This window comes from Vanacampus margaritifer, chromosome 2 (genome assembly GCF_051991255.1).
Source record: "Vanacampus margaritifer isolate UIUO_Vmar chromosome 2, RoL_Vmar_1.0, whole genome shotgun sequence".
Lineage (NCBI taxonomy): Eukaryota > Metazoa > Chordata > Actinopteri > Syngnathiformes > Syngnathidae > Vanacampus > Vanacampus margaritifer.
In genome coordinates, this window is record NC_135433.1 from 33,806,778 (window position 1) to 33,948,011 (window position 141,234).

General features: G+C 39.3%; 9 protein-coding genes and 1 pseudogene across 20 annotated transcripts; 7 read left to right on the forward strand and 3 right to left on the reverse strand.

The window, feature by feature from the left end:
• Positions 1–1,199: 1,199 nt before the first annotated feature.
• Positions 1,200–9,628, forward strand: LOC144044159 (sentrin-specific protease 5-like). The gene is made up of 10 exons (XM_077558391.1): positions 1,200–1,585; positions 1,872–2,511; positions 4,231–4,336; positions 4,767–4,914; positions 5,011–5,058; positions 5,274–5,351; positions 6,536–6,673; positions 6,762–6,845; positions 6,915–6,965; positions 7,062–9,628. Exons 2-10 carry the CDS (start codon positions 1,872–1,874, stop codon positions 7,179–7,181), a joined length of 1,413 nt encoding a protein of 470 aa, XP_077414517.1. The 5' UTR covers positions 1,200–1,585; the 3' UTR covers positions 7,182–9,628.
• A 10-nt stretch (positions 9,629–9,638) lies between these two features.
• LOC144044158 (protein crumbs homolog 1-like) lies at positions 9,639–19,710 on the reverse strand. Its single transcript, XM_077558390.1, has 8 exons — positions 19,531–19,710; positions 18,115–19,062; positions 15,879–16,429; positions 15,339–15,504; positions 12,924–13,827; positions 11,974–12,015; positions 10,885–11,007; positions 9,639–10,518 (listed from the first exon to the last, which is right to left on the reverse strand). Exons 1-8 carry the CDS (start codon positions 19,577–19,579, stop codon positions 10,266–10,268), a joined length of 3,036 nt encoding a protein of 1,011 aa, XP_077414516.1. The 5' UTR covers positions 19,580–19,710; the 3' UTR covers positions 9,639–10,265.
• A 953-nt stretch (positions 19,711–20,663) lies between these two features.
• Positions 20,664–30,880, forward strand: zbtb41 (zinc finger and BTB domain containing 41). 2 transcript variants are annotated; one of them, XM_077558799.1, is made up of 12 exons: positions 20,664–20,955; positions 21,041–21,263; positions 22,948–23,955; positions 24,043–24,250; positions 24,391–24,466; positions 24,608–24,755; positions 25,304–25,433; positions 27,038–27,133; positions 27,208–27,314; positions 28,931–29,036; positions 29,140–29,228; positions 29,783–30,880. In XM_077558799.1, exons 3-12 carry the CDS (start codon positions 22,965–22,967, stop codon positions 30,319–30,321), a joined length of 2,490 nt encoding a protein of 829 aa, XP_077414925.1. In that variant the 5' UTR covers positions 20,664–20,955; positions 21,041–21,263; positions 22,948–22,964; the 3' UTR covers positions 30,322–30,880. The 2 variants fall into 2 exon arrangements, with proteins under 2 accessions (XP_077414925.1, XP_077414924.1); XM_077558798.1 differs by having other exon boundaries at positions 20,664–21,263; positions 22,925–23,955.
• Positions 30,881–31,655: 775 nt separating this feature from the next.
• LOC144043078 (complement factor H-related protein 1-like) lies at positions 31,656–34,990 on the reverse strand. The gene is given in 6 exon segments (XM_077556319.1): positions 31,656–32,200; positions 32,288–32,462; positions 32,926–32,997; positions 33,176–33,351; positions 33,422–33,582; positions 34,522–34,990. Coding segments are annotated over 6 exon segments (1,020 nt in total). The 5' UTR covers positions 34,791–34,990; the 3' UTR covers positions 31,656–32,033.
• Positions 34,991–35,076: 86 nt separating this feature from the next.
• fggy (FGGY carbohydrate kinase domain containing) lies at positions 35,077–50,777 on the forward strand. Of its 6 annotated transcripts, XM_077558804.1 has the most exons (17): positions 35,134–35,159; positions 37,324–37,359; positions 38,433–38,646; positions 38,811–38,922; positions 39,146–39,297; positions 39,741–39,829; positions 42,420–42,535; positions 42,614–42,742; positions 43,686–43,789; positions 43,951–44,058; positions 44,805–44,866; positions 45,364–45,511; positions 46,662–46,736; positions 46,864–46,984; positions 48,362–48,456; positions 50,179–50,240; positions 50,431–50,777. In XM_077558804.1, the coding sequence occupies exons 3-17, from the start codon at positions 38,464–38,466 to the stop codon at positions 50,531–50,533; spliced, it is 1,659 nt and encodes a 552-aa protein (XP_077414930.1). In that variant the 5' UTR covers positions 35,134–35,159; positions 37,324–37,359; positions 38,433–38,463; the 3' UTR covers positions 50,534–50,777. The 6 variants fall into 6 exon arrangements, with proteins under 6 accessions (XP_077414931.1, XP_077414930.1, XP_077414928.1 ...); XM_077558805.1 differs by lacking the exon at positions 37,324–37,359 and having other exon boundaries at positions 35,077–35,159; XM_077558802.1 differs by lacking the exons at positions 35,134–35,159; positions 37,324–37,359 and adding an exon at positions 37,934–38,176 and having other exon boundaries at positions 48,374–48,456.
• Positions 50,778–50,928: 151 nt separating this feature from the next.
• LOC144044409 (polyisoprenoid diphosphate/phosphate phosphohydrolase PLPP6-like) lies at positions 50,929–57,779 on the forward strand. The gene is made up of 2 exons (XM_077558807.1): positions 50,929–53,774; positions 56,506–57,779. Exons 1-2 carry the CDS (start codon positions 53,399–53,401, stop codon positions 56,925–56,927), a joined length of 798 nt encoding a protein of 265 aa, XP_077414933.1. The 5' UTR covers positions 50,929–53,398; the 3' UTR covers positions 56,928–57,779.
• A 1,013-nt stretch (positions 57,780–58,792) lies between these two features.
• Positions 58,793–62,429, reverse strand: LOC144044202 (myocilin-like). Its single transcript, XM_077558461.1, has 3 exons — positions 61,911–62,429; positions 60,844–60,942; positions 58,793–59,868 (listed from the first exon to the last, which is right to left on the reverse strand). The coding sequence occupies exons 1-3, from the start codon at positions 62,365–62,367 to the stop codon at positions 59,075–59,077; spliced, it is 1,350 nt and encodes a 449-aa protein (XP_077414587.1). The 5' UTR covers positions 62,368–62,429; the 3' UTR covers positions 58,793–59,074.
• Positions 62,430–69,807: 7,378 nt separating this feature from the next.
• On the forward strand, positions 69,808–92,672 carry dnm3b (dynamin 3b). Of its 2 annotated transcripts, none has more exons than XM_077557059.1 (21): positions 69,808–70,129; positions 70,417–70,797; positions 72,893–72,966; positions 73,170–73,319; positions 75,428–75,631; positions 78,119–78,217; positions 78,347–78,507; positions 78,823–78,965; positions 79,088–79,223; positions 79,548–79,615; positions 80,266–80,404; positions 80,622–80,708; positions 81,563–81,633; positions 81,732–81,786; positions 83,161–83,274; positions 87,304–87,413; positions 87,736–87,850; positions 88,611–88,778; positions 88,858–89,093; positions 89,172–89,345; positions 91,077–92,672. In XM_077557059.1, exons 2-21 carry the CDS (start codon positions 70,637–70,639, stop codon positions 91,117–91,119), a joined length of 2,508 nt encoding a protein of 835 aa, XP_077413185.1. In that variant the 5' UTR covers positions 69,808–70,129; positions 70,417–70,636; the 3' UTR covers positions 91,120–92,672. The 2 variants fall into 2 exon arrangements, with proteins under 2 accessions (XP_077413185.1, XP_077413186.1); XM_077557060.1 differs by having other exon boundaries at positions 70,585–70,797.
• A 1,455-nt stretch (positions 92,673–94,127) lies between these two features.
• LOC144043776 (SUN domain-containing ossification factor-like) lies at positions 94,128–109,163 on the forward strand. Of its 5 annotated transcripts, XM_077557743.1 has the most exons (25): positions 94,128–94,400; positions 96,466–96,577; positions 97,599–97,718; positions 98,416–98,648; positions 98,755–98,856; positions 98,958–99,087; positions 99,170–99,287; positions 99,362–99,486; positions 99,568–99,635; positions 99,713–99,820; positions 99,962–100,067; positions 100,319–100,339; positions 100,673–100,728; positions 101,200–101,282; positions 101,722–101,787; positions 101,893–101,958; positions 102,482–102,563; positions 102,831–103,741; positions 103,967–104,126; positions 104,195–104,282; positions 104,395–104,499; positions 106,157–106,314; positions 106,491–106,576; positions 106,653–106,696; positions 108,133–109,163. In XM_077557743.1, the coding sequence occupies exons 1-25, from the start codon at positions 94,342–94,344 to the stop codon at positions 108,595–108,597; spliced, it is 3,672 nt and encodes a 1,223-aa protein (XP_077413869.1). In that variant the 5' UTR covers positions 94,128–94,341; the 3' UTR covers positions 108,598–109,163. The 5 variants fall into 5 exon arrangements, with proteins under 5 accessions (XP_077413869.1, XP_077413867.1, XP_077413870.1 ...); XM_077557741.1 differs by having other exon boundaries at positions 102,831–104,126; XM_077557744.1 differs by having other exon boundaries at positions 102,831–104,126; positions 108,063–108,320.
• A 3,453-nt stretch (positions 109,164–112,616) lies between these two features.
• On the forward strand, positions 112,617–112,730 carry LOC144047377 (5S ribosomal RNA; annotated as a pseudogene).
• The last annotated feature ends 28,504 nt before the right edge of the window (positions 112,731–141,234 follow it).

The window sequence follows — 141,234 nt, forward strand, 5'->3', positions numbered from 1 at the left end:
CCAGGGGTATAAAGCCCCAGACAACATAGCTCCTAGGATCATTGGGACACACAAACTCCTCCACCATGGTAAGGTGCCGGCTCACAGAGGAGACTTTCTGAACATAAGAATGCAACTCATAATAGCCTACCTAACATATTTAAAAATCACCCACCTACCCTACACGACCACTGCCCACAAGAAGGCAAACACACAGAGGCAACCATGCACAAGATAAAAGGCAAGAGAGCAATGACCTAAGGACCTGAGGCTGATGAACAGTTCGAAGATTAAGTGGTTTCTCTCCAGTCATTTATATGTAAGAAATGCAGAAGGAAGATAATAGTGAAAATTGCTGGAATAATAATAGTGCAGATGATTATTGGTTCACAATAACATACGTTTTAGATAATATATTGTGGTGGGGAGGCAGCACACTTCCCAGCATGCTTTGCAGCACTGTTTGTAAATACCTGTAAATAGCTTTTGCTCTTTATTTGCTGTGTTGTGAGTTTGTGATGTCTTTGATGATGACTGATGGCAGCTCTTGATGAATGAATGAATACCGTTACCACGACTCAAGAGCTGCAGCGACTGAGAGCATTACAATAAAATACAAATATACACAATTACAACAAAAGAATCACATATTTTTGCTCCATAATCGACTGTACTACTCATAGACATGAACATAGGTAGACACTAAACACCGCTTTTTTGAACTGCGTGCCTATTGCTATGCTAAGCTAGGAAGGTCTGGACAGGCGGGCGGCCATAGACAGCGATTCGGCTCCGTCCGAAAACAGTCCAATGAAATTTGTCTATTTACGTGACGTCGTCTTCGTGAGCAACGTCACTCAGTCTTCAGTCATCAACAACGACATTCAACAACGACGTCATTCACTACTGTCTCTCTTCGGCTAGTAGCCATGTTGGAGTTGACCAGACTTACTGAGTGGATTTCCAGGCTAGAGGGTCAGAGGCATGATGGCATCACCTCATTCCATGGGTGTGGACAGCAAAAAATAAAACAACAACAAAACGAAATTATAAGATGCCGTTTTTAAATGTTCTGTATAGATAGAACACGTTTTGGCATTGACAGTACGAGCAAGTTATGACTTAATTTAAAATCAATGTCATTTCATCATCTGGGACTTTGTCCCTCCCAACATGGCGGCCACCTAGGCACGTCGGTTAGCCAGGCTGCTACGGCGCGCGGGCGTCTCCAAATGTATTTCGTTCACGGCCGCATGAATTAATTGTCATATAGATTGTATCATCACTTATATTCATTAGATATTCATATAGACGTCCATGATCTCGTACATATCACTTGCCAAAATCATATTGAACTACTTACATTGACGTCATCACCACGCGACACCCAGTGTCCGCGTGCTGATGCTGTTGCGTGATGCCAAATAAATAAGAACTTTTCGACAGTCTTGTTTCAAGGTTTTAGTTTTCTGTAGATGTGGTATAAAATAACAGCTCTCTGAACTATACTCGCAACGGCAAGTAAGGAATATTAGCAATTGCCCTCACTTGGGAAACGTCACCTTCTTGAATTACCACGAATGCACGTTTTAAAAGTAACACTACGGTACGTAATGCTTTCCAGCAAATGCTCACTCGACTTAGCATAACCAGCGTTCGCAGACGTTTTGTTAGTGCAATTTTAAAACGTCACTTTATATTGAGTTTGTCAACGTTTTCAATTGTATTGATGCTATGTGTGTGCGTGTGCGTGTGTTTTAGCCACGTAATAATAGAACAATTTGCTGTCCTTACATCCCTGACCCTTCTATCCGCGTTAAACTGAGATTCACTGTATTCAAAAAATTTAAAAGAGAACTGTGCCCTCATGTAACCCTCTCCAACTCTTCCAGATGTACTGGATACGGAAGCACCACTGTAAAGTAAAGTGCCTCAAGCAAACAAAGGAATCCATGTATTCAATCAAGGGAGTTTCACATCTCTCCAGGCGGGCCAAGAGACGTTTGTATTGTAAATGGCAGATGTGGATGTGGCGGAAATGGAGAGAGAAGTGCTTTTTGTGTTTAACTAGGAGCAGAAAATTGGTGCCAATCAGGCGGCCCACATCGTGCCTCAATATTATGGCTCAGTCACCAAGAAGTAAAAGGAACTTTCACATGTATACCTCACCAGTTCGAGAACATTCACAAATTAAAACATCCACTCTTCATTCAGATCAGGAATGTCCCGGTAAAGTAACACAGTTTTCACAAACATCCAGCTCTCCAGGGACCATCACTGAAACCACAAGCGTTGTAGAGTATGAATTTGCAGACCCCTCAGAAGAAACACACAGTGGGCTGGATTCTCATGTTAAGAAACAAACAAAGTGTGTTTGTGAAAAGAAGCTTCTTGTTGTCGATAACCCATCAGGACATTGCACCGCTGCCCTTCGAGAAGAACTTCCAAATGCAGATACCAAAATCTCCAGCAAGAACAAAGTACTCTCTCCAACTGAAGTTGTTCTCTCAGAACTGACTGACCATATCCATGGTATGTATTCTTCTTTTTTTTAATATACATTTATTCAAACTGTCCTATAGCTTTTTAGCTTTCACAGTGGTGCCAGGAGATCCTAGTGACTTAGGAGTTTTTCGAGATATGAGCCATTGCTTAGCCATTACTTTTTTTTGTTGCTTTGACTTGCGGACAATTTTTTTTAGATATGTGCGCTGTGCCCGGGGCACGGAGCGCGCACCCGCTCTTATACATTTTTGAACGCAGCCTATAATCAGAATTCTACGTTCTATCCATACATTCAATTCTACATTTTGCATCTTACAAGTTTAATTTATTAAACCTAAGGGTGAGAGTGGTGCGGGGGGAGTTCGTAATGGCTCAATAGAATAGAGGTGTAAATCCCCTCAAAAGTAAATAAATGATAAGGTCAACCACTACTTCGCGCAAATTTACCTATTTCTACGGGGCTTGAAAAGTATCACCAGCGAGAAGTGTGGTAACTTCCATAATAATAATTTCCATTAGTTTGAATGGGGGGGGCGATGATTTCAGATATGAGTGTTTTGATTTACAAGCCTTGTCATGGAATAAATTCAATTAATATCTCAAGGTACTTATCTTATCTCAAGGTATTTACAGAATTCTGCTAGGCATGCTAGGAACTCCAGGTTCCAGTTTTGTGCTACTGAAAATACATAGCGTTCAAGCCACATATAGACAGACCTAAGGAAAGATTTTACATAGCTTTTTCTTCAGTAGGGTCGCTATTACGCTGCCTTATGGGATTAAGTTAAAAAACAGTCAAGACGTGTTCAAAGGTGTAGAGAATGTCACCTAACATGTTATCTTTGCATTTTGGGTTGTCCCTGTGTTTTGTGGAAAACACTACTTCACCTTTATATTTTTATGCAGGATCGTGAGTGGTCGGCGGCAACAATGAATACACAGAGACTTGATATGCTTTGCTAGAATAACCGTGTCTTTTATTCCCCGCAAACAGCAATCAACATTTATACTGTGCTAGGATAATCGTACGTTTTATCCCCCGCAAACAGTAATCAACACCTGCGCTATGCTAGAATGATTATCCCTTTCATTTCCTGCAAACAGCAACAGTCACAACTCGATTTGCTAGAATTTACCTTTTATTCCCCGCAAACAGAAATACTCACAACTTGCTTTGCTAGAATTATTGTACCTTTTATTCCCCGCAAACAGCAATAATCACAACTTGCTTTGCTAGAATTATTGTACATTTTATTCCCCGCAAACAGCAATCAATACACTACAACGTTAAGCAGCATAATATGATGATGATCATCAGCGCTTACCTTGACACTAGACCGGAGAGCCGACGGTCCGGGTAGAACGAGCTGCAAAACGGCTGGGCAATCGTACGTGTTCCGCAGCTGACTCTGTCGGGACCGCGTGCCGCTCCGTCTTTTATTAATTAGCGTGGGAAACCGGGCTAGCAAAGCCCTTTCTCAGACACTTTCGAAAACATGTTTTGCAAAGCAGGGAAGGCTGTAGTATAAACAAGGAAGAGTTCCCAGGCTGATCCCGCCCTTTATTTACAAATTGTTGGGCACCTGGATTCGTACAACAGTTCAGGACAACAACATATCCTTATATAAGAGGTTTCATGAGGACATATCAAACCATGTTTTTTTTCCCTTCACCCTGGAATCTCACCCAAAAGCCCAATATCCCTAAATATCGTGAATAATATAATTGTTTGTGTAATTTTTCTAGAATTTCTCGATGACTTCATCATGAAGTACGGAACTTTTATCCCACTGCAGATAAGTGATGTGCTCAGATACCTGGAGAAGATGTTTAACGCCGATTTCAATGACAGGTGAATGTCCCAAAGCAAAAAAAGACAAAACGATAAAGGACTTTGGACGGCTGGGTACGTCCTGATAAACACATGAGTGTTATGCAAACAAAAGAAAAAGTGTTCATTCTTCTGCCCACATAAAATCCTGAATGTGATTCAATTTTCTGTCTTGTGAATTGTTTTATCATATTTTCACATTTCTTTGTCATTTTTTAAACCGTGTTTAAGATGACAATAATTAAGATAATCACACACCACAAAGGGAATATTGCCTTTTAGTGTATTAACTCACTTTGAATGCTATATATCATGCCATGTCATGTTTTCTACTGTCTAATAAAATGTCCATATTAACTCCTATACACAAAGTAGTCCCAGTTTTAGGGAGGTGGTTATATAAACTCTATGTGGTGGTCAATAAACTCGTATGTTTAATTTACTTGTGCAGGAGACTTTTCATCTCTGAGGTTGTCAAAGACAGAATATCTCCAGTGCTGTGGAAACCTGTTCCCTCCTTCCGAGTGGTCTACAAGAAACACACCCTGACACTGGATGATTTGTCCACGCTGGCCCATCAGAATTGGCTCAATGACCAGGTACATGTGCTCAACATCTCAAGTTTTATATTACTGAGCAGAACAATGCTTGAAACATGCACAGTCTTCTTCTATTTTTTTTTCTTTCTGCCGTAGGTTATAAACATGTATGGCGAATTGATTATGGAAGCTGCTCAACACAAGGTAATCAGGGAATTTTTTTTACTTCTTAACAACTCATTCACTGTCATTGATGGCACAGATGCAAAATATGTATTGTATTTGTAACTTGTAAGGGTTGGCACCAAATGAATTTTAAGAGGTGATAAAAGCTGACTGCCAGTATTATTTTCTTCTGTTTACTGATACTGCATACTTGTTTCATAATATCCATTGAATATTTTATTTATCATTCTCAGGTCCATTTTTTCAACAGTTTTTTCCACCGACAGCTCATGACCAAGGGTTATAACGGTGTTAAAAGATGGACAAAGAAGGTACTGTACATACATCCATCCCATGTTTTATTGGGGTACATTGCCCTCCTGACACTATTCATATTTTACCATACAGCATTATTTTAATTCTAAAGAGCTGGCTTACAAATGAATTGACTTAACAAAAATTGTGTGACAAGAACAAGGACACTGCTTCGCAACACATAAAAATACCAACTACCTTCCCATTAGCCTTCTTAATCATTTTTAACTCAGTGATACATAGATCCAGAGATTTAATGATTTAAGAGTGCAGCGACTTATGAGTTTCCCCAAGTTAAGAGCCATTGCTCTGACGTTTGTGTTGCGTGCCAAAATTCGAGGTAATCTAATATGTGACATTGACTTACGATATGTTTCCATCACAATTGTTTGGTAGAGTTTTGTGAAGTTGTCGGATCAAACGCTTAAAGTGGAAGTTAACCATAAACATTTCTTGACAATAATATGTTATATGTGACATCCCTAGTCTAAACATGACATTCTGATTAATATTACATTTGTGAAATATGAGTTATGAAGCAAAATCCAGCCGTTTTTATCCATCTCAGGGTCGGCCATTTTGCCACTTGACTGAAGATGACATCACAGTGCCTTAAGGCTCAGGCAACCACCAATCACAGCTCAGCTCACCTGTTTTCTGAAGCTGTGCTGTGATTGGTTGTTACCTGAGACCTGAGCTGTGATGTTATTTTCACTCGACAGAAAGTGGCAAAATGGCCGCACCCTGAGATGGATAAAAATGGCTGGATTTTGCTGCTTAACTCATATTCCACTAGCGCAATATTAACCAGAGTACCATATTTAGACGAGTGGGGCTTCATAAAACATATTATTGTCAAATAATTTTGGGAGGTTGACTTCCCCTCTAAAATAATTCAAGTGAGTGTTTGGTAAGTTAACAAATCTAATTGAAGTAGTATTAATTCATGGTTGATGTTGGTGCAGTTTGCTGCGTGTTATGGCTTACGCGCATTTCTCGTACTTTATCCTGGTATCCTGGAAAGATTGATTTAATTACTCACAAAAACAATAAACATACAGTGAGACACGTCATCACATCGCCATGTTTCGAACGCTCAAACTACCGCTAAATATTAAGAAATCAAAAAACAGATGGAGTTGACTACCAAAAAGGGCAGCATCTAGAAGTGTTGATTGCGTGTCTTCCTGCAAATCTGCAGGTTGATTTGTTCTCCAAGAGTCTCCTGTTGGTGCCCATCCATCTGAAGGTTCATTGGTGTCTGGTAACCACAGATGTTTTGAGAAAGAAGATCTGTCTGTTAGACTCTCAAGGAATTGCGCCACACAAAGTTGCACAGGTAAATTCCAAAATTCCAAATTGTTGTTGCCAGTGCTTGTACCGGTATCATGCGTGGCTGTTACTGTACGTATTTTTGCTCACCGCAGAACATCGGGAAGTACTTGATGGTGGAAGCCAGAGAGAAACAACATGTTTCTTTTGTAAGTGGTTGGGCCGTGTCATTCAATGAGGTAGGATCAGCCAGAACAGCCATTTTTTTTTTATTCACCCACTGCTGAGTTTGTGTTTTCTTTTCCCAGAATGTCCCACTTCAAACTAATGAGAATGACTGCGGTGTTTTCATCTTGGAGGTACTTTCCGTACTTTCCTCAATTCCGTTTGCTTGACCAATGTCAACCCAGAACACTAAATTAAAAAAAACAAACATTTTTTTTGGTCCTTCTCAGTATTCCAGATGCCTCGCCTTGGCTCAGCCGCTTTGCTTTTCACAGACAAACATACCAAAGATACGCAAACGGATCTACAAAGAGCTCTGCGAATGTAAGCTCCGTGAATGGGCTCAATAATTATATACTGCTCACAAAAAGTTATGGATTTTCTTGTGAAACTTCAGAATTCCCCAAAAAATAAATGCACCCAAGGTGAACTTGATTTGACCTTCTCTAAACATCTTTTTTTATTTATTTTTTATTTAATGTTTTAGTGGCGGCCGTGGCTCAGTGTGTAGAGACGGTCGTTGGGTAAGCAGAAGGTCGGCTGTTCGATTCCCGCTTTCCCCAAGTCATGTATCGATGTGTCCTTGGGCAAGGCACTTCACACCCATGGCCTCCAGTGCTACTCACACTGGTGTAAGGAAGGTGCGAATGTTTGGTAGTGGTCGGAGGGGCCGTAGGCGCACACTGGCAGCCTCGCTTCTCTCAGCCTGCCCCAGGGCAGCTGTGGCTACTTAAGTAGCTTACCGCCACCACAGTGTGGTTGTGTGAGTGCACGAATAATGTATCCGTTATCCATTGTAGAGCGTCTTTGAGTGTCTAATTAGATAGGAAAGCGCTATATAAATCCACTACATTATGAATATCCAACTGTTTAAGTGTTTCAGAGAATGGCCTCAGCAGGTTGTATCAGAGATAAAGCAAAACCGGAGGAGTCACAGAAATGCATAAAAGTGGTCGTACTTGAGAAATTTTCATGACTTTGCAAGAATGCTTGCTCCAGGAGTTTTGTCTCTTCATCAGTGGTGGTTGTAGCAGGCTTTCCGCTGCCAGTGTTATTTGTTTAGAGAAACTTAGCATGACTACCGTAGCTTGTACACGCTAAGGAGCAGCATGACAGCCATAAAACGACTCAAACCGGCACTGAACTGTGGTTGTGGACGGAGAAACTTCGCTATGGTTAGTGGCTCATGAGCTTAGAGTGTCACTGAGTATCATTAGGAAGAGTCTCAGAAAGACGTAGAAGGTAAAGAAATTGGAAAGAAATGATGATAATTAAAAAAAAAAAAAAAAAACTGCAACAGCCAGTTAAGCAAAACGTACTAAAACATTGATCAATTGGGCATGTGAATTCAAAAAGCTCAAGTTAAGTTCACCTGTGAAGCTTATAGTGGATTTAATGTTTAACCAAAAATTGCACTCAAAACACCATCCACCCATCCATCCATTTTCTACTACGTATCCGAAGTTGGGTCACAAGGGCAGCAGCTTTAGCAGGGATGCCCAGACTTCCCCCTCTCCAGCCACTTCTTCCAGCTCCTTCGGCGGTATCCCAAGGCGTTCCCAGACCAGCCGAGAGACATAGTCTCTCCAGCGTGTCTTGGGTCGTCCCTGGGGCCTCCCGCTGGTGGGGACATGCCCGGAACACCTTTGCAGGGAGGCATCCTGAAGGAATCTGAACCAGATGCCCGAGCCACCTCCTGGATGAGCAGCGGCTGTACTCGAGTCCCTCCCGGATGACCGAGCTTCTCACCCCTTCTCTAAGGGAGGGCCCGGACACGCTGTGGAGGAAACTAATTTCGACCTCTTGTATCCAGGATTTTGTTCTTCGGTCACGACCCACCGCTCGTGACCTTAGGTGAGGGTAGGAAAGTAGATTGACCGTTAAATCGAGAGCTTTGCCTTTCGATGCAGCTCCTTCTTTACCACAACAGACCGATACAGAGTCCGCATCACAGCAGACGCTGCACCGATCCGCCTGTCGATCTCCCGCTCCATCCTGCTCTCACTCATGAACAAGACCCCAATATACTTGAACTCCTCCACTTGGGGCAGGATCTCATCCCCGATCCGGAGAAGTCACTCTACTGTACACTTTTCCGACTGAGAACCGTGGTCTCGGATTCAGAGGTACTGATCCTCATCCCAACCGTTTCACACTGTGCTGCGAACTGCTCCAGTGGGAGTTGGAGATTGTGGCTTGATAAAGCCAACAGCACCACATCATCTGCAAAAATCACATTTTCACATTTTCTGTTTTTGTTTAGCCAAATATTTAAAAAAAAAAGGTCATATCAGAACTATAATTTTAATACTGTGGTCCAGTGATATTTTTGCTTAATGGTTATCATGCTGTCACAATCCAATATCGGCTCATGCCTAGTATATACACTGAATTAAAGCTGAACACTTCTCGATTTGCTGTCAAATGTACTTAATAAATGTGAAATCATCGCTGATTGATTGCTTTAATATTGAAATACATTAGCCTGAAATTTGCGTCCTATTTGACTTGACCAAGTGAGCCTTGATATACTCCTTAATTTCCTATTGTTGAAGGTTTGTTCCTATATTTTGGGGGTGGTTCCTGTATTATGTTTTTGTATCCCGAGTGAATCATTTAAAAATCTTAACTGAAATCTAATGTTATTTATTGTTTTATTCATATAGTTGCCTGCAATTGTAGACAACACAATAAAAGCTGAATATTAAATTTTTTTGTAAAAGCGGAATCAGAAGTAATATATTTTTTGTTTGTATAAGTAATGCTACAGAAATTAAATAAAAGCCTTTTGCAAGGATTTTTTTCTTCTTCAAAGTTTGATTTATTTTTCAGCCAGGTACACTGTGCAAGGAATGCAATCCAGCATGTTTATTATTGTAGTTTACACAATGGGACTTTTTTTTTTCCTGCTATAATCTCTCTTACAGTTCGCAACTCAAATGTCTCACAGAACAATTAAAACATGCCTTGATCAGAAAACAGTTTTCACATTCAAAATGAGGAGCTAAGGCACAAGACACTGTGCTTTTCAGTATGATAACCACATTTAAATGAAATTACACAAAATAGAAATGTCATTTGGAGACAAGTCTGTTTACAACCGACCTCTCTATTTCTGTCTAAATCGATATTCTACAATGACACAACAATTGCACCAAGATTATGTGCATAAATTGCGCTGGAAGTTTAAACAAAACATACATAAACGTTGAACGTGCTTAATCGGATTACGTTAGAATGCCTGACTGCGATTCTCATAGGGTGGATGCTTACTTAATTGATTGTATTAAGTGTTTCATGTGTCGAGATTCCAACAAAAAATAAGCAAGATTTTATTTTTTTAAGGCCTTATCACCCAGCCCAAGGTTCTTGTTTTTTCCCTTGTTTGTGTTTGCAGTTCATTATTTTTAACAGCGTTTGCGTAGAAATGTGAGCTAATCGTAAACCTGAAACCCCCAATCGATTTCGGGCTCGTCGTCCAGGCGTATGATGAGGTAGGACACCAGCTGGAACAGGTTCTGCCACAGGCCCAGGAAGACGTATATGTAAAAGTCACTGATGTCTATTTGGCAGTGGATACCTGAGTAATTCAAATCACACACGCACTCAAATCTGTTGATGTAGTTGAGACAAAAGCCTCCGTTCATACACGGGTCAGAGGCACACTCGTCCATGTCCTTCTCGCACCTGCAGCCAAAATAAAGGAAATCAAGACAAAAGTATCATATAACAATTTCCCAACCTTTATTGATTATAATTTGGAGCAATCTGGTCAACAGTGTTGGATATCAATGAATGAATACTTTTTCTTTCTTTTATTGTCAAAATAAAATAATTTAAAAAGTGATTCATTTGTACTGAATGTCTCCTCACGCCATGTCTTGCAATGTTTTGCCTCTTTTGTCATTTCGGACTATCAAGATCTGCATCCACCAACATTTCCTTCACTTTACCCCAAGAATTTGTTTTTGTATTTCTGGCGTCCCCATGTGTGCTCAATTAGTCCAACGTAGACAAGGAACTAAAAGGAAATGCAAATGATGCATGTCCTACCATTCTCCTGAGAAGCCAGGTAGACAGAGACAACTGTTGTCCACTACTGAACAATTCCCTCCATTAAAGCAGCTGAAGTTCCATCTCGTACCGCTACATTTTGACTCAGGCAGCTGAGGAAGACTTGACAGACACCCCCCCCAAAAAAAGAAGAGAAAAGAATACAAACATTAGAACGTTTTATATTAGCTTAGTATGCCAATGCTAATCGTGATATCGTGATTGCTAACTCTTTAGCATAGGCTAATTTAGTTGGTGTTCAATGATGCATATGTACTTAAGATGATAATTAATGAATAGTTTTATCCACTCAATTAACCTACGTTGAACCTTAGTGTTTTAACAAAAAAAAATGTTAAAACAAAAAAATGTTACATTTATGAAAATAAAATGTGGGATTTCGAGGCCATGATGGAATAATCGATAGTACAATCGATTATAAAAAGATTTGAAAGTGACAGTCTTTATATATATATATATATATATATATATATATGTGTGAAACTTGATGAATGAGAATTTTACTTAAATAGATGTTTGGAAACAGACAGTTCTGAAAAATTAAATGCAAACATATTGTACTTGTAAAGTTAAATTCAACTAAACTGTACTTAAAACATTTACTATACTGGAGTCTCATGGATAGCCACACTACACTTTGAAAATCCATGCATCAATTCTGAATACCGCTTATCCTTACATAGATCAATTTAGGGTGTGTTAAGTGTTTTTAGAATGTAGAAGGAAGCCGGAGTACATAGAGAAGACACACGATAGCATACTGTGCTAAGGGTTGTGCTAACCCAGGGTTGGGCAAACTCTGTCCTCGAGGGCCGGAGGCGTGCAGGTTTTGGATGTTTCCCTTCTCCAACACAGCTGATATATGATCAGCTCATCAGCAAGCTCTGCATAAGCCTGATAATGATCCTGTTGATTGGAATCCGCTTGTGTTTGAAGAGGGAAACCTCCAAAACCTGCAGGGCTCCGGCCCTCGAGGACCGAGTTTGCCCACGCTAATAGTCCACTGTGCTGTTTAACTGCTAACATGTTGAAAATACTATTTTTAGTCATTCATGTTGAGGCACTTACGGGTTTGTTTCGATGTACCATGGGATCTCGGGAATTTTCTCACTGTAAGAGACATGTTTTCGTTAGTACAAGATATAAGTCAAGCTGTTTCAGGGCATGGAATGCTGTTTGAACATTTTTTTGTGTGTGTGTCCAGCCAAGGTTCATGTGCTTGCACATTCTTTGTCCTCATTAGTAAGACAATTCAGCACACCAATAGAACTACCTCATGTTACTTTTCGTTTTCCGGCTACTCTAACATTTCTACACATTTGTAAGACAACTTTGGCATGCTAGAAGGACAACTACATGTTATTAGAGAGGCAGAACTGCACTTTAGTTGGTATCTGCTAGCTACTAGTACTACTAGTGAAGCTGCTGACTAGCAGAATTATATACAGTAATGGTTGTCACTAGTCGAAGGAGAATTACCCTTTGTGTATTTAACCAAACTAAATTTTGTCTTACATAAGTCTGCTTAGCTTAATGCTAACTAACAATGCCTAATGCCATTGGTGGGCTAAAAATATAACAATTTAAGAAACCGATATTTGAACACAAAGTGCATCAAGATTTAGTTGGGAAAGTCTTTGTTTGTGTCGGCCTGACTATTATGCAAGTCACCACTGTATGTTTTTATAAAGTACAGTTTTGTACAGTGGTATTTTCTTTATCGAAAAACACATTACGTACATTTTTGTTGTTTTTTTTGTCGGGGAGGCTAGAACGGATTAATTGCATTTACATTCATTTCACCGGGGAAAGGTGATTTAAGTTACGAGTGTTCGGTAAAGTAAACTTGTATCCAAGGGCACCACTATTTGGATTTTTGTGTATTTTGGGTCACTGAAGTTATCAACTTTTTGGGTGAAAGAAGTATTAAAGACTTAAACTGGATATGAAAAAAATGCTCAAATGGCTTTCCATACATGCTAAATTTTTGGTGTTCTTAATGATGAATAAGAACTAACTTGCAATATTGGCCAGTCAGGTTCTGGGGGCAGAGACATGAGTAGCTCTGGAATCCCTTGAGGCATGTCGCACCATTGCTGCAATTGCTATTCTCACAAAAATCCACATTCATCTCACACTGCGACCCCGTGTAGCCTTGCTCACACACACACTGGTACCCCCCAGGAATGTTACTACAGTTTCCATAAGAGCACGGCTTGGCCACGCAGGGGTCACTCGGCTCTTGGCACAATGGACCGCTCCACGTCGAGGGGCAGTTGCAATGATGCAGGTCGAACAGATCCTCGCACGCACCCTGGTTCTGACAAGGATTGGGCGCACATACGCTCGCCCCCCAGCAGCCGTATTGTGGACTGGCGTTGACGTTCAACTGCGAAAACTGCTCTTCCTGAGGTCTGAGAAGTTTCAAGTCTGTGTCCAAGTGGAAAGGAAGTAGAAGGCCCCCAAATTCTGCAGGACCCAGACATCCAGAGAAACTCATTGGGGAGTCCAAACTCAGCGCACCTAGGAAAATATCTGCTCCTTCTGAAAGAAAATCCAAGTCCCCAACACCGAGCTTTGATATTTCGGCTTTACTCCCATCCACATTTATAATCCACTTCGAGGCTGCACTGTCCATTCTGAGGCTCACAGAGTGCCACTCTCCGTCACTGACTGCACTCTCACTCTGTATGGGCAAACTATCTTGGCCCACTCCAGCCCGGTGCTCCACAACCACTCGGGAGTCCTGAAGGGAGACAGTGATGTATTTGGAGCCCCTTCGTGCATGCAATATGGTGGCAGCAGTCTGTCTTGTGCGGAAGCTGAGCGAGACACCGCTAAGGCTGATGGTCCGGTTGTTCTTCCCATTGTTCCGGTAGTGCAAAATTCCACTTTCTGGACGAATTGTTACATTGGAAAGACCTATAGAGAGGAAGAAAAAGGGACTTTAAGGCACTCTTTTGAACATTGACCATTCTTTAGAGAGGGTAGTTAAATATTGTCTTTATAGCTGTTATTTAGCCACCCATCAGATTTGTTGTTTTCGCAATGCCATAATTATCACCTGTAGCTACATGATGGTGTAGATGCCACGGACTTCCAACTTCCGGGTTTCATACATCGGCTTTGGCGTGCGCAGAGCTGGGGGTGCAAGTGTTGGAACGTGGCCAACAGTAGCTGGAAACGGCGCTGATGTGTGAAACCCGAAAGTCAGAAGTCCGTGGCATCTACCCCATTATATCATTTCTCTATTTTGTTTCAGGTATTGTTTGGACAGATGTGAGGCCATCAGATTTTTGACAGCTTAGACTTAGACTTAGAAATCATACCATTTAGTTGCCCATGGCTCATCAACTGGCAATGATGCAAAATTGCCACCTGGCAAAATGATTTTCTGTCCTGACTGCAGTTTAGTGGCAGTTTGATAGGTTTTATTGCTGTCACACTACTCCAACAGTTAACACTATACATGACGAGTCTCTTGAAGCAGGATTTGTTCTTGATAAAACATGCAGCAAAAGGCCTGCTACTACCACCGTGGATGAAAACACCAAACTCCTAAAGCAGGCACAAAGCCAAGGAAAGTCTACTTAACGAGTTTCACTGAATCTCAACATCAACAAAAGCTTGAATTAGTGGATGCTTCTGGGAGTGACAACTTTAAAGTTAGTTCAATTTTTATCATTCCGCACAGCATTTGCTCAATCGAGGTTTTGTTGATGCTGAGTTCCAGTGCAGCCCTCTGCGTAGACTGTGCCTGTCTTAACGCAAACATCTGCTCTACGAGTTCGGTGTTTTCATCAGTGGTGGTAGTAGCCGGCCTTTTTCTGTATGTTTTATCAAGAACAAATCCTGTTTTGAGAAATAGTGAAGAATTTCTGTCTACGCCTGTTGTGCAAAACATCCTGAAACATTGAACAGTTGGACATTCAAAAGTTTCGAGTTTAGGACGTTCTTCTGTTAAGGTTGTTGTTGCAATATAGGTACATCCTGAAATGTCACCCCCAATTCTCCTGTCACTGAGTATATGTTCCTATTGGCCGAGGTATTTAGCTCCCCTCCTTTTTTCCCCAAGTGAACATGTGACATCTCCTGCAGGACTCGTCATCGCAAACCTCCACCAGCATGTGTCTGTAGACTTAATCTGACCAGGGATTAGCACGTTTTAATGGAATCCTATGTAGCATCTCTGCTTCAACTCTGTTCCCTCCTGCTATCAGCCACTCTGTAATTAATTTAGTGCCTTTGCACCAGTCAGTGGGCCAAGGAGACCACATACACTTCCCTCCAGAGTTTCCAACCCAAGTTTAGATATGCCCATATTTGGCCTTCATTGAAGTCCAATTTCTTTATAAAAACAGTGTCGCGATGGTCTTATACTAGTGTATTTTAAGGCAAGACAAGTGTGAAACAGTTACTTATATGTCACTCACACTCAAAGCCATGCGAGCTCTGCCGGCATACAGTGGAGGTGGGACAGGGAGACAGCTCACACCATTTCACCTCCTCGCAGCGCTGCCCTGCCGTGTTGGGGGGGCAGTTACAGGTGAAGTCGTCCCACATGGAGTAACAAACGCCACCATTGAGACAGGGGTTAACCTACAGAAGAGAAAAGGAACTCAAATCGGTCTACTGAGGCAAATGTTGACAGAGAGTGTGCTCGAATAAGAATGTAGCTCAATTTGGTAGAAAACATGCTCTCCGCAATAATTTGTACAAGGTACAAATGGATGTATGGATGATTCATACATTCATTTTCTGTTGTGATTATCCTCGTTACGTTCACGAGGGAATCAGGGCTAATAATAACAGATGATGATTTGTTTTGTCCAATAAGATTTCAGCCTTTATGGGTTGCCATGTGGATCCAATCTGCCTATGGCCCACAGAATCAGTAGTGCCGGTCTACAGGCATGGTTCAGTTGCAAATACTCATTGCCTAATGTCATTATATATTATTGTCAGCAACTTACCGCGCAGGCGTTGTCACTGCTGCATCCTGGCGCAACACTTATCAGCTGTTCCAGGTTGTAAGAGTCCACAGCAGTTGTTATGGGATAGAACTGAAGTCGCTTATTGTTCATCCTCAGATCCTGGACACATCCTTTAAAGTAGCCTCCAAATGTGGCTGACGCCCTCGGGTCTGCTAGTCCACCCATAAAGACCCGATCCCCGTGATGCGCCCAGATGTGTCTTATGGGCCGAGAGCCTTGAACCTGGGCCGACTGGATCAAGGTTACCTCTAGACCTTCTAGCTTCACAGTCACCAGATGAAAATGGCCGTCAGTGATCACGTTTTGGCCGAGCAAAGTCTCAAAGTTGTTGACTTGAATTTTGACTCTGCCCTGATCCAGCCAAAGGCGGAGGTACTGACTGGTACTGTTGGCCAGGATCAGGAGGAGGCCTCTGGGCTGCCTGGTTCGAATGAACATGGACACAGTTAAAGTGTCACCAGGGTTGTCGTCTATTGAGAAGACGGCGTAACTTTCCAAGGCTTTGCTCCCAAACCTTGCAGTGACATACTCTGCGAAGGGAAACAAAGTTATTTACAAATACAATATTTCACAAAAGTGAGAACACCCCTCATATATTTTTGGGGTTATTATATCTTTTCATGGGACAACACAAAATAAATGACACAATGGAAAGTACAGCTTGTATAACAGTGTACATTTACTCTGCCCTGAAATTAACTCAACACACAGCCATTAATGCCTAAACAGCTAGCAACAAACGTGAGTACACCCCTATGTGAAAATGTCCAGACCAACCCAAGTAGCTATTTCCCCTCCTGGGCGTCATGTGACTTATTAGCGTTACCAATGACAGGGCAGTTTTTTTATGTTGAGAAAAAATACCTAGGTACAGGCACAATATCGGCATCGGCCAATACTGCAAAGCTGGGTATCGGAATCAGTATCGGGGGCCAAAAACCGGTATCAGAACAACACTATCTCAGGTGTAGTCTAGCCTTAGCGTGATTCTTTAAGATGGTGTAATTCATCTAGATAAGCTTCTCAAACCCACGTTTTTGAAAATCCTTTGCCCAGGTGTTCCCTGAATGCCTCCTCATTGCATGTGTCTGAACTCTATGCTATTTCTACCTGTAAGCTCCTTTAAAGTCTGTGACTAACTTTACTGTCCGGTGGTATCGCAAAAAGCCACATCACAGGATAGTAAGATTAGTGACCCGTTCAACTTTTCTTAGTCATAATCCAATCAATCACTCCTTTATGTATATACAGTAGCACCTGTCATGCTTAAAAAGCAAATCTTCTAATCTTTATGGCACCATACTTTAACTTTTAAATGTTTTTGGGCCAAGGCGAGATTAAATGGGGGTTCCTATTGAACATAGGAAAGGACAGTGCTGGGCCGACATGACTCACTGGTAGAGTGGTCATCTCTCATCCATGAGGTTGTGGGTGCGATCCTCACCTCTGGTGACCATGTTGAAGTGTCCTTGAGCAAGACACTGAACCCCAATTTGCTCCCAGTGGACCTGATAGTAGCCGACCACCTGACCTGTTGCTTTGAATATTGTTGCTGCAAAGGATTATGGATATCCATCCATCCATCCATTTTCTTAACCGCTTATTCCTCACTAGAGTCGCGGGGGTGCTAGAGCCTATCCCAGCTAGCTTCGGGCAGTAGGCGGGGTACACCCTGAACTGGTTGCCAGCCAATCACAGGGCACACAGAGACAAACAACCATCCACACTCACAATCATTCCTATGGACAATTTTAATGTTCAATTAACCTGCCATGCATGTCTTTGGAATGTGGGAGGAAACCGGAGTACCCGGAGAAAACCCACACAGGCACGTGGAGAACATGCAAACAGGAAGGCTGAAGCCCGGACTCGATCTCACGTCCTCTGCACTGGGAGGCGGACGTGCTAACCAATAAACCACCGTGCCGCCCGGATTATGGGTAACATCTTGTAAATGTTGGTCAAGAGTAACCTATCCTAAAGGTGGCTTAAAGGCTTAATTGAGCCAGCTTTCCGAAGCATCTTTAGAACAACCTTTCCTTCAAGTATTCTCATTTGAATAAATTGGGAAAAGAAAACCTAACTCGAAGCAAAAACCTGATTCCAAAGAGGTCATTAGAACTTCTCCTCCAAGTCCTAGTATGTCATGGGAATGGGAAATGAAAAGAATCTAAAGAGAATCTAAAGAGGCCCATATACTTCTATGACATCTTACCGTCTGCACAGTTGCCGCCCTCATACGGTCTTTGGCACTCGCACATGTAACTCCTCCATCCCTGGCTCACGCAGCGACCTCGATTCTGGCATGGTCCGTCATCACATTTGTCCTTATCGTTGCATCCCATTGTCATGTTAACCTGGACGTCTGAAACCTTCCCCGACGTAACCGGCACCACCAGATGGGAGTCCACAAGCACATCTCTGAAGCAACCCAGAAAAGCATGTGGGAGTTCTGTTTTGTAGTCTGAAGCTGCTCCTATGAAGAGGCTTTGACGTTCTGTCCCAGGTTGAGGGAGAGCAGAGGCTGCCTCCAGAACTTGGACCTCGGTTTTGCTTTCCCTGGCACAGTTTCCCTCAGTACAGAGGAGTCGGATCAGGCTGACCACTCCGCCGAGTGAGGCCTCCATTGTGTGCCATTTGTTGTTGGACAGAAATTCTGGTAGCTGCTGAACCAACGTGCTGGATCCTTGGTTTTTGAGACTGCGCAGGCACAGATAGCCATCCATTAACTCAATGCTGAGAAGGAGGCCGGCCAATCTGCGTTGCAAGAGAGTCCCAACAAGTCTTTCTGTCCGGAAGCTGAGTGTAACATTCAGAGGGGCTTCTGGGTCAACAAGATGAGTGTCTATGTACATGTAACCTTGGCTCTCAAATGAAAAAACAGTGGAGGTCTGGCATTTGGAGCCTGAGAAGCCGGCAAGGCAGATGCATGAGTAACTGTGTTTCCCGTGTATTAATAAGGGCGAGCATATTCCATCATTTTCACATTGGTTGTCATCGCAGCCCGAAAGTGCAACAGTACAGCTCTGTCCCCCGTATAGACGACCGTAAAGGCTCTGCTGGGAGCAAAGGCATCTGAAACCGCCAAGGTGACTCTCACACACGCCACCATTTCGACATGGCTGCTGTTCACATCCGGTGATGTTCCCGTCAGAGAAAATACCTAGAAAGACAAGATTGCATCATTGATACTGCTTATGAAGTGAGTTGAGTGGACTTTTCTGCCGCTATACAGCGCTCATATCTCAAGTTTCATCTTTTATCGGAGACATATACACCCAGATTGTTTTGTCACAACATAACGGGGTAACAAAATGTTTTAGCACTAATCGCAATGCACAAAATAGTCTAGTTATAACTGATAAAAGTTACTGACGGACTAGTGAATTTCATATTCTCACTTGTATTAGTTTATTAGTTTAGTGTCAAAAGTTGAGGGTAATATCAAAATTCAAAATTCTTGTTATAAAAAAAGCATCTTTTCAAATTAAATATAACATTACATTAATCTGAAACACAGACTAAATGTGTTCAAACAAACAAGCTTTACCAAATAAGGACATTTCTAAATGACACCCATTTTTTTGAACAGTAGTATTCTACTGTGCTATATATATTCATGTCCGCCTACCTTCAAAAAGCCACCATAAAATCCAAACATACACCGTGAATTTTAACATTGTCCTCAAATCCTCCAAATTAATAGCTATTCAGGAAGATGTTCATTTTACGCCAAATCCAACTGGAAAATTATATGCAGCTCCATCCTCATGGCTGCTCCTCCATGCATGCATGTGTACACGCCTGCATCGTCTCAAGCCAAGATTGGAGAGATTAAGCTAATGCACTTACAATGTCTTACGCTTTAATTGTGTTGGCAAAGGGAGTGCTTCCAACCAGGAGGCTAATTTGAGTGATACCTCCAAGGAAGATCTGACTCTGAGTCTGAACTGTGTTTTTATTAGAAAACAGGGCGTGTGTGATTCAATGGAGACAATGTAAAGTTAAAAAGTGTAGAATAGGTCGATATGAAAGCAGTAAGAAAAATCCCTGTTTCATTTTTTTTTATGTGTAATTTGTTTTGGCTACAAATGAGTTATAACAAAGGACATACAAATGCACGTGTCTGTTTGGACGCATTGACATTCTCCTAACTAAGGAAAATAAGAATAAGAAAGTCTTTATTGTCTTTGGTTTAACAGTTACAACAAAATTATCTAAAGGTGTCATTAAAATGATGTATTCTCTCTCCATTTAGAATAGATGCATATTATTTTCCCTGCTGTGAAACAAGGACATGTGCATGTACTGTAACATGTTCTCTTAAATCTGTCCTAAGCACTTGGCAGAGCCGCTTGCTGGCCTGAAGTGTAAACTTTCAAAGGCAACTCAGGTAATTTGCGCTAATCTGAGAATGCTCTTCTCTTGGAACATTGGTAAACAAAATAAAGATAGAAAGTTTATATGATCTTTTTTTTTTTTAATCATTATTATTATTATTATTATTATTTTATTTTTTGTGGTTGTAATGGAGACTTCTCACCGTGACATAACATATTGCAACAAACACAACATTTTCGTGTGAAAACTTTTATACTTCAAATACTACAATATATTTTAAAATGTAGTACTTTCTAAATCAATTCATATAAAGTAAGTAAGACCCCTCGTGTCAAAACCGAGCATTTTAACCATATTTAAATTTTAACTACGTTACCCAAGATTCCATAGTACCGGAAACACTAACATTCGACATCAATACTTCCGCCTGTTTTGTTTTGTTTTGTATTTTTTTGTGAGTTATAAATAGGTATTAATTTAAAATGTCTTCTGATGTATTAGATTTTTACAACTTATTAAATCTTTAAATACAATAAAAGGTTTAGTCGCATATTCTTGAACTACCAATGGGCGAGCTGTTTGTTGCGACGCCTGTAGAATTTAGGTGGACGTTTCAGACGTATAGAAAATGATTATTCCTACGCTTATTTTCCCCCCCAGTGGAGGTTTTGGCTGGACTTTATACGTGTTTGTGAAGACGGTTCACATATTTGAGGTATGATTTTGACATTGGGGGGAAATCCCGTTTCAAACGCTAATGTCCATAAGAGCGCTGAGGTCGTTTGTCAACATCTCCTCAGAGGGGCCCTGTCTGTCCTGTGGCTGGTGGTAGCAGATGTTAGGGGTCCTTGAAGTGGATGGCGAATGTACAACCACAACACTTTCATTTAAGCAAGATTGGCTGTATAAATGCTTTACCGGTAGTTTCATGACGCAGTTTTTAGTGTTAGGTTAACCGGCAGCCAGATTTCTGCGTAATAATGCACCGGAGACACTACAAGCAAACCGTCGTTCCTTGTCATTGTAAGTATAGCCTACTAACTTACTAAGCATTACGTGGGTTTGTTTGATCCATGTACAATTTTACACATTTCGTACACAGTGCATGATTTAATCAAAACATAGTATTCAAGAGGTATTGTACACTGCCTACGTATGGTACACTTGTGTTAGCCATATGCAATGGAGATATAAAAAAAAAAAGAAAGTCTACTACACGTTGGTTTATTTTTTTTTCAGAAGTAAAAAAATAAGTGAGATAAGAGACAGATAAGTGGTTGCACAGGTGTGCACGCTCTTATAAATGGGAACGTGACTGTGTTTAAGATTAACCAATCACATTCATACTCATGTTGAATACACTAGGAGGCAACACACACCTGCTACCGTTGTACCTCTGATTAACCCCAAATAAAGTTCAGCTGTTCTATAAGGCTTTTCCGGACATTTTTGCTCTTTAGCAGAAGCGTGAAGGCTATTTCAAAGTGTTCAATAATTCATTCCACCTTGTCTCACAACCCAAAAACAGAAGAAAGGCAGCTCCAAAACATGCTTCACTTTCAATCTGTAGTTATGGTGTTCATTTGGTGATGAGCGGTGTACGTTTGTGACCATCATACTTATGGCCAAAAAGTTCAGCCTTGGTTTCATCAGACCATAATAAAATCTCCCAAACAAATGTGGAAACATTTGTTTGGAATGTCAGTCAGTAGGGGTGTGAATTGTCTAGTACCTTTCGATTCGATACCGATTAATCCCGATATGAGTCTAAAAATTTATTGTTGCGATTTATTTTATTTTTTTTACTAAATTTGAAAACACTAATCAGTAAACATGTACACTGTAAGATTTGTATGAAAATGTATTCATTTATCTGAAAATTCAGGCTTATAACTGAGCCACTGCACAAACAGGTTGCAGTCTTTTTCATGTTTGAACAGCACTGAAATAAAATATTAAGGCTTAATGTTCCATTAATATAACATTCTTCCATGCTTAATGTGTGGATCCTAACCCTAAGTAGGACGTTTTATTGAATATTCCCATAAAAAAATTATGTTTAAAAATCAATTTGGCCGCATATCGAATCGATTCCAGAATTGCGCGCTGTAATATCGCGATATATTGCCAAATCGAATTTTTCTAACACCCCTATTAGTCAATTTTAGCGCAAAACCTTCAAGTCTATGCTAAATTCATTTGTGGTTAATCAGTGGCACTTTAAATGGTGGCGGTTGAGTGCTGACTCACATCTAACATGAATTTGAATGTGATTGTTAATCCTGAACATAGTCATGTCCCCATTTACAAAAGGGTGTGCACACTTGCGCGATCACGTTATTTCAGTTGTTTATTTTAACTTCCCCCCTCCAATACATATAGTTTTTCATTAGGCTGGTACATGATAGGGAACAATAGTGTTTTTTTGTTTTTTAATTATCGCAAGCTCTTTTTTTCTTAATCCCCCCCCCCCAAAAAAAACTGGCATTTGAACAGATGTCTGTAGACTTTTTATAGGCTATAACAGCTAAAGATGACCTTTACATATACAATAGAGGCTTGGTTTATATTGAAATGGTTGAGTAAGTATTACTTTCGCAAAATGCTTGTGCTGTGGTTTTAGTTGTGCTGCATCATAATGGGAGGTGTTTTTCATTTTTAATATCCTTATTTGTTTGTTTAAGGTGTTCAAACACTTTCTTTGTAGCCCTTCAGGATTAAACCATGGTATCCTCAAACACCCCAATGGAAAAAAGAACAAGCAATTCTTCCCGTGCCAAATACAGCAGGCAAAGCAGAGCCATGAAAAAATGCACAACAGCATCCGGCACCTCAACCATCTCTGCAAGTGGCCGACAAGCAGCTCCACACATCCGGCACTTGACCATGGTGCATCACAGTCGCAACCTCGTGAACTTCTTGAACGAGGATCGAACTCGGCAGAGGTTCTGCGATGTGTCCGTGTCCGTGGGTGGGAAGCTGTACGGCGCCCATAAAGTGGTCTTGGCCCACGGGAGCAGTTACTTCCACGCCGAGCTGTCCAAGAATCCCGCCATGACCCACGTGACTCTGGATCACGTTGAGGACTCTGTTTTCCAGCACCTGCTTGCCTTGCTGTACACATCGGAGTGCGTTATTGCTGAGACCGAGCTCCAGGCTGTAACTGAAGCGGCCCGCTTCCTAGACATGATGGATGTGTTAAAGCTGCTGTGTGAGGAAGTGCCAAACGACAACCCGATAAGTGAGGATGAGACTGAATCACTAATGATAGCCACTCAAGGCTCATTAGATCAGCAGTTTTGTGTCGAAAACTCACCACAGGACGACAGTGTGAGTGATAGTCACCAGAAGATGTGTGTTTCTACCATGCGAAGATCAGCTCGAAGGAGGAAACCTCCCACCAAGTATAAGAAAGACGATATCGAGTGCATGAACAACACCGAGGAAAGACCAATAACTCAATCGCCAAGGGAGCAGTTTGAAGAAAGATGGAATGAAGAAGAAGCCACAGAATACAAACTGGTAGTGGATGAAACAAGATCATCACACGCGGAAGATTATTTGGCTGAGGAGGATGAAGGTCCCATTGAGGAGGGCGGTAAAGCATCGGCCCCAGGTCCCGTCTACCCCGAAGGTCTGACTCCTGTCATCATCCGCATCGCCAGCAAGAAAATTCTCAAGTGCCCCAAATGTGACAAGACTTTTGATCGAGCAGGTGGGAATGGTTACGTTTTAACTATCCAAGTTTATTTATAATTCATGTTTTACAGCTCACCGAATTGGTGATTGCGGTGTCTACCAGGCAAGTACGAGAGTCACACCCGAGTGCACACCAAAGAAAAACCCTTCCAGTGTGACGTCTGCCTGCAGCGCTACTCCACCAAATCCAACTTGACGTTTCACAAGAAGAAGCACGCCAGCAACGCTCCCGTCCAGATCAAAGAGCACAAGTGTCCCTTCTGTAATAAACTCCACGCTAGCACCAAAACCCTGGGCAAGCATGTCCGCAGGTGAGACCCCAATTTCAGACATTTTCAGCCTTGCCGCACATGGTGGAAATCAATCATCATAAATCACCAACATAATGCGTCTAGCATGTACGCAATAACATGCTGCTTGACGTGTTGCTTTTTTTGCTCTGTCCTGCAAGGTTCCACCCAGAACACCTCCAAGAGTTTCTCAGCAAGAGGAAGAAGAAGATGAAGAGTGAAGGCTGGAAATGTCCTGTGAGGACTGCGCTCCTTGTTTATTATTATTTTTGTAACCACAGCTAAAATCCTTAACTCGATCACAGACCACTGTCTAGCCATAGTAATGTGGATTCAATGAAATGACTTTACTCCATTTCTCTTTTCTTGCGGAACCAGATTTGTCTGAAGTCTTTTACCCGCAGGACTCACTTGCAGGAGCATATGATCCTGCACACCCAAGATCGGCCATTCAAATGTGCTTTTTGCGACGAATTCTTTAGGTCCAGGTTTGCCAGGCTCAAGCACCAAGAAAAGTACCACCTGGGTGAGCACTATAAAGAAAAATACTCCTTTCAAGTGGAATCAATTGCTTTCTTCGTGTAACAAATTTACATACATACTTGTAAAATGGAAAGGGTTTATTAAGCATAACAGAATTAATAAATAATTCAATGACAAATAAGCATGAATTATTTTACAAATTAGCCATTTTACAATATTTCTAGTGTTGTTCCGATACCGGTATTTGGAGAAGCCCCGATACTGCATTAATATATTGGTATCGGCAAGTACTAACAAGTAACATGCCGATACCATTATTTCCGACGCTAATAAAGGACTTTGGATGCAGCATCTTGTGTCTTGCTGGTGCACGACATTCACTCATGTGTGTGACTTGTTCACGGCATGCCGAGCCAAGATATCCTATTGGCCCTTGAGTGCTCTGAACCAATGGCAGGGCAGCTTTTTTTTGTTAGAAAAAACGCCATGCCGATACTGCAAAACTGGGTATCGGAACAACACTAGTTTTTTTTGCACATTACCTGGCCTCTGTTCATTTAAAAAAACAAAACAAATGTTTGTCGTTTTCAGGACCTTTTCCTTGTGAGATCTGCGGACGAAATTTTAACGATACCGGGAACAGGAGGCGGCACATTGAATGCACACATGGAGGGAAAAGAAAGTGGACGTGCTTTGTGTGTGGAAAGTCCGTAAGGGAAAGGTGGCAAAGGATTGAATTTGAATTTATTTATTTGAAAGGGACAATGCACATTAATCAACATTTTACAACATAAATGTGCTCAAGTTAGCTAAGTTAAGCTCATTTTCATTGGCAGACCCTCGGGCGGATGTAAGAGAAATGAGAGTCATTAAGATCACAAATCCATTTCCAACAATAATATAAGATAAAATACATTTCCTTTACAGTTGATGGTGCTAATTAATCTCTCTAAATCAATGAGCAGTTTTGGGCCGACTTTAGCCACTGTTTGAGTTTTTTGTTGAAGACACTTGCATTTGTCTCCAATTTGCGTTCAGCAGGGAGAGCATTCCAGAATTTAGTTCCCTGACTGTCCAAAAGTTGTTCTAAACTCTGGGAGCTCACAGTTAAGATTGTCGCACCCACCTAAGTGAGGCGAAATTCGTTCTCATCCCCTGCGGGAGGGGTGAGCAGCAGCAGGGCCCGCGCTCAGAAAGCATTTGATGATCTAACCCCCCCAATTCCAACCCTTAATGCTGAGTGTCAAGCAGGGCTGCAATGGGTCCCATTTTTATAGTCTTTGGTATCACCTGGCCGGGGTTTGAACCCACAACCTCCCGGTCTCAGGGCGGAGACTACCACTAGCTCACTGATCTGGTTATTAGAGATGGGGACGTTTGACACTGAGACTCCGGAGCATGTGTCAGCCGAGTGAGACAGACTGCTCGAAACAATGTATCAAAAGCCCCGATGAAACCTCCGTGATCACGTGCTGATGACGTATGCGGCTTTATGCGCGCTAATGAGATACCGGAAATTACGTAACTGATTCAAACCTTTTGGCGCGGTGTCAGGCGCACAATTCCCGCACAATGATGCATTTAAAGTTTCCAATTATGCATTATTTATAAATCGTGTGTAGAAGATACAGGCTTGAGCCACCGAGTTGCTTTAAGCGCTTCTCCAAGACCCTCAGTCACATCTCCCAAAGACTGATGTTGAAATACTTGTCATCTGGCTTCACAGCGCACTTGTGTCATATCCAAATCCTGTTTATAAAAATCGAATGAGTAACAGGACATCACATTGAACCATAGTACTGGTACAGTGTCAAAATATTGCAACACTTCCATGTGTACCTGATGATCATTAGACAGACACAAATGTAAGACTGAATGTACTGGTGTTATGTTGGAATATAAATCAATCAGGCGAATCACTTTGAAGATTATAGCTGCTATGACTCCAGCTGACCACCAGATGTCACCGGTACGATCTATCTTATGGGGCTTTGAAACTTCGACTCTTTTTCCAAATCAATCAGCCGAAAGCCTCAAAAGCTTCACAAGGCTTCATTGTCCCATCTCTACTGGTTATTGAGGCGCCGGTGGTCGGTCTACAGAAGCTCTGACGCCTCACCAGGAGAGCAGATAACAGTGGTGACACACAGATCTAAAAACATTCAAAGTACTAAAATTCACACCATTTTCAAAGGTAAAATTTTAGCTTGTGTTTTTGAATGATTTCACAATGAGGCCAGCTCATTGGTTTCCTATCTTCCTCACGCTGTCCTTATGTACTTCCTTTTGGATGCCGCCTTTCAAAACATTGTTTTCTTCTGGTAGAACGACGTTGCGCGAGCACATGCGGATCCACAGCGGCGAGAAGCCTCACATGTGTGGTCTCTGTGGGCAAAGTTTCCGCCACAAAAGCTCATACAGGTTGGTCAAAGGGCATCTGAGTTTCATTTATTGTTCACTTTGTGAATTTTCTTGCACTTGTGTATTTGTGACAGGCTCCATTTGAGAAGACACCGCAATGACAGGCGCTATGAGTGCGACGAATGTGGCAAGACCTTCGTACGCCACGATCACCTGACCAAACATCAGAAAACGCACTCTGGTACAATCCTCTTCAACCCCCAAATATATTTAAGAATGGTCCTCATAATATGGCAGTGGAATTTATCACTGTCAAAAACTGAGCTGAAAAACAAAAATAATGAAATGAGAAACCTATCACAATGGTGCAGTTTGCCAGATAGTGTACAATTCCTCAGAATTGACGCTCCAAGCTGTTGTTGCCATTTCAACACTTACAACACCTAATGTGTCTGTTGAATCTACAGTGGTGCCTTGAGATAAGAGTTTAATTCATTCTGTGACCAATAGCACTTTATAGCTATTGGGTTGGTTAGGGTTAGGGTTTATGACAACATAAAGTAATGACATCATTAAATGGAATGTAAGAGATTAAATAGTTTTTGCCTTTTATTTATTTTTTCCCAGCACTTCAACTCATTGGACGTCGTGCTACTCCTGATGGCTACATCTTGGCCATCTGGGAGGTAGTATTGTCTATTACAGACAGAAACTTTTTTTTTCTTTTTCTCTCTACCCGTATATAATGTGCACCCCAAATTTGCTGGTATCTATGATCAAAGATTATCTGCATACTTATTTGATAGATTGGGTTTTTTCTTGGTCAGACACATTTTTTGTTGTTTTAAAGTGAAATTCTCTTACCTTGATAACAGTTTCAGCTGTCAAAAATCAAGTTCACAGATATATGAATACCAGTAGCGGTACTTAGATATAACATGCCCTTTTTGAACTGTGTACCTACTGTGTTGCTAAACTACGAGGTCTAAATTGTCAGCACATTTCGTCAATGTGAATAGCACACACATTGGCATTGCCAAAAAGTAAACCTCGTGAAAAACGGTTGGCAAATTTACAACTTAATTTCATTGTCCATGCATTTCCATCCGGTCCGTGGAAAGCATGTACTTGTATGAATCAGTCCGTGGTGCAAAAAAGGTTGGGGGTCACTGGCTTAAAGCGTTATAACATGACTTTTATTCTAATTTCATTAGCCCATCTTTAGTGTTTTGCATTGTACTGTTAGCCTTAAGCTAACAGATTTGTGTATAATTTTTTTGACAGTGTCTAGAATATTTAATTTTTTTTAGATGTTAAGTCATCTCAAAAACTTAATTTCAATAAAATGAAAAAAAAAAAAAAGTTATATCACATCATCAACATACAGGTCCAGTAATCGGTAATTATATCACATAGGTCATGCCGCCCCTTACAGGAGGAGGCAGTCATGTTTGAATATATATATATATATATATATATATATATATATATATATATATATATATATATTTTTTTTTAGTATCAAAAGTCGACAATAAGTGGCTTTTTAGTTTAGGTCGTTGCATTCTATTAGTGCACAACTAGATGGCACTAAATTATACTTTTGCTTTTAAGGTATAAGGTAGATATGGTTGTTGCGTAACGTATAATTATCTTTGTTTTATGCTTAGTTTGGCTATAAACATCTTCTGGGAGTGGCAGTATATCAGCCAAACAGCTGCTTGATGTGAAGTGAGCCGAGTTCAGGATGCATATCTCAAATTCTTGCTCGCGGGTCAAAGAGAAGAATCAACCAAACCAATCACTCATATCGCAAGGCATCACTGTATTATTTACACCGTGCCTGCTTTATTTCAGGTGAAAAAGCACATCAGTGTGAAGAATGTGGGAAGTGTTTCCGACGGCAGGATCACCTGGCAGTCCACTACAGAAATGTTCATTTGGGCGAGAAAGTGTGGCAGAAGTATGTTGTCAACATACGCCTAGTTTGCATTTATTATAGCCATATTATTCTCTCTCTCCTATCTGTAAAAAAAGAAAAAAGATCTCCATTCTTATTCTTGTAGGTATAAAACACCCACGCATCAATGTGAGGTTTGCAAGAAAGAATTCAAAGGAAAGTCCAGTCTGGAAATGCACTTCAGGACCCACTCAGGTAATTGCTTTAATCATGAACGTGAGCAGCGCCTCCCCAACCACTGTGCTACGGCGTGACCAGTTTCTTCTGCATTTGCATATTCACTTTTTTCTTTCCCTCTTACTCACTAAGAACCCATTGGATGTTTTGTGCGCATGCCAATTTAACACTGTACTCTGGCGCCATCTTGTGGTTACTTAGTGTTGACAAATTTAATTCATTGACTGTCTGTTTGGTTTGAATACACCTGCATGGTGCAAGATTAGCTTCTAGCTGCACTACCAAATTACCAATACAGCTACTAATAGCCCATGTGGTCTGTTTTGTAGTTACAATTTGCCTATATTACCTAACATTTAATACTGCCTGTAAATGCCTATAGTTTTAATTATGCTTAATAGTTTGTGTCAAGTGCTCATGTCCCTTTTTTGGGGGGGATTACGGTCTTTTCAAATACTGGTACTTAAAAAAAAAAATGATGGCACTGAATCATTTTACTTGGTACTTGAAACAATACTACACTACAGTATTTTAATTTATTTTTTGCAATTTGTTTGATATTCCTGTGAAAGGTGAGAAACCCTTCAGTTGTCCGGAGTGCCACCAGACATTTCGGATCAAGAAGACCTTGACCAAGCACATGGTAATCCACTCGGACGTGCGTCCTTTCAGCTGCCAACAGTGCAACGCCGCCTTCAAGAGAAAAGACAAGCTCAAGTATCACGTGGACCACGTCCACAGCATCCGCTTTCTTGAGCAGCCTCTCGGCGGAACCCTGGGCCAGGACAAAATGGGCCCGGATCCTTTTAGTACGGAACCCAAGTCGGACGTCTGTGTGCCTGACACTTTAGACTCCGTCCAAATGGCGGGTAGACCTGGGCAGGGCCAACTGGACGCTGAAGAAGTGCATCCAAATTCGGGCTACCAGAGCTCAGACCTGGCATTTTTAGAGAAGTACACCCTGGCGCCCCAGTCGACCAACATCGTCCCTCCCGTGAGGAGCGATCAGATGCTAGACACCCGAGAGCAGGCGTACCTGGGAACCCTGCTCGCTTTGGATTCCACTTCCTCCGTGGAGAACATCTCAAACTCGAACCAAAGTCACCGGTGAAACATTAGGCACAGTCTTGCAAAACCACAAGACAAACGGAAGAACTTTATGTACAACTGCTAATAATGACAGCGGTACTTTGACTTAAGTATTTATTTTACTTGTTTCAATTATGAATGAGATTCAGATATACGTTTGAATGAAGTCTCCTCCAACACACCTGAATCAAGTGATCGGGATAGTTATCAGGTTTCTGCGGAGCTGGCTGATGAGCCGATCCTTTGAATCAGGTGTGTTTGAGGAGAGATGCCTCGAAAACATGCAGGACCTGAGTTGAAGACATGGTACTATCCAGAATTCACATTAAAGCTGCACGTCGCAAGATACAGAGTTTTTGCAGATTTGCGAGCCCTCTGGCGAAAAGCGGAATGGAAGCCAGCGACGTGCACGTGTCCAGATTTCCGAGACGTTAGTTAGTGGTAGTTTTATTGTGCTTTTCTTATCATGAATAGACCCTATCGCATTTTTGTGACGAGGTCTTACCTTTGACAGTACAAAGCAAGCTGTGGGCCCCGTTTGTTAAAGTGTGGATCCTTATAATAAAAACACGTACAGCTTCTTTGCTCTTGCTCAACTCTGTCGGTCTTTATTCAACATGCAGCGTCTCCACATCAACACTTGTTACACACTCAGGCTTCATCCTGCCTCTCGTGGTACAAGATCGCCCCCTATTGGCGTAACTGGTAACAATATATCATATTGTTACACCGTCTCATTCTCTTAAGGTTTTTCCACCTACTCAATTATTAACACTGCTCCAATATTGATCCACGTCCTCCTGCGACGCTTGTGCGACTTCAGTTTTGCCTTTTTTTTTTGTCACACGAGACAGTGTTATGGTTTCTTGCTCGGTATTCTGACCGTGGTCGTCGGGGACACGGGAGATTTTTCCCTCGGTCAGCGTCACTTCCGTGGAGAACACCCGTTGCATGTCGCCAAACTTTAGGTCCGATGGTCGAACAAAAGGACCCACCGGGCGACGGAGGGTCGCAGTATTGGTTTATTATTATTTTGACCCACTTTTTTTATCCACTGTGACACACGCTTGTCTTTTCCCACGGACTCGTAGAAACACTCCCAAACACTTCCGCCTTCCCAGCACTTCCGCGGAGCAAGAGAGAGAGCGTATAGTGCTTAAAAATGTATTCGTATTTGACTTGTTTTAGTGCAGTGCATTTGATACGCGCATTTTCCGTCCATTGCTTTTCACTTCAGGGTCTGCTTTTTAGCTTTCATGTGCATTTTTTACATAAATTACAACTTGCTTCAGTCTGTGGCCTCCTTTGAGCATAATGGATGATTGCTCAAATTATAGAGGCACCACAAAATGATCCTTGCTTTTTGAGCAAAGTTTTATTCACCACGGTCCATCAAACATTACAAAGTGAATTTCATGTGCGTGGCAAGCAAGGAGTCAGTGATATACATAAAGCTAAAAATAGATTGGCATTGACAACAATCCAAACATCATAAGAGAGCTCCTGTGACATGCTGCTACTTCAACCTTGGCTTTTTTAGCATGAACCCTGATGACAAAGATAGAGGATTTAATCAGTCAGAATAAAAGAGCAAAACTGACATCGTCTTGAAAAGAAAAAAAGTTACTTACAAATGTCAGTTCCACCCAATTACAACCAAAATTCATGCGTTCATTAAATAGTTGATCGTCTGTGGGATGTTAATGAATAATAATTAAAAAAGAAAAACGATACTCACATTGGCCATGTGTTATTCTTCCGTTGTTGCACTGCCACATCGAATAATGAGTCACCTGCCAGTGTGACAGTTTGACACATTCCAGTTTCACCATCATGTAAATATTGAACTCCGTCATGTTTTATTTGGGGGTATTGATCGGTGTCCAAAGAGCAGAAGGTAGCTGTACACAAGCAACAAAAAAGTTCATCAACATCTCCTGCGTATAAGTCAAACGTTCCCACTTCATTTTTTTTCATTTTTTTTTAACCTTCGCAGGTGGGCGTTGTGGACCACTCTCCGTTAGTGTTGCAGTACACCTTCTCCGGACCCACTCGTTTGTAGAAATTGCCACAATGATATGTCAAAAACATAGGACCCCTTTGCATAATCTCACCATTGTGGACAGTGGGAATCCTTCCACATTGGTCAACTAAAATGGGATATTAGAAAAATGCACTCAACATGTCAAGCATTTACTACCTAAGCTGATGAAATTATTGGATAATGAATGAGTAGCTTCTTGTAGTAACTTGTGGATAATTATAAGCGGTGTTGGTTAATGATCCTGCAAGATAAAAGGAAGACACCATGAGTAACACATTTAATTTTGGGGCATTTCAAACTGGTTCAGTGGGATAATATTTGAAAAAAATATATTTCTTGCTTTCCATATTGTCACTGCCAGGTGAATAATCACATCTCCAAAATAGTAACTTTAGAAATAACTAAGCAATGAACTGTTTTATACTTAGTTTTAGCGTAAATAAAAAAGAGAAAGCATTACAGCGATCAATTTTTAACAAAAGCGGCGTACTCAACCTATCACTCATTATTGACCACTTACTAATTTCTCTTTTGTGTGTGTGTGTGCCTGTTTCAATTTATTTTTTATTTTTTTGTCCATACCTCCATCTGCAGGACGTGTTTCACTTCGCGTAGATATTGTGGAGCCACCAGGGGTCGGCTTTGCTTGTTTGACTGTGAGGAGGGGGAAATGTCAATTTGAGCAAAGATTGAAGTTTATGGTAGTTACATGCTGGGTAGTCACAACTATTATTTTGCTAGCAACAGTTGGATGCTGCGTACACTTAAACACAAACAGCCAAAACAGGAACAGCATATCTGCTTTATTTTACTTGCTGCAGGATGGGGGGACTGTCCAGGTTCCATCAATGCAAAAAATGGACTTAGCCTGTTTTCCCTCTACATCATATCACCCTTCACATTCGTACACCATTTCAGTATCAGAAGCATACACATCCTGGCGAGGGCTCTGATTTATGATTACAGCGTGTGGGATTTTAGGGGGATCATCACATGCCTCGATACTTCCTGTAAAAACAAGACCAATAAATGGTATGTATAGAATATGACAAAACCTTCAGAAATTGGACAGACTTACGCTCACAGGTTGGAACAGAAAGCCAAGTTCCATCGACACAGGATTTGTATGAGTAGCCGGGATCACAAGTTATCCTTATTTCATAACCATTCTCATACCAACCCACGAAGCTCAAAGTGAATTTTGCATGAGGGATAGTTGGTCGAATGCATTGTTGACATCTGGGGAGCAACAAAAGAAGAAGGAAAAAAAGTTTCAGGGGGGGGGCACCATTACACCTTAAATCGTACATTTCAATCAGTTTATAAAACACACAAAAAATTGGTTGATAACCTAGAATTATATATATATATATACACACACACACACACACACACACACACACACACACACACACACACAAAATTTAAAAATGAGAATCAATTACAGTAAACAATATTTTGTTTCTTTTTTTGTTTTATCAAATGATTGGGTAATTTTATTTCACACATGCCTTTATTCCGACCCAGACTGGTAAAAAGTCAATACAGATACAAGGTGTATTTTCATACTTTTTAAAATACTGTAATCAGTTAATTAGTTATAACCTAAATCATGAATGAGAATTAATTATTTTATCATTAAAATAACATATTTTACACATTTTACATCCACATTTTTATTTTGTTGTTGAAATTTACGACCTGGTCATTCTGTCCCATTAAAAAAAAAAAAGTAGCCTTTTGGGCCATACATCTCTAATATTCCATAAGTCAACGACCAATCATGGCTCACCTGTTTTCTGTGAGCACTGAGCAACTGTGATGTCATTTTTAGTTGAAAGCAAGTGGCAAAATGGCCGCCGCCTGAGAGGGATCAAAATGGCTGGATTTTGCTGCTTAATTGATATTCCACAAATGCAATATTAATCAGAATGCTGTGTTTAGACTAGTGGGGGCACATACAACATATAGAACATTTGGGGGTTGACTGCCTTTTAAAAGTGAAGAAAATTTGCAATTTCAGTGCAGTATTTAGCAAGAAACACAAAGTCAACATACAGAATTTGCATCATAGGTGGTGCCACATAAAATGATGTGGCGGGCAGGATCAGGGCCTTGAGTTAGACATTTGTGCCGTATGTCCAACACTTACCAATACATTGTGGTTGAGTGGAACACTTACCAATACATTGTGGTTGAGTGGACCATTTCCCATTCTGGCATGTAATTGTTCCCCACCAGCCCTCCATTGCTGGCTTGAGTCCATTTTCACACGCGTAGGGCAACACGGTTCCATGCGAATATGTGTCTTGTTGAGGTACAAAATAACCTCCATCCAGGCTGGGCGCACGACAAGAACCCATCGCTGAAACACAGCGATGGGTTACAGAAAACCAAGTCAGGAAAATCCATCCAATATTGTTCTTGAACATTCCCAGTAGCATCATGATTAAAAAATATATTCTGAGTAGGCAAATAATGCTGTGGAGTCCTTTTGTGGTCAGTGGTCAGTAAATAACTGCAGATCTGACCTGGAGATGAAGAAACAGCAAACATTACTGCGTCATCAAAGGGTTACAAATTAAAACAGAATTATATCAATGAGTTCTGTACTTGAGTCACGGCATAAATGTGAAATTTCTCAAAGTATTAATTTTCCCAACAAATAATGACGTATGTAAATAGAGGGTTGAGTTGAGAAAGAAACCCACCGTGCTTACCCCCCAAAAATCTATATTGTGTCCAGACTGTTTCAAAATATCTTTCCTGGCAGCTGGGATCAGAAGTTGGCATTAGGACACAGCAAAACAACAAAAGTGAGTACAAACCCACACATTTTTGTAAATGTGACCACACTGAAGAAATTACATTTGTTCATGTAAAGTGTACAGCTAGTATTACAGTGTAAATAGACTTTCTGTAACCTCAAAATAAGTCAACCCACGGACATAAAAAGTGAATGCACCCCTCACCTTTTTATAAATACAGAATGTTATTGTATTTTTATAACACTGCGGTTCGGAAAATGGATGGATGGATGAAGAAATTATACTTTGCTACAGTGTAAAGTAGTCATACTTGTATTTAACAGTGTAAATTGTGCTCCCTAAAAACGAATTGGTCAAATTAAGCCAAAAAATAAATTGGTTAAATTAATTTACCAATCTAGTTGGTAGTTATGTGTCTGACCATTCCTTTGGTTAAAACCAATCTCGAATGGTTGTGTTTTCATTGGTAATAGCACCATCCAATAGAAATTGGTCATTGAGCAAGATATTGGCTAATATGTGTAGAACCCAATACCAAGTAACCAATATACATTGGTTGGATTGGAACCATATTTATTGCTTAATAATGAATAATTATACGTGTGCTCCAGAAAACCAACCTTATGAATGATACGCAAAGCACGCTTCTGTATTGTGACTAATGGATTAATTGCATTTTGGTATGTGTTTTCCCAAACTTTGATACAATGTGAGGTAGGAAGAACCAAGGTGCAGTATAAAATATGAAGTACATACTCATCAAGTTATTGTGTTACTTTATTTAAATTTGCTAGGCTTTTTGAGATTTTTGATGTTACATGTCTGACGTGAGGTTCTCAAGACAATTTACTATCAATTATTACTCCCAAGAATTTATTTCCAATAACACTTTAAATTGGCGCACCATCAATATTTATTTGTAATCCAGTATCCATTTTTCGATTACCAAACATCATTGCTTTGGTTTTGCTTATATTTAAGGATAATTTATTTATTTCATCAATATTTTCAATACTCATGGTTCATTGTAGTTATGAGCTCATTATAATTATCACTACTATAAAAGCAAAAATAATACATTTTAGTACTTGGGATACATTAAAGATATCATTAATATACAAACTAAAGAGTTTTGGCCCCAGCACAGACCCCTGGGGGACCCCTCAAGAAATATTAAGTTTATTAGATGTATATTGCCCCATTTTGACATATTGGGCCCTATTTTTTAAATACTGTAGCTTTTTAGCCATCGTCCAGCCACTCCCCGAATTCCATATTTTTCAAGCTTATTAAGAAGGATTGAATGATTGATTGTGTGAAAAACTTTTTTGAAATCAACAAAAACACCAACAGCATATTTTTTCTGATCCAAAGCATCTGTAATCTCTTCTATTACCTCAATTAATGCTAATGAAGTAGTTCTTTGACATCTAAAACCGCACTGACCTTCATTTCATATTTGATGCTTGTCCAGAAACTTCTCAAGTCGAGAATTGAAAAGTTTCTCAAGAATTTTTGAAAACAGAGGCAATAGAGAAATTGGTCTTTATTAGCATTTTTAAAAAGAGGTATTACTTTTGCAATTTTCATATTTTTGGGAAAAGGCCAGACTGAAAGGATAAATTGTAGATATATGTTAAGGGATTAACAATATTAGCAATAACATTTTTTTTTTTTTTTTACAAATGCCATATTGATATCATGAAAATCTGTGGATAACTTACTCTTCATTACCGTACTTATTACTTCTTGCTCATCCGTAGGTGAGAGAAAAAATGACACTGAATTCAGTTTAATGGATGTATCACATGTTTCGGCTTTATGGGATGGAATTTTTGCAGCCAAGTAAGGGCCAACATTTACATTTTTTTTTTAACTGCTCACAATCTCATGCATGTTATAGATCTCACCTTTTTCATCAAGAAAATAATCAGGGTATGAAGATTTAGAGATTCCTTGTTTGATTAAACTATTTAACGTATCCCAAGTACCTTTGATATTGTTTTGATTATCGTACAGCTGTTTCCTATAGTATAGATGCTTACTTGTTCTTATAATGTCAGTTAATTTGTTTCTGTAACATTTATATCTCTGTTCTGCTTCTTGTGTATTTTCCTTGAGAAACTGTTGGTAAAGGTTGTTTTTCTTTTTGCAAGCATTAACTATTCGTTTTGTGAGCCAAGGACTCCTTTTATGTTTCCTCTTTATACAGGTTTTATTCTGAAGACAGTGTTTATTATACAGCAAGGTAAATATGTCAACAAATACACTGTAAGCACCGTCAACATGTAACTCTTTATAAACGAGATCACAGTTTTGATGCGCTAAACTCTTATTCAGTGCACAGATAATCGCTTTACTATAAATTCCATGGAATCTTTTACTTTCTTGAATTTACACTCATCCAAAGTAAAGACAAATAAGTGATCAGTAATGTCACAAATAAACAGGCCACTGATGACACGTCACCATCTAGATCGTTAGCTTATTTATTTTATTTTTTACCAATCCGTTCAGTGGCTGCAGAAAAATTAATTAATAAAAAATAAAGTAAAATTAATAAATATGAGAGCAGAACATTTTCATATATTGATTCACATTTAATTCTATTCATATATATTTTTCCATTTATTTCCACATTTATATATATTTTTTGAATATCATTTAAAAAAAAAATTTTTACTTTTATTTATTTATGCATATTTTGTTGTTGTTTTTATTTCCATTTATATTTATTCGTTTGCATTTAATTTAGTATAATAATTTTTATTTCCGTATTTATTTTTGGCATTTTTGATCCTCCATAGTTAGAGTACGCTTTGACAACAGCCGTGATTGTTCGTTATCTGAGCCCCGGAATCGTTGTGACGCCCCTTTCAGTACAGCAAGTGTCAACGAACGTTTAAAATTTGCATTTTTATGTGCATCATATATTTGGTTGCTATCTGCAACGGTTACAGATTGCACAATGCGCACGTGAGGCTTTTTGACCTCTTTCTCGTTCCGTTCTCCAAGAGAGTGCCCAGTGTGTTTCATCTGGGCCGAAAACAGGTTTCTATCACTGGGTGAGTTCAGAAATTCTGTGTCCGCTGATAAACTATCAGGTTTTCTTTGTCTGCTGATAAACTATCATTTAAACTTGCGCGCAGTTTATAACGTTACTCTCGCTTCTGCATCGAATGCTTTTCTTCAGTTTCGACACACTCATTTCAAGCATATGCGGCGCAGACATACGTAAAATGTAAATGTGTCAGCTGAAAAGATTCTACTCAAATGTCGGCACTGGTAGCGTAACCGCCTGCTTTTGAATCGATTTGCAAGGCAACCAGGTGGAGTTTTCCACCCTTCCCTCATGGCTGAAGTCTTCTATGTTGGAGTGGACGTGGGCACGACCAGTGTGAGGGCTGCTCTGGTGACCAGGGAAGGTCATTTGAAGACGGCTGCCCAGGAGCCAATTAGCATCTGGGAACCTCACACTGACCATTATGTGCAGTCTTCCTCTGAGATCTGGCAGAAATGCTGCGCCGTTGTCAAGGTAAAAGCGAGCTACACGAGGACGACGAATCAGGGGATGCAGAATAGCGCCCCCTGTAGACAAAAATGCTCAAATGTACTGTATGGAGGAAGCGTGGGATAATGGAAATAAATAATAATAATACAAATGACATTTTGTTTGTGGATTTTTTTTGGGGGGGTCAGGAAGTGACACGGGGAGTGAACAAGAAGCAAGTGAGAGGGATCGGTTTTGACGCTACCTGTTCCCTTGTGGTGTTGGACCAAAGCTTCCAGCCTGTAGCGGTCAATCAGGATGGTATAATCGTCATTTCATCCAATGACAATAAACACGATTACTTGTTGAATGTCCGTCATGAGTCATGACCCATCCCAACCCAGCCCAGATGAATGGCTGTCGGTTCGCGAAAAACTGGTACTACCAAAAAACGGAGGATTGGTGACCACTACTGATTTTGATGAATAAGAAGAAGTCAAAACTACAATAACAGCCACCATGACTGCCTTTCCTGTTAATCCAGGAAACAAGCAGCGAAATGTGGTGATGTGGATGGACCATCGTGCTGCAGAGCAAGCTGCCCGGATCACAAGCGCAAGCCACAGCGTCCTGAGTCGGGTTGGAGGGGTCATGTCACCAGAGATGCAACCACCTAAACTGCTGTGGCTCAAAGAGGTGAGAGGTGCCATGCTTTAGTTGATGTTTTATGTTGTTGTTTGTTCTTCCAGACATGATAATTTATTCTTGGTGCAAAGATTCCTTCATTGTTGTTGTTGTTTGTGTGTGTGTGGTCTTATAGTGGGGCCAACATTTCAGGATTTCACAGAGTTGTGGGGCCCACCCGTCCATGTGGGGCCATTTTGCTGGGACCCACAAGTATAGACCTCTTTTTGAGGGTCAAGACTTGGTTTTAGAGTTTAGGTTTGAATTGGGTTATGGTTGAGGTTAGGGTAAGGAATAGGGGTAGGCAATCGTTTTTGGTGGTTGGGGTTAGGGGGAGGGGCTAGGAAATGCATTATGTAATGATATGGCCCCACAAAGATAGTAAAACAAACCTGTGTGTGTGTACTTGCCTTGTGGGGTTTGAACAATATATATTTTTGTTCCCACTTATGCAGAACCTCAGGGAAAGCTGCTGGAACAAAGCTGCTCACTTTTTTGACCTTCCAGACTTTCTCTCATGGAAGGCCACCGGCTCATTGACTAGGTTTGTAATACCGCAACAATAATTTGTATCTTCTACTTACTGTAGATATATTAATGATAGAATTGAGGATGCCAGTTCCATTCGTGCACTGGGGAAATTCTGTTTTTAAGGAGACATAAAGTAGATAGTAGCTGCATATAGGAAACATTTCAAATCAAGATGATGAGACGGTATATTGGTAATAATTTCTGAACAATGGATTTGTGATTGGTGCTTCGGAATAATAGCACTTTTATTGCAGCACAATATTTAAGCCCCCCTTTTTTTCACAATTGAAATGTAAACAAAGTGCAAAAATAGAAGCCGTAATGGAATGAAATGGAAATAAAAACAGGCCAACTAGTGTTTACCCTGTGAGGTCTAATTGTAACGTAACTGCTTAAAGTGCATAAAGCACACTTACTTAGCAAATACAAAGAAAACAAAAACCATCAGAAGTCAGTGGCAAATTGCACGAGTCAATAGAGTCCATTATTGTCTCCTGTGTGGTTGCATGAGTCAAGAGCATAGTTGTCAAACTCCGGTCCTCGAGGGCCGCAGTCCTGCAGGTTTTGGAGGTTTCCCTCTTCCAACACAAGCTGATTCCAACTACTACTACCTTCTTTTTAGTATTTTTTTTAAGCTACTATTGTTTTCTCTAATGTCGTTAACTGTTGCGTTTGTCGATGCTTGAAGGTGTTGTCTGCTTGTGTAAAGCAGATTGAATTGCCTTGTGTTGGAAATGTGATATAGAAATAAAACTGTCTTGCCTTACTAATGTATCGTGAGGATTATAATCTCACGTTACGTGAATTATTTAAACACTTTAAGTGAAATTGACGAGTACATTAATCAACATTTAATATACAGTGGAACCTCAGAGTTTGAACGTCTCGGAACTTGTACAATTCGGACTTCAACCAAAAAATCTGAGTAAAAAATGCCTCGGAGTTTGAACTCATTTTCGGAGTTTGAAAACTCAAGCAAAGCAAGCTAAACCGATTCTACCTTGAAAACGGGTAGCCGAGTGAAGCCGAGCAATTCCGAATGCTCACATTGCGGTAGTTGAGACTATGCACTGCTGATTTCCAGTCAGATCGTGAATACTCCCGGAGGTGCTCCATACTCGCAAGTGCATTTTGATTTTTCCACAACAATTTTCTATGCCATGCGCCCAAAAAAAGACAACAGTGCCGCAAAGCACAGCAAATAGTACAGCAAAGAAAAACATACAGTGCTACGAACCACAGTGCAATTAGGAAGGAGATTATCGCGCCGTTGTAACTACTGTGACTACTTCTGTAAATACTGGCACGAGGACCCCCCCTTAGGTGTTCAACAACGTGCCTGACGTTAAACAACGCACGCAAGGACCGCTTAGTAGTCTAACAATATGCCCAATATAAAATACACAAACTTAGCACTGGACTAAAGCTAGCATTAACATAGCATTTATCATCCACTGATGCCATCACACCACAACAAAAAAGGTAAGATATTTTTTATTGTTTAAATACTGTACAGGGTGTAAATGTAAAAAACCTAAATAGGAATTTTCTGTTTTTGGAGCTTGGGAACAGATTAATTGCATTTACATTATTTCCTATGGGAAAAAATGTTTCGGGGGTTGAACAATTCGGACTTTGAACACTTCGCCGGAAAAAATTATGTTCAAACTCCGATGTACCACTGTAGTTTATACCATTTCAATTGTTTCCTCTTGAGGTATATTCATTTTAGTTTGAACGCTTCCATAACTTTTACTAGTATAAAGACCATTTTCGTAGTCCTAGTTAGCTGGTCTAAGCTCATAAACACTCAGCTACGAACCTACTATACTGTATGATATTGCATGCTAAAATGCTAGCTGCTCAAGTGCAGTTACACAAAGGCTGTTTTAAGGCCTTTTTTAAATTTTTTTATTATTGAATGCCTTACTGTTTGTTTTTGATACTACAAATGCTAAGTTTAAAGGGAAGTCAAGCTTAAACATTTCTTGACAATAATATGTTATATGTGAGCTCACCAGTTTAAACATGACATTTTGATTAATATGACATTTGTGGAATATGAGTTATTAAGCAAAATCCAGCCGTTTTCATCCATCGCAGGGGGCGGCCATTTTGCCACTTGATGTCGACTGAAGAGGACATCACAGTTGCTCAGGCAACGACTAATCACAGCTCAGCTCACCTGTTTTATGAAGATGAGCTGTGATTGGTTGTCAACTGTGATGTTATTTTTCACTCAACAGAAAGTGGCAAAATGGTTGCCTTCTGATATTGATAAAAACTGCTGGATTTGGCTGCTTAACTCATATTCCACTAACGTGAGTACCATATTTAGACTAGTGGGGCTGCATAGAACATATTATTGTCAAGAAATTGGTTTGGTGTTGACTTCCTCTTTAAGTTAAAATTTATATTGGTTTGAAATTGGCCCACTGAAAATGTTTCCAGACAATAAAATAAAAGTTTGCTGATCAATTATAGAGAATTGTGCAATTATGCTTCATGACATTTATTCGAGTGTTGCCCCCACCAGATGCTATTTCATCTCCGCTGTTGGGAAACACGCAGATGCTAATGCGACTTTCTTTGCTGTTAAACAGATCCCTTTGCACTCTGGTTTGTAAATGGACGTATTGCCCCCCAGAGGGGTGGGATGGCAGTTTTTGGACTTCAATAGGACTGGAGGATCTCACTGAAAACAACTTTTCCAAAATAGGTCAAATTTAAAAACACAAATTATATAATTTGAATGTAGTTTTATTTATTGTTGAACAATCAATTGTTTTTCTTGTAGGCAACACGACATGTTCCCCTGGGAGTCCTCTTGGGGATGGCCTGACTCAGGAGGCCGCAGCAGATTTGGGTCTCAATCCAGGAACCTCAGTGGGGGCTTCGATCATCGACGCTCACGCTGGAGGCCTTGGTATCTCATGCAGAACATATTTGCTAGTTGTTTGTCTGCAACATCTGTACCTTTAGTACGCTAGAAGAATTGCACCACCTAACGATGGTGTGACATCTGGATTTAGTCGACTATATAAACAGGGTTGGGAGGGTTACTTTTAAAATGTATTTCCGTTACAGTTACAAGTTACCTGCTAAAAAATGTAGTTAGTAACGTAATCCAAGTACCAGAATATTAAAGTAATGTAACTTGATTACTTGGATTACTTTTGGATTACTCCAATACCGAGTATGCTCATGAAGACAAAATAAAAATAATTATATTTGTGGGTGATAGGGACCCGGGCAGCCTACCAATAACAAAAATCCTTGTGTAATTAAAACTGTCACTGAAAGCATAGATAGATAGAGAGATAGCTCCGAGTAAATTCCAGTGAATACCTCCTCCCATCCGTGAAGCTTTTTCAAACTGCCTGCGTGTGGAGGACACGACTAGTCAATTCGTTTATCCCCACCTTCCCGACATGTAGCAACGGTCCCAATCGCGCGGGCGTGCACAAGCTCTCTCTCGCTCTCTCTCATCGTAGAAATTGTAATCCCCATTTTTAATAAATGTACCTATAATCTGATTACATGTTTTTTCTTGTAACTGTAAGGGAATACAGTTACATTTCTTTTGTAATCTGATTACATAACGACGGTACATGTATTCCGTTACTCCCCAAGCCTGTATATAAACTACTCCTGAACTCCATCTGACCTGTGTGTGTGACCTTTGCTAATCTCAAATTGTCAGGGTTTAAAAGAACACATGCTGGTCATGTCATAGTGATGTATGCCGCCTTGCCCTTACACTCACAGCGTGGAGATAAACTTTGCATCACGGAATGCTAATACAGTACTTGTTTGTTTTTCCCACAGGGAAGGGTCATTGTGTTATTTGTCTTGTTTTGTTTCTCCAGGTGTGATAGGAGCAGATGTAAAAGGCTTTCAGCTGCCATGTGAGGACCAGCCAATTACGACACGCATGGCCATGATCTGTGGAACATCATCATGTCACATGGCGGTGAGTCTGTTACAGTGTTACCCTGCTATGATGCATTCCCCCCCCCCCCAAGGTAAATTCCGAAATATTTTTCCACAGCATGGCTTGCGCTTCTGTAGATGCGAATTTTTTCATTCTTGTGTTGCATTTATAATGTAATGATTGGCTTAAATTTTGACCAGATCAGTGAGCAGCCGCTGTTTGTCCCGGGAGTGTGGGGTCCCTACCTGTCTGCCATGGTACCAGATGTGTGGCTTAACGAGGGAGGACAGAGTGTCACGGGACGTCTGGTCAGTGTCTTCTGCTCCTGTCGTCCTTGTATGTGCAAATGCAACGATAATGGCAATATTGTGATATCGCGATATTTAAACTGCCACAATATCGCCGTCGTCATGTCACGATAATTTGTTGAAATTGTTTTGGCCCTTCTATGTTTAAAATCCACGCTAATGGTCAGATGAAGGGGAACGTATTAGGCTTGTGAACTCAATGTGTAAGCGTGCATTAGCAAGAAAGTGCCTCAGTATTTTTTATTTATTTTTTGGCTTATAGCCTTTAATTGATAGGACAGCTGAACAATTGACAGGAAATGGGGTTGCCTGCTCCGAGGACAAGCCTCTATACATTAGGGGTGTGCCAAAAAATCGATTCTCATTTAGTACGATTCAGGATCAATTTTAAATGTCCCAAAATCGATTTTATTTGAATTATTTTATACTGTCTTCCCTTTGTTTGTGTGTGCCTTTATTGGGAGCGCTGTTCATGTTGTTCCATGCGGTCTGATACACTGTTAAGTTGTAGCCACATTAGAGAGTAGAAGGAAAAAGTCACGATCAAGTTATTCCAATAAAAGTTGTTTTTTTGCAGAGTGGAGCCGTTCTTATGAGTAATAAAAGTGCCGCAAGTGATAATGTTGCTGATATCGGATGCATACAGTATATCACTAATCCAAATAGTTTGACTGTTGCATGTTTTTTTATGGTTGCGTGATATTCTCTATGGCTGACCGTTCTATGTAACAGTGTGTCTCCTGCAGATTGAACACGTGGTGAAGGGCCATGCCGCTTACGCGCAGCTCCAGGAAAAGGTGCGGCAGAGGTTAGTTGATGCAATCAGGATTTGGCTCTTGAAAAACATCGCAACGCAGCTGTCGTCCTCCATTTGCTGACACATAACGTTCATATTGATTACGATTAGGTTAGGTAAGATGATTTATTGTCATGACAGGCTATTCTGTGGTGATGAGTGAATGTTAATGAGGAGACACGTGCCAATAAGGCTGCTTTCAAATATCCATTTTCTATGACTGTTCGTCCTCGTTAGGGTTGTGGGTTAGCTGGAACCTATCCTAGCGGACCTTGGACTGATCCAGCAGTAGTTGCATGGCACAAACACATTCACACCTATAGACAATCAATTTCTTGTCTTTAATTAATCAAAATTGAAATAAAATTATTTTTTCAAGGTTGTATTCAACTGGGTCAAATATTCATTTGCTGATGGTGCCTTTTTATCATACTTAGGCTAGTTTTCTGTCAACTATGATCCCAAATTTAAAAAAAATTGATGTGTTTTCTCTGTTGTCAAAACACCAGCGACGACATGTATAGCTACCTGAACAGCCACCTGCGGCTAATGGCTTCGTCATGTTCAGCTGTTGACTTGCTGGGCTCAAGTCTTCATGTGTGGCCAGACTTTCATGGGAACAGGTCACCGCTGGCTGACCCCACCCTGAAGGGCATGGTGAGTTCAAGCTCGATGTAAAGGCTATACTTTTGTCTGTGGTCACACATAAAGTGACACTTACCGAAAATATTGTGATACCACCGTTTAAAATGGCTCGCAGGTGTGCTAATAATGTCTGCGCCATGCTTTGAGGGAATCAAGAATTAATATTACACTTTACACCCCCCTATTTTTGCCCTACTGAAATTATCTTATGCAAGTGACCTACCCTGCCCCTGTCGGCAACAGATTTGAATTGAATCGGCGACGCTGAGTGAAACTAGGAGCGGCTGCTGTATAAAAAAAAAGCAAGAGCTAACTGCTAAATTCACACAAGCCACCACAAAGACAGCATGAATTGGATTTTCTCTCATGGAATTTGACCTTCATCACCAAACTGCTGGCAAACACCGTTTGTGTATGTGGCACATGCAGCTGGCATATCGCCAGACACAAATATCGTCGACAGCTTCAACCCATGTGAGGACACACGCTTCTAATGAATGAATCAATCAATTTCATCATTCAACTGTGTGATGAACACTTTGCACCTTCTGGTCTTTTTTTATTATTTTTTTGTTGTTGAAATTTTGAAAAACTTTAATGTAGAAACAATAGGAAACTATTACTTGTTTGTATGCAACTTTTTAAGATGTTAATGACCCTGGAAACATTTTAAAACATGTCTATGGACTAAGGAAGGGGGGGGCGGGGGGACTCCAATATTGAGCAAAGCATAAAATGTATTCTATAAACATATGCTAAAAAAAAAATCAACAAAGTTAAGAGTTTGGAGTTTTTTCCCCCCTCTTTTATTTTGACACCAATAGTTTCCCTGTGGTGAAAATGAGTATCGCCTCCAAATATACTGTACTTGACTACTCATAATCGATATCGGCCCTGAAACAAATATTGGTCTATTACTACTGTAAAAACAACCATCACTGCATACAAAGTGCTGTACATGGAGTAAAAATCTGACATACAAATACAAAGACAGATAAAACAAATAACATGGAGAAAAAAAAGTTATAAAAATGGACAAAATGGGCTTAGGAGAAAAAAATCCTGAACAAATCGACAAGTAACCTGAAATAGATCGTGTTTGACCTTCGAGGTTCCACTGGCGTATTTAAACGTGTGAAATTGAGTGCTGACAATTTTACAGGTGGTTGGACTGTCTCTTTCTCAAACTCTGGATGACTTGGCTTTGCTCTACTTGGCCACCATACAAGCCCTGGCGGTCAGTCCACTGCTTTTTGTTTTTTCTTTTTTCTTCAAATTTGACCTTTTAGACTTTGTCTTAATTTGAGTTAGGACGGAATGTATTTGCTTCACCGTTTCCTTTCTGCATACTTCTTTGATTTCAGCTTGGTACACTACATATACTGGAGGCCATGAAAGAAGCCGGGCATGACATTAAAACCATCTTCTTATGTGGAGGGTTGAGCAAGAACAGCCTGTTTGTTCAGACTCATGCCAATGCAACAGGTACAAAGTACAAACAAGAGACCATGACATGCTTTTATGTTTGCGAACAGCAACTATTATCGTCACTAGATAAACATACCGGCACACATCACTACAAATGTATTGAGACAGTGACGTTAATTCCTGTATTTATTTATTTTATCTAGTCTTCGTCAGCTCAAAAACTGAAACTGAGCACCGCAATTTCTTGTTTGAATAATTAATATAATAAGACGAAACCTGCTGAAATGAAAAATTGGTGAATTCAAACAAAAGGTGCTTGCTGTCTTCTAAGAGAGGTTATTATAGTTCATGAAAACTAATATACAAAAATAACCCCCCCCCCCCCAAAAAAAAACAACTTAAAGTACATTTTATAATTATAGAAAACATGTCCTTTGTTTTAGTCTTTGTTAAATAATTTCATACATGAGATTGTGTGGTTTACTTTAAATGCACTGTTATTATTTTATTATTATTATTTTTTTTATATTATTGTATGGCTGTACAGCAGAAACCGGGTCAAACAGTCATTTGGGTGGGGCAGTTTACCTTATTTTACTACACAATACTCAGTTACTTTAAAAAAAAAAAAATTCACTCAACAAATACTCCATATAAAAAAACTAAAACTAATAAAAACTACAATGCTCTATTTTTATTTTATTATTAATATTATTTTAATATTACTGTATGGTTGTACAGCAGAAACAGGGTCAAACAGTCATTTGGGTGGGGCAGTTTACCTTATTTTACTACACAATACTCAGTTACTTTAAAAAAAAAAAAATTCACTCAACAAATACTCCATATAAGAAAACTAAAACTAATAAAAACTACAATGCTCTATTTTTATTTTATTATTAATATTATTTTAATATTACTGTATGGTTGTACAGCAGAAACAGAGTCAAACAGTCATTTGGGTGGGGCAGTTTACCTTATTTTACTACGCAATACTCAGTTACTTAAAAAAAATATTTCACCCAACAAATACTCCATATAAAAAAACTAAATCTAATAAAAACTACAGTTAATATTAAGTGTTTTTGAAAAATAAAAAATAACAAACCCTGCACTTAAAACTAATTAAACCTAACTTGAAAACAAAACAAAACAGAAAAACTAACTATAATGAAAAATCTATTAAATTAACTAACTATTATAAGCCAGCTTCAAAGTTGTGTGTCAGATCCAAGTGTAAGTGCCAAGAAATAAAAGCCGAAATACTAATCTGTTGTCTCACACTTGTCTTTAAAAGTCGAACCCAAATGTTTCCAGTCTACAGTAGATATTAAGGACTTGGCCACATTTGGAGGAGCGTGTGCATGATACGTAACTTATGTAAATATTTATTTTTAATGCTGTCTGTTACATAGCCAATTTGGTTACTGTCAGGGTTGCCTGTAGTGTTGCCAGAACAGACAGAGGCTGTATTGGTGGGTGCAGCAGTTCTTGGAGCGTGTGCATCCCAGGACCATGGCACCATACAGGTGGAAACACACACACACACACACACACACACACACACACACACACACACGACTCAAGTTGTTGATATCTTGAACTTTTCTTTAAAATTATTCTCAAATGAATACTTCTCTTGCAGTCAGTGAGTCAAAATTTTGGATCTTTAGTTTATCTTTCAGTCATTTTTATTTACTTTTCCCTTGTTTCAAACCTTTTTTTCTTTTTCTTTTTAATTAATATGGGTTTTGGAAGTCATTTTCTTGTGTGAAGGGTGTACAGTAAAAAAAAGATTAAAATGTACTTAAAAAAACCTAGTAAAGTTTTTTTCACTCTGAAATTCTAAGTTAATTTTACAAGGAGTGATTTTAGTACATTTTACCAGTTAATTTTTAACAAAGAAAAAGGGGATTAAAAAAAAAGCTAAAGGGTTGACGAACGAACCCACTCCTGCTGTGTGTTAGTATATTGATGAGACCTGTTTTGGTCTCATTTAGGACACACCAGCAATGCAGTGTCTTGGCAAACAGCAAGAGTGGCATGACTCAGGTGGTAGACTGGCTGTCTCCCAAGCTGAAGGTCACACGAGTTGAGTAACTTTTTTTTAAAATAAAAAATAAACTGGTAAAATGTACTCAACACTCTCTTTGTAAATTTTACTTAGAATTTCTGACAAAAAAAAACTATAAACTCTTTTGAATTATTATTATTTTTAATTATTTAATTATTTTGTTAGCTTTTAGCTTGTGACTGTTGTTGTGGTATGTTGTGTGATTTCTTTATTATTCTAATCCCTTCATACTAACTATGCCAAACAAAAAATGCAAGCGGTCGGATGAATATGTGCAATATGAATTCACATGTATAACGGAACGTATGGTGTTCCACAGGGTTTACTTCTGGGTCCTTAGCTGTTTTCATTGTATTTGCTACCCCTGGGTTCTATCTTAAAAAAAAACAACCCAAAACATTATTTAAGACGTTATTTTAAAGTGCTTTGTTAGTTGAGTTGAGTGACGAGAGCCAGTGTCCCAGTTGCATGTTAACAATGTCCTGTTAAGCAATTCTAGTCCAGCACAACTAGCTATCTAGAAAACTAAAGGAACACTTCCTTAAGCTGCATGGGAATGGGGAAGAATTTGAACACAACAATTTCTGAATTCAAGGCGAAGAGAGAAAAATAAATCATGTTTTTCAGTAAAGAAGGGTTCCGTGAATGTGCATAGGAAACTGTTGGGGTTCAGTACCTCCAATAAGGTCAAGAACCAACTGTTCTAGAGTCAATGAAGTGCTGACTCGCCACTTCCATCTGCTGGTTGGACCGAAAACACAAATTTTATATATATATATATACCACATGATATGATTTCACTGCTTTCTGCACTTAAGATTTAAGATGCTGAATAATCTTGTGTCCGGTCAACTTTATCATCCCTGTGATCTCCCAACACCAGAGAATGATGAGCCTTTAAGCCAGATACACTAAAAATAAGACATTATTGTTTGAACTAGGCTGCACCTGTCAAGTCCCCCTCTCCTAAAGACGCGTGCAGCAGGCAGTTGTTGTGTCTGATCCGCTGGATTGTGCAGCTTTAGAGTGCAGAGAGGCCGCACACTGCATAAGTCGTGAGCTGAGCCGCATCAAAACCACTGTAGCCCAATTCTTTCTACAACTGGGTCATTGGCTGGCCTGAAAATGCACAACATGATTTATTAAGGTTTATTTTACATTTTTGTTGTGACTTTAGGAGGTGATGGCGAAAATGGCTAAAGTGGGAAAAGTCGTTGAGCCAGATCACAGCCTTCAGAGGTGAGGTCAAACTTTGACGACATTTTCTTCCTTATTAGCTCTTAATCATTATCCCTTTAACATATTAGAAGAGGAAACTATATATATATATATATATATATATATATATATATATATATATATATATATATATATATATTTGCGATAATTTAAATCATCAAACGTGTATCAAATATGACCTCTTTTGCAGATTTTACCAAAGAAAGTATAAAGTATTCCAGTGCCTTGTTGACCACCAGAGGGAGTACCAGGCCCTCATGAGTACTTCTGAGACAGAGTGTCACTCGGGCTAACTGTGAGTAGAAGCCCTAGCAGGGATTTTGTGCCCCCTTGGAGAACAGATAATGTTGGACCACCCCACAGCAATTGTGCAAATTGAAAAGACTCTTTTGTGAGGTGCCTGCCAGTCATGGTCCATCATCACCCCCGCCCACTTTCAGCACACATGACTACTAGTGATGTAATATTATACAATGGAAGCAATGGCATGTTTGTCCCATTGTGATTTCTTAATAATAGTGATTTTATCCACTTTCAGAGGCAGGATTCTCTTTCATTTGTGCACTGACCTCTCATCACGTTGTTCAAGTTGGCCGAGCAATATCTACCATGTTCTGTTCAGAAGCTGCAAAATTCTAGTACATTGCTTATCACTTTTACCACTAAACAATTCGCCAGTGTCTTTAAATTTTCATCTACAAAACACAGTCGTTTTTGTTTTTTTAAATTCAGCTGTTGTATGGAATGTATTGTGCTGGTGTACCTAACCAAGTGTCCAGTGATTGTAGAGGAAAGGTGATTGCTAGCATCTACCAGGATGAAGGCTGATAAGCTCTCTGCTGATGCTGTCAACCTGCTAACGGGGTATGTTTGAGCTTCAACAGCTGGGTTAACATTTACTTTATTTTATTCAAATTAAAATATCTTCATGTAATACAGAAGGGGGACAGGGTATATACTGTGGACAATTTTAGGTCTGGTGAGATCTAGACTGTGCTGCCCAGTAATAATGAGAAATATCTAGAAGTATCTAGTTTGGGTTCTGGAAAGTTGAAAGCTTGAGATCCAGTTGTTACCGGCTGCTCGTAGATGTCATTCAATTTAAGACTACAGTACTGCTGTTCCAAGACTCCTTTTTTTTTTTTGTATTAAAACCGTCATCAGACACGCTGAATGAAAATTTCACCCAATTCCAGATTGGAGTAATCCTTCAAAACAAGATAATTGATTCAAAGTCGTTAATTATCAGGAACAAATAACACATTTGACACAAAATGCAACAACACTAACATGTTCATTGCAGCAAAATTCTTTCTTGTAGGCCTAGTTCCCGCACGACTCACGGTAAATAGGAATTGCCGGCACGGCAAAATAGCCACTTTGTTTTTAGGTTTATGGAAAAAATAATGAACATAAATTACAATACTACTCACGAAAATCCGGAAAGGTTTTGTTTTATGTCTCACACTCGGCCTGCAGTCAATGAGCGTGACTCGCTGAAATAGCACCACCCGTAGAGCATTTTCAAACAACACCCAGTAACTCGAAAATAATGAACACTACATTTTTAACTCAATTTGACACTACAGGATTTGCTGTGTGCTAAATCAAACTCCCAAATCTTAGAAGATTCTTAAGTACAGTAAAGAAAGTGTTTGTACTGTTTTGTTACTTCGCACCACTGGCTATTATGCAAGAGTAGACTGTCTGTATGCGTTCAGCATACACTCAACAATCCCAGTAGGCGAGTGGCATCTTTGTCCTACTCAACATAGTCCCATCATGCTCAAGGCTACTGCCAGCTCCAGTTTCCCCTCTGCCATGACGGGAAAGGACAGGACGTAGCGAGCATGTGCCTTAAAGTCGTAAGCCTGAGTGTGCTTGTTAAGCATGCAGACATTTTGACAAGTTTTAATGATTTATTCAACTGCAGTTTGCCTGCATTCCAGATGCAACTAAGGTAGATTTGGAGAGCTGATTCTATGTTATTTCCCAAATGTTTGGATGTTGAACTGGTGGTTGTATTGCTTCCTGAGCACTGCTGAGCTGCCACTGAGCAAGACACCACCGATCCCAAACCGCTTGTGCTTGATTAGTTGTTTAAAAAATCGAGAGCAAGCTAGGAGAGCCCCGTAGGTTACATGAGCCAGGGAGCTTTAACAACTGCAACATATTTGGATAGTCCCCATGTAGAGTCTGGAAGGGATTTGTTTTTTAATCTAAAGAAAAAACATACAGGTAAGGTGTATTTTTTTCAGTTGTTACCATTAGCTAAATTAGCATTGTTTCCATTGTTATTGTAATGCATTTTTATATAATTGACAGAAGTCATGTTTACTTTTTGTTTTTGTTTTTACACTTTTTTGAGCTACAGAGAAGGGGAGGTCAACCTTAAACATTTCTTGACAATAATATGTTATATGTGATGTCACTGGTCTAAACATGACATTCTGATTAATATTACATTTGTGGAATATGAGTTATGCAGCAAAATCCAGATGTTTTCATCCATGGGGGGGGGGGGGATTTTGCCACTTGCTGTGGACTGAAGATGACATCACAGTTGCTCAGGTCTCAGGTAACAACCAATCACGGCTCAGCTTCAGAAAACAGGTGAGCTGTGATTGGTCCTTGCCTAACCAGAACACCGTATTTAGACTAGTGGGGCTGCATGGGATATGTTGCCAAGAAAACATTTTTGGGTTGACATCTGCTTAAAAGAGCTGCAATAAAATCTTGTAGATTTATAGCTGTTGATTTAAATGTATATACTTCTGGATCTTTTCTTTCTTTTTTTTCCAACCGAAATTGTGGCTTTCGTCAGATTTGGGCACTTTTTCAATTATAATAATATTGAACTTGGAGTGTGAATTCCTATTGAATGCACTTTTACTCACAACTGAGGTCCTGACCTTCATTTTCATAGGGCGGATCTCGGCCATTTTCACTGACCAGCAGAGAAAATCTGGGATTTTAAAAAAAAAGTGCTCCAGCAACCCCTACTCCGAAATGGATGGATCATGGAAGTATATCTGTGTGTGTTGGGGGCCCCTGCCTGCATTACACGCTCTGGATGTGTGCCTCAGCACATGTGACACAGTCACACAGGTGGTCGACACATGAGGGCGAATTGATTTCCTGCGGACACCAAACGAAAAATGTCCTCAGCGGTGTCCAGACGGAATAGCTGTCGTGGAAGTCAATGTGGAAGTCGATCATCATCATCGGAATGTCGACGTCGGGGCTCCAATTGTTCTTATTTGGCTCCTGGAGCACCAAGTGAGGAGCTTTCCGTCAGCTTGAACCAACCGATAGTCACCATCACGCTGCGCTTCCTTTTGGCCATCGACCTGCGCTTGTCCAAACGGCTCGGCGTGTGCGCCTTTGAGGGTTCATCCTGGGGGGGCATACGACCCCTGGTGAGGCTGGTGGAGTTCTCCGGCCACGCAGTCCCGTGGCTCATCGGCACGCTGTACGCGCTCCTCTGTGGGGACACTGCGGCCGAGCAGGAAATCATGCTCAATTTGGCCCTGGGTGAGTGGCAATGTGCATGGTTGAAATTATTATGCAATTTAAGTATACAGCAGGTTCAAATCTGACGAATGTTGACTGCTATTTACACAGCAGAACATTAAAAAAAAAGAAATATGACTGGCCACTATAAAACTACTTTGTAGTAGGTGTTCATTTCTTGTGGTCCATAACTACACTAATTAAAAATAATTACTGGAGTCCAAAAGTGTGCAGCGATGTCAAAATAACACCATTAAATCTAAAAGTACTGTCAAAAAACTGCACACGTTTCTGACTTTGATGTGTGTGACCGGAAAAAGAGCCAGTACAGTCATGGAAAATTGTTCTTGGCACCACCGGAGACACTGAGTGACATGCACACAACACAAGTGATGCTTTATTTGCATGTGTAGATTATTTTGGATGACAGACAAAAGCCCCATGCCGGTATACTCGCCGGCCTGTTGTCCTGTGTTGAAATTCCACGGGCTGAGCTATTCTGGGTGTGTGATACTGGATTACTGTGTTTTGGAAATATCAGGGCTTGATTTACTCTTGGGAGGAAATAATTGTCGGTTCAACGGAATAGATTTTCACTATGGCAAGGGCAGGCACATATTTGAGTTCAGGAAAGCAAATTAAACTTGGAAAATTATTTGGTACAGGTAATTAACCTCGCAAGCCAAATAACTGTGATTCACTCGAGGGAATTCTTCTCACGATCAATCTGGTACTTCACTAGGCAGACGCGTTCGGGAAAGGCGGGACTTGTACAATACTTTGAGCTGATTGGGCGATGCGGCATCTTGCATTTTTGTTTTGACCAATCAACGCAACGGTTGAAAATGTCGTCTTCCATCTCATCTTTATCAAATAAAAACGCACCAAGCGCCTTTTGCTGTTCATATTCAACAAGGAAACGGTGAGTAATTCTGCAAGAACAGAATTAATTGCCGCGTCCATTCGTCTGTTAGGTTTGTTTGTTCCCCCTCGCCATCGGCGCTTATTAGTTTCGTCCAGCCCTAAACAACGCCTGATTGGTCCGACCTGAAAAGGCCGGCTGCAAACATATCAGTGGGAGCGATACAAGATGTATTCTCTGGAGTTTGTGAACTCACAAATACCGCAATAATTCATCTTGCTGGCACGGTTAGGAGATAATTTTAGTTTCTGGAAGTTGGTTTTAAAGTTTTATAATGGACATTAAATGTTTCACTTCAAGATAAAAGTATTTTAAATGATCACAATCTGCATGAGACACAAACAAGGAATCAGAATTAGTATGGAGAGTACAGGGATTTCAAATACATTATTGCAACATAATTAATTATTAAATACTAAATGTCTGTCTATCTATCTAGCTATATATAATGTGTACAAAACCCATACATTTGTTTAAAGCAAACAAACAAAAACACACTTGACTCATTATACAGTGTTCCCTCACTACTTCACGGTTCGGTTATTGCAGATTCACTCTATCACGGATTTTCATTTACCAGTAACCCAGTTTGTGGTTAAGGTAGGCCATTTTAAGATTAAAGGTGCATTGTGCCGTTTAAAAAGGTCATGTTAAAGCTTTTTCTACATCATGAATGTTCCACCAATGCCCAGATAAGTATGAAGAGCCCCGACTGTTTTACTCTGATTGCAGCTATCAGCTTTTATCTTCCCTTTATAGTAGAGTGTGCTCCACAGTTTCTTCGGTGAGGGTGAGAGTTTTTCTTACCTCATAGGAAGTCATGTTTTTGTTAAGATTGTGCAGGTACTCGCACGCGCACCATGAACGAGCCTGACACAAATTCTGCAGTTACATTTTGGGCCAGAGGTGGTAGTTGCGAGTAAAAAAAGTGACAAACTGCACAAAGATCCTTTAAAAAGAAAAGTTCGAACATAGTTATTAAATTTCGTCATTGACGTCTTCATGTGCTGCTGGGGTGAGGAACGCGCATCCGCTCACGTTAATTTATGAACGCAGCCTATAATTAACAGTTCAGTATTGTACATTTTGCATTTTAAAAGTTAGATTTAATGGGCTAAATGGCGGAAAATATCCCGGAAATAAACATAAAATGTAATTATTTAAAACGAGAAAAAAAATGTATATGTATTTTTTAGTTGTGCAGTTTTGTGCTGTCTTTGAATGGCATTTAAATTTTTTTTTTTTTATGAGAGAGCCCTTTGTACTGTACTGGAAAAATTTATTACAGTATGTGGTTATTTTGTTGTTCGCCTCAAACCCTTTGTTGTTGGGTTAGGATTTTTTTATACATGTATTGAAAGTGCATTTTTTGGGTGAGAAATATGTGCATTTTTTAACTCGTTAATTGCAATTGACGCCTATAAACGTAAAAAAATAAATCTTAACTGTTTCTATTAGTTCAAATTTTTTGCCACTTTTGTTAACAAGGGTATGAAAACCTAGACATTAAAAAAAAAATCTTAAAAAAAAAAGATTAACAAAAATTAGGGGCGTCAGGCGATTACATTTTTTTATTGTAATTAATAGCGTGACTTCAATAGTTAACTCACGATTAATCACAAATTTTATATCTGTTCTAAATATACCAAAAAAATAAATAATCTAGGTTAATATACTCTTGTTAACAAAAGTGTGAAAAAATGTTAAATTAATAGAAATAGTTCAAATGATTTTTGGACGTCTATAGCCATCAATAGCAGTGAATGAGTTAAAATTGAATGTTCAGGAGATTTGAAGTGCATTTCAATTCATCTGTCTCCGCCCTCCCAGCACTGCTCTTAGATCTGCTGTTGGTCAGACTCGTCAAGACTGTGGTCAGACGTCGAAGGCCATCCCAGAACCGCACAGACATCTTCTCCACTTTCTTCATCGAGCGCTACTCCTTCCCTTCAGGCCACGCCACACGAGCAGCGATGTGCGCCCGCTTCCTCTTAGCCCAACTGGTGGAAACCAACTCCATGCGAGTGCTGGTGTTGGGATGGGCCGGCCTGGTGAGCATGTCCCGGCTGCTTCTGGCTCGCCACTATGTGACTGATGTGGGCTTTGGTTTGGTCATGGGTTACTGCCAATATCACCTTGTGGAAAGGCTATGGGTGACCCGGGACTGCTTGCAGGACCTGCTGCTCATGAGGTTGCAGGAAAGACTTAACAAGGTTTATGGCCGGCTGTGGTTGGCCACTTGGACACGTTAAGAGTGTGTAAGGAATAGGTACGTAAAGTAACAGAATATCTCGTGTTTGTGTAAGATCAACTTTATTGCCAACTGAATTTGTCACCTCTCTCTCGCTACATCTTTCAGGGTTCACACCAGAATTATGAAAGATTAGTTAATTATTGTGGTTGTTGAACCCCTATAACAATGATATTGTTAAATAAATATTTCTTTCTATATTCAATTGAATACAAACACTTGTTGTTGTTGTTTTACTGCAACACACGTTCCAAAAAACACACCTTTGCTTTTAACAACACTCAATAAGCATTTGAAAAGGACACACACGAGTGTTTTGCTGCCCCTGTCCCAGCTTTTGTTTTTCTTTTTTTTGAACATGCAACAGGCATCAAATTCAAACCGTGACAATATTTACAACAAAACAATAACGATCAGTTTGGACATTAAATATCTTGTCTGTAGTGTATTCAATTGAATGTAGGTTGAAACTATTGTACTATTCTGTTTAATTTATGTTTTATACTCTCATCTTCACTGGAATTGGTGTTTGAATAATATTGAAGTGTTAATGGACAGCTAGCTTAAACATCTTCCAAAGATTACAGTCTGCTCATTGCAGATGCACACTCTTATCCACAGAGGGCACCATGTAACCAGAACTGCGCACTGTTGAATGAAACTGAAATTCTAATTTAATATTTTGCAGTTAGCATAAACAAACTTGTCATGAATTGTGACAATTATCCAACTTAAATTGGCAACATTTAACATCTGCATTGTGTCAGGTGTCTAAATGGAACTGAATCAGGTATAAAGTACCTTGTCCATGTTTACTGATTTCTGTTGTATGTAATAAAGACAAATAAACATATTATATTGCATATTTGATCACTTACGCCATCTGATGAGATCCAATATCAAAGCTGTATCAAAAAAAGTTTGCCTCCACCAAGATAAAATAATTAATCGAAATTCAATTACAATTTCAATTATTACACTCCACAATTACAAGTCCGCACAATTGTCAAAAAAGATTATTAATACTAATTTTGAGTTGCTTAAATGTATACATTTGCACCTTTTTTTAAATTTGAAAATAAATGTTGTTTCATCCAAAAGGAACTTGCACAATTATAGTGTTTCAAAGAATTTAATGTCTTTATAATTTTTATGTATAAACTTTTTCTTGTTTTGTACCCAAAAAATAAATAAATGATCGCCTTAATCGTGATTTTATTTATTACCAAAATAATCATGATTCATATTTTCTTTCCTTTCTTTTGTGTTTAGGTAGAGTCTTTAATGCAGTTTTTATATTGGAATGCAGTGCAATGAAGTGCATGTAAGCTTACAAAATATTTTTGCTTGTGACATCACACCAGTTTGTGCATAAATCTGTTATATGAACATGGAATATGCACATTCTGGTTTATGGGTGTTTACAAATGATACGGCGATCTTCCTGCTGATCAATGCACCATCACTGTGCTTATTGACAAATTGCATTCTACAAATGCATCGATGTGGCTGTTTGTGCATGTGTGCCCTCACATAAATTATACACTACAGCAAGGGTGCTCAAGTTGGGTCCTCGAGAGCCCCTATCCAGCCTGTTTTCCATGTTTCTCTCCACTAACACACCTGATTCATGATCAGGATCGTTATCAGGCTTCTGCAAAGCTTGCTGATTAGCTGATCATTAGATTCAGCTGTGCTGTAGGAGGGAAACATGGAAAACAAGCTGGATAGGGGTTCTCGAGGACCGAACTTGAACACCCCTGCACTACAGTAATCCGAAGGCCACTTCATGTCATTCCCAGAGAGACTGACAGATTGTTCAAAATTTGGGACATTGTTTGTATTTTATTAGGTACTGTCCAAAAATGTACACATTTATCACTGAAGTGACATGTCTGCTTTACAATGTCTGCTAAAGTGCATCCTATTTACAATGGTTATAGAAAAAATAGATTCTAGTTATGCACAAATACATGACGGTGAGGCTTTGTCATGGCAACAGAGAGAAAGTGGGGAAGAGCAGCAAAGGGATTTGTGACCTGCATCCTAAGTGATGAATATACTGTATCTATTTTTAAATCAGAGTAATTTGGCTCAAAACAGTTCAAAAGACAACATCCCCCTCCCTCAAGATCTCTGTTGTCCTCGTCACTTGCTAGCCCCGCCCACTCTAACGTCATATGTGACCATGTGGAAGTTGTCCCAGGCAAACAGCTTTTTCTGGGCGTGGTTGTAGTCCACCATGCTGTTGTAACGATACTTGTTCTTGAAGGGCACAGCGAGGTCGCGGCCCGCCTTGGTGGCTGTGTCGAACACATGGTTGACGGTGGTGTTGGCTGCTGTATAACTGGCCACCGTGTACAGACGACCACACACCATGAAGGCGTTGGCCACGGCGTTCTTTCTGATTTTCGTCTCCCAGCTTCTCTTCACTTCTAAGCTCTCAGGGTCAAGCTGGGAGAGCACAATGGCGCCTTTCGCCTTGCTAGTGCTGTAGATGGCCCACAGACCTTGCTCATCCACTGCCAGGTCGATGTCAGTGTAGCCCCCCCATGAGTAAGGGTGCTGACCATGGAAGCCGGCATGAGGGAGATCGCGGCGTGATGCCAAGGTCTCGGACGTCAGGTCGTAGCGGATCAGGGTGCGGCTGCGTTTACGTTGGTAGTAGAGGGAGCCGCGGTACATTGTTGCCCCGGTGCTCTCTACCGCTTCAGGCAGCAGCAGGACTTTCATGGGGAAGCCACGGGAGAACTGGTTCATGTCTTCATATGCGAACAACTGACGGACATCTTTGCCCACTGTGTCGATACGCCACACGGTGTTGTTGGTATACTGAGTTCCTTGGGGTTCAGGATCCTGAAGCCAAACTCCATACTTCCCTGTAAAACCGTCAGCCTTCCTGTGTAACACTGGATCTCCCACAGACAGCAGCTCACCACAACCTAAAAAAAACAAAACAAAACAATTTATCTTTACCTTTGCTTTCTAACAACCCAGCTCATTAACTCATTCACTCCCAGCCATTTTCATTGAAGCAACCCCCTTCACTCCCAGCTGTTTTACTGGATTTTGACTGATTTTGTCCACAGAATATTGTGTTCTATTGCTATAAAAAATGGAACCTACCAAAAGAAAGATTAGAGTCTCTTCTTTCATCAGGAAAAAAGTATATTTGTATCTGTTTCCGTTTTGCAGCAATTAGCATATGTAGCTAAGTTTCATCATTATTCACAAATCTGTTTAAAACATTGCGAAAAAGAACTTGTCGCAACATGGCCCTGGTTGAGCTCTTATACTCTGCAGCCACCAGCTGGCCGTTTTTTGTAATAACTACCATTGCTTTAAGCAACATATTCATGGTTAGCTGCATCAAAGCCTTCTGTATGCTCTAGCATAATTTATTTTTTTTAATTTTCATGACAATATTTAAAGTAGAATGTTTTTATACGTTTTTAGGAGCAAATGAGTTAAAGGTGAAGTCAACATTAAACATTTCTTGACAATTATATGTTATATATGTGACCTCACTAGTTTAAACATGACATTCTGATTAATATTACATTTGTGAAATATGAGTTATTTAGCAAAATACAGCTAATTTTATCCATCTCAGGGGGGCGGCCATTTTGCCACATGTCGACTGAAGGTGACATCAGAGTTGCTGAGGCAGCGACCAGTCACAGCTCGCCTGTTTTCTGTAGCTGAGCTGTGATTGGGTGTTACCTGAGCAACTATGAAGTCATTTTCACTCGACAGCAAGTGGCAAAATGGCCACCTCTGATATTGATAAAAACAGCTGTATTTTGCTGCTTAACTCAAAATACTGCAATATTAACCAAAATACTGTATTTAGACTAGTGGGGCTGCATAGAACAAATTATTGTCAAGAATTCTTTTTGGGGGGGTTGCAAACTTACTAGAAGTATTTCGATCAGGAAGCAGGTGAGATGCTGGGACTTCTGATACCTCGGCCTTCATCTCCTGGTACGCATCGTTTCTAAAATCGTATCCGTGATCTGTGAAAACAACATGATGCCATCAATATTTTAGTGGTGACATAACACTGCCTTTAAAAAGGAATTTGTCAGTTTGGCAGTATACCCGTACGCCCTTGGAAAAGGTACAAACGCACATGCTCATACTCACGCACAAAAAAATAAAAGAGAGAGAGAGAGAGAGCAATGATAATGACATGTTGAATTGGTAAAATTACCGAATGAACAATGCTGAGCTCTCTCAAACGAAAAGAAAAAAAAAGATGAAGGTACAAACGGTTATGCTAGTTAAAAGTCCTGTTGGGTACGTTTGTGTTGGTTGGACCTTGAGGGATACAAATGGACTCCACATTTGTTACTACAGCACTGCTTTTGTATGTTCATACTGGATTTTTGCAGCTTGCGCATGTGGCCCTTAAAAAGTATAAGACTCCTTTGAGTCTAATACGTTGCCTTGTGGGTTGCATTAATGTGCAGTACTTGCTAAAAGCTTGGACACAGCTTCTCGAGTAAGTGTGCTGAGGTCTGACGAGTACCAAACATTTGGTACTAATTGGTCCTTGAGGGACAGACAAGAGGTGTCAAAGGTCAAGATCCAGACCACAGTTTACCTGCCGTTTGAGTAGAAGCATCTGTGGCTGAAACCAAACTGTCGCAGGGTTTTTACTTTCTGGATTTGACACCTCTGGCGACGGAACGAGAACCCCCGCTACGCTGCAGCTAAAATGATTTGACAGCAAGCGAGATGTGACTAAAACAGCATGATGCATTTATTTGTGTTGCCAGCAGGTTCTCTGTTATGTTGCTGCGGCATTCCTGAAAACATAAACAAGACATGCAAGTCGTAAATTCCAATCCCCTTACTCAACTGCAATTTGACCTGCTGCCCCTTACAAGACGTCTTTGTGTCAGTCAACCAGCAAGGGGGGAGAAACAGAGTACGGGTGGCAATCGTGTCATCGATTCAGATTTTTGCTTAATACTCGTACCAAGTCTGTGGTTGAGTTCCCTGCGAGCGTCTGCCGAGGTGTTTGTCTTCAGGCAGGGCTTGTTTCTGAGACCGTCAGCCTCACGGCTGAGTTGCGTCACCCTCACGTGGAGCTCTTGGACCTGTTTGCTCAGTCGATCCTTGTCCTGCCGCAGCTGGTTCCTTTCCCCTGTTACCTGCGAGAAACTTTCTGGAAGTTCCACTTTGGCATCACTCCCGGTGGCCGCTCCTGCTATCAACCTGCTAACCAGAGCTTCCAGCAGGGTGAGCCGGGACAGGACTCCCTCCAGCTCGGGTCTCCCGCTGCCACCATTGCAACTGGTTTCTTGGGGGCCGGGCACAGTGAAGGTGTACTGGCAACGTCCGGCAGCGTCATTGGAGAGACGCAGGGACGCTCGGTCTTCAGCTTGGAGTTGATTGGCCAAAATGAGGAAGGACAGGGACAGAAGGAGCCACATCCTGCAGAGTAAAGTGAATGGTCCTCGGTTGTTCGCCTGAAATAAATACACTTAACTTGTGCCTCAATTTTATTCTCCTTGAAGTGTTGTCGGTGCATATGAGTCTGCATAACAGCAATGCTGAGAGAGGGATATTTATACAGGTCGGTGTCACAGTGTGGGAGGAGAGAAGGAGCTTGCCAGGGAGGGAAACAGCCCGAGGGTGTGGAGTGTTTGGCCACGCGCTTGGTCTCGATGGCGACAAACAATGTGAAAATCACACACTATGAGTGTTGAATGTCATTTTCATCCCTCTTGCTTCTCAGCAGTGGGTATGTCTTTGCAGGATATTTTGACTGGACGGCATCCTTTCTGCGTCTGCTGGCTGTCAGCTAATGTTGTTTACTTCCCCCGTAAGTGATAGTTTTACCATCAAACCACAGTGCCATTTACGGTAAATGCTGTTAATGACCGGTGTGGTCGGAGATGGGAGCTGCAGGCTAAACGTTAAGGAATCTGTGAAAATGTGTTGACTAACTTGTGATTCAGATAACCCAAGGCGGACTCGTCTGTCTGCTCCAAAGTAGAAAGGCAGCCTGACGCAGGTGTTGAGGCCGGACTTCTGCGAAAGCTTCGAAAACAAATACTTTTCATGACCGTTACATCGTGGTTTAAAAAGTTTTTTTTGTATTCACTGGAGCCTCATGGATGGTGCTTTGTTTACATCTTGTGAGGTTGGATAGTGATATGTTGAGTCGCCATGATTACAGTGCAAGCCGCCATAACCTAATCCCGATTACTGACACATTTAAAGTATATAGGAACAGGAACTAAGACAAATATTCCTGATATACTTGTGCCAAAATTTGAAAACTGCCTGTATGAGTTGAAGAATTACCTTCAGTGCAAGGTTTTTACAGGGCCTCAGTGCCAGTTTAGGCCATACTTGACCACTACATAGATCAATTGTCAAATTAAATCACAGTGGTCTGATACACACAGTTGTCTAGTCATTTAATTCCACACATTTTTCCACATAAGTAATGCACATGCAATGTTTTAAGATGCATTTACATATTCGAAACTGTCTTACAAGTGTTTAAAAACAAACAAACCCTTAGGTTGATATTTCCTAAAATACTACATGGTAAAACCCTAACTGAGGCGAATGATGTGAAAAGGAGAGGAAGGTTGCCTAGAAGTTGACGGGAGGCTGAAATACTTCTTTCGTGTCCTGTTTAGCGTTAGCTTTCATTATTATGTTTTTAATTATACGATAGTTCGTTTTTATTTAATTTTAACTTTTGATTTATAAATTAGGTTAGATTTAATTGTCTTTTTTTTTTTAGAGCTCTTTGTTCATTTTCAACAGTTTTTTTTAGTTTTATTTTAGTTTGATTTTAGTAAACCTATGAGTTTTGTTTTTTAAATATATGGAGTAAAAATATTTATCAAGTGCTAGATAAAAAAAAGGTCACTAGTGAGTAACAAAGTAAACAATTTTCTAAAGTAAACTTATTCTCAAGTAACTGTTTGAGCTTCCTTCTTCTGTACAGTACAGTACATCCATCCATCCATTTTCTTAACCGTTTAATCCTCACTAGAGGCGCGGGGGTGCTGGAGCCTATCCCACTTGGCTTCAGGCAGTAGGCAGGGTACACCTCAAACCGGTTGCCAACCAATCCAGGGCACACACAGGTGAACAACCATCCACACTCACAATCACACCTATGGACAATTTAGAGTGTTCAATTAACGTGTCGTGCATGTCTTTGGAATGTGGGAGGAAACTGGAGTACCCGGAGAAAACCCACACAGGCACGGGGAGAACATGCAAACTCCACCCCTGGACTCAATCTCAAATCCTCTGCACTGGGAGGCAGACGTGCTAACCAGTCCGCCACCGTGCCACATCGGTACAAGAGAGTAATACCAAAAATAAATACATTTCAAATGAACACCATGACAAAGATGAAAACAAAAGACATTTTCTCAATAATTATAGTTTGTTTTAATTTTATAAAAGCAAGATACAGTTTCAGTTTTTTTTTTAAGAGTTTTGATTTGATTTCATTAAAGGGGAAGTCATGTCAAATTGTCAATTTCATTCACAGTAACATATTTTATGGGCCCACACTAGTCTAAACACGGCATTCTGATTAATATTGCGTTTGTGGAATATAAATTAAGCAGCAAAATCCACCCATCCAACTCATGGGGCGGCCATTTTGCAACTGTCGACTAAAACTGGCATCACAGTGCCTTTTAGGTGGCAGTAACACATGCATGTTGCTTTTACACTCACAGGATGTATGACAAACTATAAGAAAATAATTTCTTCCATTATACTACTAATTTGTCATTTGGACAAGATAATATATAATATCAATAAATATAATAGTATAATTACTTTTGGATTTTAGTGTAGTATGTCATTCCGTAACTATATTTTCATTCAAATGGTACATTCAGACGTTGCTGGAATTTTTTTTGTACCTGCATTGTGTACCTGTGCCCCATTATGTTTTGTGAGACATCTGGGATTCGGCCCGATTTTCTGGAGCAGTGAGAGGAAACCATGAATACATCGCTGTTGGAGTCCTAGTGCCGCCATTGTAAATGTTTTCAAAAACATGGCTGTCTGCATGTGTGTTCCTTGTCAACATGCTCTCCTCCATAACGATGACAACATATAATTCCCATAAATCCGGATAGTTTCCGACCAGTGGCTTGCAGTGCACATCTGTGTTTTGTTTCACAAGAGTAGTCGGCTGCCTAGTTAAGTAACCTGTTTATGGCTCATGGCATGGAGAGTCACACACAGTGTTCAGCAGTGTTTTCGCCATGAGATGTGTTTTTCTTTTAGAACTTTACCGTGGCTACTCTGCCAGCCTCCAAAAAGTACATCGGGTCAAAACATTGCGTGCTCCAGATACAAGAATTCAAACACTCAACATCTATCGTTGCATTTTTTCAGTATGAACAGGAAAATCTTGATAACATGCTTCCAATTGTCATTATTTTCAACCAAAATATCCCTTTAACTAAAAGGAAATGATGCAAGTCGATTTAGTAACTGGACCTTCAGTGGGGATTTACCTGACTTATTTTGTGCCATTATTTCATTTTTTTATTATATATCAGGTGATGGATAATAATGAAGCTTTTGTATTGTTCTGTTCACTTTTTTATTTTCAAAATAAAAAAAATAATATATAGAAATAATCATTCCTGTACATGTACATGTGTATGTGAATGTTGTGAGCCCTCATTGCACATCTTGGTATGGCACTGATTTCTGTTCAAATGAAGTCACACCCAGTACATCAGGTTTTGACCAAATCCACCGAAAATTTTTTCAACCATCCAATCCAGAATGCAGTGTCGTCCCTGTTGAAATCCTCACTGAGTGACAACAGCTGAATGATGTAATTGTTTTCAGCATTTGGGTTAATATGCCAGATGGAGAAATCGAAGCTATTGGCGACAAAACCTGCAAAAATGATATTTTTTAACAGCATCATGAAGGGACATTTCAATGTCAGTATTTAGACAAATAATGAATTATATAATATCACGCAAAAAGGAAAAAGAAAATATGGCAGCTGAGAAAAAGAGACCATATGAGGAAAAACTTAATCGGCCTAATAAAATGGTACCATCACAGCTATTTACTCACCATTGTGTCCATTTTGATAAGATCGTTATTATGGAAACGTGCATTTTAGCTCATTTTTTTCCAGTCATGGATGAAGTATTAGTAACAGTCACATCACCAGACGTGTTTTCCACGTGTGAAGAGTTGCGTAACGTGCTTTTTCAAGCTGGATTATTGGTTTTCATGAAGTGTGTTGTCAAGAACTCAGTGTTCCAGCAGTCTGTAACTGCACCTCCCTACTGGACCTAACAAAAAGGCCTCAGAGTTCAGACTTTATTTTTACTATCTGCACATTTGCAACAGCGAGAAAGTTGAACAATTACGATGGAAAGACAAATGAGTCACTATGCTTTATAGATTAATGATTATGATGGCTACTCCACAGGGTCCATTTAACAGGTGTGTGAGTGTTGGACAAAATCTGTGGAAAAAAAGAGGCTTCAAGCTGTTAATTCAACTCCCAGTTGAAGTTAATGCTCAAAATGAATCTAAAACAAAGAAAATTACACTTGTGTAAAACCACACAACTTGGCCTTAAGAAAGTCTGCTTAGCTTAATGCTAATTTACAATTTACAAAATTCCATTGACGGGTTGACGGGCTCATGAATTGACGTCCCGGTGTTATAAACTCTTTAGGCAGCGATTAATTCATCATAATCTTTTTAATAATGTTGTTATTCTGGGCATTAAAAAAAAATGTAGCATGTTATTTTATTTTAAAAAAACAACAACAACCACATAACACACATTCTTATATTTTTATTTTAGAAGGCTTGAAACGGACTGATAGCATTTCCATTCTATTCAAAGAAGAAAGATGATCTGTTTTTTGTTGTCACAAAACAAATGAAACTTGTTTACTCAAGGCACCACCATAACTCACTCTAAAAAAAAACTATAATTCCTTGAAAGGTGTCCTAGAGTGCTTCAAACTGCAAGTACGGCATTTTTGATGTGTTTACGAGATCCCACGTGCTCCTCTGGATTCTTCTTTTTCTCCAACACAGACTGTAATTCCATCTAACTGTAATTATTAGCGTGGTATGTGGCGTGAGACAATTGTGTTTAGGGGGTTGTTCTACATAATAAGGCCATGGTACAGTATTTCCCTTTTTGATGACAATTTAACAGGGGGCTTTATACGAAAAAATGTGAACAACTATGCTTGCCAAAGAGAAAAATGGAGAAAATGTCCAGCAATCGTAAGTTTCCTCTAAACCACGCCATGAGTAGCAGGTAGGCTTGCATAATTCTTGTTTTCATTTTTACATTTGTTTTACCGGCAATTCATCCCTGAGTGCTTGTTGTGGTTAAGGCCATGAATGTTTAAATCTTCCGCACCAAACCCATCCACTGAGACACTGTCATCCTGGAACAGAAGACAAACAGTGGACGGCATGTTCAAGACCCATGGACCACTTCTTGGTCTACGGACAATAATTTGTCCTTCACCAGCACTTGACCAAATGATTTATTTATTATTATTATTATTATTATTATTATTATTATTATTATTATTATTATTATTATTATTATTATTATTATCATTATTATTATCTATTTAACATGTACTGTACATTACTGTTTAAGTTTTATTTAAAAATTTTTTTTTTTGCAGTTCATTTCAATTCAAGACAAGATCTACCTACTTGAAATGTGGTTATTTTGTTTTTAGTCAAGTTTTGCATTTTTGTGTGCAACAAGATTATTGGTATTTTCCACAGTAAGGAGATTCCTAGTTGGAGTGAAGTCAGACGGTAACAGACCCCCCCCCCCCCTTCCCCCACCCCAAAAACATGTCAAAGACCATTAAATGTGACCCGAGGAGGCCCGTATATGTGACCCCTGCGTCTGTCATTTCAAGCAAGTGAGGTGGTCATGTTAGATCATTTTTTTTTATTTTTAAACCTCAAAGGTTGACCCGGGGACCCCCTTTTGCTGTCACACTGCATACCGCAGGAAAAAAGAGATGAGGAGAGGCGGTGCTGTGTTTGGTATTGGATATCCCTGCTCAGATTTGGGAAACCTGAGTGTGTCATGTAGTTAAACTGGGTACAACTATGCAGAAAGTTCAAATCTACTATTTGTTCACTTAGATCCAGAAATATTTAGATAAAAACAGTTTTTAGGATTTTGCCGTCATATAGACACTTTCCTTCACCTGCTACTTGTTCTGTCTTTTTTTCTTTTTTAAATATTTACATCCATCCATCCAAGCTCTGATTTTCTGTGCACTCAATATCCATTTGAATTGCTCTGTAGATGACATTTCCATCTTTCTTCCTCATCGGCAGCCTCTCCTCAACTAATGTATAAATATGTTTCCCCTCTAACTTTCTTTCGTCAGTGACAAGCCAGAAATCCTTCCTCATTCAAGCTGACAGATTTTCATTCACGATCAACAACTCTTCCTTGCTCCTGCCTCTGTAGAACACCTATTTTCAGGCCCATACCAACATTATTCAGTCTGCATCCTTCATGCAAGCTTCTGAACTCTTTCCCATCTTTTCTATTTTCAAAACCAGATTCAAAACTCATCTGGTATGAATGATAAGCATACTAATAAGTATTATGCTCAAATGAAAGCTGTTGATGTGGTCTTATAATGCTCATTTTTTTACTGAACGGGTCAGCAACAACATGGAGTAATGTGAACCAGGAAGCCTGAACGGCGTTGATTCATCAGATTCAGACAAGCAACATTTGGCGCCCACGGTTTAATTAAAGAGACTGAATTTTTGGTATTTTTCAATGTTCATTTATTTTATTTTTTTAATGTTTTATTTCAATAATATGCAGAAAAATATGTTTGATCACATCAGCATTTAAAAAAAATACATATAATCGTAGATCTAGATATTATATAGATCGTGCCACACTTTACAGGAGGCTGACATGTTTTGCCACCTTCTTTCTGCTATGAATACCCGAAGGAGAAGAACATAGTAATCAGTGGTTGGCTTGTGAAGTGTGGTCTCTCTGAGGCACCGTAGTGTGTGTGCTTCAAAATGCGTGAGCATTGTATTAGTTCACCACTAGATGGCATGAAATTGTACACACTGCGTTAAGATAATTGTTGAATGTTGTTGGTTACAAACCTTATTTATGTCACTATTTAGCTTGCAGTAAAGTTGATCAAAGGGGAAAACTATTCTGTGTGCAGATTTTCTCGTGGTTTGTTTTTACATTTTTTTATTTTGTACTTTAGTGCATTTAAAAGTCTGTACCCAAGTAATTCTTTGGCTTAAGTAAAGTAGTTGAATCAGTGTTTCCACAGTATTTTGTACGCAAGTATTTCCACATTAGCATAAAGTACGAGTAGGCAGTTTTTTTCCCACTTCTTTTCTCAACACCGTACACGTACACGGTAGGCCTACACTATACAAAACGTGATTGCTGAACCTGCAGCCAAACCATTCGACAGTAACTTTGGGTCGCCCTGCCCCCTAGTGTTATTTTAGCAAACTGCATTTGCATGTATTTTTATGACCGCAGTAAAAAGCCCTAATGAAATCAATCAGATTTTTGCTGTCATTGCAAACCAGTGTCACAAAGAGAGGTCTTAAATAATATATCTTGAAAATAAATAATATGCGTGTAAATATTTCTGCCACACAATTAAATCCTTTGGCTTTTTGCACGTCGCGTGTTGCGCAGCCGTGCCGCATGACTCACAAGCCAAGCCAGTAGCACGGATGTAAACAGGGGGCGGGCTCAGGTAGACCTAACTGCACCTGCGCAGCCAATCAAGTGCCGCCGTCCGGTTCCTCCGCTCCCTTTTCGACGTTTCTCATTGGCTCAGCCCCGCGTCGATATGCTGCATGGAGGCGACGCTCTTCAATTCAGCCAGAGAGAGGGAGCGAGAAGGGTAAAATGATTAATCTGTCAACGGTGAATTTGTGCTCGGAATGAGAGCCCGCTGACAGACATCCGAAGCACAGCCCGGAGAGAAGCATTAATGCGCAGGAAGCGCACATCGAACCGCCGTAGTGCCGCCATAGCAGGTGGCGCGCTTGTATAATCGTGCAGGCTCGCAGCGTCTTTGCTGCCTGATCCGAGCGTTCTTTCAGCACTGGACAGCGATCAGGACCACCGCAACACCACCGAGGAGGTCCTGAGGCGAGGTAGGCTGACACGCTGCGGTCACTTCAACGCCTTGATGCCAGTGAGAGTGTTTTTGCGAGATGTGCATGCAGATGAGGGTGCTTCAGTTGGCAATTGTGATGCATTTCGCCAGAATGTAAAGATATGGAGCTTCATCCATCAAATGCCCTTGAATCGATAGGCCTGGCGTTATGCGTGTGTGTAGGGAGGGGGTAATGGTGTTGATGGTTGTGGTAGCAACTGCGCAATTGTCTGTCCCTGTCTGTTCGATTCTTTTCTACACCTCTCTCCTCTCTCTTTCTCGCAGTCCTCCCTTCTTCCATAGTCCGACTCTCACTTGGCTCGGGGCAATGCGTGGCTAGATGACTTCACTACATCAACAAGCACCGCGGTATCCTGGACTAATATAGCAACGCCACATCCCCTCCTCTTTCTCTCTTTCTCTTTCCATCTCCCCCTGTCTGCCTCTCTGTAGCTCCCACTCGCTCTCTTTCTCGCAATCGCTGATCCCTCCGTCCAAAGGCACCATGGGAAACCGTGGCATGGAGGAGCTGATCCCTCTGGTCAACAAGCTGCAGGATGCGTTCAGCTACATCGGCCAGGCGTGCAACCTGGACCTGCCGCAAATCGCGGTGGTGGGCGGCCAGAGTGCAGGAAAAAGCTCAGTGCTGGAGAACTTCGTGGGCAGGTAAAGTTGACCGCAGCAAATAGGATAATCCCTTAACCTTGTGACATAAGAAGCCTGGGGGGGGGGGGGGGGGGGGTCAATCTCCGTGGCCTTCAGAGTTCAAAGCATTCATAGTCAGCTCATCATGTTTAGAGAAATCCGAGTTTAAATTATGACCACACGTACCACAACACAGCCCAATCTTGTGACTACTAGAGCGAAGCTGGATTTAGGTTGCAGCGGCACCTTGGGGATCTCGGCCAGGCGCTTGCACTCATTACAAATCATCTTTGAAAAGATGACGCCTGACATTTTCTGGCATTATATTCTACATGCATGGGTGCATAATCCACCCACACATTCACTAATAATCATTATTTCAGCCTTGGTATTTGGAAAAGAACAAACTATGAAAATAGCTGGATTTAAAGCAAATGCTAATCAGTAAGTGTCTTGATGTGTGGGAAATTATGAGTGGAGTGGTTGATTAGCTGGAGTGTTTTTATGTGTTGTGTCTCTCTGTCTTGCATTTTAATAATCTAATAAAATCATATACAAGAGCTGGACTCAATGGCTATCTGTACAAACAAGCCCTATTTCATTGACACTGTCAGCTATGTACTAATATAAAAATAGGTTTATTGTATTTTAATATTGTGTACAGTATATTGTGTGGTATCAAACTTCACTACACCTCGCTGAGGGTCATAGTGGTAACCACCTATTAGTATGATCATGCGGTGTAATACTACAACTACAATATTGTTAAATTATTATCTCAAACTGGGTCAATCAAAAGTAAGCGCGCTCTTATTTGTACTACAAGGCAAATGTTTTCATTCCATTTCTTGTATTGAATATAATTAGACTTTGCAAATGATCATAATGTTGTGGCTTGTCAGTGTAAATGTGTGTGTGTTTATTAGCCATTTTGTTTATAAGTGATACTATAGTAAAGCGTTGGATTGCTAGTGGCATGAAACTAATTTCTCTTAAAAGGGAAATCAAGTAAAACTTGTTCTTTACGATAATATGTTGTATGTGTCCCCACTAGTATAAACACAGTATTCTGATTGCTGTTGCAAAATCTACATAAAAATTCATATGTTTTTATTCCTCTCGGGGGGCTGGCCATTTTGCTATTTTCTGTCGACTGAAAATGATACCAAATAAGTGAGAAGTGATCGGTCGCTAGCTGAGCCGTGAGAAACTGTAATGTAATTTTCAGTTGACAGCAAGTGTCAAAATGGCCGCCCTCTGAGATGGATAAAAATGGGTGGATTTTACTGCTTCATTCATATTCCACAAACTCAGTATTAATCAGAATACCGTGTTTATAGATTAGTGGGGGCTGCATTAAACATATTATTGTCAAGAAAATGTCACATAATTTATTTCAGTCTTCCTTTGCAATGCCACACATTCATCTTTGTTAGGCATCCAGATTACCCATGACTCTGAAGCGGATCAAAATTATATGGTAAATATATGGATTGTTGTTGGTGTAACTCAACCTAGAGGTTATATACAGTACAATACATGCCTGAAGGTCGAAGAGGGTGTGCACATCCAGATGGATAAATTTGGTCTTGTTCTGGTTGAGTTGTAATGTCGAGCAACAGTCCATCTGTGCAGAACACAATCTGAATCTTGAGTGGATGAGAAGTGTTGCTTTTCTTCAAAATCCTCCTACTCGTGGCGTTAGCCAGTCCTGCTGAGCATGCTAAAAAAAAATGTGTGTGCTTTTCTGTATGATTCTCACTTAAGCAGGTCATGATCATCTGCAAAGGCTGAAAAATGACTTACTGTATTTTATTCAGCCAACAAAACATGATTTTTCAATACTGACATTTTGCAGAAGAGCAACAGTCCTTGTATCTTTTGCACTGACATGCATTAAAGCCCCAATAAATGGTGGGTTCTTCATTAAAAATCAAGTGCCAAGGCTTCATTTTCAATTGTGTTACAGGAAATTCTATGCTGTATAATGGCCACCATTCGAATGAGCGTTTGATCTACTTAAACGCTAAATAGCAAAAATGCAGTCGTTCAGTATAAGATGTTTACAGTGTTGATTGTCTTGAGTGATGAATTTTGATGAGTTGTTTGTCCGCAGAGACTTCCTGCCCCGTGGATCTGGCATCGTCACTCGCAGGCCCCTGGTTCTGCAGCTTATCAGCGCTACTGCAGGTGGGTTCCCACACATTTATTTACCCGCCCACACATGCTGCTGGCACACTCACAAATTGACAAATGTAGCCTCCACCCCCTTTTTTTTTTGTCATTTAAATGGTGCTGTTTTTTTAATTCCCTGCTCTCACTCTGGCATTCTTTCCCTCTAACACGTCGCTCCATCGCCAGCAATCTCTGTTGCGTGTTGTTCATCTTCGCAGAATGGGCCGAATTTCTCCACTGTAAAGGGAAGAAGTTCACAGATTTCGATGAGGTTCGCCAGGAGATTGAAGCTGAGACGGACCGTGTCACCGGGGCCAACAAAGGCATCTCTCCCGTCCCCATCAACTTACGCGTGTATTCCCCAAATGGTGCGAAACCACGATTCCTTCATTTTCAATTTAAGTGACGCTGTTGCATCCTAATGAGTCACGCTCGTCTTGCTCTTGTTTTTCTTCTTTTTATTTTTTATTTTTATAGCCTTGTCATTTGTAGTCAAGGCTGGTGATAAAAGAATGCATCAAGGTTTCTATGCTGGTATGTCTTTAATTAGGCGCACTTAAGAGGTTGTACTAAATGGTACAGTAATTGTACATTGTCATAAAAAAATAATAATAGTGCTTTAGAACTGTGAAGACCCATCATCAAACTTGAATACCAGCCAATAATTAAGCCCTTGATTTCCTAATTCTCTTTTTAGAAAAAGGTTGCTGTGTTGAATTTTACCATAACTTTCAGTTGCAACACTCATACATAGTGCATGTTTATATGAATGAGTAGGCGCTAATATTTGTTCAATCTAAACTGGACACATTTGTACAATTAAAGTATGTTAGTTTGTATTGTGAATATGTATTAGATTCGGATGGTATAATAACAGTTTTCTTAAATATTTGTGTAAATTAGAACATTTTGTCGCCATTGAATATGCCGGTAAACTATTTTAAAACAAAATGTAGAATATTTGGTACAGAAGAAGCATGTACCATGTTAAGTTTAAACAAACAAACAAACAAATACATCAACTGTGAGCTATTTTTTTAGAACAGATACATCAACTACTCATGTTGTCCTTGGAGCTAACTGGTATCTGCTGGTACTTTTTTTTTTTTAATAGGGCATGGTGGGTTTGGGGCAATGCACATTAATCAACAGAGGCATCCGTGTTTGCAGTATCTCTTCTGTATTGCATCCTCCCTCCTCCCCCTTCACGTGTAACTGCTCGCCAAGAAGGAGAAAAAAAAGTGGATTGGAGGAATTTAACTTCAAATTCAATTTTGCAAGCAGTGAATGATATTGTGCCCTTCTTAGACAGCCCCCCCTCCTCCGAAGAGCTCATTACCGGTGACAGACAGTATTAGTGGATATTGAAACCTTGATGTTTAGAACCATGCTAAACCGTCAAACCTGTCCATGCCTAATTGTGAACTGGTCACTTGGTCTCTTTAGCAGACTTTCGGTAAGATTTTTGGAATGTGGCTATTGGAATATTTAGCTCATTTCCAATGTGCCCCTACACAGTTCGCCTCAAAGAACTCCCCATAAGGTCTCGATGAATAAAAACAAATTAAGAATCACAAATTTGTCAATCATAGCACAGTTGTGAGATTTGGAATTTGACATTAGCATGTTCACAATGTGTCAAAGTCATATCAGCTCCAGCTCACTTGCAACCCTAATAATGATAAATGCTATGTAACAGGGGGCAGCACGGTGGCTGACTGGTTAGCACGTCCGCCTCCCAGTGCAGAGGACGTGAGATCGAGTCCGGGCTTCGGCCTTCCTGGGTGGAGTTTGCATGTTCTCCCCGTGCTTGCGTGGGTTTTCTCCGGGTACTCCGGTTTCCTCCCACATTCCAAAGACATGCATGGCAGGTTAATTGAACACTCCAAATTGTCCATAGGTGTGATTGTGAGTATGTTTGTTCGTCTCTGTGTGCCCTGCGATTGGCTGGCAACCAGTTCAGGGTGTACCCTGCCTACTGCCCGAAGCCAGCTGGGATAGGCTCCAGCACCCCCGCGACCCTTGTGAGGAAAAAGCGGTCAAGAAAATGGATGGATGGATGCTATGTAACAGGGGTGTCAAACATACATCCCGTGGGCCAAAACTGGCCCATCATGGGGTCCAGTGTCGTCCGTGGCGACAGAACGCAAACTGCAATTTTTAAAATCAAAATTAACTGTTTTTGCTGATTTTATTTACTGAAGAATGATGAAGAATGAATTTGTGAATTCATTTTTGTTAAGAAATTTCATATTACTCTGCAATAAGATAATAAGAAATGGGAACATTTTCAGAATGTACTTGCACCAAAAATCTGAAAAAAATTGTAATCTATCGTCATATATCTTATTAGGCCACATTTATACTGGTCCGGCCCCTGAGTTAAAGAGTTTGACACCCCTGTTCTTACAGTATAACTCATGTGTCCAAAAATGGTCCTGCAGTGTTCTCATACGGCACTCTTCCACCTGAACAGTGCTGAACTTGACTCTCATCGACTTGCCGGGGATCACCAAGGTGCCGGTTGGAGATCAGCCTGTTGACATCGAGCAGCAAATCCGGGAGATGATCATGCAGTTCATCACCAGGGAGAGCTGCCTGATCTTGGCCGTCACTCCCGCCAACACTGACCTTGCCAACTCGGACGCCCTTAAACTGGCCAAGGATGTTGATCCTCAAGGTGAGGCAGGGGCGACTACTAGGAAGAATGTAAAAAAAAAGAAAAAGAAAAAAGAGATAGATTCAATCAAATAAGGCTATCCTTAGCAAGATGCTTTCAGAAAAGCAATTTGTATTTTGACCAATCTAAATGTGTTCATAACATTTATCAGCAGTGAATGCCCAGGCTTTACAGAGAAAGGCAATACTGCAGATGGGATGATGAAGATAATTTGACCTCCAGACTGCAGAGGGGGATAAGGAGAGGACGTGCGGGAGAATGAACGAGAAGGGAAACGGGAAGAGGAGGAGGACACGGATGAAGCAATGAGGGAGGGAGGAATGAATCATTGCGCTGAATGAGGACAAGAGGGACAAGGGAGACATACTAACTAGACTGACATCCGGACAGCCTGCCTGGAAACTAAAATAATAACAATAAATATAGTCACAAAAAAAAACATCTCTGGAATTTCTCAGTCTGTCATAAGAAATCATATAATTAATATGAAGCTAAGATGCTGTGCATGAGAATGATTATAGTTCACATTAGCCCCTGACCCCAATTAATTTCAAGGAAGAACGAGGGGGATTATGCGAGGAGGGGAAGAGAAAAGGCAGGATGAAATGAAAAAAGTTCTTGTAGTTTTGAAAATTATATGAATATGCAGTCCATTATCAATCAGTCAATCAAACTTTATTTATATAGCACTACCATACATAAAAATGCAATCAAAGTGCTGTGTAATAAAAACATCCCGAACTGGTCCCCAGTCACTTGCAGGGCACAGTCAACAAACAAGCTCTTCACACTCACTTTCACACCTATGGGCAATTTGGAGCTTTCAAGTCACTTAAGAAACATTTTGCCAGAATACGAGAGGAAGCCGAAAACCCCCCCTCCACACACACACAAGAAAGGGGAGAACATGCAAACTCGGAGGATTCACAACTGCAAACTGCTAATCACCACTAGCTCCATGTGTTGCACTCTTTGGTAATATTACAGGTTAATATTCAATTAACATCATGTGCTCAGTCAACATAAATTAATCACAGTGTCATAATACACTCTAAAAGTTGATTGGTTAAAAAAACTACCAATCTAGTAGGTTAAGATTATATTGGCTTGATTAACTAATAGATTGGTCGGACATTGACCATTCCAGATGGTTACGGGCATAGCAATTTTATTGGTTAGCCAAACAACCAATGAAATTGGTTACAATAGAAAGTAAGTCTAGATAGATCACTTGGAAATATATTTATTGTATCAATTTATTGTATTATAAATGTATTTACTAATTATTCCAAGTGATTACAAGATATTATAATATATGATATATTAAAAATAATATAGTGTTTAAAAATGGAAATGTATGTCTAGATAGATAACTAGGCGTGACCAGCTCTGTGGCCTAGTGATAGAGTGTCTACCCTGAGACTTGGAGGTTGTGGGTTCAATCCTTGGGTGGGTTGTACCAAAGACAAAAAAAAAAAAGGACCTATTTGCCTCCCTGCTTGACACTCAGCAGTATGTGTTGGAATTGGGTGGTTAGATCACCAAATGTGGCACCTGTTGCTGCTCACCGCTCCTTCAGGGGATGGGTCAAATGCAGAGAACGAATTTCGGTGAGCATGACAATCGCGGGATTCCTGAAATTTTTTTAGCCTCTATCACAGATCAACCAATATCTTGGTCAGAATGACCAATTTGTATCGGTTGTCCCTATGTCCAATATATATACCATTCTAGAGTGGTTGTTTTAAACAAAGGATCTGTCGGACACATAATTACCAGCTAGATTGGTCAAATTGAACCCTTTTTTTGTGGGTAGATTTGACCAGTTTGTTTTTAGAGTATAGTAAAGACAAAATGAATAAAACCTGCTTTGACTTTTGTTTTTAAAATTCAGTTAGTTTAATTAGTTTTTAAAACACATTTGTTAGTTTTTATTAGTTTTATTTTGTTGAAAAGGCTTCATTTTAGTTAAGTCTGTTTTTAGTTTTGGGACTAGTTTTACTTACTTAATTTTAATATAATATGGAGTATGTGTCAAGTGCAAGATGGAAAAAAAGGTCATTAAGTATTGTGTAATAACGTAAACTACAGTTCTTATCTGACTTTTTTACCTTCATTTTTTACAGCAAAAAATATTGACATAAATACAAAAGCTAGTGTATGAGATTATTTGACAAAGCTGAAAATGAAGGTCATTTTGGTATAATAACAGTTAATTTTAGTTCGTCTATTTGTAGTTTCAATTGTTCTTTGCTTTTTAAAGTTTTTTAAAATGTTATTTTATTTCGTTAATATTTTTTGTCAATTTTAGTTATATTTATTTATCTATTTTCAATTTTGTTTTTATTTTTTTCCCGTGTTACTTTTCATTAACTATAATAACCTTGCTTCACTGTGCTTTACATATTCACATGAACTAGTGTACTTGATGACATGGAGCAAACTGCAAGGCAATGTGACTGCAACGTGGCCACCTCTGTCCCGTAGGTCTGAGAACTATCGGCGTGATCACCAAACTGGATTTGATGGACGAGGGCACAGATGCCCGTGACGTGCTGGAGAACAAACTGCTGCCACTGAGAAGAGGTTTGTTGGTAGACTAGCCAGCAGCGTCCGTCACACAACTCAAGCTTGCCCCCCCCTCTCTCTCTCTCTCATTCCCCCAGGATCAGTCATTATTTTGGTCAATTTGTGTCCCTCTGTGTTTGTTTTCAGGCTACATTGGCGTGGTGAACCGCAGTCAGAAGGACATCGATGGGAAGAAAGATATCAAAGCAGCTCTGGAGGCAGAGAGAAAGTTCTTCTTCTCTCATCCGGCGTACCGACACATAGGGGACAAAATGGGCACCCCACGCCTGCAGAAAGTGCTCAATGAGGTGATCATAGATTTACTCGCAGTGCACTTTGCATAATTAATGAGACAGTGGCCTAGATTCCCCCCCCCCCACTTCCATTATATGACACATCATTGTGAGGGATGAGAGACAATGTCTAAACAAACAACACACTTAATTTAGGGAAACCAAAATATTGCAAACATTTCTTCTACGTGCAATCGTAAACATTGCATAAAAATGTATACCTTCTTGATTTTGCCATTTACAATTGAGCATTATTGTATTTGGAAAGGCAGATTTTTTTTTGTTTTTGGTTGAAGTATTTTGCAAATGATTTGAATTGTGTTCCCATAGCAACTGACCAACCACATCCGAGACACTCTGCCAGCCTTTCGCAGTAAGCTTCAGTCCCAGCTGTTGGCTCTGGACAAGGAGGCCGAGGAATACCGAGGATACCGACCAGATGACCCGTCCCGCAAAACCAAGCAGCTGTTGCAGTCAGTATAATAGCACCCCCCAGTTTCACCCGTAAAATAACTTGCGTCATATTAATTGACAATTTAAAAAATATATATTTTATGTAACTACTGCAGCTGGTCATGATGCATATATTTTTTAGAATGGTGCAGCAGTTCTCTGTGGACTTTGAGAAGAGGATCGAGGGTTCAGGTGACCAAGTGGACACTGTGGAATTGTCAGGTGGAGCCAAAATCAACCGCATCTTCCATGAGCGTTTCCCATTTGAACTGGTCAAGGTAATCTTTCTATCAATTCTATCACCTTGCAATGGACCTTTTTTTTTTTACTGCAATGTTCTTTTTGAAGCATTTCACTTGGACTATCAGAAGGCCTTCAGATTTTTCTATTTGAAAATGATTGTGTAATATAACTCCCACAAGGTTGCTTGTGTAATTTACTGAACGTCAGGCTGAGCATATTCTGCAAATAATTTGCCTTCTTCTTCTTTGTGCACATGGCCCCGCCATACTGTCTGAGCTCTCTATTAAGTCATTACAATGGTAGTCACACACTTCACTCGCTACTTCACTAAAAGCCCTAATTTTCTCCGTTTTTTTTAGATGGAGTGTGATGAGAAGGAGATGCGTCGTGAGATCAGTTATGCCATCAAGAACATTCACGGAATCAGGTGGGTGTCTTTTCCTTTTATCGCTTATTACACTAATCAAGTAGGCTACAATATGGCCTTACATAATGCTAATCTGGGTTTTTAGTCAGATACTCAAATATTTGATGTAACTGTTGAAGCTGCAACACTTGACTACACACAAAAAGCCATCCCAATGGGGATTTAAAAAAAAAAGAAGGTAAGTTAACGGCAAGCCAGATATCTAAAAATATGTTTTTCATTGGAGAAGCCTTTATTTTCTTTCTTCTTTTGCTTTCGCTTTGTCGCTGTTGTTCTTTTTACAGCACCCGCATCTTTAAATGATATGTTTCATATATCCAGAAATTCTTTCAAACAACAGCAACAGCAGTTTTAAAACATTTGAGTAATAATCTACATATTGTTTGAATCAAACTATTATAAAATATACCTGCTGTATCTTTTGGGACCTTTGGGCTAAATTAGCAAGTCATTGGAATTTACCTTCACTTTCACCGAGTATATGATACTGTATTTTTTTTTTATTCTAGAAAAAAATAAAAGCAGCATTAAATACATCAAAACATGCACTAAATGCAGTAGATAGCTATAAATTTGATAAAAGACGATAATATTGAGTAGTAGAACAACTTTCATCGGCATTCTATCTTTTTTCTCTGTCTGGGTGGCAGGACGGGCCTGTTCACTCCAGACATGGCGTTTGAAGCCATTGTGAAGAAACAGATCATCAAGTTAAAGGAGCCCTGTGTCAAGTGCGTGGACATGGTCATCCAGGAACTCATCAACACTGTACGCCAGTGTTCCAACAAGGTGATTCATACAGTTTTATACTCTGCAAAGGCTTGACATAATGCAGTGAGAACAATTCAAACAGGTCCGAAAGGTTTTTTTTGTTTTGTTTATTTTTTACAATAACATAAAAACTGTAATTTTCAGTTTTCGTTATGTTTCCCGTATGGATTTTACAGTTCTTTATCAGCGGTCATTATGTGGAAGTGATGATATGCTGTGTGTGGTGTGTTTACAGCTGGAATGTTTCCCAAGGCTGCGTGAAGAAACAGAGCGAATTGTTACTTCTCATATCCGAGACCGAGAAAGTCGGGCCAAGGAACAGGTAACATACAGTACTTGATTTGTTCTGTGTCATCATACAGCACATTCTCACAGTAGTATATTGATTGGTATAATATGAGTTATGTGCACAAATGTGTAATGTATTCATTTTGATACTGTTATATTTAAAGTAGCATTTGTGCATGTTTGGAAATAAGCTTTTAGATTTGTTTCCCGTTGTTTTTACCTTGGCTGGTTGAACAATTTTATTGATCATTTAATTCAAAATGTTGTACTTTATAATATTTTAAATATTTGTCCCACTCTGTACTGTATGTGTGTTAACCTTTAGCTTGCTAACCTAACTAGCTTTATTATGTAAGAGCAATATATATATATATATATATATATATATATATATATATATATATATATATATATATAAAATATATATCTCACTTTTCCTCAGAAGAAAAGTAAAATTTGTCTATTTTAATTGCTGTTTATTGTTTCAGGTTTATATATGTTTATTTTCTAATGCATACATACAGAAGTGGGGGAAAAAAGCATTTTTGAGAAGTTAGCCTTTCTTGCTAACCTTACTAGTTTTGTTATTTAACAATAAAATTAGAGATTGTCCAAAATATATGTCATTATTTCTCACTAATGAAAGTTAAACGTGTCTATTTTACTTGCTGTTTGTTGTTTTCAGGTTTAGAAATGTTTTCTAATTCGCATAGTGATTGAGGGACAAAACTATTTGTGGGAATGTACCACCCAGTTAGCCTTTAGTCTGCTACCTAACAAGCTTTGTTATGTAACAACATTAACAAAGCAGATTGTCCAAAATATTGATCTCACTAATCCTCGGAAAAAGTCTAACTTGTCCATTTTAATTGATGTTTATTGTTTCAGGTTCTGCTGGTGATAGACATTCAGCTCTCTTACATCAACACTAACCATGAGGACTTCATTGGCTTTGCAAAGTATATACTTACATTGTATAGCTTTACGTCACCCTTAGACAATGAAAAACTTTCCAATTCTCTATTGATTTTCACCCAAACCCCCTTTTACTCCGCAGTGCTCAGCAAAGAAGCAGTCAGACGAACAAGAGTCAGAGTTCAGCAACAAATCAGGTGAGGGATTTGTCCCACATATTGTGCACATATGGACGAGATATCAAGTATAGTCTTCCATTGGAGTTCATCTATTGCATTTTGCACTACATATGTGCTTTTATTTTTAGATGTGTCTGTTTTTTTCCTCCACTTTATTGCATTATATCTGTAACTGGGCACTGGGCAGCTGTGTATATTTTATTTGGCCTTATGATCACACTGGATTTGCTTTTTGCCACCGCCATCACATCAATGTTGTTGTTGAGACCTTTCCCTTTGTTTGAACCCCTTCCTGTGTCATCAAGGTGCCACTTTGCATTTCATCCCCATCCCTTAGTGAGAATGTCAGCTGCCCTCTTATGGGTGTCTGTGGGTGAGTATTACTCATTGTGGGTTCTGGTTTGCAATCTCATTTGTGCCTGCAATAACGCATCTGCCCAAAGTATGGTGCTCTCTGCCACTGTTGCCTTCGCAGGAACTTGACCTAACCTCTGCAAGACTCACAAAATGTCTACCGACAGTTTCAATCTGTTTAAAGTTAACTTCAAGTTTGTGAGAGTATACAAATTGACGACATGAAGTTCCCCATTGCAGGACTAATAAAGTCCTATTCTATTCTATTCTATTCTATTCTATTCTAAAAGCACCACATTCCTCCTTGTTGCAGGCCTCCTCTCCTCCTGCATCAGGCCTGATTGTAAGACATTATCAAACAATCGCTTGCTGTCTAACACCTTCACCCACCAAGGCCCACAGACTACATAATAAAGTACAAATATCCAAGAATTCGGCTGATTAAAATATCTTATCTAGTACATACATACATGGACATACTGTAGGTATTGGAACACCTCCAAGAATTTGAAGTACAAGGAAATACAATCTGGCGTTGGTCACCTTTTTGCAGCTATGATAGGGCCTGCTTCCAATATTATATTTCCATCTTGCTGCAGCTTTTTCATTTGTTCCAATGACAGCAGCAGCTTCGAAATCATTTGAGTAACCTCCTTAGTGTGTCTTAGTGAGGTGGTGCAAGACTGACAATCTGACCTAATAATCACTTGGCACTATGCCTGCAGGCGAGTTTATGCAGGGCTGGTGGGGTTACTTCAACTAACACAATGCACACACACTTCTTGTCTTATTGTTTGTCTGAAGCACTTAACACAATGGTCACTTAATAATGAGCTAACACGGCCTTTTCTTGTGGCGAACACACTTCCTTGAATGACACACCATGACACGGCTAACCTTTCCCACTGCACACATTTCATTGCAATTCCAAGCAAATTATTATATCTTGTGTCCGCCCCTTTTCTTGTCCTCTAGCTTTTCATTGCCGATATTTATATGATGTATTTTTACAAGTTTTGACCTTATTGGCCTCCTCAGGTCATCCGCAAAGGCTGGCTGACCATAAACAACATCAGCATCATGAAGGGAGGAGCCAAAGAGTACTGGTTTGTGCTTACTGCTGAGAGCCTCTCCTGGTTCAAGGACGACGAGGTGAGTTGTACCTATGACATATTTGATCAAACGTGGAAATTTAAGGTAGGATTTTGGCCATCTCAGATGAAAGTTATGAGGAATGCTGGGAAGGGAAAAAAACAGCCATAGCTATAAAATGATGGTTGTATGTTTCACAGTAGGAAAGGTTTGACCAAAGACAGGTGTGAAGGTTTCATAAAAGATCTCAGTGTGAGGTAATACGGTGGATAAGTGATTACCAGCACTTCTGAATCAAAGTTAAAAATCCGGGGTTCAAATCTCACCTCTCACATTCTTAAAAGGTATATGTTAATTCAAAACTTTAAATTGCCCATATGCCACCTATTTGTATTCAAATTGTCAAGAATTCCGAAAATATACCTGAATGGATGCGCTTAAAAAGAAACAATGAATTAAAAATTTGCCCAAAAGTTTTTACACTGGGAGTGGGTGGATTTTTCAAAAGGAATAAAAAGGAAAATGCAAATGTTGCCTATAAAAACAGGTTTTGCGAATAAATGATGACACATGTTTTGACCGAATATTACATCACAAGTACATATTGTAGTCAAGACATTGAAGATGTTGAATTATTTCTGGAATTCATAAAAGAAGCAAACATTAATCTTTTGTAGACGGTCAGCTGAGAGACGCTCATTTCATGGCACAGTCTCATCTTCTCTCAACATTTCACAAAATAATAACAAATGGAAACGGGCATGATGTTGGATTTGCGCATTGTCGCGAAATTGATAAAAAAAATTCAAAACATTTGGATGGTAACCCCATTAATGTCAGTCAACGATGTTGGCGTCAGGCAGAAACCTATCATCTCCAAAAGCATCTTCTCAGGAAGAAAAAAACAAAAACAAACAAAAAAATAAAAGTCTCTTACAGTGGATCAACCAATACGAACACACCATGACATGATGTGAATATCACGGCATACACGCAGCCGCTATCATCAGAACTCAAAACAAAGGAGATGGAGGTCAAACAGTGGAAGGACATTTACTTGGCAAGCGCTAAATTTTGTTGCCATGACAACAATCTGAGGCGGACACAATGATTATCAAATCAGCTGTTCTGTAAACAAATTTAAATGTTTGCTCCATTCCACAATAATGTAAACATTCCATTAACTAATGATGAACTCTTTTTTTTTTTTTTTTTAAACCATACGGTATAGAACAGGCTGATTGAGACAAGAAAATGACTCACATATGAGGTAAAAAGTGCATTTAATTATTTACATCTGATCAATAGAAATAGCTGCAATGACTGAAGCCAGATGCTGGTGCAGATGTGGTCGCTGGCGTGGTTGGCTGGCTGTTGCCTATCTGCCTGTCTGTGCCTGCTGTACAGGTTGGAGGATATTCTGCACAGCAAGTGTAGATAGGCGGACACACCGCAACCTCTTCGACTTGTGATGCAGAGCTAAAGATTCACATTCATTACTTTACAAAGAAATTAGAATACAGATGTTTATTGGCACTATATTAAATCAACCACAGCCTGTCTGAAAGTGCCGTTGATTGTAAATCATTTGAAAATGCTCACACATGTGGAATTATGACATGCTTTCTTTTACGTTCCGTAATTTCTTTCTTCTCTGCACAGTTCTTTCTCCTGGGAATTTAGGCATTTGTTTCATCTTTGCAAATTTGGACGCTTCCCAAGCTCAACCACATGTTCACTCTCAGACACCCAAAATATATGAACAGCACTCACTGTCAGACTGCACACAGGCCGCACAGCATTGGGGGTTCAGATTGTCATTTGATACCTTAGTGTGGCAATGCAGGAAATTATAGACTTCACCAGTGCGGCCTTGTATATTTCCGTTTTACACTCTGTGAACTTTCTACAGTCACATACACATGCACATGCACGTGCATACACGGAGTGCTGCGATCCCCTCGGTGTGGTTGGTATTGGAACTGCTTGCGTTCCTGTTGGGAAAATGGAGAGTTTTTAACCCGACACATTAGCCTTTAGCAGTTCTGTAGCGAGAAACATTCCATTTGAAATGAACAAAGTATTCATTAAAACTTTATAAAAACTCTCAACTCTCTCAACATTCTCTTTAGTAGGCTTCAATGCCAAGCGACAGCAGAGAAATCCAGGTCCATTTATGTTAAGTTGCCCAAGTCCATTTTGGCCACCCACTCAAATGATTTTGTCTGAGTCTGACTGTATTTTTAAACTGCACTTGATTGATTGTCCCGCTCTCCTTTGGCGAGTGTTTGATGCTTTGCAGGCACCTACGCTCCTCCCCCTCCTGTGCAGCACATCTTCCTCAACGTGCTAGGCTAGCAGCCTGCACATGGACTCTTTCATGTCTGCTAAAAATGTTTGAAATATCAACATTTTACTGTTATCACTCAATAGTCAGACTTCTACCATTGGTAATTTCCTTAAAGGGTTAACAGATTATTGTTTATTCCCCAAAAATAAATGAAAAAGGACATGTGAGTTCTAAATCACTTACGTCAAAGTATACATGAATTCGGATACAGCAAGGAAAACAGAGCAACAAAACAAATAGGTTGGAAAGCTTGGAGGCACGCACAGAAAGACAGACTGACAGAAGAAGGTCCATGCCCAGTCTAACCAATGTGCAGACTACTGTACACCAGTATGACAATGAACAGGTAGTCTGAACACTGGGTGGACGGAGCCGGAATGAAGGGTCAGGCCTTTTGCTGTTTTCTGCCATTCCAGCTGCTCGCTGCTCTGAAGTGTCGTCTGTGCCCTCCCACGTTGGCACCGAGGATCCCATCAACCGAAAGCTCTTAAAAGTGCAATTGGCTCGTCAGAGTTGTCGCCTCCCCAGCTTTTAGGTGCACATCTCTTGGTGTGTTTATTTTTTCAGTAGCAGTTTGCACCTTGGGTCCCCTCACGGTTGCTTTCGGTCATGCCGGCCATGAAGAGTATCCAGTCCTGACGTGGCATATTCGCCCAGACGACTGGGGCAGACTGGCTGCACGTTCAGGGAGGGGATATTTCAAAAAAGAGGGAGATGGGGGGGTGAGTGAGAAAGGGAGAGGAAGCAAGAGGAAGAGGGAGGGGACCTGTGTGACCATATATGGAGTGTCGTGACCCCTTTGGGAAGACAACCCAGAATGAGTCCGCCGAGTTTCAGCATTCTGCGGTTCTCTTCTTTCATTTGAATTCGAACATGCGACAATTTACCTTTACTTGTCGGACCATCAGCAAATCTCCAAATCGACTTTGGTGTTTGTTCTCCGACTCAGTCTTCCCTCTTTCGCCCTCGGTCTTAACTTCAAACATACTCCTCCTCCTCTGGTTCTCCGAGCGCTGCTAAGCACTAACAGATGTTGAATTTTAACGCCAGGCTGTCATTTAATCTCGCGCTCTCTCCCGCCTTCTTCCCCCCAAAAAAATCAGGCAGGAAGTGGGCCCCTCTGGAATGGAAAGAAAAAATATTGAGAAACTACTGAGTGGCGTGGGGGGGATAAAAGTAAAAAAGACAAATAATCCAATCAAAGACAAGAGGTGAGGATGAAGTATGAAAATGATGAAGAGAATCGTTTGGCCCAAAGGCTCTGTCACGAGCTCACTTGTTTTTCTACCACCACGCCTGAGCCTTGCACCTTAAAAGATCAACATTGTGTTTGAGCAGTGCATTATGTGGAGCTCCAGTGCTTTTATACATGTGCATTTCCTCTGACTTGACCACCAGAGTTTTCTCCAGCCTGGAGCTACCAGCTCTCCTTTTTGTATAACGCACCGTGAACGACGACTGCGTCCTGAACCCGCTCTATAATGACTTCCACATGTGTTCTCGTTCCCTCTCTTTTTCTCTCCATTTCTTTCTTCCCCCTCTCACTCCCACTTTTACCTCCCACTCTCATTTCTCCCCCATTCCTCCTCCCTCCTGTCACCCCTTCTCTTTCGACTCACCCCCTCTCTCGCCTTTCCTTAAAACCAAAACTTGCCAACGATTGCCAGGACTGTATGCACAAATTATCATTGCACAATCCACAACGAGACAATAACAAATGGCGTTGCTCTCGTTCACAGGAGAAAGAGAAAAAGTACATGCTCCCTCTGGACAACCTGAAAGTGCGTGATGTTGAGAAGAGTTTCATGTCCAGCAAGCACATATTCTGTATTTTTAATACAGAGTCAAGGTCAGCCACCAGTGCTTTATAAAATGAATATCGATTTGTAGTTTTATAGAACACATGGCAATTATATCGTGCACCATTTGAAATATGTTTTGGATTATCAGTTATGTAGTCCGGCCAACAAACTAATACACACGGAAACAACTCCATTCAATTCACTGTCAATACTTAAAGCTGCAATTTTTTTTATTTTATTTTTTTACAAACTTATTTTATAAGGGCAAACACTTTTTTGATATAAATCGTTTTAGTATATATATTTTTTGAAAGATGTATGAGTCTAAACAATTGACTTATTTTATGCACGTTGTGCTGTGGCATGCAGGAATGTGTATAAGGACAATCGCACTCTGGAACTGGCTTGTGACTCTCAGGATGATGTGGACAGCTGGAAGTCTTCTCTGCTACGTGCCGGGGTCTACCCTGAGAAGACCACCACGGTTAGAACACTTTTGTTTAGTGATTGTTATGACTGAAAAAGTGCTGCAATCTGCATTAACCTTTGCTGCGCTTGCTGTGCGATTTTACTAGCGTGTATATGTTTTGTTTAGCCTCCACCATTTACATTGATAACACTTTTAACTCATTCACTGCCATTGATGGCTGTAGACGTCAAAAATTCATTTGAACTACAGTATTTTTATTAGTTTAACATTTGTTTCCACTTTTGTTAACAAGAGTATGAAAACCTAGATTTTTTTTGTTGTACATTTAAACAGATAATTTTAATAAACTAGTGAAGTCATGAGACTAATTAGGATTAAAAAATTTAAACGCCTGACGCTAATTTATAATAATCTCTTCTTTTTTTGGGGGGGGGGATTACAAAAATTTAGGGGCGTCAGGCGATTAAAATGTTTAATTGTAATTAATCGAATGACTTCACTAGTTATTTTTTTTAATAAAAGAAAAGAATAATAAAGAAAAGAGAAAAATATAAAAAAATTAGGGGCGTCACGCAATACATTTTTTAATCCTAATTAATTGCATGACTTCACTAGTTAACTCATGATTAATCACAAATTTTATGTCTGTTCTAAATGTACAATGAAAAAATGTCTAGGTTTTCATACTTACAGTATTAACAAAATTGGAAAAAATGTTAAACTAATTCAAATAGTTAAAATAAATTTTTGACATCTATGGCAGTGAATGAGTTACAATTAAATGTATTTTTTTCCCCCTCTGGAATTCTCAAAGGTTGAAAGTGAGTCCTCCACTACCACCTCGGATAACTTCTCCATGGACCCGCAGTTGGAGCGAAAAGTGGAAACTATCCGTAACCTGGTTGACTCCTACATGGCCATTGTTAACAAGTGCATCCGGGATCTCATGCCTAAGGCTATCATGCATCTCATGATTAATAATGTAAGCAAGTGGCTCACTTCCTATGTATGTTTATTCTGCATCCTAATGCTCAATCTGCACTTCCTCTCTCTGCCACTAGGTGAAGGAGTTCATCAATGCAGAGATGCTGGCCCAGCTGTACTCTGCAGGTGACCAGAACGCCCTGATGGATGAGTCCCAGGAGCAAGCCCAGAGGCGGGATGAGGTGCTGAGGACCCACCAGGCTCTAAAAGAGGCCTTGGCTATCATTGGGGATATCTCAACCACCACCATTACGGTTCCTCTGCCACCCCCTGTTGACAATTCTTGGGTTGGGGGAACAAGCGGTGGTCGCAGGTACTTCATTGTAATGTAATCGATAAAAAAAAAAAAAGAGAAAAATTATCAAAACATTGTAAACCTCCTACACTGCAGGTCACCTCCTCCAAGCCCCACTGCCCCGAGGAGGATGTCTGCAGGCCAGCGCCCAGCACCTCGAGGAGCCCCACCACCACCAAACCGCCCGGGTCCCCTGGGGCCCTTCAATAACAGTGCCGAGAGCCCCCAGGCTCCGAGCCGCCCAAATAGGGCCCCCCCAAGCATTCCCAGGTGAGTACAAGAATCCATGTGATGTTTGTTTTACGCTTAGCTCGGCGCTCTTCTGGGCAACGAAAACTTATATTTGGTAATGCACATGGCTGACAGACAGACATGATTCTCCTGCTGCAATGGTAAGAATGAAATGATGAGAATTAAACATGATGATTTGGATTTGACTGGATTAGGGCTTTATGTAACTAATCTAACCTCTAGGAGTGATACAGTGGCTGTCATTTAAGATTTAGAATATTTATATTATGTTATATATATTCTGCATGGAATACATTGCAACACAAATTGTATTTCATTTTTTGTCAAATGAGTGGATGACCAATACATGTTGATATGGCATCAGCTTTGCAAAGAATTAAATTAATTCAGCACAGAGACACAAAACCAAGTTAGACAGGCCCTCAAAAAGTTTGATCCATCCCTTTATCTTTACAAGAATTTACTTGCTCTCATAAACAGGCTTTCCAGTAAAACATTTTGTGCATAAGTGCGACTGTAAATCAAAAACAAGGGAAATTCCACAGAGCATTTATTTTCTTAAAGCTTTAATTGTTCCAGGATGCTGGCTAACCATTATATTTCAAAACAGTTTTTTTCCACCATAGAATGACTTGTTTCCAAGTCAATTTGTTGACATTATAAAACTTGAATTAAGTCAACACAAATGTTTTAAATAGCCATTTTATACGTTGTTCATTTCTATGCAAGAGTAGTATGAAGTTGTATGAAGTTAACCACTGAGAACCGCCACACGGCTGAACGGCAGTGAGCTGTCATGTCATAGTTTTCATGAATGTCATTTGCAAGTAAATGATGTGTTGCAACGTCGCAATATGTAATAGGCTAGCCAATCAAAAATGCATAAAGAATAAAAATATACAATTCAACTATATTTATGATTTTATGCGTCATACATACCTGTGTCTAAAAAGCAAACCCTTTCTTGACAATAATGTTGTATGTGACCTCAATAGTCTAAACATGACATTCTGATTAATATTACATTTGTGGAATGAAGCAGCAAAATCCATCCGTTTTTATCCATCTCTAACAACCAATCACAGCTCAGCTTCAGAAAACAGGTGAGCTGTGATTGGTCGTTCCCTGAACAACATTGATGCCATCTTCAGTTGCAAGTGGCAAAATGGCCGCCCCCTGAGATGGATAAAAACGGCTGGATTTTGCTGCTTAACTTATATTCCACTAACATAATATTAACCAGAATACCATAGACTAGTGGGAAAGTATAGAACATAATTTTTGTCAAGAATTTTTTGGGGGGTTGACTTCCCCTTTAAGTAACTTTTTAGTATTCTGACCTCATTTCAAAAATAATAAACTGTGCATGCTACTTTGGCTTCAAATATTTATTTCAGGTATTCTCGATAAACAGGCTTTGCTGTACATTGTCCATGTGACTAATAAAGTACCTTAGGTTGCCTCTGTGCCGTAATAACTTAACAAAAATAAAAAAAATTCTGGTCGTCATATTTCATTTGCATGATGACTGTTCCTCCTCCACATTTTTTTGTGTGACATTAATAGGGTAATAATTATAGAGTCTTTTGTATGACCTTTAGAATGTTGAAACATTGACATTCCATTGTATATTGTGTGCAACCTTACTTAACTTGTACAAACACTGTGACTAATCTATTTTCTTTCTTTTTCTCCCTTGTGTGTTGTTCTTCCTCCTTCCTTCACGTCATCGTTCGATCCTCACCCAAGTCGACGACCACCACCATCTCCTACAAGACAAGTACCGCCATAATCATCCGAAGGGATTGCTCTTCTTCTTCTTCTTCTTCCTCATTCCTCCTCCCTTCCCTCTTAGCCATGGCTCTGCTGCCCTCTCCTTTCCTTAGTGCAAAATGTGTCCCCTTTGACCCCAAGTCTCCTGCCAGTTGACCATGTCCATATATCTATGTACAGTATTGTACTCGTCTTGTGGTGCGTGTTTATGTGCGCTTGTTGCTCACCTGTGGTCCGGGTTTGCTTTAGCAGAACCACATCCTAGTATCGTCCACCGATACCTCTTCCCCTCAACCCTTCGCCGAGTCAGCCACCACCAGAACTTGCTGCTTCGACATGAAAATATGCTCAGCCTATGTGCTGCCGGATTCATTCCAAAATGCAGCATGGCACATAAGCTGCTTTTATTGCATGGGAGTGTATGTGTGTGAATGTGTTGTGCCTGGATGGGGGAGAGAGTAATTTGCCTATATGGAGACTCAAATTCATTTAGTATTAATTTATTGTACAACCCTCCCATAAGTGTGGTAATATAAGCCTATCGTTCTCTATAGGAACACAAGTTGTATCTTAGTATGTGTGCGTGTAAACATGCGTTTGTGTGCAAGTGACGCTGTGCGTGTACGAGTGTGCGGGAACACGTATGCATACACAGTCCGTCTGCACGTTTGTTGCCGTTTCAGTTGTATTTGTTTTCATGTTCAAAGCTGTTAATGATGAGTCATAACCCTCGGGGTAAATTTACTATTGGACTTTTGTGAGATGTTTGTGTGTTGTAGTAGCAGCCGTACACACATTAGCAAGGCTGAGGAGCACCATCAGTAATCTCTATATCAAACAGCCTCAATACTACATTTAACCTTGTCATAGGTGTCCACCTGTGCTGTATCAATGGTCAAAGTCGTGACCCTTGACGCCTTAAGCTCAGATTCAGATGCTGACTGCTGTTGTGGCTGGAACACGCTTGGATGTTTACCTGTGGATTAACAGCTAGCATGATTTGACATCTTCCCCTTTTAGCCTTTATCTCAGGTTTGAAACACGCAACCAACTTAATGCACATGAAAGATGGGCGTTCTATTTATTTGTTCAACTCCCTATATTCTTTTAATCACACACTCATCATGTCAGTCAGTCAGCATCTGCGTTGGATCTTAAGCAGCTATTGTTAGTGTTCAAGTGCTTCTCTGTCAGTTTGTTCATGTGTATATGGTCCTAAACTGTGTTCTGGTTCTGCTGTATATAGGTATTGATAAGGAAATACTGTACCTGTGGACTATTAAGACTTCACAATGGATGCTAGCGCTTTAATGGTTCTCTATCTATTGACTCAACAGCTAATTTAGACTGCCTTACCGGCATGAATTACAATTCTATATTGCCAAAGCTAAATATATAGAGAGAATTTCAGAGTATAAAAAGAAAACTAAAGAACAATAATGAACGATTCCATTGAGTGAGATGTTTGTCAGAGAGTATAATAGGAAATTGCATCTATTGTTATTTTCTGTGTCTCTGTATTGTTCCTCAATAATAATAATAATGATAATAATAAAAAGTCCTACTTCTCAACAGTGTTCATTGAGTTCCCTAAAATACTCACTTTAATGGCTGTTCTTAAAGATTGGTCAAATTGATATGTAATTTCCTCATCTGGTAACATTTGAAGATAAACTGTCCGATTAGAAATGACAGAAACATTCTCACAAGCCACACTTTGGAGCAATCACCCCCCATTGTTGCCAAGGCATACTGCGAAGTGGAATACTGTACACTGAAAGATGGATTGCTCACCATTAAAAAGCAAGGCAGACACACAGGAACAAATATCCATTCCAACTCACACACACGAAGAACAATTTAGTCTTCAATAAATCTATAGTGTAGGATTGTGGGAGGAATCCAGAGTGTCTGTTGGGAGCTCGCAGCCCTGCTGACCAATGTTCCACAAGTTTAAATTATCTTTAAATGTGTTATTTAATGTTGTTGTCCGAAGAATGTTCATAGTTTATGCCTCATATCATTATTTATCAATGCATGATGGATTTGTTAATTTGGAATCATAAGCGATAAACCTGTTCTTGTTGTTGTTTTTTGTACTATCAAAGTCATCACCAGTTAAAAATAGTTTGAGGTTTAAAGGTGGAAAGACGTCTTCTAAACCCCGAAGTTAATTCAAAGTGTACATAATGCTTTCAGTTGTCATCTGCACAGTTTAATAGAACTGTTTTCAGCCTTGATAAAAACAAAAAACAAAGAGCTTAATTGAGTTGTGCGTCTATTTTAACCTGACAGTTTCTGAGTGGGATCGATGTCGTCTCACTCGTACTTCACCTGACAGTGCATAGATGTATATCCTTGAGTCCGTCCTCTCCTCTACTTTTGCTGATCTCCATTCCACACACGCCATCTAGCGACACTAATAATGAATCTCATGTTTAAAACGTCTGCTCAGATAAGTGAACACCTATAATGCACATGAACATAAATTGTAGCATTAGCGGCTGTTTTCAGTCAGTCCAAATACACATTATTATTATTATTATTATTATTATTATTATTGTTATTATTATTATTATTATTATTGTTATTATTATTATTATTATTATTATTATTATTATTATTATCATGATTGTTATAATTTAGTTACTCGTAATATTTTAATTACACACACACGCACACACAGACACACGCACACACACACACACGCACACGCATACACACACACACACACACACACATTGATTAAGATTTTGCATAGAAACAACTGCTATCGTAAGCGCAATTGTGAGAGATTTTCCCCCAATTTTTATTTTATTTTATTTTATCTTCATTCCATCTTTATTCGACGTGTTGCTGTGAAGTGCGTTCAATTCTATTACCCGACATTCATGCTTCATGTACTCCGTCCACTTTGGACTGAGCTCCGCCTGCCGGACGAACCCAAGTTTAGAAACGAGTGCTCCCGACATAAACGCCACCACTCTGCGTGCGCTGTCGTCTAGCTGCGTTGCCATTGGCAGAACAAAGGGTGACGTAACTAGTGACAGTGGGTAGCGACTAGCAGGTTGTTTTGCTATCAAGATGGGTTGAGCGAGTCAGAAGAACTCGTTGATGTTGGCTAAGTTTAGCTTGAACTGCGGGCCAGTGTGTCCCCCGGACAGCACAGAGGACAAATAGGTGGACGATTTTTTACCCATTGTACAAGCACGTGGAGAATGTCTTTCCCGACAGGACAGGGATGAAGATGATAATATGGCGAGTTGTGACACTGTGGCTGTTTGCGTCACTAGCATTTTGGTAAGTTTCTTCATGTTATGTTCTCGGTTGTTGCTATTTTGGCAGTCAGTGATGAACCCCTAACGTAAAGACACAACCGAAATACTTAAGTGCAGTCTGCTAAGGCCAAACAACGTACAACGCGTTTAGTTAGCTTGTGCTACTTAGCGAGCTGTTATGTTGTGATGTGGCACCTGGCTGACTTGTAACCACCGACTAGCTTGTCAGTAGCTTGTTTGGCTAACAAATTTAAATTTTCTCCCTTTTACCAAATAGCGGATGCCTAAATCGTCCTTACATTAACAACGAACAAAATAATGTTGTAGAAAACAACTGTTTCTACTGGTCCATAAATGTCAGAGATGTAGTGCCCTACTTCACTCGTCACCGCTGCCCAGATTTGGTTCATCGGGATTAAAAACGTACTGGATGCATTTGATGCTAAATCTAAGGGAACAGAGCCAAATCCATCAAAGAGAGAGAGAGATTACACTGTGTGATTATGTGCTCTGTTCATGACGCTGGAGAACTATAAACACAACATGTATGGCTGACTTCTTGCCCTATGACTTCTGATAATGGAAAGGGATTTGGCGTTGTAGCGAGTGTACTGACAAAAGTACAGTACATTATATTATTCAGCAACGTAGTGTGGAATAGAACCATTGCTTAATCCAAACAATTAGGGAGAGTGCAATCTTGTGACCTACATTACCAGCGCTGCAGTCAGTATCACTTTAGGCTAGAGTTGATGAGGTTTAGTGTTAAGTTTTAACACATTATTATTTTTGTTTCCAAAGTAAAAAAAAATACTATAGAAAGAGAAAGCTATGAAGTGGTCAAAATAGTAGTATGTTTCCTTTCTACTCCGTTTTAATTACAATCAATGCGAATGTATACATTATCCTAGTTTGCACTTGTGGGAAGATATTTGTCAATCTATTGATCCATTGAAGTCGACGTGCGTACTAGAAACAAAATATGAAACAACGCAATATGATTATTCAGATTTATTCCAAATGTACACAAAATTATTCAATCATTGGCCACCTACCTGTGTTAAGATGAGTCATCTGCAATCATTCATGTGCTTCTTTAAACCTTTGTCCTGTACCTGATTAGTTGATGACTGTATTTATAACCCCAAACCTTAATGACAATTAAACCTGGTAATGAATTTGCAGCCACTGATTTTCAATTGAAAAATGGTCTAAATGTCTAATCTATTACATTATCTTGAACAAAGCAATCAATTAGCCAAGTTAATTATTTGACTTAAAAATCCTGACCCCCAACCCCTTACCACCAGATGATGTCTTTGTTTGTTTATAATGTTCAGCTACTACTAGAATAAGTGCTATGAGATACATTTCCTGTGACAACACGATTTTCAGGGCTTCCTAAATTCAGTCTCCTCTTAAATTGATAAAAATGCTTGCTCTATATGGATTAGGTCTGGATATTTACATGGCCACTTTAAAGCTGCATTTATTGTCCCTGATAAACTCCTTTGTAGTTTTGACACTGATAGTGTGTGTCATTATAGCTGCATGATCTGATTCAGTTTCCAGCAAAAAAAGAAAAAAGAATCAGCTATATAGCTCCAATAATTTTCTTCTCAGGACAAAATGTGTTTGATTACATGTACTGTATAATATTTTCCTTTTTGATTTGCACAGAAACAGATAAGATAAATTTAACCACGTGGCGTTTCAGGCCACCTGGACTTTCTCAGTGCGTCACCCTCATAAAGTGTTTAGTGTTCTTGATTTATTCATAAATGTCCCCCCCGCCCCCCTCAAATACCTAGACTTAACTTTCAGCAAATAAAATATTATCAGTGATACTAGAATAATTTAAAGTAAAAATAAATAAATAAAAAATCGCACGTTAGACAAAAGTTAAAGTGAATGATTTGTTTCTTCTTTTTTTTCCCGGCTGAAGTGGTCACACAGTACTAACTGATACATTGTTGTTTTATGTGCATTTGATTTGTACAGCTTTTGCGATGTTCAACCTTTGGGGTTGAACTGTAAGATAAGCAACATGTAGTCAGTCTGTCCTTCCTTCCTTCTTTGTCCTGGAGGTTCCATAGCTGCCATGTGGATTGCTCAGAGCCAGACCTGGAGGCCCACCGGGATGAGCCTTTACAGGACATCAATTTGGAGGAAGAATCAGGAGACTCTCATCAAGACAAGGTTAGCTTGACTGTTTGCTTGGAGCAGGCCTTCTTCAACAAGCAGGCCCAATAATAGCATCACCATCAAATGCTGTTTGTCAAAACAATTAATTTTCTCAAGCTTTAATATGTAAAATTAAGTATAAAAGTATAATTTGTAATATATGAACTCAACAACAAAAAAACTGCAGATACACTCGAAGAGTTTCAATGCAAAAGCAGACATCTCCATTTTTTTTAATGAATTGAGTCAAATGAGTTTTTTTAAGTATCTAGTTCCAGGGTAAAACTAAAATACTAAAAAAATAAAATAAAAAATAAAAAAACAACAACTACGTTTTAACATCATAACGTCGGCCACAATTAAGAGGCCGACTTGGAAATAATATATATTTTTGAAAATATCTTTCACAGAGGTCTTTAACCAAATTACTTCAAGCAATAATCTAGTTAAAAAACAGTCCAAAAGTAAAAAAAAATTGATAATGCACCATTGAACGATGCCAGTAAGTTTGTTCTAGTCTATATTTGTCCAAATGCTGCTAGATAGCTTTTGTGTTTGAACTCTTTGCTTTTAAAATCTTTTTATAAGGTCCATTGCAAGAGCTGTATAAAGAATTGCATTTACAAACATAATAACTGTTTTAATTGGCACTGTTGGACATTGTTTCATTTTTTTGTCACCTGTTCAATATGTCCTGTCAAACAGCCGATTATGAAACTGTTCTTATACCCATCTTTGAATTAAAGTGCATTGCTGCAAATCTTTTTTTTCCTAAGCACTTTTTCACACACACACAGCTGTCAACATTATTGCTCCAGTGCTTTCCCAATTGTCCTCATGCTTGTATATTTTGGCTGCAGAGCCAGTGACATAAATGACAATTAGCCTCTACATTTTAAGACATTTTGTAATAAGGTTTAGAACATCTCGAGTAATATTTCTACAGAAGTGGAAAGCCTGTGAATACTGTTAGGATGCATGTTTATGATCTACTACCATTTGTTCATGCATCAAAATGTGTATTCACAATCTTCAGGTTGATGAGAGCTTGGCTTTGCTCTCCGATTCCTTGTCCAGAAATGAGCAGTCACAAGGCGACTATCAAAAAGAAGAGCAGTCTACACAGGCGGTGGACAAACAAGAGACACATTCAGAGGTGAGTCAAATGTCAAGTAGTTATTATTCTCACCAATAAAGAATATTGTAAGCACTTCAGTGCTCAGACCATTGCCTTTTTTCGGGGGGGAAGATCGACATTAACTGGCCAATTAATTGCTTAATTACTGCCCTGGTGAATGTGAAATTTTCAGTCCGTTCTTAGAATGGATGATCCAAATTAAGGAAGACATTATTTTGTGCATTCTTGGCCCTTACAGCTGGTAAAGTCTCAGTGAAAGTTAAAAATTGAAATTATGAGTGAACTTGGTGTCCCAGTAACCGACTGTCTGTATCATTGCTACGGAGACAAGTCCTGGTCTACAGGTGCTGACACAACCAAATTATATTGCTGCAGGCACCCACCTCATTTGCCGCTACTTTGCGAAGTGGAATTTGGCTTACGGCCATATAGTGGGACAAAAAAGTATTTGGCCAGTTTCCCATAGACTTCCTATTGGATTTCTACTTTTGAGATCGGCAGGCCAGTTGCTATTAAGGACCACTGCTATAACAGTCTATGTTTTGTGATAGACTGGCCTCCGGTGTAGAGTGTATCGCACCTCTCACCCAAAGTCATGTGGGATAGTCTTCAGTTACAAATCACCTTAATCAAGATGAGGTAGAATATGGATAAATGAATGGTTTGACTCAACAGGTCAAACATTTCAAGTTTTGCTTGACCTTTTATCTCACAGGCTCCTGAGCTAGACCAGCCCACCGCAAATGCGTCATTAGAGGTCAGCAGTGGCATTTCCCAGCCTGAGCCGGAACACAAGCAGGGCTTAGAAATGGGAAACCTTGATGCATCCACTGCTCAAGACCAAGAAGCAGTTGTCCTCATTTTGTCTTCTGATACAGTCCATGAATCCACTGTTGAGGAAAGTGACAGCCCCGTAATTCCTACCCTTCAAGATACCGTTACAGTCAGGCAAGTCTTTTCACTAAACACACACAATAATTTCAGGTTTTGTTATGTATTGTCTTTCACTGTTAAATTGATAGACAATAAAACTAACTTACTTATGTCACCTTAGTATTTCATACGATGCAAATGATGAAGCTCATTCTGAGGTCCTTGACTCTGACTTGCCTCCTGCTGAATGTGTGGAAGAGCCAAACCCCTATGATCATGACAGGTAGTGATCTCAATTCAATAGGTTTCCAGATAAAATGATCTAATGTGTTTTGGTTGTGGAGCTCTGAACTCTATTAAAACTGTGTTTTTGTGTTCCTGCAGGCTTCCTCCAGTCGTTTTGGAAAACATGTCAAACGTTCACACAACTGGTACCAAAACTCACAGTGACCCTCCAAATGCCCAGGCTGGTCAGCATCTGGATGGGAACTTGTCACTCTCTCTCAACGATCAAGTAAGTATCATCGGTATCAACTGGCCGCCGTCACCATCAACTGCCAGTGGAGGCATCCCAGCTTTCATTTTCTCCTCCATAGGATGCGAGTGCTGCTGTCACCATGGACACTGATCCCAGTGTGACCAGCAAAGACCCTGAGGACATTCCAACATTTGATGAGTGGAAACGGAAAATGATGGAAGTGGAGAATGAAAAAAGTAACATTTTATCTTGATTTTACAGTCTTGGTTCAAACAAGTATTATTACGTTGATCTTTTTTCTCTTCATTAGCTCTGTCCACACACACGTCTACTAATGGGGGTTCCAATGTAGTGAAGAAGGTCCCAAAAAATTTCAACAACTATGCTTCTGTGGAGTGTGGAGCAAAGATCCTCGGTGCTAACCCAGAAGCTAAGGTATGCTACAGTATGTGACACTTCAGCAGCCATAACATGATCAATCAAGATGGCCTTGTTTTTATGTCTTGCCACTCCCAGAGCACTTCAGCCATATTGAAGGAGAACATGGACTTGTACATGCTTAATCCCTGCAGTAATAAAATCTGGTATGTGTTTTGCATGGAGCACCAGTTAACCTGGTTAACTGGTGATGAATGTCAGCGTTTGTGTTCTCCTCTTACAGGTTCATCATTGAGCTCTGTGAGCCCATTCAGGTGAAGCAGTTGGATATTGCCAATTTTGAACTCTTTTCTTCGACACCCAAAGACTTTCTCGTCTCCATCAGTGACAGGTAAACTGCAACAATGTCCAACATAATATGTTAGTCAAACAAACAAACATAACAAAACATTAATATGCTTTTTTTTTTTTTTGATGAGGTACCAAGCAATAGGCCCACTTTCTTGTTGTGTTTGTAAATATACTTGTGTAGATACCCAACCAACAAATGGCTCAAGTTGGGAACCTTTCATGCTCGGGACGAACGCACAGTCCAGAGCTTTCCATTGGATGAGCAGCTTTATGCTAAATATGTGAAGGTAAACACAGTATTTATTTTATGTATTCATTTTTCGACGAGCAATCATTGGACTGCCTCTCTCTTCTGCTGCACGTTTTTCTTCGTTTTTTTTTAAGTGTGCAGAATTGATAGTATAATGAAGACACAATAAAATTATTGAATTTAATTATATAATTTCAATGGCAGTAGCATGTGTGGTTGTTTTCAGTGCACCTATACAGCTTGTAATGTTCTCCTCTGCCCCCCACCCTCTTCTTTCTCTTGCTTCAGATGTTCACCAAGTACATAAAGGTTAGCCTGTGTGTTGTGTAGATGCCTGCGAATTGAGTGAATTTATTAGGACTCATGGAAGGGAACGTTATTTGTTGTTTGTTTTTTAACGTATTCATCCTTTTGGCTGATCAACTTCAACTCTATCATGCTGCTAACAAGACTACACTCAATTTCCTACATTGACAATGTCAATGAAAAAAAATCATTTTGCGTTAAATGACTTACCCACTACTAACATCTTTTTCAAATCCATTGCTAACAGTCTTTGTTTATAAATAACACTAAAAGGATATCACATCACATGTACTTAAACTGTTGTAATAGCTCATAATTTGTCCACTTTTTTTGTAGGTTGAACTGCTGTCTCACTTTGGCTCTGAACATTTCTGCCCCCTCAGTCTCATTAGGTATGTACAATATATTCAGACCACTGTGACTTCACAACATCCACAAAGGGTCTATATACTTTCCGTTTTGATTATATCGAGAAGGGAGTGGTCCACTGTGTCTGCTATATGTTATTGTGGAAATCAGTTGTTTTGCTATGCATTTCCAGAAGAGTTTCTCTTATGCGAGTGTAAGTAAAAGACAGCAGCTGTCATAGTTGTGATTGCAATTCTCCCATGAGCTTTTCTTTCGATTAATCTGGCCACTATGTGGAGCTGACTTTGGACCAACTCCAATTTGATTTTTTTTTTCATGGATTAGTAAATGAAGGCTGCACTTGACCCATTAATAGACATTTAAACAAAACAACTTGTTTTATAAGACAGTGTTTCCCACACCATGTTAACACTTGGGCGGGCCACCCAAGTAATCTGGCCACAACCCAACAACACTGTAAGCATCCAAACAAGAGAATTACTTTGTCTTTACAGAGTGTTTGGGACAAGCATGGTGGAAGAGTATGAAGAAATAGTTGAGCCTTCTGAAAGACCAGACGATCAGGATGATGACTTGGGTATGCATATTTATATGTATTTTATTTAGAGACAATTTCTAATCATTTTGTGTACTCAAACTATACATTCATTTTAGTCATATCATTTTTTGAGTTAGGTATAAATATTTCTTTTTTTCTTTTTATTTGTTGTAGAGGGACAATGTACATTGCCAAACATTTAAAAAATGAAGTGTACTGGTAAATGCACCCAATTATAGCCAAAAGGCAAATTTCCATTGGTAGTCCTCCTACCACAAGGAACATGGCTAATATACAGTGACAACAACAACAAAATCACAATTTAACAGGAAAGCAAAGTAAAATAGATAATACAGACACAGTGCAAAGATAATTGTTAAAGACAAAATATTACACATGACTAATAACCCAGCAGGTGTATTGTGTCAATAGGACAATAGGTCAATATTGTGTCAATAGAAATGTTTCCCTCCTTCAGATTATGCATCTGGCTATGGACCTGGTGAAGTCAAGTATTCCAAGAATCTGATTGGCTCAGCTAAGGGTAAGAAGACTGCATTTTGTAGTTTTAAATCTATAAAGAAGACTGAAAACGAGTGACTACATTCTGACTCTTTAAATTCATGCGCTGTACTGTGTTTCTCCTCAGATGTCATTTTGAACATGGTCAATAATATTGCTGTAAATGTTCTTGGTGGCAACTCAGAAATGCAAGGTATCTACCAGTAATCAACATTTTTACAATGTAATATCAGCAATTATACTGGATTCTAACTTTTAGCCTGAGTTGTTAGGGAGATACAATCCTCTTATACAAATACATGAAAAGATGCAGTCTTTCGATCTTTCTTTAGGTACACCTGCACACTCTAATGAGATTGGATACTGGAGTTTTATGAAAAAAATGTCCACAAATAAAAATGCACAACATTAGAGAATTATTCATTTAAAAATATTTATTCTATTGTGCTTTTATTGGTGGTATTCAGAGTTTCACTGCATCATAGTAAAAGTGCCAGGTTCTACTATATACCACTGGAAAAAAACAACAACAAAACACTTACCAGTGTCAAATCAAATGTGAGCAGCATTATCTTGCTATTGGATATCATTAGATGTTGTGTTGTATGCCTATGTTGTGACCTGTTCACCTACTAACATGGTCCTAAAAGCATGTAATGAACGGATGGATTATTTGTGCTAATTAGCAAATAATATTTCCCGTTTGTGTTTTGTAGGAAACCTTTCATCCCAGGATGTGAATGGGACTGGTGTTAATGAAACAATTACTCAAACTCTCATCACAGACCCAGCCACCGTGTGAGTACCTGTCAGAAGCCTCATTGAATCAGTCAGAACTATGCAGAGGCGTAGACATCATTTCAGAAGCGTGGGGTCAAATTGTTCAAGAGTTAACAAAATTGTAGAAGGAAATTATCGTCCTCTCACATCTTTTAACTGAGAGAGAATATAATGCCCATCTAATGTCATTTGTCTGAAAACACATTTATAACTTTGGATCTCGTGTTTTAAAATGTGTACACATCTACCCATCTAGTCTGTGTTCATTATTTTTGCTCCTTCTAGTTCCGGGTTGGAAGAGTCAACATTGTCAACATTGTCAACATTGTCTTCAGACACAGAAATCACTGAAACTGTTGCCCCATCCTCAACAACAGCTGTCCCAGAAGTGCTTACAACTGATAGCAGTGACCAGCAGCCTCCCCCACCGGAGGAACAAATTGTTATTCCTTTAGAGTCAGACGAAGAAGAATCAATCAGCTCGACAATCACACTTTTGGATAAAGAGGATGAGTTAGATGGGGAGAGTGAGAAAATGGATCGCAACGTTCCACAACATGTTGACTTCTGTGCATTTCTTCCTTGGTTTTCCACTTGTTCGTGTACGACCTCCCTTCAAGAGTATCTGCAGCAACGATGTTTAGTGCTGCTGTTCAAAAAGAGGAAATGCCGATCTGCGGTCAGAAAGCAAATCGCTTCTTCCATCCACACTCCCACTTGGCTCCCACCCTCACCCTCCTCTGTCTGTGCTGATTCCAAGCAACATCATAGTGAGGCACGTCAGCCCCGTGAAAAAGAACAAGCTGCCGGTGGGGAGCCAGAAAGCGGAGCCAACCTGTCACAAGCACCCCAGCCTCCAGAGAATCCCGTAGTAGAATCTCATTATGACTCTACGTCCGAACCTCCTCTCCTGGAGCCCAGTCAGACATCAAGCCTCCCCAAACCCACTACCGCTGTTTCATCCGCTGCCAATCCTACTGTTGTTGAGACTCCACAGCTTTCTTCTGAGGCTCCAGCGAAGCCACTAAGCTCCGAGGAGAGCCAAGACATGCTGGCTGTGGAGAAGCATACAGATGCCTCACTACCCCCCAGCAGCTCAGTCATCAGAACCGCAGTGGATGATGGCAAAGTGGCACCAACGGAAGTAAAGGCCAACGTAGCGATACAGGACTCTGTTCCAAATCCTGATATGACAGGTGAGTCCCAGACTGCTTATCCTCATGTGCATCAGTCCCCGGACCCAGCAGCTGTCACTCTTCCCACTGAGCCATCCCTGCCTGCTGCACACACCCCTATTGAACTTGAGCTCTCTAGTAGTGCCCCAGTCATAACAGATACCAAAACAGAGGACTTCACAGAAGATTTGTCCACCCCCGGTCTCCCTCCTTTGCCCTCAACATCCCCCTCACCGTCCCTCTCAGACATCTACGCAGACCCCCCGAATGGGACAGAACAGAACGGCAACCCGGTGCACGGCTCCAGCCAGAAGGAGTCCGTGTTCATGCGACTCAACAACCGCATTAAGGCCCTTGAGATGAATATGTCGCTCAGCGGGCGCTATCTGGAGCAGCTCAGTCAGAGGTGAGGCGAAGAAATGAAATGATGTCGTTTTTAGTTTTGTTTGACACTTTATTCCTTTTTATTCCAAGATATCGGAAGCAGATGGAAGAGATGCAGAAGGCTTTCAACAAAACCATTATTAAACTCCAGAACACCTCCAGAATTGCAGAGGAGCAAGTGAGTGACATTTCTCATGGTGTCTTGGAAATATCAGATGTATTCTAATTTTGGTCCGCGCTACATTACATGATCATTTGTTTAATACACTTGTGCTAAAATTCTCATTTAGGACCAGCGTCAGACGGAGTCGATTCAGTTGTTGCAAGGCCAGCTGGAGAATGTGACTCAGATGGTTCTCAACCTGTCGGATCAGGTCAGCCAGCTGAAGGATGAGGTAGATAAAACCACATGATCAATTCCACTTTATCTCCACTTAGACAAGCTGAAGACCTTTTCGCACTGCACTTAGAAATGCGCAGCGTGGCGTTGCCGAAACTATTTATTGTGATGCGTCTCGTTCAAGGGATGCTGTAGAAGTGTGGGCATGCGTTGTGATCAGGGATCCAGTACGGTACCAATTTTTGGTACTTCTGTACTCTCTTTCTTTTATTTTTTTTATTTGGTTAATTTTATTTATTAATTTATTTGGGTGGTAACAAATGCTCATTGTTTGAAAAAAAATAATCAATTTAACAATTACCTTTCAATATATAAAACTTGCAAATGAAAAATAAAATACAATTTTATTCAAATGAGCCTGAGGAATAGTAAAAATAAAGGTTTAAGACAATAACAATTACTGAAGTATGAATAATGAACATAAGTTAATATTACAAAAAAACAAAGTGTGAATCAAAGTTCTGTGCGATGAAGATTAAATCTATATAAATTAATAATAATTGATGCAGTTGTGCAGTTGTTTTTCAAGGACGTAAAAACTACTGCTCGATGAGCTCGAAGTTTGAACCCATGTTGGACTCAAATATTAAAAAATGACAGTTGGAAGAGGACATGACATGAATAAAGATAATCATTTGGTTCAAATTAATAATTTGAATGTACCCGGCAAGGTCTGTAATGCTCACTACATTTTGGCCATAATCTTTAGCTATTTTAAAAATGGTCACCAGTAGTATGTCCAAATTACAATGTCTATATACCTTAACGATGGTGAAGCCGTGTACATTCCAGCATGATCCTAATCTGTCGGGGACGACCGCCGCCAACACGTCCCTTTCAGCCGTGCGCTGATTGTGCAGGGACATTGCCAGCTTCCGAGCCCCGACCGCACCCCCGGCCTCGTTCTTTGCACATGAAATCCTGTGTGAGTGGGTGACGTCAGTACGCTGGTGCACGTATAATGTTGCATTCAAGTGCACCATGGAAAATCGTCAACTCTTCCACTCCCGCACAATCACATCTTTGAAAGACGTGCTTCAGAACCGAAACATGGCACCGTTTGATTTTACCTGAATCGGTGCTCGGAAGTACCGACCCAAATTGGTCCATACCACAAAAAGTACCGTCTTCGGTACCCATCCCTAGTCGTGATGTGCCGTAACATGACCTGGAATTGAAACATGCTCAATTCAATATTCGTCATGGTGACATCAGAAGGCGTATCCAATTGGAGAGGGTCTGGCGGTGTGATGTCAGAGTGCTAACAGCATTCACCAACCAGCGGGAAAAGGCTCCCTGCTACTTCCGAGTAGGCTGCTATGCAAACACTTCCAAATATAGGCAAGATTGCACCAAGACGCAGTCACCCACGCACACTGCCCCACGGAGAACACCAAGAAAACCAAGTGCAGTGTGAAAAGGCCTTATAGTGTTTCCCAACCCTCCTTTATTGAGGGAAAGAACATTATTTTGCATGACAAAAATCTTACTGCACACCACCAGGAATATAAAGGTCACAAAATGCGTATAATAAGTAGGGATCTTGTCCCAGTGTTTTAGTAGAAAACAGCAGAAGACATTAAAAAGGGGGTAGTATGATATTTCCAACAATGTAACCAGTTAACGTGGTATTGGGTGGGTATGTCTCCCAGGTGTCCGACAGACACAACTACCTGCTGCTGTGCCTGCTGCTGAGTCTGTGTTTTGGCCTGGTGCTGTTTGCCAACCGCTGCCGCATCTCCATCACGCCTCCAAATGGCGAGCCAGAGCCACCCGCAGTAAACAGCTACAGCTACTGCTGTCCCGAGAGGTACCAGTACAACTCAAGCTCACCATTTGGAGAAAGACAAAAATGTTCAAAATTCTACATTTATTTTAAAGCGATCAACTCATTTTGTGTTGCTCCTCAAAAGTATGCTAACTAGAATCCACATTGGAGTAAATATGCCAAGTGCGCTTTTCCAACTGTGACGATTTTCTTATTAGGAATTTCACCTCCGGTGATGACTGTAGTTTGAAGAGGAGTGCATCTTACCCACTGATACACTCATTCCAGTTAGTGTCTAATAAAGGTACAGTTGCGTTTGAATATACGTCTGAATCCTTTTTTCCGAGTAGAAATAAACAAGACAACTTTCTGGGTTACAGGTCCTGAAAATCTTCATCCTGAGGAGTCTCAAGCTAACAGAAAGGTGCAGAGGGAATATGGTTAAACCGTTTACATGAATCCTTGACTTCCAAGTTTAATGTGCTAAAGACAAGCTATAACAAATCGCTTTTGAAACGCCATTAATCTTTTCCAGCCCACAAAAAAATGTTTTTAATCAAAGACAATATAAAGATACAAAGTGGCTTCATAAGGTATTCCTGTGTTGGATGTGAGCCTTGGAGGGGTGTGGCCTCGTGAGTGACATCAGTCATCTTGGCTGGTTATTTTATTGCGAGCGTCTGCTCCTTCAGGGTTGCTGCAGGTCATTTTAAATCATTAAGAGTCATTAAATGGAATCTGTAAAAAAACAAAACAAAATCAAGGCCTTAAATGGCATTATTAAATATGATGTCGAGAGGCATACCACAAAATTAAATTGAATAATTGTTGTTTATGCCTTATTTGACACAAAGGAGTCACTATAACATAATTTAGCAATAATAAATCTGATTAAAATATATGTATTTGTATGAACTGGTGATTAGTTGTAATTGACAATGAACAAAATGGCCTGGAGTCCATGAGTTCCTTCATGCTCCAAATACCAATTGCTCTGCATTTGAAAAGAAAAATGTACTGTTCATATCACCACCCTTTAAAGGAGCACAGCTTGTGCCTTGTTTTTCCTCCCCTCATCCTTCCTAGTGGTTTCTTTCCTTAGTCTAGATCTCAGGCCGACGCAGTGGCAAATTGACGGGCTTTCCTATTCCATCTCCTTCCGTCATTGTTTTTCATGTATCGTGGACGGTTTGTGCCTGTTTATTTCGTTGACAAATAATAGCATTCCATTATGACCTCCAACTTGGAACACTAATGCCACCTAGTGGCAGAATATTACCTCAACACACACATATGACTCAAGTGTTTCACGCTCTTTTTAATCGTAACTGTCAACTGTTACTTCATGAATGACATAAAAATTACTCTATTAATTAACTAAAAGATACAACCACATTTATATTTGCTAACCATAATTGTCAATTTTCAAAAGCTTATTTTACATTTAGAATAGATCTAACGTGCGATTAATTTATGATTAATCGTGAGTTAACTACGAAAATTGTGATTAATTATGATTAAAAAATTGTAATTGACAGACAGCTCTATTATATAAATAGTATACGCAGTACAATGTGGGCATTAAATTAGTTATTTTTAATGCCATTAAAAAGCTTTGAATTAGATTTGCTGATGCCTGCAGAAACCTTGTCCTTGAAAGTGTTGTTATTCATCTCAATAACATATTTGAGGCAAAAAAAAAGGAAAAGAAAAAAGGGGCCAAACCACAGCTCATAAATTGTTCAAAAGGCCCAGTACCAATATTGACATTGATTTGAAATGCTTTACAGAATACACTGTGTCATACTGGACGTGACCTAACCTCTGCCTGTTGTTGTCTCAACCCGGGCCCCCATTCAGAAAAGACGACGCAAGATGAAACCCATTGAGCAAGTGCAGACTCTGACGTCCTTTCATGCCGCTCCCCGGGCGTGCAACGGAGCTGCCGTATGGAACAGCGTGCCTGTCACAACGAAACCGGCGGCCCTAACCAGGAGGCTGCTTCTGCCCGCCTTCAGAGACTCGCCATCCGAGGGCAGCTCAGAGGCATCGTCCCATTCAGACGATCCCTCCTTCTGTGGCGTCACGAGCGCCTGCTCTCGGATATGCCAAGGTCTGTCCCCGTCCAAGACCCGGGCAGAGAAAAGGGCATTAAGACGCCGGCGTCCCAGGCCCACTTGTGCCGTAGTGGACTTCCTTCGGGTCCCACACAGAGACAAAAGCAATACATTGTCCATCTCGGCTGCACAGGACATCATGAACCTAAAATCGAAGCGAACCGCTGCGACTTTTGGACTCAATATCCCTCTTTCAGGTCCTGTTTAAGAATCAACAAAAGACTGCAAGTTTGCACTTATGGCTTTACTCTTTGTAAAAGAGCATGACTGATGTTAGTTCCTGTAGGAACGTGACAGTTCCATCACTAAAACTGTTTTTTTGTTGTTGTCATTGTTATATTTGTTGTGCGTCATTCTAGCTGCCAAGTTAAACTTTTCCCAATTTGTTTTGGATAAGAAGAGAGAAACTTGAAGAATACGCAATGTGTGGGGTTGAGTGTTATCTTTTGATTAAGTCAAGCCAGCTGAAGAAAATAAATAATACAGTGATGATTCTTACTTCCATGAGTGAGAATAATGGTACTTATGAGCTGTCGTTGTAATCTATGTCACATTTTCCTTTATTAAATGCCATTGCTTTATTGATTAAAAAAAAACAAATAACAAAAAATAACTAAGTGATAAATGGATTTGGAATGTATTGCAAATTTCATTTACACTTCAAAACATGCTTAAAGAGATGTACAATCCACAGTAAAACATCAACAATAATTTGACAGTAAGAAAATTAAATAAATGATAATCACAACTAATAAAAATAAGTGCACCATTTAGTGTGATCTCTTGCATTTTTCCTTTTTTCCTCAGCTGAATGAAGCTTTTTTTTTGAGGGTGGAAAGGCAAATCAGATTTTGTTTTGTTTGCCAGTGAATTTATTCATAGGATGTCTGTTTTGATAAGCACTGAGAAAATAGCAAAAACAACTTAACTGCAAACGACAATATCAAACAAAATACTGTACAAGGGTTAGATTTAAAATTTCCAGCTAGGGGGCAGTGTTGGGTTAAATAAAACAATCACCCACGACTCAATCCCACAAAATCATTTTCAGTGTGATGAGTCATTACAAGTACAGAAGGGAGGGCGCCTGTTTTCCACTCACTTCTAGACAATCTCTTATTAATGATTTGCGTACATTGTTGAAGGTGGCACGGACATGTTCAACCTTTATTGAAATGAATATATTATGTTCAAACTTAAATATACATCATTGTTTTGATTAAATAATCATTAACGCAGTATTTTATGGCTGCAACGTGTTCCAAAAAAACCTGGAACAGGTGGCAAAAAAGAAAGCTGAGGAATGCTCAACAAACACCCGTTTGGAAAAATCCCACAGGTGAGCAGGCTAATTGGGAACAGTTGGGTGCCATGATTGGGTATATAAGAAGCTTCCCTGAATTGCTCAGTCATTCACACGCAAAGATGGGGTGAAGTTTACCTTCTTTGTGAACAAATGCAGGAGAAAATAGTTTAAGGACAATTTTCCTCAAAGTACAATTGCAAGGAATTTGGGGATTTCATCATCGACAGTATAATATAATCAAAAGTTTCAGAGAATCTGGAGGAATGACTGCATGTAAGTGGCAAGACCAAACATCAACATTGAATGCCAGTGATTTTCAATCCCTCTGGCAGCACTGCATCAAAAAACAACCTCAATGTGTAAAGGTTGGAGTAATACAAAGTGGACAAATGTTCTGTGGTCTGACGAGACCTTACATATCTGTGAAGGCACAAATTCATGTTGAAAGGTGCATACAGGTTTTTGGAGGAACACATTATGCTAACATCCAAGTAATTTCTTTTTCATGGACGCCCCTGCTTATTTCAGCAAGACAATACCAAACCACATTCTGCATGTGTTCCAACAGTGTGGCTTCATAGTAAAAGAGCGCAGGTACTAAACTGGCCTGCCTGCAGTCCAGACCTGTCTCCCATTTAAAATGGGTGGGACATTATCCATCCATCCATCCATCCATCCATCCGACAACACAGACCCCGGACTATTGAACAGCTGAAGCTGTACATCAAGCAAGATTGGGTGTGAATTCCCTCACAAAGCTTCAACAATGTTGTTAAAAGAAAAGGTGATATAACACGGTGATAAACATAACCCTGTCCCAGCTTTTTTGGAACATGTTGAAGCCATAAAATTCCAAGATGATTATTTGCTTAGTTTATCAGTTTGAACATTAAATATCTTGTCCTTGTAGTGTATTTAATTAAATATAGGTTAAACATGATTTGCTAATCATCAGATTCAGTTTTTTTTTTTTAAATGTTTAACACAACGTCCCAACTTCATTGGTATTGTACTTGTACTCTGTATATGTATGTGTATTGCTGTCATGAAAAGTCTGCACCAGTGGTGGACATACCAAATTAGGTTAAAACCTCTTTATTCATTTGACTGGCTTGGATTGCAGGAGTCTGCCTGAGATAAGCATGCCTCGCGCTCTTTTCTCTCTTCATTTTGTTAACAGAATTCCGAGGTTTCTCTTTGCCAGCCTCGTCCAAAGATTATCTGTAAATGCAGACTGAAATCCTCTTTCCCTTAGCACCCTGGATTTATCCGAGGTTATGAACTCAATATTTTTCTGTGTGCTTTTGTGTGAGTATGATTTAGTTTTTATTTGGTAATTTCATTGAGGGTGGACAGGTGTACGCTATTGTTGGCCAGTTCTTTCTGGCATCTAGTTCTGTCTAAAATGGGCATCATTACCATGGCGGTTTTTAACTAGATAACTCAAAACATATTTACATAAAACATGTGGAATATAAATTAAGCAGTTGTGTCCATATTTTCTGAATGCCTGCGCTGGTTTGTAAGCTTTCTTTCAAAAGAAGCGCTGCCGGGCATGACGTCACATGAGACGTAAGCATACCTACCTCATGGGACCTCAGTCTAGCAGCATCAAAGGATTCATGACAGCGAAAAAACGGACGGAAAGGAAAAGGCAACTGCAGTTGGGAGCTAGATTGACTGATTGATAAATGTAGATTTTTTGGGACAAAGCAGGGACAGTAGCATCATGGGGCAACATGAACAATTAATGATGATGATGTAGCAGATTCCGTACAGCAAGATATTCCCCATCCATGGCTGTATTTAAGGTAATTCTTTAATGATTTGGTTCATGCTAGCCTAAGAAAAAACACAAGCTTCTGATGTTCAAAAACTCTCTGCCAAATATATAGCTAATTTTGCATTTTGTTGTTTGTTCATGTAGTACTTGTCAGTCTTGTTTTCGTGTCAAAACTTAGCTTGCAGCTAAACTGTGTCCAGGGACCAAACACCCCCCTCCCTTCTCAGCAGGAACATTATGCAAGTTCATAAAAGAGGAAAACTATTTGGTGTGCAATTTTCTGTCAATATTTAAAAAAGTTGTACTTTTTACCTTTTCAGCCTTTTTATTTTTTTAAGTAATGAAGTCAGTATTCACTATTTATCAAATATTTTTATTACTTCTACTTAATTATAGTGGGAGTATTTTTGCCATCTATTTTATTCCTTAAAATTAACATTGAATATATTTTTTTAATTATTATTATTTTTTTACATTTGTAATCAAGAAAGCTTATCCATTTGTTATACAGGAGGTTCAGTCAAGTAAAAAAATGTTCCTGTCTTTATCCCTCTCAGCGGCCGGCCATTTTGTCACTTGCTGTCGACTGAAAATGACATCACGTGAATCACAGTGCCCAAGGGCTCAGTAACGACCATAATAGCTCACCAGTTTTCTGGGGTTGATTATATGACGTTCGCAAGCTAAGCCCTGAACAACTGTGATGTCATTTTCAGTCGACAACAAGTGACAAAATGGCCACCCTCTGTGATGGATGCTGCTTATGTGGGGATGCTTAGAACATATTATTGTCAAGAAACGTTTTGACTTGACTTCCCCTTTAAGTCAACATTGAATGTTTTTCTGTTTCTATATAATAATGTTAGTAGCTAATGCTTATTTATTATGTATTTATTATTTATTTATTATTTATTTATTTTTTTATTTTTTTATTTTACTTGTGTAAGATTCAGAAATAAGTTAGATTTAAGTTAATTTGGTAAAATATATATTTACTTATACATTTATGTTTCCAGAATTGCTATTTATACATTTGTACATTTTTTTCTTCATACAATAAGTAGCTAAATTGGCGTGTTGAATCTGCTGTTCTCATTCACTTGCATTAACCGAAAGTTGGCTAGCTCCTGATTGGTTAGCTTACGGCCATGCTAAATGCCCTGAAAAACACCCGATCTCGGAAGCTAAGCAGGGTCAGACCTGGTTAGTACCTGGCTGGGAGACCGCCTGGGAAAACCAGGTGCTGTAAGCTTTCGACATGCCTACCAGGGCGGAGGTGGTGGTTCCTCCATATAAAAGCCTCCATGTGCCCTATGATGACGGGCAACATACCCCTACTGGGAAGGAAAACCCTGATACACAAACCCGGGCAGATGGAGCTCGTTAGTGTTGGTTCGCACTCGTCTACGGGCAGGGAGTCCCAGACACCAATTGTCCACGCGGCACACTCACCACGTTGAGGCAGTTTCCAACCAGTAACCGGGCTCTGGCATGGCGTTGCAGCTCGTCGTTGCTACCACTGGTCTTGGACCCTTCCTTGCCACCGGCCATCTGCATCGGCGGGTCAAGATGGTGGGTAGCACGGCGTCGGAAACAGTAATGAGAACGGCCTGCGCCTCCTCAACCTCTGTGCGGAACACGAGCTTGCCATCACTAACACCATGTTTCAGGTTCCCAACAAACTGAAAGCATGGTGGATGCCGCCACGGTCTACAGTAAGCACTGGCATCTTATTGACTACGTCATCTCCCGGCAACAAGATCGCCAGGACGTCCTTATCACCAGAGCCCTGAGAGGTGGCGAATATTGGACTGACCACCGTCTACTTCGGTCATTTCAGCCCGCCAAGGTGTGAAATACATCAACCGTGCTCCATTTGCAGACCCACAGAAATTGCCTGAGCTCGGTGGCGCACTCACTGCTGCGCTTGAAGCCACTCCCAGACACTCTACCAATACGTCACAAGACGCCATCACACAGGAGTGGAATTCAATCGCCACTACTCTCCTCAATACGACCATCAATGTGTTTGGCGTCTCCAGTCATAAACACCAAGACTGGTTCGACGGCAACTCTCATCAAATTCGGGAGTTAATTAATCAGAAGAACATCTGAGGTTCAAACGTGTTTTATATTAGGGTTAGGGTTTCAAACTAGGGTTTAACATTAGGGTTAGGGTTTCAAAGTAGGTTTAGGGTTTCAAACTAGGGTTTAACATTAGGGTTAGGGTTTCAAACTAGGGTTTAACATTAGGGTTAGGGTTTCAAACTAGGGTTTAACATTAGGGTTAGGGTTTCAAAGTAGGTTTAGAGTTTCAAACTAGGGTTTAACATTAGGGTTAGGGTTTCAAACTAGGGTTTAACATTAGGGTTAGGGTTTCAAACTAGGGTTTTACATTAGGGTTAGGGTTTCAAATTAGGGTTGGGGTTTCAAACTAGGGTTTTATATTAGGGTAAGGGTTTCAAACAGGGGTTTCAAATTAGGGTTAGGGTTTCAAACTAGGGTTTTACATTAGGGTAAGGGTTTCAAACTAGGGTTTCAAATTAGGGTTAGGGTTTCAAACTAGGGTTTCAAATTAGGGTTAGGGTTTCAAACTAGGGTTTAACATTAGGGTTAGGGTTTTAAACTAGGGGTTACATTAGGGTAAGGGCTTCAAACTAGTTTTTAAAATTAGGGTTGGGGTTTCAGAATAGGATTTAAAATTAGGTTTGGGGTTTCAAACTTGGCTTTTACATTAGGGTTAGGGTTTCAAACTAGGGTTTGAAATTAGGGTTAGGGTTTCAAACTAGGATTTGAAATAACTAGGGTTTAACTAGGGTTTTGGGTTTCCAACTAGGGTTTTACATTAGGGTAAGGGTTTCAAACTAGGGTTTTACATTAGGGTTAGGGTTTCAAACTAGGGTTTCAAATTAGGGTTAGCGTTATCAACTAGGGTTTTACATTAGGTTTAGGGTTTCAAATGTGTTTTATATTAGGGTTAGGGTTTCAAACTAGGGTTTAACATTAGAGTTAGGGTTTCAAACTAGGGTTAGGGTTTCAAACTAGGGTTTTACTTTAGGGTTAGGGTTTCAAACTAGGGTTTCAAATTAGGGCTAGGGTTTCACACTAGGGTTTCAAATTAGGTTTTCAAATTAGGGTTAGGGTTTCAAACTAGGGTTTTACATTAGGGTTAGGGTTTCAAACTAGGGTTTCAAATTAGGGTTAGGGTTTCTAACTAGGGTTTTACATTAGGGTTAGGGTTTCAAACTAGGGTTTAAAATTAGGGTTAGGGTTTCAGACTAGGGTTTTACATTAGGGTTAGGGTTTCAAACTAGTGTTTACATTAGGGTTAGGGTTTCAAACTAAGGTTTTACATTAGGGTTAGGGTTTCAAACTAGGGTTTTACATTAGGGTTAGGGCTTCAAACTACGGTTTCAAATTAGGGTATGGGTTTCAAATTGGGTTTTACATTAGGCTTAGTTTTTCCAACTAGTTTTTCAAATTAGGGTTGGGATTTTAAACTAGGGTTTACATTAGGGTAAGGGTTCAAACTAGGGTTTCAAATTAGGGTTAGGGTTTCAAACTAGGGTTTCAAATTAGGGTTGGGGTTTCAAACTAGGGTTTTACATTAGGGTTGGGGTTTCAAACTAGGGTTTTAAATTAGGGATGGGGTTTCAAACTAGGGTTTTACATTAGGGTTAGTGTTTCAAACTAGGGTTTTACATTAGGGTTAGCGTTTTAAAGTAGGGTTTCAAATTAGGGTTAGGGTTTCAAACTACTGTTTTACTTTAGGGTTAGGGTTTCAAACTAATGTTTTACTTTAGGGTTAACTAGTTAGTTAAAACCCCAACCCTAATGTGAAACCCTAATGTAAAACCCTATTGTAAAACCATAGTTTGAAACCCTAACCCTAATGTAAAACCCTAGTTTGAAACCCTAACCCTAATTTGAAACCCTAGTTTGAAACCCTAACCCTAATTTGAAACCCTAGTTTGAAACCCTAACCCTGAAGTAAAAACCTAGTTTGAAACCCTAACCCTAATTTGAAACCCTAGTTTGAAACCCTTACCCTAATGTAAAACCCTACATTAAAACCCTAACCCTGAAGTAAAAACCTAGTTTGAAACCCTAACCCTAAATTGAAACCCTAGTTTGAAACCCTAACCCTAATGTAAAACCCTAGTTTGAAACCCTAACCCTAGCTTGAAACCCTAACCCTAATGTAAAACCCTAGTTTGAAACCCTAAACCTAGTTTGAAACCCTAACCCTAATATAAAACCCTAGTTTAAAACCCCAACCCTAATTTCAAACTAGGGTTTGAAACCCTCACCCTAATTTGAAAACCTAATTTGAAACCCTAGTGTGAAAAACTAACCCTAATTTGAAACCCTAGTTTGAAACCCTAACCCTAATGTAAAACCCTAGTTTGAAACCCTAACCCTAGTTTGAAATCCTAACCATAATGTAAAACCCTAGTTTGAAACCCTAACCCTCAAATAAAACCCTAGATGATAACGCTAACCCTAATTTGAAACCCTAGTTTGAAACCCTAACCCTAATGTAAAACCCTAGTTTGAAACCCTAACCCTGAAGTAAAAACCAAGTTTAAAACCCTCTCCCTAAATTGAAACCCTAGTTTGAAACCCTAACCCTAATGTAAAACCCTAGTTTGAAACCCCAACCCTAAAGTAAAAACCTAGTTTGAAACCCTATCCCTAAATTGAAAGCCTAGTTTGAAACCCTAACACTAATTTGAAACCCTAGTTTGAAACCCTAACCCTAATGTAAAACCCTAGTTTGAAACCCTAACCCTAAAGTAAAAACCTAGTTTGAAACCCTATCCCTGAATTGAAACCCTAGTTTGAAACCCGAACCCTAATTTAAAACCCTAGTTTGAAACTCTAACCCTAATGTAAAACCCTAGTTTGTAACCCTAACCCTAATTTGAAACCCTAGTTTGAATCCCTAACCCTAATTTGAAACCCTAAACCCTAATGTAAAACCCTAGTTTGAAACCCTAACCCTAATTTGAAAACCTAGTTTGAAACCCTAGTGTGAAACCCTAACCCTAAAGTAAAACCCTAGTTTGAAACCCTAACCCTAGTTTGAAACCCTAACCCTAATATAAAACACATTTGAAACCCTAAACCTAATGTGAAACCCTAGATGATAACGCTAACCCTAATTTGAAACCCTAGTTTGAAACCCTAACCCTCATTTAAAACCCTAGTTGGAAACCCAAAACCCTAGTTAGGGTTTTACAATAGGGTTAGGTTTTGAAATGGATTTTACATTAGGGTTAGGGTTTCAAACAAGGGTTTCAAATTAGGGTTAGGGCTTCAAACTAGGGTTTCAAATTAGGGTTAGGGTTACAAACTAGGGTTTTACATTAGGGTAAGGGATTCAAACTAGGGTTTCAAATTATGGTTAGGTTCCAAACTAAGGTTTTACATTAGGGTTAGGGTTTCACACTAGGGTTTCAAATTAGGTTTTCAAATTAGGGTTAGGGTTTCAAACTAGGGTTTTACATTAGGGTTTAGGGTTTCAAACTAGGGTTTTACATTAGGGTTAGGGTTTCAAACTAGGGTTAGGGTTTCAAACTAGAGTTTTACTTTAGGGTTAGGGTTTCACACTAGGGTTTCAAATTAGGTTTTCAAATTAGGGTTAGGGTTTCAAACTAGGGTTTTACATTAGGGTTTAGGGTTTCAAACTAGGGTTTTACATTAGGGTTAGGGTTTCAAATTAGGGTTAGGGATTCAAACCTGGATTTTACATTAGGGTTAGGGTTTCAAACAAGGGTTTCAAATTAGGGTTAGGGCTTCAAACTAGGGTTTCAAATTAGGGTTAGGGTTTCAAACTAGGGTTTTACATTAGGGTAAGGGATTCAAACTAGGGTTTCAAATTATGGTTAGGGTTCCAAACTAAGGTTTTACATTAGGGTTAGGGTATCAAACTAGGGTTTATATTAGGGTAAGGGTTTCAAACTACTTTTTAAAATTAGGGTTTGGGTTTCAAAGTAGGATTTCAAATTAGGTTTGGGGTTTCAAACTTGGCTTTTACATTGGGGTTAGGGTTTCAAACTAGGGTTTCAAATTAGGGTTAGGGTTTCAAACTAGGGTTTCAAATGAGGGTTAGGGTTTCAAACTAGGGTTTAACTAGGGTTTTGGGTTTCCAACTAGGGTTTTAAATTAGGGTTAGGGTTTCAAACTAGGGTTAGGGTTAGGGTTAGGGTTAGGGTTTCAAACTAGGGTTTCAAATTAGGGTTAGGGTTTCAAACTAGGGTTTTATATTAGGGTTAGGGTTTCAAACTAGGGTTTTACATTAGGGTTTGGGTTTCAAACTAGGGTTTTACATTAGGGTAAGGGTTTCAAACTAGGGTTTCAAATTAGGGTTAGGGTTTCAAACTAGGGTTTCAAATTAGGGTTAGGGTTTCAAACAAGGGTTTTACATGAGGGCTAGGGTTTCAAACTAGGGTTTACATTAGGGTAAGGGTTTCAAACAAGTTTTTAAAATTGGGGTTGGGGTTTCAAAGTAGGATTTCAAATTAGGTTTGGGTTTCAAACTTGGATTTTACATTAGGGTTAGGGTTTCAAACTAGGGTTTGAAATTAGGGTTAGGGTTAGGGTTTCAAACTAGGGTTTGAAATTAGGGTTAGGGTTTCAAACTAGGGTTTGAAATTAGGGTTAGGGTTTCAAACTAGGGTTTGAAATAACTAGGGTTTAACTAGGGTTATGGGTTTCCAACTAGGGTTTTACATTAGGGTAAGGGTTTCAAACTAGGGTTTTTACATTAGGGTTAGGGTTTCAAACTAGGGTAAGGGTTTCAAACTATGGTTTTTACATTAGGGTTAGGGTTTCAAACTAGGGTTTCAAATTAGGGTTAGGGTTTCAAACTAGGGTTTCAAATTAGGTTTTCAAATTAGGGTTAGGGTTTCAAACTAGGGTTTTACATTAGGGTTTAGGGTTTCAAACAAGGGTTTTACATTAGGGTTAGGGTTTAAAACTAGGGTTTCAAATTAGGGTTAGGGTTTCAAACTAGGAATTTTCATTAGGGTTAGGGTTTCAAACCTGGGTTTTACATTAGGGTTAGGGTTTCAAACAGGGGTTTCAAATTAGGGTTAGGGTTTCAAACGTGTTTTATATTAGGGTTAGGGTTTCAAACTAGGGTTAGGGTTTCAAACTAGGGTTTTACTTTAGGGTTAGGGTTTCAAACTAGGGTTTCAAATTAGGGTTAGGGTTTCACACTAGGGTTTCAAATTAGGTTTTCAAATTAGGGTTAGGGTTTCAAATTAGGGTTTTACATTAGGGTTAGGGTTTCAAATTAGGGTTTATAATTAGGGTTAGGGTTTCTAACTAGGGTTTTACATTAGAGTTAGGGTTTCAAACTAGGGTTTAAAATTAGGGTTAGGGTTTCAAACTAGGGTTTTACGTTAGGGTTAGGGTTTCAATCTAGGGTTTTACATTGGGGTTAGGGTTTCAAACTACGGTTTCAAATTAGGGTTTGGGTTTCAAATTGGGTTTTATATTAGGCTTGGTTGTTCCAACTAGTTTTTCAAATTTGGGTTGGGATTTTAAACTAGGGTTTACATTAGGGTAAGGGTTTCAAACTAGTTTTTAAAAGTAGGGTTGGGGTTTCAAAATAGGATTTCAAATTAGGTTTGGGGTTTCAAACTTGGCTTTTACATTAGGGTTAAGGTTTCAAACTAGGGTTTCAAATTAGGGTTAGGGTTTCAAACTAGGGTTTTAAATTAGGGTTAGGGTTTAAAACAGGGGTTTTAAATAAGGGTTAGGGTTTCAAACTAGGGTTTTACATTAGGTATAGTGTTTCAAACTAGGGTTTCAAACTAGGGTTTCAAACTAGGGTTTCAAACTAAGGTTTCAAACTAGGGTTAGGTTTTCAAACTAGGGTTTTACCATAGGTATAGTGTTTCAAACTAGGGTTTCAAACTAGGGTTAGGGTTTCAAACTAGGGTTTTACTTTAGGGTTAGGGTTTCACACTAGGGTTTCAAATTAGGTTTTCAAATTAGGGCTAGGGTTTCAAACTAGGTTTTTACATAAGGGTTTAGGGTTTCAAACTAGGGTTTTACATTAGGGTTTGGGGTTTAAAACTAGGGTTTTACATTAGGGTTTGGGTTTCAAACTAGGTTTTCAAATTAGGGTTAGGGTTTCAAACTAGGGTTTAACATTAGGGTTAGGGTTTCAAAATAGGGTTTTACATCACGGTTAGGGCTTCAAACTAGGGTTTTACATTAGGGTTAGGGTTACAAACTATGGTTTCAAATTAGGGTTGGGGTTTCAAACTAGGGTTTTACAATAGGGTTAGTGTTTCAAACTAGGGTTTCAAATTAGGGTTAGGGTTTCAAACTAAGGTTTTACATTACGGTTAGGGTTTCAAACTAGGGTTTTACATTAGGGCTAGGGTTTCAAACTAGGGATTTACATTAGGGTTAGGGTTTCAAACTAGGGTTTCAAATTAGGGTTAGCGTTATCAACTAGGGTTTTACATTAGGTTTAGGGTTTCAAATGTGTTTTATATTAGGGTTAGGGTTTCAAACTAGGGTTTAACATTAGAGTTAGGGTTTCAAACTAGGGTTAGGGTTTCAAACTAGGGTTTCAAATTAGGGCTAGGGTTTCACACTAGGGTTTCAAATTAGGTTTTCAAAGTAGGGTTAGGGTTTCAAACTAGGGTTTTACATTAGGGTTAGGGTTTCAAACGAGGGTTTCAAATTAGGGTTAGGGTTTCTAACTAGGGTTTTACATTAGGGTTAGGGTTTCAAACTAGGGTTTAAAATTAGGGTTAGGGTTTCAGACTAGGGTTTTACATTAGGGTTAGGGTTTCAAACTAGTGTTTACGTTAGGGTTAGGGTTTCAAACTAAGGTTTTACATTAGGGTTAGGGTTTCAAACTAGGGTTTTACATTAGGGTTAGGGCTTCAAACTACGGTTTCAAATTAGGGTATGGGTTTCAAATTGGGTTTTACATTAGGCTTAGTTTTTCCAACTAGTTTTTCAAATTAGGGTTGGGATTTTAAACTAGGGTTTACATTAGGGTAAGGGTTCAAACTAGGGTTTCAAATTAGGGTTAGGGTTTCAAACTAGGGTTTCAAATTAGGGTTGGGGTTTCAAACTAGGGTTTTACATTAGGGTTGGGGTTTCAAACTAGGGTTTAACATTAGGGTTAGGGTTTCAAAATAGGGTTTTACATCACGGTTAGGGCTTCAAACTAGGGTTTTACATTAGGGTTAGGGTTACAAAATAGGGTTTTACATCACGGTTAGGGCTTCAAACTAGGGTTTTACATTAGGGTTAGGGTTACAAACTATGGTTTCAAATTAGGGTTTGGGTTTCAAACTAGGTTTTCAAATTAGGGTTAGGGTTTCAAACTAGGGTTTAACATTAGGGTTAGGGTTTCAAAATAGGGTTTTACATCACGGTTAGGGCTTCAAACTAGGGTTTTACATTAGGGTTAGGGTTACAAACTATGGTTTCAAATTAGGGTTGGGGTTTCAAACTAGGGTTTTACAATAGGGTTAGTGTTTCAAACTAGGGTTTCAAATTAGGGTTAGGGTTTCAAACTAAGGTTTTACATTACGGTTAGGGTTTCAAACTAGGGTTTTACATTAGGGCTAGGGTTTCAAACTAGGGATTTACATTAGGGTTAGGGTTTCAAACTAGGGTTTCAAATTAGGGTTAGCGTTATCAACTAGGGTTTTACATTAGGTTTAGGGTTTCAAATGTGTTTTATATTAGGGTTAGGGTTTCAAACTAGGGTTTAACATTAGAGTTAGGGTTTCAAACTAGGGTTAGGGTTTCAAACTAGGGTTTCAAATTAGGGCTAGGGTTTCACACTAGGGTTTCAAATTAGGTTTTCAAAGTAGGGTTAGGGTTTCAAACTAGGGTTTTACATTAGGGTTAGGGTTTCAAACGAGGGTTTCAAATTAGGGTTAGGGTTTCTAACTAGGGTTTTACATTAGGGTTAGGGTTTCAAACTAGGGTTTAAAATTAGGGTTAGGGTTTCAGACTAGGGTTTTACATTAGGGTTAGGGTTTCAAACTAGTGTTTACGTTAGGGTTAGGGTTTCAAACTAAGGTTTTACATTAGGGTTAGGGTTTCAAACTAGGGTTTTACATTAGGGTTAGGGCTTCAAACTATGGTTTCAAATTAGGGTATGGGTTTCAAATTGGGTTTTACATTAGGCTTAGTTTTTCCAACTAGTTTTTCAAATTAGGGTTGGGATTTTAAACTAGGGTTTACATTAGGGTAAGGGTTCAAACTAGGGTTTCAAATTAGGGTTAGGGTTTCAAACTAGGGTTTCAAATTAGGGTTGGGGTTTCAAACTAGGGTTTTACATTAGGGTTGGGGTTTCAAACTAGGGTTTTAAATTAGGGATGGGGTTTCAAACTAGGGTTTTACATTAGGGTTAGTGTTTCAAACTAGGGTTTTACATTAGGGTTAGCGTTTTAAAGTAGGGTTTCAAATTAGGGTTAGGGTTTCAAACTACTGTTTTACTTTAGGGTTAGGGTTTCAAACTAATGTTTTACTTTAGGGTTAACTAGTTAGTTAAAACCCCAACCCTAATGTGAAACCCTAATGTAAAACCCTATTGTAAAACCATAGTTTGAAACCCTAACCCTAATGTAAAACCCTAGTTTGAAACCCTAACCCTAATTTGAAACCCTAGTTTGAAACCCTTACCCTAATGTAAAACCCTACATTAAAACCCTAACACTTAAGTAAAAACCTAGTTTGAAACCCTAACCCTAAATTGAAACCCTAGTTTGAAACCCTAACCCTAATGTAAAACCCTAGTTTGAAACCCTAACCCTAGCTTGAAACCCTAACCCTAATGTAAAACCCTAGTTTGAAACCCTAAACCTAGTTTGAAACCCTAACCCTAATATAAAACCCTAGTTTAAAACCCCAACCCTAATTTCAAACTAGGGTTTGAAACCCTCACCCTAATTTGAAAACCTAATTTGAAACCCTAGTGTGAAAAACTAACCCTAATTTGAAACCCTAGTTTGAAACCCTAACCCTAATGTAAAACCCTAATTTGAAACCCTAACCCTAGTTTGAAACCCTAACCCTAATGTAAAACCCTAGTTTGAAACCCTAACCCTAGTTTGAAACCCTAACCCTAATGTAAAACCCTAGTTTGAAACCCTAACTCTCAATTAAAACCCTAGTTTGAAACCCTAACCCTAATTTGAAACCCTAGTTTGAAACCCTAACCCTAATGTAAAACCCTAGTTTGAAACCCTAACCCTGAAGTAAAAACCTAGTTTGAAACCCTCTCCCTAAATTGAAACCCTAGTTTGAAACCCTAACCCTAATGTAAAACCCTAGTTTGAAACCCCAACCCTAAAGTAAAAACCTAGTTTGAAACCCTATCCCTAAATTGAAAGCCTAGTTTGAAACCCTAACACTAATTTGAAACCCTAGTTTGAAACCCTAACCCTAATGTAAAACCCTAGTTTGAAACCCTAACCCTAAAGTAAAAACCTAGTTTGAAACCCTATCCCTAAATTGAAACCCTAGTTTGAAACCCTAACCCTAATTTGAAACCCTAGTTTGAAACCCTAACCCTAATGTAAAACCCTAGTTTGAAACCCTAACCCTAAAGTAAAAACCTAGTTTGAAACCCTATCCCTAAATTGAAAGCCTAGTTTGAAACCCTAACACTAATGTAAAACCCTAGTTTGAAACCCTAACACTAATGTAAAACCCTAGTTTGAAACCCTAACCCTAGTTTGAAACCCTAACCCTAATGTAAAACCCTAGTTTGAAACCCCAACCCTAATTTCAAACCCTAGTTTGAAAGCCTAAACCTAATGTAAAACCCTAGTTTGAAACACTAACCCTAGTTTAAAACCCTAGTTTGAAACCCTAACCCTAATGTAAAACCCTAGTTTGAAACCCTAGTTTGAAACCCTAACCCTCAAGTAAAACCCTAGTTTGAAACTTTTATCCTACTCTAATATAAAACCCTAACCCTAATGTAAAACTCTAGTTTGAAACCCTAACCCTATTTTGAAAGCCTAGTTTGAAACCCTAACCCTAATGTAAAACCCTAGTGTGAAACACTAACCCTAATTTGAATCCCTAGCTTGAAAACCCAACCCTAATTTGAAACCCTAGTTTGAAACCCTAACCCTAATGTAAAACCCTAGTTTGAAACCCTAACCCTAATTTCAAAATAGGGTTTGAAGCCCTAACCCTAATTTGAAAACCTAATTTGAAACCCTAGTGTGAAACACTAACCCTAATTTGAATCCCTAGTTTGAAACCCTAACCCTAATGTAAAACCCTAGTTTGAAACCCTAAACCCTAGTTTGAAACCCTAACCCTAATGTAAAACCCTAGTTTGAAAACCCAACCCTAATTTGAAACCCTAGTTTGAAACCCTAACCCTAATGTAAAACCCTAGTTTGAAACCCTAACCCTAATGTAAAACCCTTGTTTGAAACCCTAATCCTAGTTTGAAACCCTAACCCTAAAGTAAAACCCTAGTTTGAAACTTTTATCCTACTCTAATATAAAACCCTAACCCTAATGTAAAACTCTAGTTTGAAACCCTAACCCTATTTTGAAAGCCTAGTTTGAAACCTTAACCCTAATGTAAAACCCTAGTTTTAAACCCTAACCCTAATTTCAAAATAGGGTTTGAAACCCTAACCCTAATTTGAAAACCTAGTTTGAAAACCCAAGCCTAATTTGAAACCCTAGTTTGAAACCCTAACCCTAATGTAAAACCCTAGTTTTAAACCCTAACCCTAATTTCAAAATAGGGTTTGAAACCCTAACCCTAATTTGAAAACCTAATTTGAAACCCTAGTGTGAAACACTAACCATAATTTAAATCCCTAGTTTGAAACCCTAACCCTAATGTAAAACCCTAGTTTGAAACCCTAAACCGTAGTTTGAAACCCTAACCCTAATGTAAAACCCTAGTTTGAAAACCCAACCCTAATTTGAAACCCTAGTTTGAAACCCTACCCCTAATGTAAAACCCTAGTTTGAAACCCTAACCCTAATGTAAAACCCTTGTTTGAAACCCTAACCCTAATTTGAAACCCTAGTTTGAAACCCTAACCCTAATAGTAAACCCTAACTAGGGTTAGGGTTTCAAAACCTAACCCTATTGTAAAACCCTAACTAGGGTTTTGGGTTTCCAACTAGGGTTTTAAATGAGGGTTAGGGTTTCAAACTAGGGTTTCAAATTAGGGTTAGCGTTATCATCTAGGGTTTCACATTAGGTTTAGGGTTTCAAATGTGTTTTATATTAGGGTTAGGGTTTCAAACTAGGGTTAGGGTTTCAAACTAGGGTTTTACTTTAGGGTTAGGGTTTCACACTAGGGTTTCAAATTAGGTTTTCAAATTAGGGTTAGGGTTTCAAACTAGGGTTTTACATTAGGGTTTAGGGTTTCAAATTAGGGTTAGGGATTCAAACCTGGATTTTACATTAGGGTTAGGGTTTCAAACAAGGGTTTCAAATTAGGGTTAGGGCTTCAAACTAGGGTTTCAAATTAGGGTTAGGGTTTCAAACTAGGGTTTTACATTAGGGTAAGGGATTCAAACTAGGGTTTCAAATTATGGTTAGGGTTCCAAACTAAGGTTTTACATTAGGGTTAGGGTTTCACACTATGGTTTCAAATTAGGTTTTCAAATTAGGGTTAGGGTTTCAAACTAGGGTTTTACATTAGGGTTTAGGGTTTCAAACTAGGGTTTTACATTAGGGTTAGGGTTTCAAACTAGGGTTAGGGTTTCAAACTAGGGTTTTACTTTAGGGTTAGGGTTTCACACTAGGGTTTCAAATTAAGTTTTCAAATTAGGGTTAGGGTTTCAAACTAGGGTTTTACATTAGGGTTTAGGGTTTCAAACTAGGGTTTTACATTAGGGTTAGGGTTTCAAATTAGGGTTAGGGATTCAAACCTGGATTTTACATTAGGGTTAGGGTTTCAAACAAGGGTTTCAAATTAGGGTTAGGGCTTCAAACTAGGGTTTCAAATTAGGGTTAGGGTTTCAAACTAGGGTTTTACATTAGGGTAAGGGATTCAAACTAGGGTTTCAAATTATGGTTAGGGTTCCAAACTAAGGTTTTACATTAGGGTTAGGGTATCAAACTAGGGTTTATATTAGGGTAAGGGTTTTAAACTACTTTTTAAAATTAGGGTTTGGGTTTCAAAGTAGGATTTCAAATTAGGTTTGGGGTTTCAAACATGGCTTTTACATTGGGGTTAGGGTTTCAAACTAGGGTTTCAAATGAGGGTTAGGGTTTCAAACTAGGGTTTAACTAGGGTTTTGGGTTTCCAACTAGGGTTTTAAATTAGGGTTAGGGTTTCAAACTAGGGTTAGGGTTTCAAACTAGGGTTAGGGTTAGGGTTAGGGTTTCAAACTAGGGTTTCAAATTAGGGTTAGGGTTTCAAACTAGGGTTTTATATTAGGGTTAGGGTTTCAAACTAGGGTTTTACATTAGGGTTTGGGTTTCAAACTAGGGTTTTACATTAGGGTAAGGGTTTCAAACTAGGGTTTCAAATTAGGGTTAGGGTTTCAAACTAGGGTTTCAAATTAGGGTTAGGGTTTCAAACTAGGGTTTACATTAGGGTAAGGGTTTCAAACTAGTTTTTAAAATTGGGGTTGGGGTTTCAAAGTAGGATTTCAAATTAGGTTTGGGTTTCAAACTTGGATTTTACATTAGGGTTAGGGTTTCAAACTAGGGTTTGAAATTAGGGTTAGGGTTAGGGTTTCAAACTAGGGTTTTATATTAGGGTTAGGGTTTCAAACTAGGGTTTTACATTAGGGTTTGGGTTTCCAACTAGGGTTTTACATTAGGGTAAGGGTTTCAAACTAGGGTTTTTACATTAGGGTTAGGGTTTCAAACTAGGGTAAGGGTTTCAAACTATGGTTTTTACATTAGGGTTAGGGTTTCAAACTAGGGTTTCAAATTAGGGTTCGGGTTTCAAACTAGGGTTTCAAATTAGGTTTTCAAATTAGGGTTAGGGTTTCAAACTAGGGTTTTACATTAGGGTTTAGGGTTTCAAACAAGGGTTTTACATTAGGGTTAGGGTTTAAAACTAGGGTTTCAAATTAGGGTTAGGGTTTCAAACTAGGAATTTACATTAGGGTTAGGGTTTCAAACCTGGGTTTTACATTAGGGTTAGGGTTTCAAACAGGGGTTTCAAATTAGGGTTAGGGTTTCAAACGTGTTTTATATTAGGGTTAGGGTTTCAAACTAGGGTTAGGGTTTCAAACTAGGGTTTTACTTTAGGGTTAGGGTTTCAAACTAGGGTTTCAAATTAGGGTTAGGGTTTCACACTAGGGTTTCAAATTAGGTTTTCAAATTAGGGTTAGGGTTTCAAACTAGGGTTTTACATTAGGGTTAGGGTTTCAAATTAGGGTTTATAATTAGGGTTAGGGTTTCTAACTAGGGTTTTACATTAGAGTTAGGGTTTCAAACTAGGGTTTAAAATTAGGGTTAGGGTTTGAAACTAGGGTTTTACATTAGGGTTAGGGTTTTAAACTAGGGTTTTACGTTAGGGTTAGGGTTTCAATCTAGGGTTTTACATTGGGGTTAGGGTTTCAAACTACGGTTTCAAATTAGGGTTTGGGTTTTAAATTGGGTTTTATATTAGGCTTGGTTGTTCCAACTAGTTTTTCAAATTAGGGTTGGGATTTTAAACTAGGGTTTACATTAGGGTAAGGGTTTCAAACTAGTTTTTAAAAGTAGGGTTGGGGTTTCAAAATAGGATTTCAAATTAGGTTTGGGGTTTCAAACTTGGCTTTTACATTAGGGTTAAGGTTTCAAACTAGGGTTTCAAATTAGGGTTAGGGTTTCAAACTAGGGTTTTAAATTAGGGTTAGGGTTTAAAACAGGGGTTTTAAATAAGGGTTAGGGTTTCAAACTAGGGTTTTACATTAGGTATAGTGTTTCAAACTAGGGTTTCAAACTAGGGTTTCAAACTAGGGTTTCAAACTAAGGTTTCAAACTAGGGTTAGGGTTTCAAACTAGGGTTTTACCATAGGTATAGTGTTTCAAACTAGGGTTTCAAACTAGGGTTAGGGTTTCAAACTAGGGTTTTACTTTAGGGTTAGGGTTTCACACTAGGGTTTTACATTAGGGTTTGGGGTTTAAAACTAGGGTTTTACATTAGGGTTTGGGTTTCAAACTAGGGTTTCAAATTAGGGTTAGGGTTTCAAACTAGGGTTTTACATTAGGGTTAGGGTTTCAAAATAGGGTTTTACATCACGGTTAGGGCTTCAAACTAGGGTTTTACATTAGGGTTAGGGTTACAAACTATGGTTTCAAATTAGGGTTGGGGTTTCAAACTAGGGTTTTACAATAGGGTTAGTGTTTCAAACTAGGGTTTCAAATTAGGGTTAGGGTTTCAAACTAAGGTTTTACATTACGGTTAGGGTTTCAAACTAGGGTTTTACATTAGGGCTAGGGTTTCAAACTAGGGATTTACATTAGGGTTAGGGTTTCAAACTAGGGTTTCAAATTAGGGTTAGCGTTATCAACTAGGGTTTTACATTAGGTTTAGGGTTTCAAATGTGTTTTATATTAGGGTTAGGGTTTCAAACTAGGGTTTAACATTAGAGTTAGGGTTTCAAACTAGGGTTAGGGTTTCAAACTAGGGTTTTACTTTAGGGTTAGGGTTTCAAACTAGGGTTTCAAATTAGGGCTAGGGTTTCACACTAGGGTTTCAAATTAGGTTTTCAAATTAGGGTTAGGGTTTCAAACTAGGGTTTTACATTAGGGTTAGGGTTTCAAACTAGGGTTTCAAATTAGGGTTAGGGTTTCTAACTAGGGTTTTACATTAGGGTTAGGGTTTCAAACTAGGGTTTAAAATTAGGGTTAGGGTTTCAGACTATGGTTTTACATTAGGGTTAGGGTTTCAAACTAGTGTTTACGTTAGGGTTAGGGTTTCAAACTAAGGTTTTACATTAGGGTTAGGGTTTCAAACTAGGGTTTTACATTAGGGTTAGGGCTTCAAACTACGGTTTCAAATTAGGGTATGGGTTTCAAATTGGGTTTTACATTAGGCTTAGTTTTTCCAACTAGTTTTTCAAATTAGGGTTGGGATTTTAAACTAGGGTTTACATTAGGGTAAGGGTTCAAACTAGGGTTTCAAATTAGGGTTAGGGTTTCAAACTAGGGTTTCAAATTAGGGTTGGGATTTTAAACTAGGGTTTACATTAGGGTAAGGGTTTCAAACTAGTTTTTAAAAGTAGGGTTGGGGTTTCAAAATAGGATTTCAAATTAGGTTTGGGGTTTCAAACTCGGCTTTTACATTAGGGTTAAGGTTTCAAACTAGGGTTTCAAATTAGGGTTAGGGTTTCAAACTAGGGTTTTAAATTAGGGTTAGGGTTTAAAACAGGGGTGTTAAATAAGGGTTAGGGTTTCAAACTAGGGTTTTACATTAGGTATAGTGTTTCAAACTAGGGTTTCAAACTAGGGTTTCAAACTAGGGTTTCAAACTAAGGTTTCAAACTAGGGTTAGGGTTTCAAACTAGGGTTTTACCATAGGTATAGTGTTTCAAACTAGGGTTTCAAACTAGGGTTAGGGTTTCAAACTAGGGTTTTACTTTAGGGTTAGGGTTTCACACTAGTGTTTTACATTAGGGTTTGGGGTTTAAAACTAGGGTTTTACATTAGGGTTTGGGGTTTAAAACTAGGGTTTTACATTAGGGTTTGGGTTTCAAACTAGGGTTTCAAATTAGGGTTAGGGTTTCAAAATAGGGTTTTACATCACGGTTAGGGCTTCAAACTAGGGTTTTACATTAGGGTTAGGGTTACAAACTATGGTTTCAAATTAGGGTTGGGGTTTCAAACTAGGGTTTTACAATAGGTTTAGTGTTTCAAACTAGGGTTTCAAATTAGGGTTAGGGTTTCAAACTAAGGTTTTACATTACGGTTAGGGTTTCAAACTAGGGTTTTACATTAGGGCTAGGGTTTCAAACTAGGGATTTACATTAGGGTTAGGGTTTCAAACTAGGGTTTCAAATTAGGGTTAGCGTTATCAACTAGGGTTTTACATTAGGTTTAGGGTTTCAAATGTGTTTTATATTAGGGTTAGGGTTTCAAACTAGGGTTTAACATTAGAGTTAGGGTTTCAAACTAGGGTTAGGGTTTTAAACTAGGGTTTTACTTTAGGGTTAGGGTTTCAAACTAGGGTTTCAAATTAGGGCTAGGGTTTCACACTAGGGTTTCAAATTAGGTTTTCAAATTAGGGTTAGGGTTTCAAACTAGGGTTTTACATTAGGGTTAGGGTTTCAAACTAGGGTTTCAAATTAGGGTTAGGGTTTCTAACTAGGGTTTTACATTAGGGTTAGGGTTTCAAACTAGGGTTTAAAATTAGGGTTAGGGTTTCAGACTAGGGTTTTACATTAGGGTTAGGGTTTCAAACTAGGGTTTTACATTAGGGTTAGGGCTTCAAACTACGGTTTCAAATTAGGGTATGGGTTTCAAATTGGGTTTTACATTAGGCTTAGTTTTTCCAACTAGTTTTTCAAATTAGGGTTGGGATTTTAAACTAGGGTTTACATTAGGGTAAGGGTTCAAACTAGGGTTTCAAATTAGGGTTAGGGTTTCTAACTAGGGTTTTACATTAGGGTTAGGGTTTCAAACTAGGGTTTAAAATTAGGGTTAGGGTTTCAGACTAGGGTTTTACATTAGGGTTAGGGTTTCAAACTAGTGTTTACGTTAGGGTTAGGGTTTCAAACTAAGGTTTTACATTAGGGTTAGGGTTTCAAACTAGGGTTTTACATTAGGGTTAGGGCTTCAAACTACGGTTTCAAATTAGGGTATGGGTTTCAAATTGGGTTTTACATTAGGCTTAGTTTTTCCAACTAGTTTTTCAAATTAGGGTTGGGGTTTCAAACTAGGGTTTCAAATTAGGGTTAGGGTTTCAAACTAGGGTTTCAAATTAGGGTTGGGGTTTCAAACTAGGGTTTTACATTAGGGTTGGGGTTTCAAACTAGGGTTTTAAATTAGGGATGGGGTTTCAAACTAGGGTTTTACATTAGGGTTAGTGTTTCAAACTAGGGTTTTACACTAGGGTTAGCGTTTTAAAGTAGGGTTTCAAATTAGGGTTAGGGTTTCAAACTACTGTTTTACTTTAGGGTTAGGGTTTCAAACTAATGTTTTACTTTAGGGTTAACTAGTTAGTTAAAACCCCAACCCTAATGTGAAACCCTAATGTAAAAACCTATTGTAAAACCATAGTTTGAAACCCTAACCCTAATGTAAAACCCTAGTTTGAAACCCTAACCCTAATTTGAAACCCTAGTTTGAAACCCTTACCCTAATGTAAAACCCTACATTAAAACCCTAACCCTGAAGTAAAAACCTAGTTTGAAACCCTAACCCTAAATTGAAACCCTAGTTTGAAACCCTAACCCTAATGTAAAACCCTAGTTTGAAACCCTAACCCTAGCTTGAAACCCTAACCCTAATGTAAAACCCTAGTTTGAAACCCTAAACCTAGTTTGAAACCCTAACCCTAATATAAAACCCTAGTTTAAAACCCCAACCCTAATTTCAAACTAGGGTTTGAAACCCTCACCCTAATTTGAAAACCTAATTTGAAACACTAGTGTGAAAAACTAACCCTAATTTGAAACCCTAGTTTGAAACCCTAACCCTAATGTAAAACCCTAGTTTGAAACCCTAACCCTAGTTTGAAACCCTAACCCTAATGTAAAACCCTAGTTTGAAACCCTAACCCTCAAATAAAACCCTAGTTTGAAACCCTAACCCTAATTTGAAACCCTAGTTTGAAACCCTAACCCTAATGTAAAACCCTAGTTTGAAACCCTAACCCTGAAGTAAAAACCTAGTTTGAAACCCTCTCCCTAAATTGAAACCCTAGTTTGAAACCCTAACCCTAATGTAAAACCCTAGTTTGAAACCCCAACCCTAAAGTAAAAACCTAGTTTGAAACCCTATCCCTAAATTGAAAGCCTATTTTGAAACCCTAACACTAATTTGAAACCCTAGTTTGAAACCCTAACCCTAATGTAAAACCCTAGTTTGAAACCCTAACCCTAAAGTAAAAACCTAGTTTGAAACCCTATCCCTAAATTGAAACCCTAGTTTGAAACCCTAACCCTAATTTGAAACCCTAGTTTGAAACCCTAACCCTAATGTAAAACCCTAGTTTGAAACCCTAACCCTAAAGTAAAAACCTAGTTTGAAACCCTATCCCTAAATTGAAAGCCTAGTTTGAAACCCTAACACTAATGTAAAACCCTAGTTTGAAACCCGAACACTAATGTAAAACCCTAGTTTGAATCCCTAACCCTAGTTTGAAACCCTAACCCTAATGTAAAACCCTAGTTTGAAACCCCAACCCTACTTTCAAACCCTAGTTTGAAAGCCTAAACCTAATGTAAAACCCTAGTTTGAAACACTAACCCTAGTTTAAAACCCTAGTTTGAAACCCTAACCCTAATGTAAAACCCTAGTTTGAAACCCTATTTTGAAACCCTAACCCTCAAGTAAAACCCTAGTTTGAAACTTTTATCCTACTCTAATATAAAACCCTAACCCTAATGTAAAACTCTAGTTTGAAACCCTAACCCTATTTTGAAAGCCTAGTTTGAAACCCTAACCCTAATGTAAAACCCTAGTGTGAAACACTAACCCTAATTTGAATCCCTAGCTTGAAAACCCAACCCTAATTTGAAACCCTAGTTTGAAACCCTAACCCTAATGTAAAACCCTAGTTTGAAACCCTAACCCTAATTTCAAAATAGGGTTTGAAGCCCTAACCCTAATTTGAAAACCTAATTTGAAACCCTAGTGTGAAACACTAACCCTAATTTGAATCCCTAGTTTGAAACCCTAACCCTAATGTAAAACCCTAGTTTGAAACCCTAAACCCTAGTTTGAAACCCTAACCCTAATGTAAAACCCTAGTTTGAAAACCCAACCCTAATTTGAAACCCTAGTTTGAAACCCTAACCCTAATGTAAAACCCTTGTTTGAAACCCTAACCCTAGTTTGAAACCCTAACCCTAAAGTAAAACCCTAGTTTGAAACTTTTATCCTACTCTAATATAAAACCCTAACCCTAATGTAAAACTCTAGTTTGAAACCCTAACCCTATTTTGAAAGCCTAGTTTGAAACCCTAACCCTAATGTAAAACCCTAGTGTGAAACACTAACCCTAATTTGAATCCCTAGTTTGAAAACCCAAGCCTAATTTGAAACCCTAGTTTGAAACCCTAACCCTAATGTAAAACCCTAGTTTTAAACCCTAACCCTAATTTCAAAATAGGGTTTGAAACCCTAACCCTAATTTGAAAACCTAATTTGAAACCCTAGTGTGAAACACTAACCCTAATTTAAATCCCTAGTTTGAAACCCTAACCCTAATGTAAAACCCTAGTTTGAAACCCTAAACCCTAGTTTGAAACCCTAACCCTAATGTAAAACCCTAGTTTGAAAACCCAACCCTAATTTGAAACCCTAGTTTGAAACCCTACCCCTAATGTAAAACCCTAGTTTGAAACCCTAACCCTAATGTAAAACCCTTGTTTGAAACCCTAACCCTAATTTGAAACCCTAGTTTGAAACCCTAACCCTAATAGTAAACCCTAACTAGGGTTAGGGTTTCAAAACCTAACCCTATTGTAAAACCCTAACTAGGGTTTTGGGTTTCCAACTAGGGTTTTAAATGAGGGTTAGGGTTTCAAACTAGGGTTTCAAATTAGGGTTAGCGTTATCATCTAGGGTTTCACATTAGGTTTAGGGTTTCAAATGTGTTTTATATTAGGGTTAGGGTTTCAAACTAGGGTTAGGGTTTCAAACTAGGGTTTTACTTTAGGGTTAGGGTTTCACACTAGGGTTTCAAATTAGGTTTTCAAATTAGGGTTAGGGTTTCAAACTAGGGTTTTACATTAGGGTTTAGGGTTTCAAATTAGGGTTAGGGATTCAAACCTGGATTTTACATTAGGGTTAGGGTTTCAAACAAGGGTTTCAAATTAGGGTTAGGGCTTCAAACTAGGGTTTCAAATTAGGGTTAGGGTTTCAAACTAGGGTTTTACATTAGGGTAAGGGATTCAAACTAGGGTTTCAAATTATGGTTAGGGTTCCAAACTAAGGTTTTACATTAGGGTTAGGGTTTCACACTATGGTTTCAAATTAGGTTTTCAAATTAGGGTTAGGGTTTCAAACTAGGGTTTTACATTAGGGTTTAGGGTTTCAAACTAGGGTTTTACATTAGGGTTAGGGTTTCAAACTAGGGTTAGGGTTTCAAACTAGGGTTTTACTTTAGGGTTAGGGTTTCACACTAGGGTTTCAAATTATGGTTAGGGTTCCAAACTAAGGTTTTACATTAGGGTTAGGGTATCAAACTAGGGTTTATATTAGGGTAAGGGTTTTAAACTACTTTTTAAAATTAGGGTTTGGGTTTCAAAGTAGGATTTCAAATTAGTTTTGGGGTTTCAAACTTGGCTTTTACATTGCGGTTAGGGTTTCAAACTAGGGTTTCAAATGAGGGTTAGGGTTTCAAACTAGGGTTTAACTAGGGTTTTGGGTTTCCAACTAGAGTTTTAAATTAGGGTTAGGGTTTCAAACTAGGGTTAGGGTTAGGGTTAGGGTTTCAAACTAGGGTTTCAAATTAGGGTTAGGGTTTCAAACTAGGGTTTTATATTAGGGTTAGGGTTTCAAACTAGGGTTTTACATTAGGGTTTGGGTTTTAAACTAGGGTTTTACATTAGGGTAAGGCTTTCAAACTAGGGTTTCAAATTAGGGTTAGGGTTTCAAACTAGGGTTTCAAATTAGTGTTAGGGTTTCAAACTAGGGTTTTACATGAGGGCTAGGGTTTCAAACTAGGGTTTACATTAGGGTAAGGGTTTCAAACTAGTTTTTAAAATTGGGGTTGGGGTTTCAAAGTAGGATTTCAAATTAGGTTTGGGTTTCAAACTTGTCTTTTACATTAGGGTTAGGGTTTCAAACTAGGGTTTGAAATTAGGGTTAGGGTTTCAAACTAGGGTTTGAAATTAGGGTTAGGGTTTCAAACTAGGGTTTGAAATAACTAGGGTTTAACTAGGGTTATGGGTTTCCAACTAGGGTTTTACATTAGGGTAAGGGTTTCAAACTAGGGTTTTTACATTAGGGTTAGGGTTTCAAACTAGGGTAAGGGTTTCAAACTATGGTTTTTACATTAGGGTTAGGGTTTCAAACTAGGGTTTCAAATTAGGGTTAGGGTTTTAAACTAGGGTTTCAAATTAGGTTTTCAAATTAGGGTTAGGGTTTCAAACTAGGGTTTTACATTAGGGTTTAGGGTTTCAAACAAATTTTTACATTAGGGTTAGGGTTTAAAACTAGGGTTTCAAATTAGGGTTAGGGTTTCAAACTAGGAATTTACATTAGGGTTAGGGTTTCAAACCTGGGTTTTACATTAGGGTTAGGGTTTCAAACAGGGGTTTCAAATTAGGGTTAGGGTTTCAAACGTGTTTTATATTAGGGTTAGGGTTTCAAACTAGGGTTAGGGTTTCAAACTAGGGTTTTACTTTAGGGTTAGGGTTTCAAACTAGGGTTTCAAATTAGGGTTAAGGTTTCACACTAGGGTTTCAAATTAGGTTTTCAAATTAGGGTTAGGGTTTCAAACTAGGATTTTACATTAGGGTTAGGGTTTCAAATTAGGGTTTATAATTAGGGTTAGGGTTTCTAACTAGGGTTTTACATTAGAGTTAGGGTTTCAAACTAGGGTTTAAAATTAGGGTTAGGGTTTCAAACTAGGGTTTTACATTAGGGTTTAGGGTTTCAAACTAGGGTTTTACATTAGGGTTAGGGTTTCAAACTAGGGTTAGGGTTTCAAACTAGGGTTTTACTTTAGGGTTAGGGTTTCACACTAGGGTTTCAAATTAGGTTTTCAAATTAGGGTTAGGGTTTCAAACTAGGGTTTTACATTAGGGTTTAGGGTTTCAAACTAGGGTTTTACAATAGGGTTAGGGTTTCAAATTAGGGTTAGGGATTCAAACCTGGATTTTACATTAGGGTTAGGGTTTCAAACAAGGGTTTCAAATTAGGGTTAGGGCTTCAAACTAGGGTTTCAAATTAGGGTTAGGGTTTCAAACTAGGGTTTTACATTAGGGTAAGGGATTCAAACTAGGGTTTCAAATTATGGTTAGGGTTCCAAACTAAGGTTTTACATTAGGGTTAGGGTATCAAACTAGGGTTTATATTAGGGTAAGGGTTTTAAACTACTTTTTAAAATTAGGGTTTGGGTTTCAAAGTAGGATTTCAAATTAGGTTTGGGGTTTTAAACTTGGCTTTTACATTGGGATTAGGGTTTCAAACTAGGGTTTCAAATGAGGGTTAGGGTTTCAAACTAGGGTTTAACTAGGGTTTTGGGTTTCCAACTAGGGTTTTAAATTAGGGTTAGGGTTTCAAACTAGGTTTAGGGTTTCAAACTAGGGTTAGGGTTAGGGTTAGGGTTTCAAACTAGGGTTTCAAATTAGGGTTAGGGTTTCAAACTAGGGTTTTATATTAGGGTTAGGGTTTCAAACTAGGGTTTTACATTAGGGTTTGGGTTTCAAACTAGGGTTTTACATTAGGGTAAGGGTTTCAAACTAGGGTTTCAAATTAGGGTTAGGGTTTCAAACTAGGGTTTCAAATTAGGGTTAGGGTTTCAAACTAGGGTTTACATTAGGGTAAGGGTTTCAAACTAGTTTTTAAAATTGGGGTTGGGGTTTCAAAGTAGGATTTCAAATTAGGTTTGGGTTTCAAACTTGGATTTTACATTAGGGTTAGGGTTTCAAACTAGGGTTTGAAATTAGGGTTAGGGTTAGGGTTTCAAACTAGGGTTTTATATTAGGGTTAGGGTTTCAAACTAGGGTTTTACATTAGGGTTTGGGTTTCCAACTAGGGTTTTACATTAGGGTAAGGGTTTCAAACTAGGGTTTTTACATTAGGGTTAGGGTTTCAAACTAGGGTAAGGGTTTCAAACTATGGTTTTTACATTAGGGTTAGGGTTTCAAACTAGGGTTTCAAATTAGGGTTCGGGTTTCAAACTAGGGTTTCAAATTAGGTTTTCAAATTAGGGTTAGGGTTTCAAACTAGGGTTTTACATTAGGGTTTAGGGTTTCAAACAAGGGTTTTACATTAGGGTTAGGGTTTAAAACTAGGGTTTCAAATTAGGTTTGGGTTTCAAACTTGGATTTTACATTCGGGTTAGGGTTTCAAACTAGGGTTTGAAATTAGGGTTAGGGTTAGGGTTTCAAACTAGGGTTTTACATTAGGGTTTGGGTTTCCAACTAGGGTTTTACATTAGGGTAAGGGTTTCAAACTAGGGTTTTTACATTAGGGTTAGGGTTTCAAACTAGGGTAAGGGTTTCAAACTATGGTTTTTACATTAGGGTTAGGGTTTCAAACTAGGGTTTCAAATTAGGGTTCGGGTTTCAAACTAGGGTTTCAAATTAGGTTTTCAAATTAGGGTTAGGGTTTCAAACTAGGGTTTTACATTAGGGTTTAGGGTTTCAAACAAGGGTTTTACATTAGGGTTAGGGTTTAAAACTAGGGTTTCAAATTAGGGTTAGGGTTTCAAACTAGGAATTTACATTAGGGTTAGGGTTTCAAACCTGGGTTTTACATTAGGGTTAGGGTTTCAAACAGGGGTTTCAAATTAGGGTTAGGGTTTCAAACGTGTTTTATATTAGGGTTAGGGTTTCAAACTAGGGTTAGGGTTTCAAACTAGGGTTTTACTTTAGGGTTAGGGTTTCAAACTAGGGTTTCAAATTAGGGTTAAGGTTTCACACTAGGGTTTCAAATTAGGTTTTCAAATTAGGGTTAGGGTTTCAAACTAGGATTTTACATTAGGGTTAGGGTTTCAAATTAGGGTTTATAATTAGGGTTAGGGTTTCTAACTAGGGTTTTACATTAGAGTTAGGGTTTCAAACTAGGGTTTAAAATTAGGGTTAGGGTTTCAAACTAGGGTTTTACATTAGGGTTTAGGGTTTCAAACTAGGGTTTTACATTAGGGTTAGGGTTTCAAACTAGGGTTAGGGTTTCAAACTAGGGTTTTACTTTAGGGTTAGGGTTTCACACTAGGGTTTCAAATTAGGTTTTCAAATTAGGGTTAGGGTTTCAAACTAGGGTTTTACATTAGGGTTTAGGGTTTCAAACTAGGGTTTTACAATAGGGTTAGGGTTTCAAATTAGGGTTAGGGATTCAAACCTGGATTTTACATTAGGGTTAGGGTTTCAAACAAGGGTTTCAAATTAGGGTTAGGGCTTCAAACTAGGGTTTCAAATTAGGGTTAGGGTTTCAAACTAGGGTTTTACATTAGGGTAAGGGATTCAAACTAGGGTTTCAAATTATGGTTAGGGTTCCAAACTAAGGTTTTACATTAGGGTTAGGGTATCAAACTAGGGTTTATATTAGGGTAAGGGTTTTAAACTACTTTTTAAAATTAGGGTTTGGGTTTCAAAGTAGGATTTCAAATTAGGTTTGGGGTTTCAAACTTGGCTTTTACATTGGGGTTAGGGTTTCAAACTAGGGTTTCAAATGAGGGTTAGGGTTTCAAACTAGGGTTTAACTAGGGTTTTGGGTTTCCAACTAGGGTTTTAAATTAGGGTTAGGGTTTCAAACTAGGTTTAGGGTTTCAAACTAGGGTTAGGGTTAGGGTTAGGGTTTCAAACTAGGGTTTCAAATTAGGGTTAGGGTTTCAAACTAGGGTTTTATATTAGGGTTAGGGTTTCAAACTAGGGTTTTACATTAGGGTTTGGGTTTCAAACTAGGGTTTTACATTAGGGTAAGGGTTTCAAACTAGGGTTTCAAATTAGGGTTAGGGTTTCAAACTAGGGTTTCAAATTAGGGTTAGGGTTTCAAACTAGGGTTTACATTAGGGTAAGGGTTTCAAACTAGTTTTTAAAATTGGGGTTGGGGTTTCAAAGTAGGATTTCAAATTAGGTTTGGGTTTCAAACTTGGATTTTACATTAGGGTTAGGGTTTCAAACTAGGGTTTGAAATTAGGGTTAGGGTTAGGGTTTCAAACTAGGGTTTTATATTAGGGTTAGGGTTTCAAACTAGGGTTTTACATTAGGGTTTGGGTTTCCAACTAGGGTTTTACATTAGGGTAAGGGTTTCAAACTAGGGTTTTTACATTAGGGTTAGGGTTTCAAACTAGGGTAAGGGTTTCAAACTATGGTTTTTACATTAGGGTTAGGGTTTCAAACTAGGGTTTCAAATTAGGGTTCGGGTTTCAAACTAGGGTTTCAAATTAGGTTTTCAAATTAGGGTTAGGGTTTCAAACTAGGGTTTTACATTAGGGTTTAGGGTTTCAAACAAGGGTTTTACATTAGGGTTAGGGTTTAAAACTAGGGTTTCAAATTAGGGTTAGGGTTTCAAACTAGGAATTTACATTAGGGTTAGGGTTTCAAACCTGGGTTTTACATTAGGGTTAGGGTTTCAAACAGGGGTTTCAAATTAGGGTTAGGGTTTCAAACGTGTTTTATATTAGGGTTAGGGTTTCAAACTAGGGTTAGGGTTTCAAACTAGGGTTTTACTTTAGGGTTAGGGTTTCAAACTAGGGTTTCAAATTAGGGTTAGGGTTTCACACTAGCATTTCAAATTAGGTTTTCAAATTAGGGTTAGGGTTTCAAACTAGGGTTTTACATTAGGGTTAGGGTTTCAAATTAGGGTTTATAATTAGGGTTAGGGTTTCTAACTAGGGTTTTACATTAGAGTTAGGGTTTCAAACTAGGGTTTAAAATTAGGGTTAGGGTTTGAAACTAGTGTTTTACATTAGGGTTAGGGTTTTAAACTAGGGTTTTACGTTAGGGTTAGGGTTTCAATCTAGGGTTTTACATTGGGGTTAGGGTTTCAAACTACGGTTTCAAATTAGGGTTTGGGTTTCAAATTGGGTTTTATATTAGGCTTGGTTGTTCCAACTAGTTTTTCAAATTAGGGTTGGGATTTTAAACTAGGGTTTACATTAGGGTAAGGGTTTCAAACTAGTTTTTAAAAGTAGGGTTGGGGTTTCAAAATAGGATTTCAAATTAGGTTTGGGGTTTCAAACTTGGCTTTTACATTAGGGTTAAGGTTTCAAACTAGGGTTTCAAATTAGGGTTAGGGTTTCAAACTAGGGTTTTAAATTAGGGTTAGGGTTTAAAACAGGGGTTTTAAATAAGGGTTAGGGTTTCAAACTAGGGTTTTACATTAGGTATAGTGTTTCAAACTAGGGTTTCAAACTAGGGTTTCAAACTAGGGTTTCAAACTAAGGTTTCAAACTAGGGTTAGGGTTTCAAACTAGGGTTTCAAATTAGGGTTAGGGTTTCAAACTAATGTTTTACTTTAGGGTTAACTAGTTAGTTAAAACCCCAACCCTAATGTGAAACCCTAATGTAAAACCCTATTGTAAAACCATAGTTTGAAACCCTAACCCTAATGTAAAACCCTAGTTTGAAACCCTAACCCTAATTTGAAACCCTAGTTTGAAACCCTTACCCTAATGTAAAACCCTACATTAAAACCCTAACCCTGAAGTAAAAACCTAGTTTGAAACCCTAACCCTAAATTGAAACCCTAGTTTGAAACCCTAACCCTAATGTAAAACCCTAGTTTGAAACCCTAACCCTAGCTTGAAACCCTAACCCTAATGTAAAACCCTAGTTTGAAACCCTAAACCTAGTTTGAAACCCTAACCCTAATATAAAACCCTAGTTTAAAACCCCAACCCTAATTTCAAACTAGGGTTTGAAACCCTCACCCTAATTTGAAAACCTAATTTGAAACCCTAGTGTGAAAAACTAACCCTAATTTGAAACCCTAGTTTGAAACCCTAACCCTAATGTAAAACCCTAGTTTGAAACCCTAACCCTAGTTTGAAACCCTAACCCTAATGTAAAACCCTAGTTTGAAACCCTAACCCTAGTTTGAAACCCTAACCCTAATGTAAAACCCTAGTTTGAAACCCTAACTCTCAATTAAAACCCTAGTTTGAAACCCTAACCCTAATTTGAAACCCTAGTTTGAAACCCTAACCCTAATGTAAAACCCTAGTTTGAAACCCTAACCCTGAAGTAAAAACCTAGTTTGAAACCCTCTCCCTAAATTGAAACCCTAGTTTGAAACCCTAACCCTAATGTAAAACCCTAGTTTGAAACCCCAACCCTAAAGTAAAAACCTAGTTTGAAACCCTATCCCTAAATTGAAAGCCTAGTTTGAAACCCTAACACTAATTTGAAACCCTAGTTTGAAACCCTAACCCTAATGTAAAACCCTAGTTTGAAACCCTAACCCTAAAGTAAAAACCTAGTTTGAAACCCTATCCATAAATTGAAACCCTAGTTTGAAACCCTAACCCTAATTTGAAACCCTAGTTTGAAACCCTAACCCTAATGTAAAACCCTAGTTTGAAACCCTAACCCTAAAGTAAAAACCTAGTTTGAAACCCTATCCCTAAATTGAAAGCCTAGTTTGAAACCCTAACACTAATGTAAAACCCTAGTTTGAAACCCTAACACTAATGTAAAACCCTAGTTTGAAACCCTAACCCTAGTTTGAAACCCTAACCCTAATGTAAAACCCTAGTTTGAAACCCCAACCCTAATTTCAAACCCTAGTTTGAAAGCCTAAACCTAATGTAAAACCCTAGTTTGAAACACTAACCCTAGTTTAAAACCCTAGTTTGAAACCCTAACCCTAATGTAAAACCCTAGTTTTAAACTTTTATCCTACTCTAATATAAAACCCTAACCCTAATGTTAAACTCTAGTTTGAAACCCTAACCCTATTTTGAAAGCCTAGTTTGAAACCCTAACCCTAA

What these genes read in the sequence shown, in the direction of transcription:
- LOC144044202 (XM_077558461.1), bottom strand. Translation starts at nt 62,367, where the DNA reads ATGTGGCTCCTTCTGTCCCTGTCCTTCCTCATTTTGGCCAATCAACTC. An exon ending in GGAACTCAACCACAGACTTG is followed by an intron (nt 60,943 to 61,910) that starts GTACGAGTATTA and finishes TTGTTTTCACAG; the next exon opens with ATCACGGATACGATTTTAGA. An exon ending in TCCTGATCGAAATACTTCTA is followed by an intron (nt 59,869 to 60,843) that starts GTAAGTTTGCAA and finishes TGTTTTTTTTAG; the next exon opens with GTTGTGGTGAGCTGCTGTCT.
- LOC144044158 (XM_077558390.1), bottom strand. Translation starts at nt 19,579, where the DNA reads ATGTTAAAATTCACGGTGTATGTTTGGATTTTATGGTGGCTTTTTGAA. An exon ending in GGGCGGCAACTGTGCAGACG is followed by an intron (nt 16,430 to 18,114) that starts GTAAGATGTCAT and finishes TTCCCTTCGCAG; the next exon opens with AGTATGTCACTGCAAGGTTT. An exon ending in GAGCTCGCATGGCTTTGAGT is followed by an intron (nt 13,828 to 15,338) that starts GTGAGTGACATA and finishes TCCTCTCTATAG; the next exon opens with GTCTTTCCAATGTAACAATT.
- dnm3b (XM_077557059.1), top strand. Translation starts at nt 70,637, where the DNA reads ATGGGAAACCGTGGCATGGAGGAGCTGATCCCTCTGGTCAACAAGCTG. An exon ending in ACGCGTGTATTCCCCAAATG is followed by an intron (nt 73,320 to 75,427) that starts GTGCGAAACCAC and finishes CCACCTGAACAG; the next exon opens with TGCTGAACTTGACTCTCATC. An exon ending in AAGAACATTCACGGAATCAG is followed by an intron (nt 79,616 to 80,265) that starts GTGGGTGTCTTT and finishes TCTGGGTGGCAG; the next exon opens with GACGGGCCTGTTCACTCCAG.
- LOC144044159 (XM_077558391.1), top strand. Translation starts at nt 1,872, where the DNA reads ATGTACTGGATACGGAAGCACCACTGTAAAGTAAAGTGCCTCAAGCAA. An exon ending in TGGAAGCTGCTCAACACAAG is followed by an intron (nt 5,059 to 5,273) that starts GTAATCAGGGAA and finishes TATCATTCTCAG; the next exon opens with GTCCATTTTTTCAACAGTTT. An exon ending in CGCCACACAAAGTTGCACAG is followed by an intron (nt 6,674 to 6,761) that starts GTAAATTCCAAA and finishes TGCTCACCGCAG; the next exon opens with AACATCGGGAAGTACTTGAT.
- zbtb41 (XM_077558798.1), top strand. Translation starts at nt 22,965, where the DNA reads ATGGTATCCTCAAACACCCCAATGGAAAAAAGAACAAGCAATTCTTCC. An exon ending in CTGGGCAAGCATGTCCGCAG is followed by an intron (nt 24,251 to 24,390) that starts GTGAGACCCCAA and finishes CTGTCCTGCAAG; the next exon opens with GTTCCACCCAGAACACCTCC. An exon ending in ACATCAGAAAACGCACTCTG is followed by an intron (nt 27,315 to 28,930) that starts GTACAATCCTCT and finishes GCTTTATTTCAG; the next exon opens with GTGAAAAAGCACATCAGTGT.
- fggy (XM_077558801.1), top strand. Translation starts at nt 38,031, where the DNA reads ATGTGCATCATATATTTGGTTGCTATCTGCAACGGTTACAGATTGCAC. An exon ending in AATGCTGCGCCGTTGTCAAG is followed by an intron (nt 38,647 to 38,810) that starts GTAAAAGCGAGC and finishes TGGGGGGGTCAG; the next exon opens with GAAGTGACACGGGGAGTGAA. An exon ending in CCAGATCACAGCCTTCAGAG is followed by an intron (nt 50,241 to 50,430) that starts GTGAGGTCAAAC and finishes CCTCTTTTGCAG; the next exon opens with ATTTTACCAAAGAAAGTATA.
- LOC144044409 (XM_077558807.1), top strand. Translation starts at nt 53,399, where the DNA reads ATGTCCTCAGCGGTGTCCAGACGGAATAGCTGTCGTGGAAGTCAATGT. An exon ending in CATGCTCAATTTGGCCCTGG is followed by an intron (nt 53,775 to 56,505) that starts GTGAGTGGCAAT and finishes CCGCCCTCCCAG; the next exon opens with CACTGCTCTTAGATCTGCTG.
- LOC144043776 (XM_077557741.1), top strand. Translation starts at nt 94,342, where the DNA reads ATGAAGATGATAATATGGCGAGTTGTGACACTGTGGCTGTTTGCGTCA. An exon ending in AACCCCTATGATCATGACAG is followed by an intron (nt 98,857 to 98,957) that starts GTAGTGATCTCA and finishes GTGTTCCTGCAG; the next exon opens with GCTTCCTCCAGTCGTTTTGG. An exon ending in AGTCTCAAGCTAACAGAAAG is followed by an intron (nt 106,697 to 108,132) that starts GTGCAGAGGGAA and finishes GCCCCCATTCAG; the next exon opens with AAAAGACGACGCAAGATGAA.